Raw genomic sequence first — 121,896 nt, 5'->3', positions numbered from 1 at the left:
TAGGGAGTAGTGGAGACAAAGGTAAGTGGTCTTTAGGAATCTCTGAGACCCATCTGAAGCCCTGCCTGGGAAGTTCGTTCAGGGCTTAAATGCCACACGATCGAATTTAGCAGTACCGGAGCGGTAAGAAATCCTGCAGTATGGCGTCATGGCCAGATGCAACTGCCCATCAACATTTTCTGAGTTTTTATTGGCTACTCAATGCATTTTTCATTCAGTAGTCTGATTTCATTGGCTTTTGAGCTGTCAATCAGAGTAGTCGAAAGGGAGTTGACGTAATCTTTTCAGTAAATCAAGGCATTCTGTCCGTTCTTTTTCGTTTGTGTGCAGATATACCGCTACCTTTCATCCGAACTAGAATATAATCTCACAAAGGAAGAACCGAATGCAGTGGAAGCCCGTATGGTGGAGACTTAAACACCGCTATAATGTCTTTTTTTTATTATTAAAGTGGATTTATTGATCATTTTCCTGCGAGCATACTCAGATGACCAATATTAGACATAATTTTAACGCTTATTCGTTTTTGCTGCTTGTCTATGGTTTTGTAGACTTCTTCGTTTCGATCTTCAAAAGTAAGCAACCTAAATATGTTGATGTTTTATGTAAGCGTATATATATATATATGTGTGTGTTTATATATAAATATATATATATAGAGAGAGCGAGAGAGAGAGACCACGTCGTAGCTTGAGCATTTTGTCACACATGTAACCGATGAGAGCGAGTGATGTTTTTTAATATACATTTCCTTGATTCACTCCTCTGTTCTATTCTGAAATACACTAGGTGTTCTGATGCGGTATGAAATACCCTATCTTTGCACTATGTTATTACAAGTGATTACAAATCGAATATCCTGCGCGTGTAGTCATTCTTGCGAAAGGCGATACCAGGCCATTCTTAGATATGCTTCGAGACAGGCGATCTATTTAACTACAGGGTTAATTTAATCAATTATATCACTCGTTTTAGTGATAGGCTACACTTACATTGTAGAATTTCGGATTCGGCTACTTTGTTTTAAATCCTGCATGAAGCAAATGTTATACTTTGCCAAATGCTTAGCAAATGTTCAGCTTCTGTCTGCACGCTCTATTTATGTTTTCCAATCTACTAATGAACATTTCACAATTGTATAAACATATTTCATTTGTAACCTACGGAGATGTACGCTGTTTATCCTGTAGGCCTTCTACGTCTGGGATACAGTAGCCTATACCAACAAACAGAATAGATAGAATACCATGGGCGTATGCCTCGGCTAGTAGCTCAAATGGCTGATTTGATGAAAACATCAGACCTGCGAGTCGATGCAATGCCCATATTCGTGAGTTTGCACAAAAATATGAAACCAAATTAAATCTACACTATAGTTATAGTTAGGCCTACTGTAATAGGAAACATAATATTCTCTTTATTCATGTATTTATGTGGCACATAGCCTAATGTATCCGCTATCAGTCGGCCATATTTGTAGGCTCCTTTACACCGCAAATGTTTTTTTTTCGGCATCTTTGATCACGGGAAATCCCTTTTTATTGTACTATAAAATGTTATGATCATCTTTTATTACTTATATCTATGCCATATCAATTGGATTGAACAGGAAGTACACCATTTCCGAATAGACTTTAATGACAACTGACATCCACTGAACTTGAGACATAAAGCTGCTATTACTCATGTGGCTTTTAATTGTTATTCAACAACTTGTCAACATTGTGTCCCTGTCTCAAAAATCTGACCTTGTAATATCCCATCTAACAAGTCATCCATTGACAACATGCGTTGCGATTCTAAGTCAATAATTGCCTTTTAAAAGTAAAATAATTATGTTTCTTTCTCCAGGAGGGTAATTTTTGGAATCATACTATTCTTGGGTGAAACTGCAACCATGTCCGGGGCGTCTGTGAAAGTCGCTGTCCGTGTTCGTCCCTTTAACTCAAGAGAGACAAGCAAGGAGTCGAAATGCATAATTCAGATGCAAGGCAATTCTACTAGTAAGTAACACAGATGCAAATAAACACGCACATACAGGCAATATCCCCATAACTGGAGCACCAAGTAGTTACAAATCTGACACAACGGTTTCCACATGGGCACACCGGCTAAGGGGTCTTGGGACAATGAACCAACTGGATTGTTCAGGGTTGTAAAACATCTGACGATTTTGGAATCAACACCCTTCTCAGTGAGTTCCTCTTCCTTTGAATAGAAATACATGCCTGAGGAGCTTCAAGAAATTCTAGTGCAGTTTGGAGACCTGTAAGTTAGGTCACATAACAGATTTCAAATGGCATCCTATTTCCAATATAGTGCCATACTTTGGTTAGAGTCTCTGTGGCAGGGGCATTCAAATCCTATATTATGATGTCTGGGACCTGATGGTTTTCTGTTCTACCTCATTAATTGCACCCCTCAATGTCACACGTCTAACTCCCTGAGTAGGGGGTTGCAATGAAAAGATGGAGTGGAACTGGCTTCCAGGTAGTGGAGGATAGGGCTCCATTTGGGATGCAGACAGCCTACTCTTTGGGTTCTTTCCTTCCCTGTTCATCATTGCATTGTCCCACATTTGGGACTGTTTGATATTTGTAGCAATGCCTATATCTACTTGTCTGGAGTGTGCAGAAATTGTTTTCAAAGAGCAATTGGACCTCTGCGCTGTTATGTACTTTCTATGGAATGGAAAGGTCAAAACAAACTTAATTACTGTAATTGTTATTCAGTTGTTGTGTCAACTGACGGAATTCCTCCCCATCCAATTGCATATAATACAAATATGTGCCTGGAATGAATATGTATGATAGGCGTTGACATTTTTACAAGCCATTTTTGAATCAGCCAACATCTGCAGCATCTACCATGAATGGTAATCCGGTAAACAGATATGTAATGGCTATAACATACTTTTGGATTTATTTACATAGCTGTCATTTTGCAGACAGTGTTATTCAGAACCACTTACAGCTGTGAGTGTATGCATTTTCATACCTTTTTTGTATTGGCACTGTGAGAATTCCCAAATATGGCATTGCCAGTGCCATTCTCTACCAAATATAAGCAATGGTTTTGGAATTGACAATCCCTGTATGAGAAATGGATGCCTACATCTTATGTGTAGGAAGTAGGGCTGTGATTTTGAAAACTTTTGAAACCTTTGAGACGAATAATGCTAATTAATGTCTTTAAATGTTGCACATTGACAAAGAAATCCCGGAAGAAAACCTGATTAATACTTTTTTGCATAGATCATTGGCAAAAACATACCCTGTTTCCAAAAAAGTTGGGATGTTGTGTAAAATGCAAATATGTGCAAATCATTTGAAACCCTATACTCCATAGAATATAGTACAAAGACAATATATCAAATGTAGAAACTGAGACATTTACCTACATACCTACTTTGAATTTGATGCCAGCAACACATTTCAAAAAAGTTGTGACAGAGGCAACAAAAGACTGGAAAAGTTGTGTAATGCAAAAAAACTAAACCTGGTCGAATATCTCACAACTAATTAGGTCAATTGGCAATAGGACAGGAACATGATTGGGTATTAAAAGATAATTCTAGAGAGGATGGGCCTGTCAGAAGTGAGGATGGGAAGGGTTCATTAATCTGGGAAAGACTGTGCGTGCAAATAGTGCAACAATTTAATAATGTTTATCATCATCAAAGAGTTTGGGGATCTCATCATCAATGGTACACAATATCATTTAAAGATTCCAAGAATCTGGAGAAATCTCTCAATGGAAGGGACAAGGCCGAAAACCAATATTGGATGGCCGTGATCTTTGGGCCCTCAGGCGGCACAGCATTAAAAACAGACATGGTTCTGTAGTGGATATCACTGTTTGGGCTCAGGAACCCTTCTGAAAACCATTGTCTGTGAACACAGTACATCACTGAATCCACAAATGCAAGTTAATAATTCACCATGCAAAGAAGAAACCATATATTAACAAGATCCAGGAACGCCACCGCCTTCTCTGGGCCTGAGCTCATTTAAAGAGGACTGAGGCGAAGTGGAAAACTGACTAATGAAATTATTTTTGGGAGTCATGGACACTGTGTCCTCCGGACAAAAGAGGAGAGGTACAATCCAGTTTCTAATCAGTGCACAAAAAACAGCATGCAGGATGGTATAGGGGTGCATTAGTGCACATAGCATGGCTGACTTGCACATCTGTGAAGGCACCATTAAAGCTGAACAACAATATATACAGGTTTTGGAGCAACATTTGCTACCATCCAGATAACGTTGTTTTCAGGGAAGGCTTTTTTCAGCAACACTATGCCAAACCACATTCTGCACGTATTACAACAGCATGGTTGTGTAGTAAATGAGTCTGGGCACAAAACTAGCCTGCCTGCAGTCCAAACCTGTCACCCATTGAAAACATTTGGCACATTATGAAATGAAAAATACGACAAAGGAGACCCTGAACTGAGCAGCTGAAATCCTATATCAAGCAAGAATGGGAATAGATTTCAAAACTACAGCAATTGGTCTCCTCAATTCCCAAATGCTTACAGAGTATCGTTAAAAGAAGAGGTGATGCAACACAGTGGTAAATATGCCCCTGTCCCAACTTTTTTGAAAAGTATTGCTGGCTTTAAAAATGGGCATGTATTTTTCTAAAAACAATAACATTTCTCAGTTTAAACATTTGATATGTTGTTTTTCTACTATTTACAATAAAATATAGGAATAACTGATTTGCAAACCATTGCATTCTGTTTTTATTATTATTATTATTATTTTCCCAACTTTTTGGGAAACAGAGTTCCTGTTGTAACACAACAAGAACATTTCAAATAAGCAAAGAGAAACGTCAGTCTTTCATTACTTTGAGATATGAAGGTCGGTCCATCTGGACAATGTAAATAAAAATAGTTTATTCCAGTACAGTCGCCAAAAACCTCAAGCGCCCATGAGGTCTGCCACAGTAAAGGAAGACCCAGACATCTACTGCAGACGATGTGTTCATTAGAGTTGCCAGCCCCAGAAATTTGCAATTAACTGCACCTCAGATTGTTGCTCAAATAAATGCTTCACTGTGTTCAACTAAGACACATCTCAACCATAACTGTTCAGAGGAGACTGTTCAGAGGAGACAGGATACATTTGTGAGTAAAAACCAGATTCAAGCAAAGAAGCCTGTGGTGAAGGACACCAATTAGAAGAGACTTGCTTGGGCCAAGAAACATGAGAAATGGACATCAGACAGGTGGAAATCTGTCCTTTGGTTTGATGAGTCCAAATTTAGATTTTTGGTTCCAACCGCTGCGTGTTTGCTAGACGCAGAGTGGGTGAGATACAAAGTGGGTGAACAGATGATCTCGGCATGTGAAGCATGGAGGAGGTGTGATGGTGTGGGAGTACTTTGCTGATGACACTGTCTTGGGTTGCACGATTTTGGAAATCGATATTTTGTTTGTCTGCGTTATATATTGCGATATGAAAAAATACAGGATATAATCAGAAAGAGCTTTGGCTATCAACCATAACTTACCAACTGTAAGATGCTGTCTGTGGCCAAAGCACTGCAATCTGATGCAGTTCTTCAGGTGCATCCTTCACCGTGTTCGCGGCATTGTCTGTTGTTACTACAGACTAGACGACTCTCATCTAGTCCCCAATCAGCTAAAGCTTCTCTCATCCCTGTTGCGATGTTCTCACTTGTATGATCCTCTGGAAAAAATGCAGTCTGCAAACAGCGACTTTTCAGGTGGAAGTCCTCATTAATAAAGTGTACGGTCAGACTTATGTAGGGCTCCGTTGTCCAGCTGGACCACAAGTCTGTTGTTGCTGTATAATATTCCACTTGTGACAGCTCTGTTTCAACTTGTTCCTTGCATTTTTCGTACAGCTCTGGGATGGCAACTTGAGAAAAATAGTTGCGTGATGGTGTTACATACCGCTTGTCAAGCGACCAGATCGTTTTTAAAACCCTCTTTGGTAACCTGTTACCATGTCTTTGGCTACGTGAAATGTTATTGAATCTGTGATTTTTCTCTGCCGTTTGGAACCTCTCTCGTATGGTTTAATACTGGCAAATGCATCCGATTTTTGCTTTGGACGCAATTGAGATACTTTCTGGTGGTGCCGCCTTAAATGATCAAACACATTGGTCGTGTTGCCTCGTGTTGTGGCCACCGTTGCAAGGAACTCTTGACAAAGTACCTGTTTTTGGTAGCCTAAATATTTCCATATAATTGACGATGCATTTTTGCAACCAAATTCTCAATTTCGTTTTTTTTTTGCCTGTTCCTCGCTCATCATTTCGTCACGCGCAAGCAGAGCCTGCATGTCAGCCAAGTGCAGCAACCAACTCGGGTTTAAAATAATAATAATAAATTGTGTATAAAATAACCCATAAATCAGAGTAAATTACCTTATAACTGACAGATATAATGCACATTTTCCATTTGAAAAAAATATATATTGTAGATAGATATGTTTACCTTACTAAATAGCACAATCTGAGATGTGACTATTGGCCCAAAACGCTGCTCTTGGCTGTGTAAGGGCTATTTGACCAAGAAGGAGTGTGATGGAGTGCAAAAAGTTTGTCAGAAATTGTATAAAATGTTAGCATGTTAGCTAATAAGGGTTTATGTTTGAATATTTGCTCAGCTCTGGCCAAATGCTATGCCACGCCAATGGAGGTTAGTCATTTTTTCCTCTGTGTGAAGTTTAGAGCTGAACCCCTCCCTGAGGACTACAATCACAACAATGACTGAACTATTGGATATGTCCCAGCAACCAATGGGTTGTGTTATGAGCTAGAAAAATCATTATTTGCTTTTATACCATAGCTGGTTACAGATGATCCCATCCCTAATTACTTGTTCTACAACACCCCTAGTTATTTTCACTTAAATGATTGCAGTGTAAGGAGATTCAGACTTAAAAATGTTGCAAACAAAAGACATGGGATATTTTTTTGTATGAATCGTCAGGCAATATACATCTCTGGAAAAAATTAAGAGACCACTGCACATTTTACTTTCCTTTCCAAAAAAGTTGAAAAGGAAGGTTTTGAGTGAGAAATAGAAGGGTTAAAATTAAGAGACCACTGCAAATTGAACGCCTCCTCACTCAAAACGTGCCATGGTCTCTTAATTTTTTATGGCGCTGTATATCCAGCTGGATACCGGCCAAGCCTAGTAGCCAGTGATTCACCATATCCAGTGGTGTGTGACTAATGGTGCCTGAGAAGGTGTACTTACCCATCCAGCTAAGGAAAGCCACCCTGTGTGAACGATTTGATAAGAACCAGTGACAGTGTTGCCTACTCTTAATGATGTAAGTAATATTTCCCATGCATATCACCAATCTGTCCTGTTCTGGCCTGGATATTGTCTTCACACTGACCTGTCTATCATTATTCTAGCCATGATGATGGATGCACAAGAGGAATGTAGTGAGGAGTTTGAATGCCTAATGATTTGCATGTTGTTGTGGCAGTAAATGGGAACACTGTAATTAACCGTGTTTACTGTTCAGAGAATGGCTTTACACACGATGTTGGGGAAGCTACTTTGAAAAGGTAGTTTACCCAGCTACCAATTACTTATCACTAAAGCAAATTTAAGCTACTTTTCTAAAATATGATTTCAACTAAAGTTACTAAAGTAGTAAACTAAATCTAAACTGATTTGGGAAAAATATGGACAAAATACTAAATACTATACTTTTAAATTAACTACAAGGCTAGCTATTCCATTACCTACTGCCAAATGGGGCATTAAAACTCTCATCATACTGTATGAACAATCTATTCATTGCCAGATGGTTGTTTGCCTTATGTTATTTACCTGGTAAAAGAGCCTGTAACTCAGCCCATTTAAGAACCTGTTCCACCGACAGCTTTCCCCTAAAGCATTATTCCATAAACACCCAAATACATATTACCAACTTTCTGGTTGACCTATTATTTTCCTGTCGCCAAAAGCAAATCTGTATTCTAGAATGTTATACAAGCTGGCTTGGGAATGACAGTAAAAACAAACGTTTAAATTAGATTAGATTCAACTTTATTGTCATTGAACAAGTACAAGTACGGTACATCGAAATGCCTTAGCATCTGACCAGAAGTGCAAATTGAAGTATTAAGAATATGTATTACCAGTGGAAGGTGTAGATGTGCAATCAAGGCACATGTAGAACAAATGGCAATACTAAATGTGCAGTTAAGGCAAATAGAGGAGGGCAGAAAATGTAAAGGTATTGAGTGTAGTGTACACCGATCAGCCATAACATTAAGACCACTGACAGGTGAAGTGGATGACACTGATAATCTATATAAATATGTACACCGATCAGCCATACTATTATGACCACTGACAGGTGAAGTGGATAACACTGATAATCTATATAAATATGTACACCGATCAGCCATAACATTATGATGACTGACAGGTGAAGTAACACTGATAATCTCGTTATTGTGGCACCTGTCAGTGGGTGGGATATATAAGACAGCAAATGTACATTACGTCCTCAAACTTGATGTGTTAGAAGCAGTAAAAATGGGAAAGCGTATGGATCTGAGCGACTTTGACAAGAGCCAAATTGTCATAGTTAGATGACTGAGTTACAGCATCTCCAAAACTGCAGCCCTTGTGGGGTGTTCTATCATAAGTGGTACTAAGAAGGAAAAGCGGTGAACCAGCAACAGGGTCAAGGGTGGCCAATGATTATTGATGCACGTGGGGAGCAAAGGCTGGCCCGTGTGGTCCGATTCAAAAGACTAGCTACTGTAGCTCAAATTGATGAAAAAGTAAATGCTGGTACTGATAGAAAGGTGTTAGAACACCCAGTGCATCACAGTTTGTTGCATATGGGGCTGCATAGCCACAGGGCAGTCAGGGTGCCTATGCTGACCAAACATGACCAATCCATTGAGGCCCCACCTTGCAACTTACAGGACTTAAAGGATCTGCTACTAACGTCTTGGTGCCAGATACCACAGAATACCTTCAGAGGTCTACCGGAGTCCATCCCTCGATGGGTCAGGGCTGTTTTTGTGACAAAAAGGGGACCTACACAATATTAAGCAGGTGGTCATAATGTTACGGCTGATGGGTGTATGTTACAAGTGGGATAAATAGTTGTGGAGGTACAACTGCCAATTTTAAATGGCATTCTAATGTGCAGTCGAGTTAAACTGAAGGAGTCTGAAGTATCTGAAGCTCACCACATTGTCCCAGTTCTCCATAGTAGTTGTCACACGTGATCCCAGATGGTACAGGTTATTGTGTGATCCCAGATTGCAGCACACCATCAGGGGGTTATGGTGTGCATTCTGTAGAATAGCTAGATATGCTCGCTTCTTTTGTTTGTATTCCCTAATGAGGCATTCCTTATTATGAATGTGCCTTTGATGACAGGAAATGTTTCTCTAAAAGGGATATGTCGGAAAGATGGTAAATATATGGTATTTTTGCAATATACAGGATGTATTTTTCAGTTGAATTGTGTCTTTACTTAATTTCTGGGTGTCTTCGTTAGGCCAATGACACTTTAAGGTGACTTTTGGCTTGCAGAGGAGCCAAGCTGCAGTAGAATATGCAGTGTTTTGTAGGGTGGGGGGGGGGGTAGTAGTGAGCAATAGGGAGTGGGAAGCTGCAGAAAATAGTACTTCCCATCCTCTCTTCTGTCACATGCACAGATTGCAGCTCAGAGTTGGAACCTGGCAGGCAGCCCGTTCTGCCTTGATCAGTGCCCCATTGCAGATGGTATGCTGAGAATGTTGTCTTGCCTGTGGCAGGAAGGCCCACATACACTGATTGACCCAACCTTCGGTCAATGAAATATAACGCCCTTTCTCTAGTTCACTTCTATGTCTCCCAAATATTGAATAGGTGTGGTCCCAGGCGATTTTTCCCTGGTTTAGGAGATTTTGGCATTCGGTCTCAGTTGGCGAGTTTTGTTAGAGGGCCTGAATTTGGGAAACATTTTGGAAAAATTATTAAGGGGAGTGGGTCAAAGACTGGGCTGATCCAATTTCGTCGACTGGTCAATTGCTTGGTTGGCTGGGGTTCATGAGGCACACATCTTAAGGCTAATCCAGCGCGTGTTGGATACATTTACCTGTTGCATACCGATAGCCGATATTCATATAACACAATTGCCCAATGTCCATATAAATGCCAGTGATTTGTCATTTCTATACCTATGTACCCTGGCATAAATTAAATACAAATATTGCTACTGATGATGCTTCTAATTTCCACAAATGCAAATTCAATGATACAAAAGTTATCTTTCTATATATTTTAATTACAAAATATGAACGAAATGAATGGAACTTAGATAATAACAAATATACTTTCTGTAATTGAACCTTATACATTGCTTAGATGACTTCGGGAACAAAATTGCAAAAGAGAAAACAAAATTGACTAATTCAAATAATTAAAATAACTGGAGCATATTGGATGCCTATTCAGCAAGCACCATTGGTCTGAAATAATCAATTAAATTCAAAGCAATTGACTGATTTGCTATATTACATTTTTAAGATGAGCGTTTTCTAATCTGTGAAACTGAAATGAAAGTTCTACACTATTAGCAGCAACAGGAGAAAAAAACAAAACTACTCCATTCACAGAATAATGAAAAAGTACATACAACCATGTAATGTTCGGACCCAGGCCTGGAAATGCGGATTTAGGGCCATGTACACGATGCAAGTCAACACATGTATGTGGATGACTTTTCAGGGTATATTTAGCCTAGATGAACTTAAGTTCTTGCAGTACATTGTCAAAGTCAATTATTTTACAGAGGAAGTCTCACTACGGTTGGGCAAGCTTACGATACCGTTGTCTTTCAACAATGATTGACAGCCATCGTTGATGGTGACAGCAGGACTTCAGTGTTTAAGCATATTGGAAGTTGACTCACACTGTCGGAGTCTGGCAGTGCACAACAGTGCAGTGAGCATACAGAAGGGCAACATCCCAAATTACTTTTTCACTCTTTACACATTTAATTTCAATGTGTCTTGTTGACCCCCGAATACCCTACTCTTTCTTGATCGACTATTGAATAAACCTTCAGAGAGAGAGAGAGCGTGAGAGAGCGAAACAAACTATTGAAAGATGGAATAATTGAGTAGGGAGTTTAAACAAACGTGCTTAAGGCTCTTTGTCTAACGTTTAATGAATTATGCTTTCACCTTGGGTGTTTTCGGTGGTCCAGGCCATGTCTTCCGGTGCACATGAACTGTTGCAGCATGACCGGACCCTGGTCTTTAATCAAAAACACTTTTTATGGAGTAAAAACTTGTGCCGGTCAAAGGAGCATAAACATTTTGAAACATAACTTTCACATTCTTCATTTATTTAATGAATTGTTTCTGTCAGAAAATTGTTTTGCCAACCAAAAATCTAACAGGCTATTTGCCGATGGACTTAAATAAAAAGTAATTTTGTCAAAATGGGCATAAGCTCCCACACCCATAAGCACTACAAACCTGATGCTGCATTTTTCTTTCCTATAAGTCAGCCATATTTTCTTTTAATGATTTATGGCGCTAAACTGATGTTGATTCAAACTATGTTTGGATAGCAGTGTCATCTCTGCTGAATGTTAGAAAAACTACTCCAATTGAGAAATCATTGGAAGTCCCAGAAACATATAACATGAATCTTCAAATTTGTTGAAATTTGAAATTGCTGCAGTATTTTCTTTCTTCTGTTGTTCAGAAATGTGAAACGGAGACTTATCTAACCAAATTGTGAGTAAAGAAAGAAATGTGCAGAATTTGATACATGCTTTTTGATCTGTAGCACCTGAGAAAACAGTCACAGAAATGCCAGGTCTGAAACTATTGCTGATCTTGGGTAATTTAAGATTTTTAGAACGGCAAGGTTGGTAAGTGACATGGAAGACTCAAAATCAGAGACACCGAGAATACAGACCCTGAATACCCGTGTCCATTTCTAAGCATCTACAAGGGCTGGAAATCCTCCCTAGATAAGCATTAATGGGGCGGCTGGTTGTTAGCCTCGTAAAATATGTTTTCTTCTTTACGGTGGTGCTGTGATGCCTAACATAACCCTAATGCCACTAATGTGATACCCTAGTGCCAATGTCATGATACCTAACCTAAATGTTAAGTAACAGCTTAGCTGTAAACCTTAAATGGCATTTGTATCGAGGGGGCTTTCATTTTGAATCAATTACATTAATGAACAACATACTAGCGAAACATTAAAAAGAGCAATGTAACAGGGAGTCGTTATGGAGCTATAGCGCTGAGGATAGATTGATATTAAACATAGTAACACTGGTGATTGGTTTTTTGTTTCTTATCAAGCTGCTTGCTCAACCCGGAAGTCTAGACCACAATCTTGACGCACTGGAAGGAATGCAGTAACCATATTTTAATACTAATCCCCTAAACCTGGACTGAGCTAGGAAATTGCACCACTATCTGTAGGTCCCCAGGACCTATATATATATATTAAAAAAAAAGCTGTACACAAATTTCACTGTACACAAATATAATTGAGTTAATCACTGAATAATAAAAAAAAAAACACTTAACAGATTAGTCCAAGTGTAATGTCCACAACTGACAGTCCAATTTGATTCAAGGTTCCTTGATGAGTTTAATAGAAGGATGGACATATATTATATTATAAGTGTGCTTTGTGGTGGTCTGAGGGGCATTGTCCTACACTAAGTTGTAAACATCATAGGTACCTTATACAGTAGAAGGTGACATTTTTGGTTACACCTGCATTGTTAAAATACCCTTCTGCTGAGTCCCCTCCCAGGGTGAACAGGTTCCATCAAAACTCAAAAACACATCAAAACACTTATATGAATGTGGGAAGCTAAGGGTGGGTGAGATGCCACAATAAGGTGTTCAAAAGGTGATAATGTAAGCCTAAGGCGAGATTGGGTAATGTTGTCCAATGGCAGATCGTAGTGCTGTTGAGCCTTCTGCAGACCGGGGCAAGTGACCTGATTAAGGGCTTGTAATCCTACAGCTTGTCTGAGTTCACCAGGCTTCGCAGCAATGTAATCTCCCTCCTGATTTTGCAGGTGCACCCACCCACTCTGTACGACATTCCTTGCTTGGCCTAATACCACAGTCATTTTTAGGAATGGGTCTGGGACAGGACACAATGCATTCTTGGCCTGTGGTTCTCAACTCCGTTCCTTAAGTACCCCCAACAGTGCAACATATTTTTCACTGTAGCTGGGGACCAGCACACCTTATTTACCTTGTCATCTATTTATCAGGCCCTCAAAAAGTCGAATTCTGTATGTTAGTCCAGGGATGTGAACCACTGCTTTAGGGTATTAAAATTCACTGTATGATTTAATTCAAATGTGTTTGTATAAAAGAAAACCAAACATGCAATAATGAAGGTTCTGTTTCTTTTTCAAAATCTGAGGCAAAAAAAAGCACAATTACTAAACAAAGCTACAGAAAGAAAAATTGTTAATGATGTTACACATGGGATACATTTTTTTTGCTTTGTAATGGCACAACATATCAGTAATCTGTTAAATACATCTGATTGATACGCCAGAGGTTAAATAAAGTCCCAACTTACATTACCACTGGACTTGAAAAGGAACCATGAGGATCATGCATTGTAGTATTTGACAAACTAACAAAAGAAAGTTTTGATTTAGGTGACCATTAATATTAATCAGCTAGAATGTGTGGATTGCAACGGAGTGATCATTAAATGTTTTTACAACCAAGTCAAATGGTTACTAAGTGCGACTAAATTGTTGTAGTCCGGAGCCCTGCAATGGCATACAGTGGATATATAAAGTTTACACACCCCTGTGAAAATGCCAGGTTTTTGTGATGTAATAGAATGAGACAAAGATAAATCATGTCAGAACTTTTTCCACTTTTAATGTGAAAAATAAAAACCTCACAATAACCTGGTTGCATAAGTGCACACCCTCTTATAACTGGGGATGTGGCTGTGTTCAGAAGTAACCAATCACATTCAAACTCATGTTAAATAGAAGTCATTACACACCTGCCATCATTTAAAGTGACTCTGATTAATCACAAATAAAGTTGAGGTGCTCTAGTAGGATTTTCCTGACATTTACTTAGTTGCATCATAGAGCAAAAGCCATGGTCTGCAGAGAGCTTCCAAAGCATCAGAGGGATCTCATTGTTGAAAGATATCAGTCAAGAGAAGGGTACAAAAGAACTTCCAAATAATTAAATATACCATGGAACACAGTGAAGACAGTCATCATCAAGTGGAGAAAATATGTCACAACAGAGACATTACCAAGAACTGGAGGTCCCTCCAAAATTTATGAAAAGACGAGAAGAAAACTGGTCAGAGAGGCTTCCAAGAGGCCTACAGCAACATTAAAGGAACTGCAGGAATTTCTGGCAAGTACTGGGTGTGTGCTACATGTGACAACAATCTCCCGTATTCTTCATATGAATGGGCTATGGGGTAGGGTGGCAAAAAGGAAGCCTTTTTTTACAATGAAAAACATCCAAGCCCGGCTGAAGTTTGCAAAAACAAACATCAAGTCCCCCAAAAGCATGTGGGACAATGTATTATGGTCTAATGAAACCAAGGTTGAACTCAAAAGGTATGCTTAGCTTAGGTATGCTTAAGTATGCTTAGCACAAAAACTACACTGCACACCATACCCACAGTGAAGCATGTTGGTGGCAGCATCATGCTTTGGGTCTGTTTTTTCTTCAGCTGGAACTGGGACCTTATTCAGGGTGGAGGGAATTATAAACCGTTTATTGCCATGTCAAGATGTGCCATGCTAATAGACTCCTACCCAAAAAGACTGAGTGCTGTAATAAAATCAAAAGGTGCTTCCACAAAGTATTAGTTTAACAGTGTGCACACTTATGCAACCAGGTTATTGTGAGTTTATTTTTATTTTTCCCCATCAAAGATTTCAGTTTGTTTTTCAATTGAATTGTTCATGTTATAGGTCACATTAAAGGTGGAAAAAGTTCTGACATGATTTATCTTTGTCTCATTCTTTTACATCAAAGGACCTGGCATTTTAAAAGGGGTGTGTAGACTTTTTGTATCCACTGTACACCATCTACCCAGGCAGAGGTCAAAAAGGTTAAGGTTAAAAACCTCTTGTTTGACTTCTGCTGTTTCAATAATTCAGTTAGCTTTTTGCACGATTTAATTCCCCAATAGGAATAGTAATTAACATCACATTACGCCAAAGGAAAACAACATAGGATTTACTGTAAGTAATCTTTTTTCTAGTGTGTACACAATATCCTTGAATGAATACGAAATATGAAATCACATGTTATGTCCATTAGGTACTGTATTTTACACAAGCATTATCTATCATGCCAGTCTTTTGATCCAATGTTGTAGTTCAACAGAATATAAGTAATGGAATAATAACACCTCATTCTATTTACTCTGTATTACCTGACACATTGGGTTGATAACTAAATGTGATCAAATGGCTTATGAGGCTTATACAGGTCTCTGTAGAAAATGTACCTTGCTGTATTTTTAGCTTTTTGCGTGTGTGTGTACTGTGTTCCTTCCTGCAGAAGATGAGATATAAGAAGCCTTAGCGGTGGTGGGGGAGGGCATGGGGTTGCAGCCACATCAACAGTAGCAGTAGAGACAGTGAAAGTCATTCACAAGCCTCCATCCCGTGCGAGACAGCGTGATGCAGCATCACGAAGACGTCCTGCAAGGAATGATGGGACTTCAAAATGCGCGAGGCACACACACCGTCAAGCTAGCTTGACCCCTAGAGGTCGTTGATGTTATTGATTTTTCTGCGTCTGGTGCGTTTTCCCTTTCCACTTTTTGGACACCACTTCTGGCAGGAAGCCTTCCTATTGGCTATTATTTTCATGCAGAGCATCTAGTCCTGTGTAGCTCAGTTTATAGAGAATTGCAATGCTGGACTTGTGGGTTTGATTACCGTAGGGGTATGAAAATATTATCCTCTCTGCTTTAAGTTGCTACGGATATGAACATCTGCTAAATGACTTAAATGCTAAAATTGAATCAATCAAGATTAGACATGATCCTTCTCCGATTCCGCCGTGAGGATCAAGTTTCTCCAATGTAGCCTGTGATAACACTGTCATGAATAGAAAATGCTTAATCATAATGCAAGATAGGGGTTTTAGAGCATCTTTTCCTGAATCATATTAACCAGATGATATTATCAAGCCATATCATGACAGCTTTTTTAGTCAAAAATTGCAGGAACATAAAGCCCACTATTATGCAGCTGTTTCTTTGTGTAACTAAAGGGGACTCATACTGGACACGCCACACTGACATCAAAGTGGAGCTCTCTTGATAGGAACTATCTCTTGCCACAGATGGATATACAGTATTATTCATTAGAAGAATGTACAAAAAATATCTGTATAACTTGCTAACATGCAGTCATGTAAATTGCTTATCAAAGTACTTAGAAATAGTCAGAAAATAGTCAGAAAAACTGTGGAGTATTAAATTCTTTGAATTAGCACTGATCCAATGCTCACTTTTTCTAAAGTGTATTCTTAACTATATCTCTTATAACCCATCAGCAATTTTGTTATGAGGTTGTGGCACATCTTGCAGGATTTTGTTTGCATTGCTGTAGACTTTATAACTTCTGGAGTTTCCCACATTCACAGATAAATGGGTTTTTACTTAAGCAGACCAGCACTACAGTTTTCTTTCCAGACCTTGTTTCCCTTGTTTGATTCCCTCCCACAGATTATGATCTCAATGCAGAGACTAGTGCAGTGACTAGGGTGAGCTTTGTAGTCCAGTCACGGGCTGCGTGGTTTTGGTCAGCGTCTCATTTTGTATTATTCATGGGGTTTGGGGAGGGAGGGATACGAGTGTATTATTTGTAATACTTAATGAATAAAATCCTCCCTCTGGTTCTCTTCTGTCTTTTGAATTTCTGCCTTAACGACACAGCACAGTCAAAAATTTGATTTTTCCACAAAAACCGTTGTTTCATTCTCACACTTAAGTTGAAATGACACTGGAAATTATGATAATCTGTAAGTGCTGGCTGGCAAAACTACCTGTAAATTCTGCCTGTTTGGCTAGGATGGTACTTGTGGCCTACTGCATGATGTCACAAGGCTGATTGGATTATAATAGACCAGTGGTTTCTCATCAGGGTGCGGGGGTGAGCTCTAACCCATGTCTGTGTACAGAAACATTTTCAAATTTGTTTCCTAATGCTCACACAATCAGACAAAGCATTTGAAAATATATGAAAGTTGTGATTACGAAATAAGAAAGTGGTTTATAAGAAAAAGTGTCGAAGTTGAAAATGCTATGAATTCATCTACATGGGGGATCTGCTTGTCTCATGCTGCTCATCTGTGCCAATTCAGATAACATACATTCACATTCAGTGGCTGTTGAAGGTGTGGAAGAAATAGTTCCCGGACACCAGGAATTACAAAGTGTAGCTGAGTTCTTTATCAGTTTTACATGCAGCCAGCTGGGTTTCTCTGACTAATATAGACTGAGATTCCTCTTTTATATCAGGAAGTACAATAAAAGAGATGCCGGTCAATAGCAGTGGTGATAAGAACAAAAGGCTACATAGCCATCATGAACAGATATTTAATCCTGGCAGACAGGGTACATTGATGACCTCCCATAATGACAAAAGGTTAACAGGTAGACACTTCTAGCAGATTCAAGTCATAAAGGTCCTATAAAGAAAATAATCAAAGAGCTTCACCTGCACTAGCCGCTATCACCATTTAACCGACTTCCCTTCCTAGAGAGAGACACCATGTTCTAACACAAGAATCCGGTTAATGGTTTAAATAAAACCTTTAGACACACTATCACACACGAAGATGTACTATTCTGAGTAAGTGTAAGTATCAACAAGTGTAAAGTCAACAGTTAGTCAATGTATTTTATAAAGCCCTTTCTACATCAGTTGTCACCAAGTTCTTATACAGTGCTCAACAATTATGTTGGTTGGCTTACTGTCATGTTCCCACCATTGTAATTTGTGAATAGTACAATTTACTACAAACCTCCAATCCATTTGATCACATACATATTTATTCTGGGAGATTATTTCGAATGTATTTCTTACTCTTGGATAAACAGTTCAAACTGCATCCGCTGATGTTTGAAAGGCATTCCAAGGAGCTAATTCTCTTAGTAATTTGAAGTCAAGGTTCACTGTGTATTTGTGTGTGAATGCCTATCCTGGCATAGCAAGGTCCTTCTTTTTAGATATCGCTTGTAAGTACACTCAAACCAGTTTTAAAACTGTCATCTTCTTTCGGTACTGCATAAAAAGGTTTGTTGTGAACTGTTAAAATTATCGTTCTAATCCAAATGGGCTTAATATTATGATCAGTATCTGATTTAATTTTTATGATTTCTGTGTGCTCAGAAGGAGGACATTGTAAATTTGTAGATTGTAGTTTCATTGATGTTATTTTCAATAAATACCAGTCTGCTATCACTACTGCAAGGGTGTTACTCTTGACTGGGCAGTCTCCCAGGACACAGGAAGTGTTTAGAAGGAGCTTTGACCCTTGAGGGGAGGCACTTGCAGGTGTGGGAAATAATATCCTCTTTGAACCTCCTCCATGAGTTTTTGCCCAAGCTGTGAAAACAGCTCAAATTTCCGATGTTTTCTCAGAGGATCCCTGAGCTAACATCTATAATTTCATGCAAAGTTGCAAAATTAAAAGTTTTTTTACAATGTTTATTTGCATATTAGTTTGTTTTTCAATTGAATTGTTTACATTATAGGTCACATTAAATCATGTCAGAACCTTTTCCACTTTTATCTTTGTCTCATTCTTTTACATCACAAAAACCTGGCATTTTAACAGGGGTGTGTAGACTTTTTATAACCACTGTACCTGAGTTGGGCACTCAGGTGATTTGACAGTGTTTTCCTTCTCTTGTCACACTATTATGCATAGGTTTTTGAAAGAGACCTTGTTGGCTTTGCCTGTTTTCTCTCAGGTCTAAATTCTAGAAGCCTCTGGACAGCCTCTGGCATCCTTGCATCAGGGAGTCTGCGTAAGCTTCTAATAATCGCAAGGCGCTCTGTGTGATTGGCTAGTTATTTGTCTGTGCTTGGTTATAGGAGTGTTGCGGATTGTGTCGGAAAGGTTGGTCGGCTGAAATCTCCCCATCCCTTCCTGTCGGCATTCAAAGCACCAGCTGCCATCTGGTGTTGTATAAATAGACCGGACTCTCAGGCTAGAGCAGCTGGGAAAGGTTAGGCCGGCCCTGCTCTCCTTCCCAGTTGTTTCCAGCCAGACAGACAACCCCACATAACCTTTCATTAATTCACCTTCTGTCAGCAATGACTATCACACTCTATTGGTGGATTATTTGTCACACAAAAGCCATAATATTTTCTATAATGTATAAAACCAATGTGCTTCTAGGCTTTATAATTTGTTTGTGGTCCAAATACAATCAAATCCAAGTTGTATAATTTTTGCCGGGCCGTGTAAGCGAAGCCAGCCTAGAAGAGTGAATGTCTCTTACTGAGTCCTTCCATCCCTGACTGACTGACTGACTACCCCTTGTTAAATAGTGTAGTGGTTAGAGACGCGTTCAAATCCTGTCAACACACATGATGCCTGAGGTTCAGGACAGACAATAACTTTATGTAGCTACGTAACAGGAAGCCTAAAATAAAACTGTTCTGGTAGTTATTAGGATTTGTTCAGGAAAGTCCAACACTTCGCTGCCTACACGATTCTCTCGTCTTTTCACTTGACAAAAAAGTCAGTTATAAATATATCATCACCTATATTGATAGATACTCAATGTCATTCACGAATAGCTAATTAGCTGTTAAAACGGCCAGTGGTAAAAGAGGATTTGTTCAGAATAGACAAAAACCTCACTGGCTACAACCTTCTGTAGCTATGGGAAGCCTAAAATGAAACTGTTTTCTGTTGTGATGGCCCAACAAGGCTTCATTAGCGTTATTTTAGCAGCAGGATATTAAGCTGGCAGCACTCAGATTTTCATTATCACATTAAAAACCGTCATTGACATTTAGATGGTCATATAGTTAACAATCTAGTATGTAAAAAAAAAAAAAAAGAACAGACAAGAACAACATTGGAGCGGATATTAAACATAAAATGACAGACTACATTGTTAACTATATCGACTTATATAATTCAATGATGGCTTTTATTTTGAAAAAGAAAATCTGAGTTAGTGCTACTAGCATAATATCCTGCTGCTAGAGAACGGGCATCACTAGTTTACTGTTATATTGTGACTTTCTGGTGGATTTTTGAATGATGTCTTAGCATTTCTTCAGGATAGTCAAACACTTCGCTGGCTACACAATTCTCTCGTCTTTTCACTTGACATAAAAGTCTGTTAATGTCACCTATATTGATACAGTAGTTATTGTAACAGTCATTCACGAATGGCAAATAAGCTGTTAAAACAGCCAGTGGCAAAAGCCATACAGTTAATAGATGCTTTTTGTGGTGGAGGTAAACTTCATAAGAAACATTACTAAGTTTAACCCAATGCGTAATGGCGTCTAGCGACATATTACTGGCTAATGAGCTTTTAAAATGGCCAGTGGCAAAATCATACAGTTCATAGAAACTATTTGTGGTGGAGGTAAACTTCATAAGAAACATTACTCAGTTTAACATGATGGTTAATGGTTTCTAACGCAATATTCAAACTTGACATGATGTTAATGCACGACAACATTATATAATGTCAATATGTTATACTGACACCCGGCAAATGGTCAGCTCTGTGGGGTTGTGGTTAAAGACACAGCCTTTCACGTGGGGGAGCTAGGTTAGAATTTTGAGAGCCATGATCAACCCTTTCTATTGCGGGCCGACTGAACTAGGCTTGCCTGGTTTCTTGTTTTACAACCATTGTAAAGATAAAGATGGCTGTTTTTCCTGTCTATAAAACAAGTTTACATTAAACTTGCAAATCTTGCAGGATTTTATGCACTGTTTACATTGGCTATGCCAACCCCACACTACGACTGTTGGTTGCAGTCACACTCAAGCTCCAACACCGCTTCTCCATAGAAATTCTAAAGTTTGATGAAAGTGGCCATGTAATCATAACAGGGGAACCGTAAGGCAAAGTGAAAAGGATCATTGTCCGTGACCAAGGGAAACTGACTGTATAAAGGCTTGTCATAACTGATTACCTAATGTGTTGTGCAGGCTGTGTCATGAACGTCAGCCCTGTATTCACTGCATTGTTCTCATATCTTCCTGTGTTTTTCTCTCTGCCCTCGACCAGTAAAAGGGTGTCATGAATGGCCTGCAGAGTACCAGTGGAGAATTCTTTAGTGAAATAATGAAATAAAATGGGGAACTAATGTTATAAAGTGCTGATGTATTGGGAAAGGTTACTCATGGTCCAAGCTGATGTGTTTGAATGTAAAAATTTGAGTGGTTAGATTTTGTTTTTAGCCTAATCTCATGATTAGGTAAACACTCTGTCACCTTTTCTGGATAAAATAAAAGTCCACCACACTGGCAAAATGAAGGCTTGGCCCAAAAACAAAACTGTGTTGTGTCCTAAATCTATTTGGATCAGGCTTTATTGTTTGTTTTTCTTGGTGCAGGGCGATAACCTACAGGGCTGAAATAGTGTGTGTTGTGTTTAAGGCACTGATACAAATCCCACACAGCAGTCACTGTTTTGGAGATTTTGAGTGTTGGGTTTGTTGCACGCTCAGCTGTTTGTCCAGAGCATATGACCACCGGTCAGGCACTGGTCTGAGCTTGCAGCATTGCAACCATTGAAACCCTACCAGCTGTGCTAAGGCCCTGGGTGTCCCAGCTGACAAGCACACCACTGCCAAACATTAAGAACAGCACGCTAAATATGTGAGTGACAGGCTGTTTCCTCTTAACATGGTGGTGTGTCTTCATTACTGGGCCGATCACCAATAAACAGAACTGTAACATTCTAGGTTATAAAAATGCTAGTAAAATATATTGTTATTATTCTGTCCCATTTGATTTAGGCAAAACTGGTTCTTGATCAGGACTTGTACAGAGCTTCTTTTTTACTGTATGCCTGATGTATAAATGCTGTCATATTAAAAAGGTTTGATGGCCTACCTACAAATTAAAAATGTTAAATGTGCCTTTTATATACACTCACCTAAAGGATTATTAGGAACACCTGTTCAATTTCTCATTAATGTAATTATCTAATCAACCAATCACATGGCAGTTGCTTCAATGAATTTAGGGGTGTGGTCCTGGTCAAGACAATCTCCTGAACTCCAAACTAAATGTCAGAATGGGAAAGAAAGGTGATTTAAGCAATTTTGAGCGTGGCATGGTTGTTGGTGCCAGATGGGCCGGTCTGAGTATTTCACAATCTGCTCAGTTACTGGGATTTTCACGCACAGCCATTTCTAGGGTTTACAAATATTGGTGTGAAAAGGGAAAAACATCCAGTATGCGGCAGTCCTGTGGGCAAAAATGCCTTGTTGATGCTAGAGGTCAGAGGAGAATGGGCCGACTGATTCAAGCTGATAGAAGAGCAACTTTGACTGAAATAACCACTCGTTACAACCGAGGTATGCAGCAAAGCATTTGTGAAGCCACAACACGCACAACCTTGAGACGGATGGGCTACAACAGCAGAAGACCCCACCGGGTACCACTCATCTCCACTACAAATAGGAAAAAGAGGCTACAATTTGCACAAGCGCACCAAAATTGGACAGTTGAAGACTGGAAGAATGTTGCCTGGTCTGATGAGTATCGATTTCTGTTGAGACATTCAGATGGTAGAGTCAGAATTTCGCGTAAACAGAATGAGAACATGGATCCATCATGCCTTGTTACCACTGTGCAGGCTGGTGGTGGTGGTGTAATGGTGTGGGGGATGTTTTCTTGGCACACTTTAGGCCCCTTAGTGCCAATTGAGCATCATTTAAATGCCACGGCCTACCTGAGCATTGTTTCTGACCATGTCCATCCCTTTATGACCACCATGTACCCATCCTCTGATAATGCACCATGTCACAAAGCTCGAATCATTTCAAATTGGTTTCTTGAACATGACAATGAGTTCACTGTACTGAAATGGCCCCCACAGTCACCAGATCTCAACCCAATAGAGCATCTTTGGGATGTGGTGGAACGGGAGCTTGGTGCCCTGGATGTGCATCCCACAAATCTCCATCAACTGCAAGATGCTATCCTATCAATATGGGCCAACATTTCTAAAGAATGCTTTCAGCACCTTGTTTAATCAATGCCATGTAGAATAAAGGCAGGTCTGATATATATATATATATATATATATATATATATATATATATATATATAAGAAAGTGTTTATATATATATATATATATATATATATATATATATATATTTGTAGTTACAAAGATGATTGTTGATCACCCTCACAGGTTACAAAGTGGATCCTAGTTATGGATGAGCTATTTATCAGGTAGCATAAAGACTGTTGTTTGGGGTACACCTGCACCATGCACACCTGCAAATGTATAGTGCCCGCTGTAATATTTGGGACAGTAAGTGTATCTTCTAAGTCTAGATCCTCAGCTTCTATTTGAGGGTGTTTGGGTGTTTATCGGTTTTACCATTTTGTCATGATAAAAATGTAAACGTGCAATTTCTTCCTATCGAAATTGTTCATCTTGCATACCTCCTTTACCATATTAGAGGGACGTTAGTCACGCTCGGCCAGATGGATAAGAGGGAGCTACATGTTTTACTCAGAGAGATGAAGATGGAGAAAGAGGGGGGAGTGGGTGTGTTAAGTCATTGTGGGCAGCCACTTCATGAGCATGAATCACTTTCAAGAGTAAACGCTCCTCCTCTAATGCAGACTGCTAAATGAGCCATGTTTACTCCTTGATCTGAATAAATACCAAGTGTGCCCCACTGAAAAGACATGCATCTGAATGTGTTCAGAGCCGGTGAATACAGAGTTTGGGCCTTCTATACCGAGAAAATTGTTCTCAGAGTCTGGCTAATTGTTGTCCCAACACTAGTTAAATATTTGTTCATATGTGTGGTTACTTGTTGAGTGGAGATTCCCAGACCTCTAACCTGTGTACGGTAGACCATGTACAGATGGAAGAATTGGCTTGCCCCAGTCACTGTCCACATGCCGCAACCTGGATCTGGGTGCCAGTCTAGGCCCGGAATCATCAGCTGTGTCCCAAGGGCGCCATATTTCCTATGGGAAAGGTAGTGCACTGTAAAGGGACTGTGGACTGTGGTACCATTTGGTATGCCGCCATCTTCTGCCATTTTATACTGCAGAGCAGGTGGCCTTTGCATCAGAACAGAGCTTAGGCAGTCCGCCTCGTTAATAGCTCATGTGGATTGTTCCTGGAAAGGGGTAAAAGGGCCGTTGGTAATGTAAATCCCAGCACATTTCCATTTCCACCTCCCCGGGGCTCCAGTTTCCTGTTGGGCATGGGGTCTAAAGTCAGAACGAGTTTTATTTAGCCCTCGTCTATCCTCAGTTCCCAACATGGAAGTTATTGAAAACCTTGGCCAGCTCAAGGGGGCGGACCTCTGATCGCAAATCTCGTCAGGATAAAATTAAACTCTTACCTGTGTTGTTTTTTTTCTCTCTTAAGGGTTCAATGCATGGTCGAAATGGTTGAGTTGGCTGCTCTGTCTTTTCTAAAGATACTCTGACTTTCTTTTGGTGTGTGACCTAGGTGTTAAAGACTGCAATATGCGCTCCCCTCTCGCTTCCTCTACAGCCACTGCATTATTAATCAGTGTCCCACCACACGTTGGTTTTTCTATCCTAGAGAAAATGAACATTTATCTCCTAACTCTTGCCTTAACCTTTATGCTTCCACTTAACCTAACCCTCAACCTGATCTCAATGCCTAAATCTTAAAACGATCCCCTCAGCCACACACATACACAAATGCACAGTTTTGTATTTCTAATGCTTAAACCTAAACAGTAGTGCTGGTTTTGTAGTCCTGGACTAAAAAATCTAGATCAGTGGAAATCTCCAAAAACTTCCTAATAAGGGCAGTTTTTTGGGGGGTTTTACTGTTCTTGTGAGGACTTCTTGTCCTAATCTGATTTGTTGAACCAAAACACACATGCCCTTTTAAAATAATTAAAATCCAAAACATTCAAAAAGGTAAATGTCATGGACATGGAGACTCTTCTGGGTACAGGAAAGCACCTCCTCCATACTTACGGTTGCCCATAACCGCTCAGTGTGCAGAGGCCTCTTGAGTACCTTCGGGCTGAAGCAGCCGTATGTGGCTATATGTCACTCATTGACTGGGAAGGGGATTGCTCCTACCCTGGGCTGCAGCAGCATCAGGGGTCAGGTTAAGAGTCATTCACTACGCAGGGAATAGGGTTCCATTTGGCCTGCTGTGATGCAATCCTCTGAATGGCTAACTGGGGTTTTCCCCCCAGTCCCGGGCTGCTGGGGTTGCTGTTACTGCTCTGTTTGGTTTGTTGCTAGGCTCTGAGCGCTATTAGGCAGTATTCCTTTTTTCCATTCACCCTGCTCTCCCCTCCCTGAACAGTGCAAGTCTGGCTAGCCTCAGCAAAGTCCCCTATGTTGGCCCGAAGTCTGGCCGAACTGTCAAGCAGCAAATCAGTCATTAATATCTGCATAAATACGCTGCAGTACATTCCTCTGGGTCTTTGCGTCCCCATTTTACTCTCCTCCCCTCCACAAGGAGCTTAGCTTTCTGTTTGTGTGGAAAACCTGGACATCTGTGGGCTAGAGATTTTTCCCAAACTTCTCCCTATGCCTTACATAGTGCAGACTGGCATTGTACCGTTTCTCTTGTGGTTCTGACTAGGGCTGACCCCGCTCGTTTGTTTAGACAGTAGGCTGTTGCTTGACTGAGTTGACTACTCGATGGTGGAGATCCTCACTGTAGTTACTACAGTGTTGTGAGCTATTATACATTTTTCTTTCCAACATTTTGCTAGCTCTGATACAATTGGAAATTGGTAATTATTTAGCTAGGAGGCCATATTTCTTCTCTGTCACATGTCTCTGGGAATGTTTTTTGTGAGGGCACACCACCAGTTCCTGACAGAATCCTGCCTCCATTTGGAGCCTGTGTGTGCACTAGCTTGGGGACCATCTTAAGACTATAGGGCTGCACTCCAAACCCAAAATATACAGCCACTAAGCACTTGATTAGGAACTTTTCCCCATCAAACCGGGTGCCATTTGACATGCAGGTGCAACTTTTAAAAGCTGCCCTTTCGGCCCTTAACTGAAACATTGCAGTGGCTAATACCTTTAACTAGATACCTATGGTACATGTCCAAAGGCAATGCAGTGGGAAGTGATGTGCCATTTGACACGCTGCCCAGCAAGCGTGGTTGAGAGGGATGAAATGCCAGGCATGGCTTTGGATTGCTGTTCATTAAGGAATGCCTCTGTGGCCAGTCTTAGCTAGGCTGGGCTGAGAAAATATGTTGTCATAATTGTCATCCCACATACAGTACTTTGACATGACAGATGAAGGATTAGCGGTACCCATTGCTAGCTTTGCAAAAATGTGTAGAGGCTGAGAGCATATTGCCATACTACCCAATGTCTTCTGCCTTTGTTTGATGGATGCAATCATGTTTTATTGTGCCAACTTCTCTTCCAAGAGCAGAACATTTATTATTTATGATCGGAGATCATAATTCATTGCGCCTTAGTTGTATTGTAGGACGTGTGATATGATAACTATGAAACCCTAAATATATATATAAAAATAATTATTTATTTTTCGTTCTTTGCTAAAGGTGTTACCGTTATTGTAAATATGAACATTTGACAGAAATGTTCGTATTTTCTATCAGATACATTATTTTTGAGAAATGAAATGAATGAAATCCTAGTGTGTCTGTGTTTTAGACTATGCTCTAAGGCAACACCGTTGTACAAATGGCAGTAAACTGAAATGTTAACTGACTGAAATGTTAACTGACCCAAACCTCGCGTTTGCAATTCATTGCCCTGTGAGCCGATTTAAAGAAAAGCGGAAGTGGTCTAAACTCTCACACTTAGATTTATGGTAGATATTATCAGCCTTGTGATGAATGTCTTCTTCCTCAACAGTTATATCCAACCCCAAGAACCCAAAGGACCCAGCAAAGTCCTTCAGCTTTGACCACTCTTACTGGTCCCACACTACGGTGAGCTTTCTTTCTTTTTGTCTTTGGTCTGATTTCATCCTAAATGGCATCATGTCTGCTAACACGGGCATGGACACTTATGAAGATTTTTTTGTAACTTTTCTGTAGTTTGCAGAAACATGCATTTAAAGAGATTTCTTTTTTTGAATGCTTGTCCATTTCCCACTACCTTTTAGTTACAGCATATCACACATTTAGTTGTTTTTATTCAGTATTCAATTCCTGGGCATTTTTGGCTGGCGTAGGTGCTTACATGAACCGTAATAGTAGTATGAAATGTATTCATCACACATCAAACTCACAAAACAATAGAAAAGGGTTCTATTGCAGTTCTGCGGTCTATTCGTGTTGGGACAACCCATATAGTAATGTGTGCATGCTTGACTTAAAAGTCCTTTTAGATGAAAGCGTATGCTAAATGGCTCATGTTCTTTTTATTTATTTCAGCCTGAGGACCCTGCCTTTGCCTCACAGAGCCTTGTGTACAATGACCTTGGCAAAGAGATGCTGCAGCATGCCTTTGATGGCTACAACGTCTGCATCTTTGCATACGGCCAGACTGGAGCTGGGAAGTCCTATACCATGATGGGCAGGCAGGAGGAAGGACAGGAGGGAATTATTCCACTGGTATGTGCCTCTCACCTCAAAACTCCAATAGTCGTAGAAATGACCAATAATATTTACTCTGGAGCACACTTGCGGTTGCTGTTAAACAGATTGAAGGAATATCTAAAACAAGTTTTAGTTAATCTTTCCTGTTGTTTCGTCTTACATCATAACTCATTTATTTCAAACATATTTGGAAGTTTCACGCAGAAACGTTATTAAATCACTTTATTAAATCCCAAAGAGATCGGAAAAGCTTTGGCTCACTAACATGCCACTTGTTCTTGTACTGTAAATGTCTGTGTTATGCATGGCCTCTTCTGTCAGCATATAATGAATTAAGTAATTGCTCTCTTGGCAACCAAGCATCAAGTGATTTGTGTGTTCCAGTGATTCTGCATATCTCTCTATTGGATGTTTTACGTTGTAAAAATGCATTTCTTTATTCATCTCTTAGCTCTGCGAAGAACTCTTTGAGAAAATCAATGACAACAACAAAGAAGAGATCTCTTACTCAGTGGAGGTGAGTCACAAAGAGGTTGTGTGGCTTAAGTGTTAGAAAGATGGAGGGAGGTTAAGTCAAAAGGGGAGTGGGCCAAATTCAAACCCATTCCTACTCCGGTATGTGTGTGTGCTGGGATCAGTGGCTGTTACCATCCTTCTCCTGATGTTAACCTGTCCTGCAGTGACTCACTAGCACAGAATGTGTCATTCTCACTTCCACAGCAACAAATATTCATCATTTGTGTAGTCAAATAATCCATATGGATCCTATTCTTTGACCTCCCCAAAAATAGCATTCTTACGCCATCAACATCAATACCGTCTCCTTTCTCTGAGTGTAACTGAACACTGATTTAGGGTCATTTTTGTTTCCTCTTAGCTAATGAGTTAAGTTTAGAATTGGGGAGGGTGAGCTGAACCCAGATCTGTGCCTGCTGTAGCAGACATGTCACCCTGGGGCGTAGCTGGGCGTTTCTATTGTCCAGTCAGTGCCTCGCTGTAGCTTTAGGCAGCCAGTACCAATAGATGTTCACATTTTAATGCAATCCCTTTTAGGTCAGCTATATGGAGATCTACTGCGAGCGGGTGCGGGACCTGCTCAACCCGAAGAACAAAGGGAACCTGCGTGTGCGAGAGCATCCCCTGCTGGGGCCCTACGTGGAGGACCTGTCCAAGCTGGCCGTCACCTCCTACAATGACATCAACGACCTGATGGATGCCGGCAACAAGGCCAGGTCAGCGTCAGGACAAGACCTACACGCGGGCTTTGTCCCAAGCGGTGCATTAGTTCCTGTATACTACGGTCATTTTGACCAGAGCCCTTAGCTCCCTTTTCCCCAAATAGTGTACTACATTTCCCTCTGTACGCAGGAACTGAATAGGGACGAGTGTGTTTGTGACGCATAGAGCACTGGTTGATGACTCTTTGTGTGTGTGTGTGTGTGTATGGATTGTACACCATGATGAAATGTTGTCTCCTTGGTAAAACTGTAGAATTAGGAATTAGAACGGATAGCTTTGGCTGAAAGAGTGAGATTTTTTAACAGTCTTTCGTTCCCTGGGGTTGCCCTGTTTTTGTTGTGACAGATGGAAAGGGTTAGATGTACAAACCTAGGGCGCACCTACAATATCCTTATTGATTCATTCTCTTCTGATCAATACTGCAAATCATTAACTTTCTGTGACATGTTTGGATTTAATAGATACTAAATATTTTTTTGCGTATCTACTTCATACTGTGCTTAGACTGCACTGCAATGGGTTTCCAGGCATCAATAAAATCCAATCCTTCTGTTTTTCTCATGCTTTGTCAACCAGTGTAGACTGACAGTGAAATGCTCTCCCTTTTTCAGAAATAAATAGATACAAAAATGCTCAAACAAGGAATATAAACATAGTGATACAAATAACAATATGGAAGAGATGGTAAATGTATGGTTTATCTAAATGAAGAGATGGTAAATGTATGGTTTATCTAAATGAAGAGATGGTAAATGTATGGTTTATCTAAATGAAGAGATGGTAAATGTATGGTTTATCTAAATGAAGAGATGGTAAATGTATGGTTTATCTAAATGAAGAAATGGTAAATGTATGGTTTATCTAAATGAAGAGATGGTAAATGTATGGTTTATCTAAATGAAGAGATGGTAAATGTATGGTTTATCTAAATGAAGAAATGGTAAATGTATGGTTTATCTAAATGAAGAGATGGTAAATGTATGGTTTATCTAAATGAAGAGATGGTAAATGTATGGTTTATCTAAATGAAGAGATGGTAAATGTATGGTTTATCTAAATGAAGAGATGGTAAATGTATGGTTTATCTAAATGAAGAGATGGTAAATGTATGGTTTATCTAAATGAAGAGATGGTAAATGTATGGTTTATCTAAATAAACTGATGTGTCGAATTGGCTGTGTCAAACATTCTGTCAACTCTGTTGTAGGACGGTGGCTGCCACAAACATGAACGAGACCAGCAGCAGGTCCCATGCTGTCTTCACCATCGTCTTCACACAGAAGAAGTATGATAGTGAAACGGAGCTCTCAACAGAAAAGGTTAGAAAAATGGTTTTCCAGGATACTAGTTCCTACAGTACAGCGTCGATTCAGATCCACTCTAAAAATAGTGAAGACGAATGTTTGATTTTTAGGGAGGAAGCCTTTTTTAAGCCTTCTTCTGTCATTGGTTTAAGTTAGGTCTGTGGTTTGCTACTTAAAGTTTCTAACTAGAATACTGTTCCCAACTAAATGCTTTGAATTACATTTACTTGATGGGGCTGTAAGTGCCTTAAAGAAAACAATAAGCTGGGGAGCAAAGCTTCTTAGCGATTTGACCTCTCGTGAATCTGTATACTGTCAATATACACACAATGACTATTGTAGTAAAATACTACCAGATCTCAAGATAGATGTTACCCTACAATTGAACAAATGTGTATACATTTAGCTAATCAGTGGTTTAGAATTGCTATGGTTGTTTTGGTTATTCATATTGTTTTACATTCAATGCTATCTACTTAATGTAACTATTTCATGACACCCAACATTTTCATGATGAGGATATTACTATATAATGTTTTGAAGCAGTGGATTTATGTTTTTGTGTTAGTCCTACACTAATTGTTTCCATTTAACCCACTCTAGGTTAGCAAAGTCAGTCTGGTGGACTTGGCAGGAAGTGAGCGAGCTGACTCTACTGGAGCCAAAGGCACCAGGCTAAAGGTAGGACCCTTGTGGCTCATTTGGCAGAGCATGAGGTTTGATCTCTGTTAGGGCCACCCCTATGAAACATGAATACAAGCATTAGATGACAGCTTCCGCTAAACGGAAGTTTAATAATAATGGTCACTTCTGGGATGTATTGTTGGCCGCTCTTCAACAGCGATGGTTTTCAACCCTGAGTGGCTATATACTAATTGAGAAGATGTAATAAATGGATATTTGGTATGTGGCTTGTGTTAAACAGGAGGGAGCAAACATAAACAAATCTCTGACCACATTGGGGAAGGTCATCTCTGCCCTGGCTGAGGTGGTGAGTATTTTATCTGCTTGTTTCTTTCTCTTTCCTTCCTCTCTCTTACTGCGTCTTGTTTGTTCGCCCTCCAGGTGTTTGCTAGCATGCTGTAACTTTGTCTACTCTTCTGTTCTTTCCCCCCTCTCCTGGTATTGCATACACAGGATTATACTACCAGCAAGGTAAACCCTTTGTGTTCAGTCAGTTCTAACCACTCAGAAACACTAAGATGCTGTCATTTTGTCTCGTCAAGCATTTTCCTCCCCTGACTCATTCACCTTTTTTTGTATCTGCAATGTTTTCTGGAGGAACCAGCACAATTATTACTGAACCAAATCTTCTGAAGTCACTGCTGTTTATGTTACTGTCAACTCTTTGTTCCACCTCTCCAGCTGTTTCTTTTCCCATCTTACATTGGGAGACTAACACATTCATCCCACTATCCATCAGTTTCAGTATTTTCACCACCAACTATCATGATTTGTTTGACACAGAGCAAGAAGAAGAAGAAGACTGACTTCATCCCATATAGAGACTCAGTTCTGACATGGCTGCTTAGGGAGAATCTAGGTAAGTAGAGAATGTACTTGTGTGAAATTAGATGTCTATGTTACTGCATTGTATAAAAGCAGAAACCTAAGCATTTCACTTGACCTGCAAGATCTGCATATAGGATGACACAAATATAACATTGAAACTTTAAATAAACAATATAATGCACTATTAGATGAATGCATTTATAATCTGGTGACTGTAAAATAAACACATTTTATTGAATTGACTCCTGTTCGGGCAACAGTATTTCAACATAACTAGGCAATTTGAATTCTCATTGGGCTTACTTGTGGATATAATATTTAATATTAATTTTTTTGTCTTCACATACAAACCCACTTTGCAACCAAATCTGAAATGAGGCCAAATAAGGAAGTTCAGCTGTCCTTAGAGTTTTCTCTTTGCAGTCGCAAGAATGACCTTTTATGCACCATGTTTCTTGTGTACACCTATTTTGTGAGGGAAATGACATCTCTCTGTCTTTCTATCTATGTCTCTCTATCTCTGCCTCTCTATCTCTGTCTCTTTCTCACTCTTTCTCTCTTTCTGTCTCAATCTTTTCTTCAGGTGGAAACTCCAGAACTGCTATGGTAGCCGCCCTCAGTCCTGCAGACATCAACTATGATGAAACCCTCAGCACACTTCGGTAGTGCCTTTTTTAATATAATGGGATGGTTATAAACTAGTAGTGCTTAGTGATTTAAGATGGGTTATCGGTTTTTCATTGGGAATAAACAACATGCAGTAAAAACATGTTTATCCTCTTTCTGATAATATAATTTTTTTCTAGATATTAGATACTAAATTATTTTATATTTTTTAACCAAAACCTAATACTAAGGGAACCTGAGTACACAAATAACCCAAAATGTCTCAAAGTTTTTCTATTGCTTGAGTTATTGTGTGCAGTGAAATTCACCAAATGCTTTCACAAAAATTGCTGGGAAAGCATTTTGACCAACTTATTCATACAAAACGTCTTTAACACTGAGACATTTGTAGATTTTTGAGCATGTAATGCTCATCATTCAACTCACTGGCATTTTACCTGACATCAATACATTTTTTATTTAGAATTTCTTTTTTGACATTTTCACTTAGCACTTTGTTGCTGATGTGAAACTTATTATTTTTAATAAAATGTGTTGATTGTGTTACTGTACTGATATTCTTTAATCCCTGATTTATATTCAAGTCATAATATGAAATCCATTCAAGTCAATACCACTTTTGGTAGCAAATGACACACTGGGGTTGTGGGTTTGATTCCCCATAGCTGGCTTGTATGAAAATGTATGTGTTCTCTAATTTAAATTGCTATGGATAAAAGCGTCTGCTTCATTACTAAATTGTAATAGCAAACTGAAAAAGGAATTCCGATCTCTGCTCAACCTGATCCTGTTCAAGTTATTCTTTGTGTTAAGAGGAAAATAACCTCTCTTATTTAGAAAAGTGAATATGTGGTTTTACAGAGCATATTTTAGAGTGCATAGTGCAGGTATTTAGTTAACAGTTTGGCTTGATGCGGTGAGAATCGTCTTGTTGGTCTCTTTGGGAAAGATAGCTGTTTGCTGAGGTCACGGCACAGAGTTTATTTAATTGACCTGTACTCGCTCCATCCCCGTTTGCTTGAGGAGAATTTAAGGAACGGTGTGTTACCAGCACTGGTGAGGTCAGCAATGACCCTGCCTGCACGCTTCCTCGCCATGGTTATGATAGCCCATTCCCATTCTGTGGACCGCACCTTGCTTGGCAGTTTCCCTCTGTACTGTAGCAGGCAGACGCAGAGAGTGATCAAAGGAGGCGAAGACGGACCGAAGTTTTCTTTCCCAGCAGCTGCAAGCGCTGCCTCCACTGGCAGGGTTCCTTAGTGATTGCTGTGATGTTCTCCTCCCACCTCCTGCTGTGGGGGATTTCAATGATTCATGTCAGCTCAGCCCGCAACCACAGGGGAGAGAGTTGGAAGGGTGTTCATGTGTCGCACTTACGGATCAGCCACCGGTCGGTCGGCCTCCGTGATGATGGGGGTCATCTGGTAAATCTGAAGATGTCTTCAGGTACTTTTTTGATGTTGCATTGTGCAGCAACGCGGACGGATGGCTGAACGAGTGTTGGTCCCCATTCAAACCCATGATGCAACATGTTCCCCGGAGGCAGGTGTTTAGACCACTGGACCCCTCATGCTACAGTCATCAGTCTGGGGTAGTATGACAGATGGCTTGGGTGTGCTTTACATTGGTGTAGAGCATCAAAAGGAGGGGTTAGAGCATGTTTTATTGCTCCACTCCAGTGTTGAGGGATGAAGAGTCACTGGTAACCCCGGGGACCCATGCTTGTCTCTTCCCTTCATCTCCCTGTATCTCTGGGTTTTCCACTGGCAATGAAAGGCTTGGAAAACACAAGAACATGTACTTTAGGCTTTTGTTAATAGCATCTTCCACTGACTGGTTGGCTCTAGGCAAACTGTAGTGGTTTAAGGTTGGTGTTGGTGTTGGTCTAGGCGTTCAAGCTTTTTGCGATTTACGTAAAGTCCGAGGTGAATGTAAAAGTTCTGTAGTTGTTCAGACAGGACACCTTGTGTTTTTTCGAAACTGGAATAATAATGCAGGATTTGAAACTGGTAAGACCAGTGTTTTACTCCAATGAGAGGTTGCATATGTTAATGAAAATAGGGGAGAACTGATCAGCAGTGATCTTCCCCAGGCCGACAGCCTCCCTGCACTTCACGTCTGTTGACCTCTGAGATCACAATGAGACTGTATTCATAATTCACTGTGGGTGAATGCCGACTGATTAATGCACATTATAATGGCTGTCTTTTTGTGACGCAGGTGGTTTGTAGATCAGTCAGTCAGTCGGCTCCTTCAGTGTCAGACAATCCCAATGTCACGTCAAAATGATCTGTGGTAAAGCTGTTCCCCTCGCCTCCTTTGGTAGCTACGCCGACCGAGCCAAGCAGATCAAGTGCAATGCTGTCATCAACGAGGACCCCAACAACAAGCTTGTGCGTGAGCTGAAGGACGAAGTGACGCGACTGAAGGACCTGCTTCGCTCCCAGGGTCTAGGAGACATCCTTGACAGTGAGTTGTGATCTCTCACAGGCCACGTGGCAGATGTGAATTTCAGGCTACTTATGTTACGTCCCAGGCATTTCTCCTTTCTCCCCACGTGTGCACTTGTTAACTTTCCTTTGTGGTTTAGAATAACACTGTGACATTGGAGAGAAGTACACATCAGAGGAAGTAGAGATTATTGGGATGTAGCTACATTCTCAGTGACTCAACTCAACACAAGCTGGCAACATCCCCTCTTTCTTTTCTCCACTCTCATCTTCTTTCATGTCATCCATCCATGTTTCTCTCCGTTGTGTTACCTGTACTAAGGCTTGCTCTCGATTAATGACAAACTAGATATTTAAATTGAAATCATACTTTTGTTATTTTATTAGTTTCTCTCTTATATGACATTGTAGGATTAATATTTAGAAGAATGTTTAAATTACACTTTTATAAATCGATTTTCCACAGCAACATTTATTCTTTATAAAGGAGAGAGTTTTTGCCGGAAAAGCTGCTGCTAGATTCAAACTTATGTTGCGCCTGTAGCACCAGATGCAGATTAGCCTGCTGGACCATTATTTGTTGAAGTTTGGACATTAATAAACACATTTGATTGGGACATGCTAAATCGCAAATACATAGATATGGCTAAGATTCATGTGACAAAAGCTACACAAGCATGAATAGATGGTAGTTATAAAATAACACAATGTGTGATTTAATGAACAATCCATATTTTTACTTCCTAAAACATTCAGTGGCACTTCATGTCATCCATGTCATTAACTTGCCCATTTTATTTCTGCCCAGTCAGAATATCTGTAAACTTTGCCTGTCACTCGACTTTGTATGACATGTCACGTGACCCTTTTCATCTTCTTCCTGCTTGCCGTCAGTTGAGCCAATGGGGGATGATTGCCCTGGAAGTGGAAGCAAATGTGTGTATATGTGTCATGGGGTTTAGTCTCGCCATCACTCGCTCTGTCCTTTTGCTACTGATAGCTAACCATTGCTTTTTGCACCACCCTTTCCTTGAAAATGCTTTGCATGTAAATGCAAAAGTTGCAAAGACTTAATATACAGAGGCTCAGATGTGCAAGGTTTTTGATTAGTTTACATGCCATTAAGAACGGATTAGCATGCCGCTAGATTAGCATGCTTTTGCGCTTGTGTTCATTTCATTTTGAATGATGGGGTGAGGCAGACTTATCAGCAGGCTCTAATCCAAATGTATCTAAACTAAGGCACTGGACAATGTAGTTTTAATGCCATTTTAGTAACATGCCTGTCTTTTCCCACCCACATCATTATTTACCTTACTATTTTCATTACTTACCTTAGTATTTGGGTCCTTAACCTTCCTTTGAAACTATTTTTTTGTTCCTTTGTTTCTCTTCTTGCAATTGAAGCTTGTGGTTTTTCACTTACTGCCCATTTCAGGTGACCATGTTCAAGACATTAGAATGCTACTAAGTTCTCAAATTGAATCTTTGAGCTACAGGAGGAAAGGTGCAAGCTCTCTCATTTCTATGTATCTGATTAGAGGCGTGTTATCTAGATATTGTGCTTTGACAGATTTCAGTCCTTTTGTAGCTAGCTGTATTCCCTTCCCTCAGTCCCTCTTGGATATCGTCTTTTCTCTATGTACTCATGATATATAAACCTCAAAAGCTGCCAAATCTAATCATAATATATTTTGCCAATGGACTTTCAGTATTTTTGGTCTGCATTTTCAATGTGCATCATATGACCTTGCACAAATTGCCTGCTTGGCAGCCTATGGGAATGTAAAACAATGTAAAACAGCCCAGTGGCCATGTATTCCAAGTAATTTCACTAGATTACTTATCATTCCATTTTGTGGAAGATTATGTACAGGCAGGTTTCAGTTGGTTAAAAGAGAAACTTGCCTTAAGTCAGGCCTCATGAGGTTTAAAAGGCTTTCACCTGTAATGTCCATGAGGCCATTGTGTAAAGAGTGCACTGACCTTCAGAGAGGCTTCTGTTTGCAAATGTGTCTTTCTATCTGTATGCTTTTTTTTGTCTGGGGTAAGTTGAAGTGACACACGAGTTCTGAACTTTGGCAGCATGTCTCCATCACCTCCACACCATCAGACCGGCTGTCTCTTCATCCCTGGCCTCCTGGCTGCCTATATCCTCCTCTCCCCTTAGCAGTTTTCACACCAGTATATATTTAAGAACTTTAAATTCATTGCAAAAAAAATAATAATTTCCAATGCATTATGAGGATGTTATATTTGGTTATCACTGATTTAAGTTAGTAGGTGCATTTCAAACGTAACAAGTAATTACATTTGGTGATGGTTCTAATAATATTTGCCAAACGTTTAAATGGAATGGTGTATCAACGTTTTTAAATGGTGTATCAATTTCAACAAATGTGTCGACTGACAAAAGGTCTTTACATTTCAACCAACTGGGGTGAAAACTGCTGCTCTGTGCGCCTCTCCGTTGTGCTGGTCGTCTTTGTCTTTCTCTTTGGACGTGCAATGTGTGTCTTACATTGGTCTTTCCCCGTCTTTGTCTTTCTCTTTCCCTGTCTACCTATTCTCTATCTTTCCCATATTCTCCATTTTGTGACCCTCCTTCCTTTCCCGCGATCCTGTCTCTCTCTCTCCTATTGTTGACTCAGACCTGAAAGACATACACAACAATAAGCATAGGTACTTGCTAGCCTCAGAGAACCAACGCCCTGGCCATTTCTCCACAGCCCCTATCGGCTCCCTGACAGCTTCGCCATCCTCAGGCTCACTCTGCAGCCTAGTGGGCCCGCAGTCTGTCACCAGTATCCAGGAGCGCATCATGTCCACCCCAGGAGGGGAAGAGGCTATTGAAAGACTCAAGGTAAAGTAACCCCTCAAATGGAAGTCCACTGAAGAAACGTTATAGAAATGATGATTGAAAACTCAAAAATTCTGTGTTTTTGTTTAAAAACCGATGGATCACAGTCCATTAGATTGGAAGCCTGTTTTTTGAAGGCATGCCCTCGTATCAAATTATTTTCTCTCATGCTATTTTCTTCATCTGTTCTTTTGTGTCTATTCTCTATCTCTCTCACACTTGTTTGCTGCTGATGAGAGGGCATGTCAGATGGTAACATTCAGCCATTATGAGCATCAGTTTCCATGGCTACTGTGGTGCCAGGCTGTCATCCACTGACGTTGGGCAATGACGCAGCTAGGGAGGAAATGGACCGAAATAGATTGGCAAAGAACGTCTGAAAATATGAAGAGCCCACATTAGCAAAATGAACATTTCAGGAGCTCTGCTTCTTGTCTGAAATTCAAATGACAATAGTCCTTAGTCCATTTCTTTGGGAGATTCATCCATCATGATGTAAATTTGTATATTTTGCTGATTTAATATGCCTCTCTAATGAAAAACCTGGAAATGATACACCTTATCTGCTAAATGTCGATTCTGTGGCCATCCGTATGCCATAGACCTACTTTAACTTCTTTGTTGTCAGTGAAATACTATCCTTCAATCCTAACAAATATTACAATGCATTTTCTCCTAGTTGCATATGCATACGTGTAACTCTTCTTCAGAATGGATTACTACATTTTCATAGAACTATAGTTATATTGTTTGTCTTAAATGGCACCCTGTTCCCTTTAATAGCATCCTTTTCTTTTAGTCTACAAGCTTTACTAAGGCCAATAAGGACTCCATCACAAGCAGTGCAGTAAAGGGACAAGGGTGTCATTTGGGATGCATTTAAAACCAGGGTACAATATGAGTGTCCATAACAGCAGAGGGCAGGGGTTTTAACTCTTTATCAGGATGGAGTTTAATTTATTTTCTTTTACTGCTGGTGTAATTGCTGGAATTACTGGAGTGCATTTGAACCACCAATAATGCAGGAAGTATTATATGTGTATTTCAATTATACCACATTGTTTGCAGATATTGACTTTGATGATTGTGTATTCTGACAATGGACAATTTGACCCAGATACAAATGTTGCCTGAACTAAAGGCAACACCCTTTTTCCATAGTTTTTTATGTATAATGCTTTTCTGGTGCAGCTCTAGAATCTCCCAGGTGTGAAATTGGGTTTATGTAATTACTGCTGAGATGGCTCTGGCATATATAGAAACGTCAACAGGCTTAGCAGTGTTTTTCACTGAAGTTGTTGTCAATTGTTACCCAACAATCACCCCACTTTCAAGTCACTGGAATCTGTTCTTCAGCAATGGTTGTCAACATAAAGAGCAACTGGGCCTGCACAGTAATTTTATAATTACATAAAATCACATGTTAATTCCAGTTAGGTTTTGAAGCATCTGCTTTCAATATAGTGTCCCTAATTTACTCAATTATTTCCTTTATTTTTGGTAGATAATTAAATTATAACAGTTTATTGATTGCTGGGCATTGCAAACCTGTGCTAGACTTTTTTGTAGAGAAGATAACATCACAGTGTAAACCACCAATTGTGTTTAAATTCAGTTTAACATTATTATGCTCTTGCTATCACATAAGCTTCAAGGGAGAGATACATTCAGGCATTTATCGGATTTGAAGAGTAGCTGTCTTCATGAATGTTCCATACATCAGTCTAATTATAAAATGGTTGTCCTCACCAATATATACAAGATAGGCGTGTCTACCTTCAACATTGCATTTACATTGTCTGACATAAAGGCCACTCTCACGCTTTACCCCCAAGCCTTAAGGTCAGTGTAACAGAGGCCACTCTCACGCTTTACCCCCAAGCCTTAAGGTCAGTGTAACATAGGCCACTCTCGCGCTTTACCCCCAAGCCTTAAGGTCAGTGTAACAGAGGCCACTCTCACGCTTTACCCCCAAGCCTTAAGGTCAGTGTAACAGAGACCACTCTCACGCTTTACCCTCAAGCCTTAAGGTCAGTGTAACAGAGGCCACTCTCGCGCTTTACCCCAAAACCATAATGGTCAATGTAACAAAGGCAATTCTCACACTTTACCACCAAGCCATATGGTCAATGTAAACATCACACATTCCTTAGGCGGGTGGAGCGTAATTCCGAGTGAGTTTATAAACACAGATGGCCTCTATATAAACGCAGAAGCTTATAAAGAAAAATTATCTATCAATTGAGTATTTTAGTTTTTTTGAATAGTGGCTTAATTATTACTTGCAACACCAGGGAGGACCTAAAGTGGCTGAATAAAGATTTATTAAACCATAAATATTTGTTCTTCCGGATAGAAAACCTAATTAATTTTTTTTGTGCACGAAATAATAGTACTAATAGTAATGATAATAGGATGCCTATTGTCTTTGTTTCTGCCTTCAGGAATCAGAGAAAATTATTGCAGAGCTGAATGAGACCTGGGAGGAGAAGCTTCGCAAGACAGAAGCGATCCGCATGGAGAGGTCAGTCAAGGGTTAAAGCCCCTTCATGCCATTTTGTTAATCTACCCTTTCAAATGGGATGCTTTCAATGAAGGGCCCCATCAATATTCTACTCCTTTCTTCTGAAATGCACCTCCTATCTTTCATTCTCAGTCCACTTATCTGTCCATCCCACTTTCTCCTATTTCAGTCATCTGTCACTCTCCGTTCAGTCTGCTTTTCATTATTGTTTTCTTTTGTTCTTTTTTCTTTCTCTTTTGCTCAAAATTTTCGTTCTTTGTTTGTCACTTTCTCATCTTGGCTTGTCTGATATATAGCAGTCTGCTAAATTGTATGTATTATTTAAACATGTATTTGAGTATTTTTGGAGATGTTATCCAGAGTGTCAGTTGCATTCATCTTAAGACCGATAGGTGGGACGAACATACACCCCAGTAGTTGTAATTAGTACGGTGGGAGTTGGGCCATTCCAGACATTTGGGGAAAACAGGCAGGGACTTCTGTCCTAGCTTGAGGGGGAAGTTGCTTCCACCATTTGGGTGCCAGAGCAGAGAAGAGCTTTGACTGGGCTAATTGGAAGTTGCCCTCCCATGGGGGTGGGACGGCCAAGACAGAGAGAACCTTCATTGAAAAATAAAAGGGCAGAAATCTATCTGAGTAAGTGCACCATGCTGTATGAACACAATGTAATGCGCATGCAAAAAAGTCTACAAAAGGGACCAGATGTCAGAATATTCAGGTTTAGTCCTTTTATATGGGGCTGAGCTGGTAAATCTTTTTAAATAATAATAATTACATGAAAGAATTATAATTAATAACCATCACATTCATGTTTGTGGGTCCACAAAATAAAGGACTTTTCCACAACCATATCTGAATTTCTAGGAGATCAGTAAATCAAACAGCCCACATTATGTCAGTGACAAGAGTGGAGGCAGACTGTGCAATAGGAGGAGTGTCATGTTATTTGTAAAGGTAGGAGAGTATGGTTAAAGAGGAAGAATCAGGAGACAGCCTTGCTGTGTGTCTGTATTCTCTGTGCCTGTCTGGTGCTGGCTTGTCAGCTTCACCAGAGCACTCTGTACCTAGACCTTTCACTTAATCCAAATGGACAAGAGAGCTCGACACAATGCCTTCTTGGTTCAGTTGCAATGGATTAGGACAAATGGTAAATGAAGAATTTGACTGCTTACTTTTTTCAAAGTGTTAATGTTTTCTGTTTCAGCTTCTATTGACAACATTTTGTCAACAGCCTCAACACCAGTGGAATTTGTTTCTAACATCCCCCTCCACTCTCTTTTTTTCCTCTAGGGAAGCCCTGCTGGCCGAGATGGGGGTTGCTATCCGTGAGGATGGTGGGACTCTTGGGGTCTTTTCCCCTAAAAAGGTAAACATGTTTAAAAAAGCATATTTTTCCTGACAGGTAAAATCAATATCATGAATATGGATATATCCAGGTAAATGTTAATGGATAAACAAAAATGCAGCTAGTGTTCTATTCCAGGCGCAATGTTTGTTTTGAAGTGAGTGAGTTCGCTGAAGTTGGCTGGTTAGTCCAACTGCATAACATCAGCAGCGAAGAGGACAATAAATTCTATTTCTAAGGACAATGCACAAGGCAACTTGCAAAATGGGAAACTTAGTTAATGAACAATAAATGGGTGTGTACTATAATTTTTTTTAAAGAAAATGTAATTGTCAGTTTAGCAGCTAATTTAGCTTGACAACCATTGTTTGTTAGAACTAGCTATAGAACAAAGAACCAGTGTTTTCCTCTGAGAACATTGCCAGTAGTATTACCAACCAATTTCTATCAGAATTGTTGTCCATTCATTTAATTATCAATAAAGTTAATTAATTCATTTTTAAAAAGGTTTTACATGTTTCATAAAAGCTTTGGCGTCGAGGCCAAACAACATTTATCTGTGCCTGCATTCAGAACTGGCTTTTGTGCCTTATTAATGGTACCAGACCCTTAATAAGGTTCTGGTTAAGAATTCAAATGTTTAATTCTAATTCTGTTTTAAAAGATAAATGTTATTTGCATAAAATATAACGCATTCTTCATTTTATACAAAACATTTTTTTGCTAATTTTTATCATGGATCTCAATCATTGTGGAAGTAATTGTAAATGGGATCCAAATTGATGTTTTAAGGTTAATTTTCTATACTTACAATTCTCTGGAAAATTCTTAACCTTATCGACTCAGGGATTCAAACCAGTGCCTTTTATGCTAGTGTTCCAAGCTTTACCCTCTAGGCTATCTCAATTCTTTACCCTCACCGACCTCATTATTGCTTCTTTCCATTCAGTTATATAATTTCTTACCAGAGCCCTGCCTGATATCCCACATGCTGTTCCATCCTTTACTTTTTTTTCATTCTGTTCTTCCTATTCTCTTCTTATCTGCTTCCTTCATACAATAATGTTTTAGATGGGTCCTGAAAGGCCTAAGTCCTTGTTTGGCGAGGACTTTGATTGTTTTTCAACAAAAAAGGTTTGTGAAATCAATTCGACAGATTGATTTCCAGCTCATCCCCACTAGATCCTCCAAATTATAGCCCTAGACCCTCTAGTGAATGATTCAGGTTTGTAATTTTTAGAGGTTAGTAATGCATCAAAATGAAGTAGGCTTTATATTCTCCTCAGCAAGAACACTGTTACTGCTCTAGTATATCTCATTGAAGAGTTTTCTTTATTAAGTATTAGTTATTGCTCTGCCTCCAGGTAATGTATTTGTATTTTAATACTGAAAAACGCCAGCTTAAATAACAGTCTGTGGCATAGCACTGGTAGTTGATTTTACTGCCAGACTTAATCCAGTGTATCAAGGATCTATTCAGGAGGTAATAGAACATTCAGGAAGGAATGTACTGTATAGACCTGAGATACATGTCTATCATGTAGAGTAATGCACATTGACTGTGATACAATACACGGACTCACTTCATTTCAAGAGTCCCTATAGATGACCTAATCAAGCTCAAACCATCTGTACAGACGCAGCCCAAGCATTCAGTTGACTGTCTGTGTGGCTTGATTCTGATATCCTATCCATGTCCGTCCCTGTGAAGACTACTGAACTGTCAGCCGTCTTTGTCCCACTCCATCTCCCAGTAAGGTTAAGTACTGTAGTAGATGAAGAGTATGTGTGTGCATCTCTGCAGATCTCCATCACTCTTTTTCCCTCCTACAACCACCTCAACTGCAGAGACAGGCAGTGTTTACAAGGCAGGAATAAAAAGATCTGTGCTATATCACTCGTCAGGGGAGCCACGATTTAGGGATAGATTAGTCATCTCAAACGCGTTGGCTTTATCTATTGTGACTAATCAAATTAATTAATTTCACCTCTTCTGATTTTAAAGCTCTGTGTTTTATTTTGCATGTTCTTTCATTTCAATATTTTTCTCTCCATCCATTTTTTCCCTCCTTTTCATCTGCTGCATCTCCATTGGTTAGCTTTTGTTACAGAGGCCTTGTGAGGCTTTGTATGCTGACTTGCTTGCTAATGGGGTTTTTTCCCCTAAGAAGGTTGGTGGCTCAGTGGTACTTATTGTAGCATTGATATGTTTCTAGTTGTGTTTATCAGACAAGGTTCAAATAGTAGTTGTTTTCTTTCAAAGCCAAGCTCAGTAACTAGCCCTTATTGAGTTAACCTACAGTTAGGTATAAAAGTGAATACTACTCCCATCCAACTCCAGACAGGACCAAGTAAACCCAAAAAGAAAAAATGTTGAGCCAATGTCTGGTGTCTGGTGTCTTTTGTGTGACTAGACTTTATAGTAGACTATGTTGTAAACATGAATTTTTCACTCCATTTTGATAAAGGGGTATTCACCAATTATATTTCTATCAACCATATCGATGTGTACTTCATCGCTTTATTACTTGTGATTTCCTGGAATGTTGTTATTTTTGCATTTTGTCGACATGTATTTCACATATGTTTTACTGGTAAAACTAGTGTATGTGAACACGCTCTCTAACTTACTGCTAAACTCGCCATCTCCCTAGACTCCTCACCTGGTGAATCTGAACGAGGACCCTCTGATGTCCGAATGTCTCTTGTATTACATCAAAGATGGAATCACAAGGTAACTAAGTGGAATGGAGTGGAGGTTGCCCCTTGATGCTGATTTTGGGTCTTTTTGGATTTTGTTTAAGTTTGACTGAGGGTAAGGTAAGCTCTCCATCTTGAGGACACTTTCTGCTGGAGATGGAGGAACACTGCTCCCTCACAATGGAATGAGGGGTAGAAGTTACTGAGATGCAAAAAATCTGTGGTTTTCAAGTTCACTGAAATATTTCGCTGGCATGTAATTCGAGCGTGATCACTTTCATCTTATATTGTCTTGAGGCAAATTGCCTACCTTCTCCATTCCTTCACAGTACCCTTCCTATAGAGTATTAAGTTAGCTCAATACCTGAGGTGACAATGATGAGTGACACATAAGCACAATTGTTAAAGGACAAAGCCAGACCCCAGACTGCAGGAATGTTTCTAATAGCCGCCAAAACACTGCTTGCATCTGTCAATATTCTGCTGTGGTGAATAATGATATATAATCCCTTTTGATTTTGCATATTTGATATGGCCACCACCGCACATCGTACAACCAGCAGGCATAGTCAGTTTAGGATAGTTCTGTATATCTAGATGACAAGTTCAAAAGTCCACCCACTCTGACACTAAAATGCCTTTACTTTCTCACTTATGCCTTCAGGGTGGGCCAGGCAGACGCTGAGAGACGGCAGGACATTGTCCTTAGCGGGGCCCATATCAAAGAGGAGCACTGCATCTTCCAGAGTGAGAGGAATGTAAATGGAGATGGTGAGTAAAACCAAGAAGGGCTTTGTGACTGTAAATCAGTGGACCATTGTTCTACCAATTGTCTTTGTTGGCTAAAAGAAGTGTTGCTGGGCAGAGGATGGACATCATTCCACGACTGAATCTACAGTTGTATACTTTTAAATCTTTACAAAGGGATGTTTGTGCAAAGTGACAGCCATCACTTGTACGGAAAAAACACTGACACTTCCTGACCAGGCCCCGCCCATGCATTTATAAATATTCATGTCAGAGGCGTAATTTGGATTTGTGGGTGTGTGTGGGTTAAACTGACATGGATTGGTGGATGTGTGTGGGTTTACGCTGACATGGATTGGTTCTCCCCTTCTCCCAGTGGTTGTCCTGCTCGTGCCTTGTGAGGGATCAGAGACGTATGTCAACGGCAAGCGTGTCGGGGCTTCGGTGCAGCTTCGATCAGGTGCGCATTTCCCCACTCCCCCATTCGGAGCTGTGCTGTTCAGGTCAGTGCCTGTTTAGTCTCAACGTAGCACAAACACCCTTCTGTCACAGGGAACCGCATCATCATGGGGAAGAACCATGTGTTTCGGTTCAACCATCCGGAGCAGGCGAGGGCCGAGAAGGAGGAGAAGGAGAAGGAGACCCCGACAGCAGAGACCCCCGTAGAGCCAGTGGACTGGACGTTTGCCCAGAGAGAGCTGCTGGAGAAGCAGGGCATAGACATGAAGCAGGAAATGGAGAAAAGGTATGTATATGTTAATGGTGTCCCATTTAAGGTTTGGCCAATACATTTCTCCGGCCCTATTCCTTGGATTTGTTATAAATTATGTGGTAGGTCTGCTGTTGGGCTGTAGCAAGTTGTGGGATTGTAGCTCTGGTTAGCTTTGAGGCCTATACTTTGTTCAATGGTTTTCTATCTGTATAGGATTTATTATATGTTTTCATTTATTTGTAGATTAACAGAGATGGAGATTTTGTACAAAAAGGAGAAAGAGGAGGCAGACCAACTTCTGGAACAGCAGAGACTGGTAATCCTTGACCTTTAATTATGATATAAGATTTATGGAAGTAAGAGGCAATACAGAACTTTTGCCTGTGGGATTACTCTTGAGCCAAAGTGGTTTCCATAAGTAGACAAATGTTTTGCCACTATATTACCTGATTGGACAGATTGCGACACACCTCACCATGGCCATGAGTAATGAAGTATTGTTTTACCTAAAACAAAGCATTTTGTGACGTCCTGAGTTAAAAGGTGTCCTTATGTTATGTCACAATGACCACACACATTGTGGCAACGCTGAAGCCAAAATGTTAGCCAAACTGTTGCTTAATTTCTCTATCGCCTCTATAACATGTAGCATCATATGGGCTCACAGAGCGAGGGCTGACAAAGTATCAAATGTTTTATTTTGTGAGGACTTAATGTGCTACAAGATACGAAGTTGAAGCATGTGGATAGTTTTTGTATAGTTACTTTTGAGCAGTACATAGTTTTGTCAACTGGGCATTTGTTTCCTGCTTGCTCTGTTAAAGTCTGACTAGCACTAATATCTCACTCTGAGCGCTGATACCTTTGAGATGTGTGTGTGCCTGAGAGAGAGGGCGGGGCTAAAGAGCACTCACTTTCACTTAGCATGCCTGTCCTCCTGCATGGGTGTGTGAATCACTACCTGGTTTGAGATGGGCAAGAGCAGGCCTTTGCCACTTCAGATTCTGACAACTGAAAGAAGCAATTTGATTCCCGAGGCTACGAAGGCAGCCCAATTCTGATCTTTTGAGAAAATATTCAAAATTGGGATTCCTGTGTTAAAGCAGCCAAATGGATTTATATTGTGAAGCCCCATTTTCCCCATTCCAAATCCCTTTTTTCACTTTTCTTGTGTCTCTTAGAATTGAACTGAACCTTGCAAAACAGCATAAACATTTGTTTTATTTATTATTACCTCAAATGTGATAAACTACTGACTTTGTTGGTTCAACAAAATTACAGTACACATTTTAGTGATCTAGCTTTATGTAACACTGCTGCTTTTGCATAGTTCATGTTTTGTAGCATGTTTTCTTAACTTTCAATCTAAGTTTCAGAGATATTTAGTTAAGCTGGTCAATAATGTGGCTACTGTGAATGGCTTGGTTTAGATTTCTAATTTTTTGCTGTTTTGTCTTTAGCTTCTATGCTCTTCAATGCAGTTGCTGATATGTACAATGCATTGTGATAACCAAGAGTCCTGCTGTAGACGTTTCTGAAGACTAGCGACAATGTGGTTTCTCATTGACTTCTTTTGTCACTTCCTTATGCTAGCATCACCTGTGCCTGTGTATAGCACACTGAGGGCATGACTCGTCTGAATTATCAGTGCTCTGGCTTTAATCAATGAATCACAAAAAAATGCTTTCATTCTCAGGTGTTTGATGAACGTAATTACAAACATTATATTCATACTCTCACTGCGAACACACGTATTTGTACACCATGCAATTTTCCTGATCTAGTTGCAGAAACGGTCATTAACTTCCTGTTCTCTCTGGTTGTGATCTGTAATGTACTTTGTCTACCAAAATGAGAAACTGCATTTTCTTCAAACTAACATCTTCAGTGTAATGGATGCATTAACACTTAACCTCACTTTTCTGCCTGTCCTTTGTCTGGCTTTCCAATAAAACTGCAAGATCACTTGTCCTCTAACCCACTGTTAACACTAGCAACTCTAAAACCAACTATATATCTTCTTTCTTGTGGACTTCAAATGGGGAATGGCTACCAAAATGAATCTGCCCTTTTGCAGTCCTCAGTAACATGCTTGGGATCCTGCTTTCAAGTGCCCAAATTGGCAAATATGAAGAGGAAATCAGGAAATAAAACACAAGAAAATTCAGATCAGCACCTGTCTTCCTTTTTCTGTTGATATTTTGTGTCTAATCATGATAGTCATGCTTTACCTTTATTTTTAATATCAGTATGCAACATTGGGAATGATATTGGCCTAATCTTTTTTTTTTTTTTATTACTTATTTTCCCATTTCAAAATAAATATCTCCACAGTAGCAACTTGATGGGACCAAGTAATTTACTTACAATACTAGAACATGCATAATTATGATAATGCCATCCAAGAAAGAAGCAAAATTACCAGTTACATTTAAGTAATTTAGCAGACACTTTTTAAAAGATATGTTTACAGTAATAATCCATTAAATCTATTTCATGTGCACAATTTGATTGAATTCTTTTGAATTGGCTAATTAGCCTGATGCCAGAACTAATTTGTAAACTAAGGTCTAAGAAATATAAAAAGAAAGTCAATGGAAGCCACTGTCAGTATTATATTTTCTACTAAGCTGGTTTGTCCCAGAATTGGATTACCTAGGCATGAAAAATGCATGTCGTTCTCAATTTGTCATACATCTTGTAGACTTATGATGTATGGGAAAGTTTAATGTTGTGTTTGACCATAAAAGTGTTGTTTTTAATACACTGAAAATGATAAAGAAAATAAGTCATTATTTATATTACATTTCTTCCCAAGAACGTCTGTGACAATAGAAGTTCCAATGTTGCATATACATACCTGTATCCATTCCTTTTTTAAGCCATCCTTCCTCTTTTTGATTTCCCATTTTAATTTCTCCATTTTGTTGGGAACCTCTTTGGTTTGTTTCCTGTTTTGTTTTTTCAAGGATGGCGACTCTGATAGTGGCGATGACTCAGATAAGAGGTCTTGTGAGGAAAGCTGGAGACTGATCACCTCCTTGAGGGAAAAGCTACCTCCCAGCAAGCTACAGTCCATAGTCAGAAAGTGTGGCTTGCCCAGCAGTGGGAAGCGTCGGGAGCCTGTGAAGATGTACCAGATCCCCCAGCACCGGCGCATCACCAAGGATGCCAAGTGGGTCACCATCTCGGACCTGAAGATCCAGGCAGTGAAGGAGATCTGCTATGAGGTGGCCCTCAATGACTTCCGCCATACACGGCAAGAGATTGAGGCTCTGGCCATTGTCAAGATGAAGGAGCTGTGTGCCGCCTATGGCAAGAAGGACCCGAACGAGCGGGACTCGTGGCGTGCCGTGGCCAGGGACGTGTGGGACACGGTCGGGGTGGGCGACGAACGCATTGAGGAAGTTCTCACCAATGGTAATGTGGGAAGGGGTGGGGGTGGAGCCGGAGGAGTGGCCGACCCCATGGATGACCTCAAGGTGCACATTGACAAGCTAGAGGACATTTTGCATGAGGTGAAGAAACAGAACAACATGAAGGATGTGGAAATCCGTGCCCTTAGGAATAAGATGGTCAAGATGGAGAAGGTCCTGCCACTTATCACCCCCGAGTGTCAGACCTCCAGCCCCCCCGGTAGCAACCCCAGAACCCCTAGTCCTCGGGAGAGCTGGCCACCAGTGCAGGCAGAAAGGGAAGAGGGTGAACAGCCAAAAGCTCAGACCCCGGGCGACGACTCCACCCTCCGCCGGGGCCACATGCGCTGGATGCGGCAAGAGCAAGTTCGTCTAAAGGGTCTTCAGCAGCAGGAGATCACCAAACAGCTCCGAAGGCAGAACGGCCCCCACCGCTTCATCCCGCCGGAAGACCGCAAGCTCCGCTTCCCGTTCCGAAGCAACCCCACACACCGCAACTCCTGGAGTCCTGGCACCCACATCATCATCACGGATGAGCGGGTAATAGAGTTGAAGGTGCCTAAGGAGGCCTTCGAAGAGGAGGAGGGGTGCGGACAGGTGCAGGCTGGGGTGGAGGAAGAACCTAGAATGGTGACCCCTGTTATTCAAGCCATCCACCCCCCATTACAGAGCCCCTCACCGCAGCCACGCAGATGCAAAGACCAAGGGCAGGGCCCAAGCCAAGGCCAGGGCCACAGACAAAGCCATAGAAACCAGCAGCAACATCAGCAGTATCAGCAGCCACATGAACGAAGTCGCAGTAACTCCTTCAACCACCGCCGAAATTCTGGGTCAATGGACCGCCGAAACTCTGGTTCCATGGACCACCGGTCCTACGGCTCCCTGGGTTCCATGGAGTCTCTGCAGTACTCAGAAAAGGGCAGGAAGCAGCAGCAACAGCAGGCCTTATACCAACCCCGACACCCCTACCAAAATCATCCTCCACAACCATACCATCAACAGCCCTTTCACTACAACAGCATGCCCTATGCTGCCGACACTAGCTTCACTACTTACCAGAAATATCCCCAAACTGACCAAGTCAACCATCAATGCAACTTTCAGGCCCCGCCTCAAATGCGCAGGCAAATGTCGGCCCCCAATCTGAAAGATCTGAAGGGAAGCCGAGAGACGGCAGTGTGAGAGGGCACTAGTGGGCATAAGCAGTTGTGTACTTTTGTAGTAGACAAACACATTACAGATCACAACAGCTCAGAATAATTGTCTGTGTTGAGACAAACAGCTTGAACTGTGACTATTTTGTTTTTCACTTGAACAATTTGATGTCGGTTGATCCAAATTTCAATGGTTATGTGTTTTATGAAAGCACAATTTATTAACAGCATAATCTATCCATGCCTTTCCTCCTGTGTCGGTTGTTATTGGTTGTTACAGTATTCCTACAAATGCAGATAGGAGAGCGGTCATAAGGACTCAAAGCCAACACAAGATGATGGGACTTTTTGTTCCATCCTTTAAACACATGCCATTTCCGTTTTGATTTACAATGAATTATATTTTGACCCTTTATTTTACAACCCTGTTTCCCAAAAAGTTGGGACACTGCATAAAATGCAAGTATAAACCGAATGCAATGATGTGCAAATCATTGAAAATGGTACAAACATATCAAGTGTTGAAACTGAGAAATATTATTGTTTTTGGAAAGATACATGCTCATTTTGAATTTGATGCCAGCAACACGTTCCAAAAAAGTTGGGAGAGGGTCATGTTTACCACTGTGTTGCATCACCTCTTCTTTTTAACCTTGTTTCATAATGCGCCAAATGTTTTCAATAGGGGACAGGTCTGGACTGCAGGCAGGCCAGTTTAGCACCCAGACCATTAGATCGGGGCCATGCTGTTGTGATATGTGCAGAATGTGGTTTGGCATTGTCTTGGTGAAATAAGCAAGGCCTTCCCTGAAAAAGACGTCATCTGGATGGCAGCTTATGTTGCTCCACAACCTGTATGTATTGTTCAGCATTAATGGTGCCTTCACAGCCAGCATCCATGAATGTTATGGGTCTGCATTAGTGCACATGGCATGGGTAACCAAGACAAGCTGGGCTCCAAGGATAAGTACTATACAAACAAATAAACAATTTCCATTTTACATTAATTACAATTAACCATGCCATGTGCACTAATGCATCCCCATACCATCAAGGATGCTGGCATTTGAGCTGTGCACTGATTACAAGCCAGATGGTCACTCTCCTCTTTACTCTGGAGAATGCTGCATCCATGATTCCCAAAGATTATTTCAAATTTAGATTTGTCAGACCACAGGACAGACTGAGGCAAAGTTGAAAACTATCTTAAATGAACTCAGGCCCAGAGAAGGCGGAGGTGGTTCTGGATCTTGTTTTTATATGGTTTCTTCTTTGCGTAGTAGTTTTAACTTGCATTTGTTGATGCAGCAATGTACTGTGTTCTCAGACAATGGTTTTTGGAAGTGTTCCTGAGCCCATGCAGTGATTTCCACTATAAAATGTCTGTTTTTAATGCAGTGCCACCTGAGTGCCCGAATATCATTGCCACGCAGTTGAGACATTTTATTCTTAAATTGTTGCAATATTTGCCTGTGTAGTCCTTCACAGAGTGGTGAACCCCTCTCTATCCTCACTTCTGACAGACCCATCCTCTCTGGAATGATCTTTTAATACCCAATCATGTTCTTGACCCGTTGCCAGTTTACTTTTGTTGCCTCTGTACCAAATTCTGGAAATGTTTTGCTGGCATCAAATTCATAGTGGGCATGTATTTTTCAGGAAACAATAACAATTTTACTATTTTCTATTGAATATAGGGTTTAAATCATTTGCACATCATTGCATTCTGTTTTTATTTACATTTAACGCAGCATTCCAACTTTTTGGGAAACCGGGTTATAGAAGATCTGATAGCAAGTGCTAAATAGTCAAACATGATTCAGTGTATTATCTCATTTAAATGACTTAAGCTACTTGAGTAAATTATTTGACTGAATTACTTAAGATGTTTGAAAGGCTTATCTAATTTGAGAGAGATGTTGAGTTCAGACTATGTAAGGGTTGCTTCTGCCATTAATTCACAGATTCTATCCATATCAAGGTGTGGAATAAGATGCAATTTAGCAATCAAATCAGAACAGTTTTACGCAAAAATTTTAGGCCACCATATATATTTTTTTAAGGCTGTTTGCCTAGTCAGTGTTTATCTGCTTGTAAGAACACTATCACATTAGAATAAAAATACATGTTACATCTTCCAATAAAAGATAACAAGAATGTCATAATATCTTGTAACATGGGTAAAAAAAAACACACTGCCCAGTAAATAGCTTTAGGTGGACTAAGACTTTTGAATAGTAGCCTACTTTACATACAGCAGTGATTGTAAAAAAAAATTGACATTTTCATCTTTTCAAATATTTTCCTGTCACGTTTTTATATGGCTACGTTCCCATTAATTAAACTTTAAATAATAAAGCTGTCACATGTTTTTCAGTTTTTTAGCTTGTTGGTGATTGCTTCTGTGCAGAAAGCCTCTTGAATGCTGCAGTTTGAGATACTCTTTTTGAAAATATGCTGATCCTGGCCTTTGTTAAGAATGTTTTCTGATATTTTAGCTCAATGAAATGTATTGATATTTTGGTGGTTCTATTCCAAGAGAAGCAATGATTAAATGGTCTGACAAGAACAACTTGTACTGCATAACATACAGTTTTGCTCTAAAGATGTTCAAATGAGATACTAGGTCAATTAAACGAAAAAAGTTCAAACCAGAAAGGAATTCAAACCATAAAGTTGTTTCAACGATATTATTCCAAAAATGTTTTTCATACTTTTTGCCTTTGGCCTTAAGGCTACCTTGGAGTCTACAATGTGCCCAAGATTAAAAAATATATATATTCTTGCATCACTCCTTATTTGATTTGGTAGAGGAAGGAGATCTACCAAGTGTACATGCTTTCTAGCACGTAGGGGTAGTACCAACATTCTATCATTATTTAGCATGTCACATTTGAACAGTTTAAGACTCTTCATGTTTTTTTTATGTATTATTATTTTTCTGAAAGTATTAATCTAATTAGGATACAAAGCAAAGTGACTCATTTGGGTGTAATTATGCATTCATTATGGATTAATTTCCTGTGCATAACCAACATTTGACTTCCTTTTGAAAATGAGTGCTCAAAGAATGGAATTGACAATAAGTGCCTTAAGAAATCACCAATTCTAAAACCATGTCATTAACATTGACATGGTTTTAGAGACTTCTTTTTCGTCCTCCCACTTGTTGAATCATTTTAAACACTTGACTCCACAAAGCATACGCAATGAATGTATTTGCAATATATTTCTAACCACTAGTGCTCCTAAATAACAGAATATCTGCCCAGTGTTTCCAAATGTCTATGTCATGTGGCCTACAATTAGCTTTCCTTCCAAAAAATATAATAGTTATGTGTAGGAATTTTATGTGTAGGAATGGTCTGGGCATTCCCCAACAACAGAATAGTATGAGTGTATTTTGGACAATAAAAATACCTATGAAATAGGAATCTGATTATATCACTAATTAGCCACGTCATTGGCCAGCTCAGATTTCTCAGGATTATGTCATCCCCATAAGCAGTTCTCCAATGGTCTGTGTCAGAAAGAATTTTGGTGGGGTTTTTGAAGTGTTTTTTTGTTTGTTCAATTTAAGCTTTGGAAATATACAATTAAAGGACAATTCAACATTATTTGGATAATAAGTTAACATAATAGTAACTTTTAAGTTAGATTCTTACTGGGCAGTTAAAATACTGAAGTGTGGCTGCTGCCTTATGTTGCAAAGAATTTGTAATCTCAGTGGTATTTCAAAAAGAGTGAAAGAATATAGATAGATTTCTTAAGCAAGGATGTTTTTTACACTTGTGTGAACTGTAGATGTTGACTTAATTATATGTTTCTGAAGATGCTTTCCTTAAGTAAAAATGACACATTGGACAAAAGCTACCGCCTTGCTTTTCTGAACAGGAATGTGTTTTGTGTAGTTAAACTGTGTTACGCCCCAGATGTCAACCTATTCCCTCCATAAAGGGATCTGGTCAAATGTAATGCACGCTGTAGTTAATAGGATGACATTTGGAGCCTCAAACTGGATCCTAAGGATTCCAGCATTAGCTTCTTTCTGCTTTAGCGATTCACACCCATGGAGTGGAGTTTCTTAGGTGGAGGATGTCTCACTGAGAGTTACCATGGTTTTAAAAGCCTCAGAAACCCTGGAGGAACACAGAATGCATATTTCAGTAGATACATTAAAGTAGGTTTCTTCAGTTCACTTTCCAGTGCATTTGTTAAGGACTTGTTTAGTGCCCCAAACTATTTCTATGATGCAAATCATTTCTTTGAATCAAATACACTTTTGTTGTAATTCTGTTGACAGACTTCAAATGAGTTTTCCTAGTGAGTTTGTCATAGATGCTGTTCATTGACTGACTTCTGAGTGAGTTATATATACTGACCTCCTCTGCCTTAACAGTTTTGCTGTCTATGCTTGATGAGAGCATTGTGTTTTCCCATGCAATGGCCTTAGTCTATGCCTTTCTGTAAATGGCTTCCTCGAAATAAATGTTTAATTCAGGATGATTGGCGTATGCATAGGCCTATTTTAGCTATGTTATTGATATATCCCGATTAACACAATACAGATCAAGAATAATTAATGTCAAGGTCTTACAAAAGTATTTCCTCTGACTTTTTGTGTAGTCTTATACAAACCAAATGGAAAGAATCAATAGTCAATTATCTTCAACCTTACCATCTGTTTTCATTAAAAAGTGCTCTTCTATGACTCTCCGCATGCCTTCAATAAGTGAATTCCGCAATAAAGAATGTTATTTAAAGCATGCATGGTGTGCTGACAGCTTCTCAGAGATGTTACCGGGGAGCAGGAAAAGTAGTCAAGTGAAATGTACAATGTACAGCAATATTGTTATTTTTTAAATATACATATACAGTGTGTATATATATATATATATATATATATATATAAATATGTGTATATATACACACGTATATATGAGTGTTGGTTTAGTGTTTGTAGTCTACTCTCTGATATGAATTGTCTCAATGTGACTGTGTACTAAGTTGTGTTGCTTCATAAAAACGCTTTGTGCAACAGTTATTCACAGGTTCTGTTGTTCACAGGTTCATTAAGGATGTAATTAATACATTTGGTTGCTGGAAATCCATTTTTGAAATATGACTGAAATAAAATAACATGTTCCAAATTTCAGCTGCAAATTGTGACATTTGCTTGGTGTTCGGTTCTGACCAATATGTCTGTGTGCTGTTTGAAAGACACAATTCTCTGCTCAGTGAAATTGTACTTACTTTTAATAAGGAGTGCCAGCTCCGGTCAGGAGCAAGAATCAATCTCCTCTAGCTGTGACACATCACCACATAGGGTAGAAAATTAAGAACAAACAGAAAAAAATCTAACTCCTAAATCCATAAATCCAATTCCATTTTGTAGAATCTAACCAACCTGAGTTGGTTAGAAGTTTACAGGACAGTTATGATCTTTTGTATTTCTAACCTTAACACACTTTTCATTTGTGGTTGTCCATGTTATCAAAGGGAGAAAACTGTAAAGGACTAGACATGATTTTCATTTTATTAGTGAAATGATTTACTTTCACACGTTCGTCTTGAGATGATGATCAGTTTGACAGATGGTTTGTATATAATGTTTTTTTTATTATATCAGATTTTTTATATGAAATCCAAGCATCATAACTGAGGCATCCAAATAAGACTAGTTTCCTGTTAACATTTTTATCAAATATATTTTGATAATCTCCTGTAATTGGAAAGCATTGTCTTTGTATAGGTGGACTCAAAATTGATACTAATTCCCAAATGGCACTTAATTCCCTCCATAGTGCTCTAATTTTCAGAAGTGTCCTTTGTTGTTTGTTCAGCCACTGTATGGAACCCCTCCCCCCACCATGACCTGTATATTTTATAGGTTTCTTTCTTGTCAACTATTTTATAGGTTGATATAGGATTTGGGGGGGTTGTTAGAATGTTGCTATGGACGTCAACACTCAGGTTAGGAAAATACCTCTACCACTAACTATAAGTATATTATTATGTTCAAAATTCGCTTCATCTAACCCATCCAACCTACCAAAATTGAAGATTATTCTATTGTGTGAATTAGGCGACAGTTTACCTTGAGCCTAGCAGGATCTACTAGGTCCAATTTGGTTGTGGTGGTTGTTGCTATCAATTCTGATTGAGGGTTTGGCCTTCCTCCTGTCCTGTATGTCCATTGGTTGATGGGCGGTGTTGGTTCTCTCTTTGCCCTCTGCCATGCTGTGCAGGTATATGAGAGCAAGTTGCAGGAACTTCAGAAACAGGTGGAGACACGTTCACTGGCCGCAGAGACTCCGGATGAAGAGGAAGACGAGGAAGAGGAAGAAGAGGGTAGGTTCTTATTTCAATCATAATGTATATCTTGGTGTGCCTTTAGGGCACAAGATGGGTTTCAATGTTGACTGTCTTATGAATAATCATAGAATGTTGCGAGCATAACCAGATTACTTTTGCCTGAGAAATCCACCAACATTGAAATCATGAGCAACACTTTCAGTGTATGTACATGTGCTTGTCTGTCTACATGTGCCTGTGTGTGTGTGGCTTGTGTCTACTTTCATATATTTACCAGTATTTCAAATTTTCCCCTGTCCACTACAGTGCCCTGGACACAGCATGAGTTTGAGTTAGCGCAGTGGGCCTTCAGAAAATGGCGGTACCATCAGTTCACCTCCCTCCGCGATCAGCTGTGGGGCAATGCTGTCTACCTGAAAGAGGCCAATGCCATTAGTGTTGAACTAAAAAAGAAGGTAACTGTTGTTACGGTATCTAGCGGAGTTCCAACCTAATTGTAAATGTTGTTGTCGATATAAAACCATTCAATATTTTCATTTTGACTCAGACATAAATGAGATGATCAAAAAGCACAGCACATTTGTTTATGGTTTCAAATAACCGTATTTGACGCTTACAGATTAGTGGTGCTTTTGATTTGTTCTGATAATGGGAAGGTGTGCTAGCTGGCTGGGGGACGGGAGTCAACTGCCAGGTTACCTACTGCTCTTTATGGATCTCAAACATTAATTATTCTATCATTCAGACCCTGTGTTGTGCTTTGCTTTAACGTAGTTTTGCTTCAGTATACCCTGACTGGGAAGGACCCTTCAGTTACCACTCCCATATCCCTTTCCTTGTCTCTCAGGTGCAGTTCCAGTTTGTCCTGCTGACAGACACCCTGTACTCGCCGCTTCCCCCAGAGCTGTCGCCCCCCGAGCTAGAGAAGGAACGTGACTCAAGGCCATTCCCCCGCACCGTAGTGGCTGTGGAGATCCAAGACCTGAAAAACGGTGCCACACACTACTGGTCACTGGAGAAGCTCAAGTAAGATCTTGGGTCATGTTTATTCTGGAATTCTAGCAAGTCCTGCTTTACGGACTGTTGTTTGTTATGACCCCCCCCCCCCCCCCCCCCCCCCACCCCACCCATTCTAATCATAGGTAGTATTCAGTTAAATATTACTACCACTGAATTTAACCAAGTCGGACTCACAAAGCGTAACTTGCGTTTAAGCTGAACTCTAATGTGTTTGTAGGCAGAGGCTGGACCAGATGAGAGAGATGTATGACCGTGCTGGGGAAATGGCTTCTTCCAATCAGGACGACAATGAGGGGGCTCTGACAGGGAACGATCCCTTCTACGACCGCTTTCATTGGTTCAAACTTGTGGGGAGGTATGTAGAATGAGGCCAATCTGGACACAACCATTTGTGTTCCTATTACTTATATTTATCACTTCTGTCTTTGGGTCTGTGTCTTAGATGTGAGGGAGTTGTTTTTGGAAGGTGAAAAGCAGTCTTTGGTTTCATGTTCACACAATCCCTCAGATCTTTTCATTACCTTAATGTATCCTTCATGAAATTGTGTCCATTTACAATTCCTTTATTCCATTAGTTTTTATTTCACAGTCTTGTATTTATTCTTTTTTTCTGTCCTTTTTGCACCATGTTTGAATTATTTCACATATTTTGACAGGCAAGTTTCATGTGTTTCACATAGCATCACATTCCGTGCCATTATGAATTCATATTTTTTTTGCATTTAAATGTTGTATCTTTATATCATTTCACTTTTAATTTATTATTTTATTTGGGTATTTATTTATTTTTGTTAATTTCATTTGATCAGTGTCGTTTTATGTATGTATTCTTGTTTTGTTACTAACTACTATGTCTGCGCCTTTGGATTTTACAAAAACAAATGTTGTAACAATTGTTTGGGTTTTATGTGATATACTGTTGCTTCAGTTGAGTAGTACTAGTCATAAGATAACATTAGGAAGCTTTTGTTATTCTTATTTAAATGTTTCTTATATTCATTTCATATTGTCAATATATAAAAATGCATCCCTTCTGCTGTGCACCAGGTCTGTCACCTTACAGTACTATCCACTTGCCTTAAAGTTTCTTGAACTATAACCCTCTCCATTGTTACCTTCACTTGGCTGCTTGCCTCCCTGCACCCCATCACCCTGCCTTCTTGCCCTCCCCTTGACCTCCCCAAGCTCCCCCATCTTCCACGGCTGCGTCAATGAGCAGCACCTGGCCGACCGCACACCCTCCCCCACATTCTCCACAGCCGACTCCGACATTACAGAGCTGGCAGACGAGCGGCAGAGCGAGATGTCGGACTACATGGACGACGAGGCATTCGTGGATGACACCAGCTCAGACGCTGGAACTGAGGAGGGCTCTGACATGTTCAGTGATGGCCAGGATCCCTTCTACGACCGCTCCCCCTGGTTCATACTGGTGGGAAGGTTGGTGACCATCCGTGATGATCAACTGCTGTGGCGGTCATTTTGTCACCATATCACATCACACCGGCTCTGGAATTGCGGAGGGGGTGAGAGGGTGCTGGCTCAGTGGCAAATACAAACGGCTTCCATGAAAAATCGAGTTTGTCCCTGTAGGTCGCATTTTTAGTTAGTCTAGGACTGAGGTCAGTGGGTGAGGTTTCGGACGCATGGGTGGTGAGAGTTGCTGGGCTACCATATACAATGTATTTATTTTTGTCCTGACCGTTGAAATGTACTTGGGAGATGATACATTGGCATTTCTCGGGGTCAGTATGGCTAAGCAGCATTGTTGACCGTGTGAGACACTGGAGAAGAAAATGAGCAGTGATGAGCAACATGGACATAGATTACATGAAATACACTAAACAAAGAGATTGACCTGACATGGAACAGTTTCAAAGATTTTGCCAAGGTAATCTGGCAATCATTTTTCCCAGTCTTTGGATTTCACATGAATGGGAATACATAAATGGATCTGTTGGTCACAGACATCTTGAAAAAAAGGTGGGGATGTGGATTAAAAAATCAGTATTAGGTGTGACCTTGCTGCCTCTTGCAGCGCAACGTAAATCATTTGCATAGATGTCAATGGCTGTGCAAAGTGGCTGGATATTGGTGGAACCGAAACACCCTTTTATACATATCTATCAAGAGCAGGGCTGGCTCCAGGCATAAGCGACATTAGCAGTGGCTTAGGGCACCCGAACGCTAGTGGGCCTCCAACCGCTAGGGAGGCCCTGACTGATAGGGGAGAGGCTCAGGGCCCCCAAAAGGCTAGAGCCGGCACTGATCAAGAGCATCCCAAGCATGCTCAGTGGATGACGTTTCTGGTGGCCTTGGAAGAACTGGGACAGTTTTTCATTTGGAGGAATTGTGTACAGATCCTTACGACATGAGTTCATGATGATCATGCTGAAACATGACTTTATGGCGGCAGATGATTGACATGACAGTGGACTGTAGGATCTAGTCATGGCATCTCTACGCATTAAAATGCAATTGTTTGTTGTCCATAGCCAAACACCTGTCCATACCATAACCCCACCACTAACATGAGTCTGTCTGTTCAAAACATGGACATCTGCAAGCCACACAGCCCCACAACGCTGTACACACAGTGCACCGTTTGCCCGGTGCAGTTGGAACCGGGATTCTTACGTGAAGAGCACACTTCCCCAGCCTGCAAGTGGCTGTAGAAGGTGAGCATTTGACCACTGAAGTCTATAACAATGCCAAACTGCAATCAGGTCAACACCCTGGTGAGGATGACAGTCTACTTCCCTGAGATGGTTTCTGACAGTTTCTGCAAAAAAAAGCATTTGGGCTCCACCACGCGATCAACCATTATCAGCAACCCCTGCTAAGAAAATACATCTTCCCACGGTCATGGGTGAGGCTGGCTGGACGTACAGCCATATTCTCTGAAACAATGGTGGTAAAGAAATGATCGTTCAGTTCTCTGGCAACATATCTGGTGGACAACTCTGCAGTCAGCATGCCAGCTGCAATCTGTCAAATGTTCGTCTGTGTAATGATCATGCTATTTGATCTGCTTCTTGACATGTCACACCTGTCAGACGTATGGATTATTTAGAGAAATACATTTCTCTATCATTAAAATGTTTGTCTATCAATCACTCAATCAATCAGAAATACATACAGTGTAAAACTTGAATCAACCATTCCTGGTAACATTGCTTGGCAATACTGCTCCTCAAGATTGCCAATGTTTCTTACACCTGAAGTGGTTGGGTTTGACCTTAATCATGTCTCATTCTTTCTTTATTTTTTTTTAAAGTATTTGTAATTAAGTGTAATATTCGAACATGTTTGTGCCATGCAAGATTTATTGTGGCACAAGCTGTAAAATAAATTAACAAATGAATTACTGGGAATCAGTGTCAGCGATGCAAAGATCTCTGGCATGTCCCAAATAGCAACATATTCTCTATGTGGTGAACTGTTTGGGCTACAGACCTTTAACTGTTTATTGCATTTGACAAGATATATGGAAGATAATAAGCATAATTTGTCAAACCGTTAGGTAGCTGTCTTATTTCTATGACCTTATTTAGAATCAAAGCAGGCAGACAAGAACAATTTAGAATTGAGCCAGCACTGTCTTTCTGTTACATTATATTTAAATGACTTTTGTCCCTCCTTCACTTTTCCAGGAGCCAACATTTTCAGTTCCTGGGTGAAATTTCCACTAATTAAATTCGCCACCCCTATCATAATCTTACCTGTTAATGGGGAAAATGCAGAATACGATTTATAGTACAGGCAACTTCACCCAATGCATACACATCCAACTTAAACCCATTTGTCTGTTTTGTGTTATCTGTTGTGACTATTTTACTGTTTATTTTTTGAGGTACTATTTTTTATGAATTATTACTTAAAGTTATTTATTTCAATTTTGATTTGTTTTGCTTTTTTATTCATGTGTGTAGTCTTATTAATGCTCTAGTTGGAGTTTTTTAGCAGTCAACGTCCCTAGAGTGAGAGATGATTTTCTCTATCATTAAAATGTTTGTCTATCAATCAATCAATCAATCAAATGTATTTTCTAAAGCTCTTTAACATCAGCAGTTGACACCAAGGGCCTTTACAGTTACCCAGCCTGAAACCCCAAACAGCAAGCAGCAACAGAGTAGATGTACTGTCCCGTGTGAAGGAAGTTCAAGGTAGTTTTGCAAGCCAATGCTAACTATTGTTAGCACAATGACAGGAGGTTTAGAGCAACAGCTATCATTCTAACCAGTCATTGGAAGTTAACAACTTCCTGCATGCAGATAGTTTTATATATATATATATCATGTCATACATAATATAAAACTAACCATTGTAATAAACCATTGTACACATACAGTACATCTGTATCAATTCAGAAGTCTCTATTTGATATGTCAGAGCCCATAAGAAATGTGTCAAAATGCATATTCTGTGTAGGGAATCAGGTGCCGTTAGAGACGTAGCGTTAGACCTCCCAGACCTACCATGTCAGCCGCTCTGAATGCGTCACTGAGATGTTTGGCAGAGAGCTGTATCTCTTTTCTTTCCTTTGACTCAGCCTGCAGAGGAATGGGTAGGTTGGGGGAGGGGAGAGCCAGAGTAATGAGGGCACTTAAATGCGGCCCACAATGCAACAACACGTCACTGTGTGTTTAAAACCCTGACGACAAGTGACTCCGCTACGCCGGTTGCATTCCAATGGATCCAGCTATTGTTGCTGTTTTACCGTTCATTTGTTACTGTCTTCCAACAGAATGGGATGTCAAAGTTCATTTAAAATGTCGTAGAGGCTGCAGATCCGGCTACAGATATGTCTCTACTCCAGGCTTAAGATCCCTGCTTCTCCGTGTTCTGCTGCTCACTCTGCTATAATTACCGCTCCTTCCTGTCAAGACCCTGAGTGATGGTCACGAAGCTTTGTTGGGAGCAGTCTAGGACTTTGATATTGTTATACAACAAATGCATGCACTTGGATAGGATTGAGATCTGGGCTTAGACCCACGCTGTTGTAACTTTGTGTGTTTTGGATCATTGTCTTGTTTGGTTTAGCTTTGGCCTTTTGACAGATTTTCCTGTGCATTTTACTCAATAATTCTCTGGTACATTATGGATTTCATGGTTGACCCAATGATGGCAAGAGGCTACAAAACTGCCCCAAAACCCATAATGCCACAGCATCCATGCTTCACTGCTTGGTATGAAGTTCTTCTCTTCAAGGGCAGTGTATAGTTTTCACCAAACGTGGCACCTGGCATTGCGGCCAAATAACTGTTCCAGTAGTTCGGGTCTTTGCCCAGGTATTGTCTGGCAAACATCATTTGTCTTTTGATATTCTCTTTTGAGAGCAGAGGTTTCTTCCATCTTGGCCTCCCATGTGGGCCAGGTTTCTGCCGTCTCTTTCTGACTCACGCACATTCATTGTGGCAGCAGAGGCCTGTTGATCCCCTGGTGTTACCCTGGGGTTCTTTGAGATGTCTTCTGAGCATCTTTTGGTCAGCCCTTGGGCTGAATTTGGTGTGACAGCCTGTCTCATTTAAGACCAAACCAAGTTTCTAATCTTTTTATAGAAGACTGGACCCTCCCAAGTTACTCTCCGTTTTGGTGCCCCTGATTCCATTTTATTTGATGGTTTAGGTCATGGTGTACTAATTGTTATGGCATAAGGAAATTGCATTCCTGTTTATTTTAATTGCCTATATGGTCAAAGTGTAATTATTTTGTTATTTATAAAATTGGGTAATCTTTACTATGTGTATTTGTGTGTGGGTAATAGGGTATATGTGTGGTACTGTATATTCAGATATAATGCATTTGTAATATAATAGCAAATGTGCATTCTAAATTGCATCCTGTCCCTTATTTAGTGCCCTATGTTTGGGCACTTATGAAAGTAGTTATTTAGTAGAGCACTTTGAAGGGCATAGTTTCAAAGTTGTATTTGTCACACACAAATTATAGCAGTGTAGCCAAATGCGTTCATATCAGCTCCTAAACAAGGCAATCAGTGAAATGTAGTGACTGTTAACATCTAACATGAAACAAAAAAAAAAAGTGTTTTCCTAATTATTGTTTACAGAAATATATATTTATTTGACTAAGTCTTGTGAGGAAAAAGCACAACGCTCTTCCTCACCTTTCTGCCCTCCTCCCCATAGAGCCTTTGTGTACCTGAGCAACCTCCTCTACCCTGTGCCACTGGTCCATCGTGTCGCCATAGTGACAGAGAAGGGGGATGTGCGTGGTTTCCTGCGTGTTGGTGTACAGGGCATCTCTGGTAAGATGTTTCTCTCCTTCTCTTTGTTTCTGTGCGATTAAGGGGCCTTTGTGAGTAAAACCTGCGGTAAAAAAGTATATGGTGAAATATGGTGGAGTGTAATTTCTTGTTCATGCATAACGGCAGAATGACATCTGAAGTGTACAGACACATCTTTTCTGATAAAGTACAAGCAAACATCTCATTGGACAGCCCTTTCTGTGAACCATATACAAATTTGTACCTTATATTATATAGAGCCAAAAGAGAAAAAAAAACAATGAACCCAGTAATTACAACATGTGTATTGATGAACCCAGTAATGACAACATGTCTACTGATGAACCCAGTAATGACAACATGTGTATTGATGAACCCAGTAATGACAACATGTGTATTGATGAACCCAGTAATGACAACATGTGTACTGATGAACCCAGTAATGACAACATGTGTATTGATGAACCCAGTAATGACAACATGTGTATTGATGAACCCAGTTATTAGAACATGTGTATTGATGAACCCAGTAATGACAACATGTGTATTGATGAACCCAGTAATGACAACATGTGTATTGATGAACCCAGTAATGACAACATGTGTACTGAGGAACCCAGTAATGACAACATGTGTACTGATGAACCCAGTAATGACAACATGTGTACTGATGAACCCAGTTATTAGAACATGTGTATTGATGAACCCAGTAATGACAACATGTGTATTGATGAACCCAGTAATGACAACATGTGTATTGATGAACCCAGTAATGACAACATGTGTACTGATGAACCCAGTAATGACAACATGTGTACTGATGAACCCAGTAATGACAACATGTGTACTGATGAACCCAGTAATGACAACATGTGTACTGATGAACCCAGTAATGACAACGTGTACTGATGAACCCAGTAATGACAACATGTGTACTGATGAACCCAGTAATGACAACATGTGTACTGATGAACCCAGTAATTACAATGGCATTGGCTTAGACTGCTGGACCACTGTGTGCCACCGGTTTGGGTTTTTACCTGGGCTTTGCTCCTTTCATATTTATTTTGATCCTACAAAACTCCTGTCAGACTCAACATGTGCAAGGTAGTGAATTCTATTTACACCCAGGTTGTTGCTTAAAAGCAATGTGTTCTTAGTCATACTTACCGGGTAAAACAAGTAATAAAAACATGTAATGTAAAAAGAAGTGATCTCTTTTGACAAAGCCAGCTAGAACGTTAGATTGTGACAAGGCATCCTAAACCCTGAGACTTTTCTGCTGACTGAGAGAGAATTCCTGGAGCCAAGTGCTTTATGCTCTCATAAGGATTTTGTTTGCTCTTCTCAGCACACATGTTAATATCTGGTGCTGACAAACGCTGTGATGTTGACCTGTATAATATGTCTTTGCAGCTGACGAGGAAGCCCCAGACTACGGGTCAGGAGTGAGACAGTCTGGAACTGCCAAGATATCCTTTGATGATGAATACTTTAAGAAGGTAAAGCCATGTCAGTTAATTAAAGGGTATTTCAATGCAGCTTCTATAGGGATTACGTTTTGTCGCTTCGTCTTTCAATGAACAGCATTCTTCTCTGCATCTTTTGACTAACAAGATCAGCTAGAGTATATGCTAACCTCTCTCCCCCTCCCTCCGACCAGAATGACTTTCCTTCCACGGTTATGACCCGCTCTGGCCTTTCTCTGGAGGAGCTGCGCTTCGTGGAGGGTCAGGGTCAGAGTTCAGACATCACTACCTCTTCCGAGGAGCAAAACAGAATCAATGATATGGGTAAGGAAGGAGAGACCGGCGTAGCACAAAGGCCATCACTTCCACTTTTGTAAATATTAGACCCAATGGTGTGAATAGAGTGGAAATGAATAGTGGCAGAGAGATTATTTTCCATATGGGACTCCTGAATTACATTCTGGGCCTTACAACGAAATATTAAATTAAAACCAAGGTGCCAGAATTGCTGGTGGCAGTGTTAATATTAAAGCTACAGGATGAATTGAAATCATTTCACTCATCTTGTAAAGTTGGAAATTGCCATATTATATAATCAATCCTCTCTGCAAATGAATTGATTAATTCATTTGGGGGGAGAACTAACTTTCCCGTTGTGGAGGAGAGATATGTTTTGTATGGATTTCGTCACATCACTGTGTTCTGCAGAGCATTGTTTGTTCTAACCCACTGCCGTTTCCTGACAGACCTGAAGCTGGATAAAGGGAACTTGGTTGATCCTAAACTTGGTTGTGGTGAGGGGCTGGCTGGCCAGTTGGAGGTGGGCAGTATCTTTACGTTCCGTGTGACCGTGCTGCAAGCCAGTGGAATCCTACCAGAGTATGCTGACATCTTTTGCCAGTTCAAGTGAGTCTGTCGAAGAAAACCGTCCCAAGATCAACCTCACTGGCTCCTGAGCTCTCGCACACTGCTGCACAATGTTCTAGGGCTGTTGTGAAGTTGTATGAGCAGGTGTATATATACGGAAGTATACTGTATGTACAAAGTACTGATAACACTTTAAACCTGACTCAAATTATGTTTTAAAGATTAGTCAGGAACACGCTAAGATGATGATAGTAACAGGAAGTGTAAAACAAGTTGTAACAACAACGCTATTCATCATACCTGTCGGCTTTCACTTTGAAAGATATGTTCATAGACAGAACACGTCATTAGTAGCAATAATGAAGCATCAACCTCTGTCTTCTCAGTTTCCTCCATCGTCACGATGAAGCCTTCTCCACAGAGCCCCTTAAGAACACTGGGAAAGGCGCTCCTTTGGGCTTCTATCACGTCCAAAATGTGAGTTTGCACATGCATTACACACACACACACACAGAGGCAACCCAAAGTTAATTTCTCATTACCCCCCATTGTTGTGTAGATTTCAGTGGAAGTGACAGAGTCGTTCATTGAGTACATCAAGACCAAGCCCATGGTGTTTGAGGTGTTTGGTCACTACCAGCAGCACCCTCTGCACCTGCATGGTCAGGACTTCATCAGGTAGGTGGAGTGGTCGTGGACCCACATACATTCCAAGGTGTAGTTTTCCCATGTACAGATCTAGCATCAGCTTTTCCCCTCCCAGCCTGGCTTTTGCGGCTTCACATTTACACATAGAAAAGGAATTTGGCTTGAAGGTGACATGCAACCCTTTAAAAACCTCACCCTAACTTCACATTAAAAAAATATCAAAATGTGTCATTAAATGTTTGCGTTATGGTCTCTTTGTAGTCCTCCTCAGATTGCCAGGAAGTACTATCCTATTCCAATGCCTCTGTCTAAGCCAGGTAAGGACAGTGTTGATATCAATACGTGAACAGCGTCGTCCCATCTCATTATGCTCGCGTCACATTTACAATCGCTTCCGTAGGCCTCGTTTTCATTCTTTTTTTCCATCTTCATCTTGCCTTGACTTACATGATCTCTCCCAAACGTTCTCTCCCACTCGCTCCCACGGCGTATGACCACGCCCCCCCCCCCACGCCATCCCAGACCATGCACGTAAGATAGAGTTGATTCGTTACCTGATGACCGGCGCCGTACCCGGCCAGGTGCTGGATACGTTGTCTGAGCACGCCAATGCCCTGGCATCCACAGCCGTGGCCAGTCTGGAGGATGGGGCCGACCAGCTCTCTCACTTCCCCTTTCTTCCCGTGCCCACCAGCCCTGTGCTGACTGTGCCCAGGCACCATGGTTGGTACAGCGGGCATTAGAAACATAAGCGTAGTTAGTACGTGGGAGTAGCAGCTATAGGCCCTGTGCTATTAGCCTCATCCCAGGTCTGTTTGTGCAGCATCGACAATGACCGTCAGACAGTCGGCTGTATTTGTACACAAACAGATCTAGATCTAAGCCACTCTCCTACAGCCCTGTGCTATGCTTTGGTTGTGCTTATTGACCCCTAGTTGTCATTGTCCTGTGAGGTTCAGTGGTGTGGCGCAACCTAGTTTTTTTTAGTCCTGCCTAGTCAAGTCCTAGTCCCATCCCTTTTTTCCCATAGACCAACCACATCTTTACACCAATGTCTCACACCTACAACATTTGAGCTCTGCCTGTATTGGTTCTGTGTGATGAAGGACCTTGTCTGATGGCTTATGTACACTACCATATATTGTTCAAAATGTATAAAAGAATAATGCTGTATTCCCAGACTCTGTTACTGTCGGACACGGTCTGACCTCCTAATTTTTTATCTCTAATATATTTGTATGTCTCTCATGCGCACACACACACACACACACACACACACAAACACACACTCACACTCAGTTCCAGCCACCAAGCTCAACACCATCAGCAAGTCCAACCTGGGCCAGTGTGTGAGCAAGTACGACCTGCTGGTTTGGTTTGAGATCAGCGAGCTTGAGCCCACTGGAGAGTAAGTGTCCAAGTCTACACACACACACACACACACACACTCACACACGTTTACAGACTCATAAATGCATACATAAGCCAACATCTCTTTTTTTATTCAGCCAATGTTTTCCTGTCTTCTTCCCGTAGGTACATACCAGCGGTGGTGGATCACAGTGGAGGACTGCCCTGTCATGGAACGTACCTACTACATCAGGTATGCAGAACAGTGACCATTGTCTGTCTGTATACTTTTATTATATTTTACTTCACTTTTATTAATCCTTGATTTAACCAAGGAAAACAAATAAATGTTCCCAGTTAGCCCTGATTTAGAAGGCGGCATACGTGCTTAAATAGAAAACACTACATAAAACAGTACATTGAGAGTTATAACGGAGCATGTGCACAGGAGAGTTTAAAAGAGCATGTTTAAGAACATGTGACATTTTTGTTGTAAAATCACAAACGACGAACAGGTAATTCTGCAACATGTTCCATGCTAAACATGTTGCAGAACAAAGCTAAAAGCACGTACCGACTCCATTCTTGTGTTGGGGACATTCATCAAGAGTGTCGGAGTAGACGTTTGCCTTTTTAGATCCTGATGAGTAATATCACATGGACAGGGTCGACCAGCAGTCCAACTACGCCATTCATTATGGAAACGGGTCTTTCATTGCCCCCCGATTAACTCACCCTCAAGGCAGTCTACACATCAGCTCTACCTCTACCTTAAGCAAACGCTCTTATCCAGAGCAATTTGAATACGTAATTGATTCATAAACTGAGTGGCTTATAGGACTTGTTACTGGGGAGTAGAGGGAATGAATGAACCAGCTGAAGCTAGTGATGAGATGGATGACTAGGATGACTTGGGCCAGGTTGAAAATGGAGCCTGGAGACTGGGGTTAACATTTCTAAAAATGTACATTTCTAACAAATTCTATGGGTTAGCAACCACAAATAGTCAAAACAAATGTTTAACTTCCTGTCCGAAAAACTGCACCCTACACAAGGCCACATTGCCTTCAGAGACCTTAAGACCAGAGCAGTGGTCCTTAAGCCTCTCCTGGGGACTCACAGCCATTCCATCTATCAGGTGTATCTCTGAATCTAGCTCACCTGAATCAAGCAGCCAGGTACTTAATAATTAGTCGACCTGTCGATTCAGGTGTGCTAGCTCTGGGAAACATCTAATACATTGAGTGTCTGTGGGTCCCCAGCAGAGGTTTAAGGACCACTGGACCATAGAGAAGACTGCCCTCTATTGGCCCTCTCCTATCCTGGGACCGACCCGGACCAGTCCTGCTTAGTTTCTGAGTCAAGCCAGCCTTGATTTTCTCAAATGTTTCTATAGAAATGCATCATTTATTCATCCTGTCTTTAACCAGAGGTTACACTGAAGTAGAGTTCATATAATACTGATATTCTGTACTATTTTATGCCATTGTGATTATAGTACTGATTTGACTTTACTTTTACACTGTTGATTTTATTATGTCACCCAGTCATTTTGTGCCTGGCCTGTCTGACAACTTCAGCTTGTTTATTCTTCAGGGGATCCAGCGCCGGATCACTGTCACTCTTATCCATGAGAAGGGCAGTGAACTCCACTGGAAGGATGTACGTGAGCTGGTTGTTGGTGAGTACATACAAATAAAGGTAGTACATACGGCATAAATGTTTCTTTTTTTGAATGCATCCTTGTGATTATTCAGCCCACAGAAATACAGCACTGGCCTGCTTTGCCATTTAGTGCAATAATGTCATTGCAGTTCTACTTCAAAGTGGTCTCCCATTGCAATGGCATCTGAAAACAATGAATGAAAAGATGTTCTCCCAAACATAATTTAAAGTAGGAAGAAACCTGGATTGGGGCGGTGAAGGGTGGGCAGCTTTTTTTCTGGCTCTGCCATGTGAAGATTATAAGAATGCATGACATTTTAAAGATAAATTGTCCAAAAATAAATGTGTTGCTTGCTTCCTCAGGCCGGATCAGGAACAAGCCAGAGGTAGATGACTCAGCAACAGATGCTGTCCTGTCCCTCAACATCATCTCTGCCAAAAACATAAAGTCATCCCACAACGCTAACAGGTACGCCAGTAGCATTCTCAGCTTGTTTTAACTCCCCATGCGAATGCCTAGGTCTTAGGTCATGATGTGTAAGAGATTATCACAAAGCCGTATTCAAAAAACATGTTTCTAATTTACATGTGAACAGTGGATTGCATAAGCATTTACCCCACAGTTAATTCAGAAATGTTTAACATGTTTGTTGATAGCTGGGTTTTCCAAAAAATCTCCCTGTTACTCCCTGTTATATTGTAATGCATTATACACCTACAAAATATGTCAGGTGGGAAATGTGAAATATGACAAATATAAGGACCCACTGTTGTACTATGTAGTATAATTGAATGCAGAAATAATGTAAGGATATGATATACAACACAGAACATTGTCAACACTGTATCAAGTCACATAGTATTTTAAAGTTTGTGAAATAGCAATAAAATCTTAATATAATTTTTGAACACCAATTCATTAATATTTTTAGGTGCCATTTTTTTTCTAGAACATCATCATTGAAAATGATTTCATAACATAACAAGAACCACTTAGTTTCATGCGAAATTAAAGGGAATGTTCACTTTCTTTCAAGTTAGTTATGCAATTCCTGTGGCCGTTCCCCATGTCAGTGTTGTGTACACGCTTGTGGCATTGCATCAGGCATTGTCAGCATGTACACAGACATCATTGCATGTGGGCAGTAATTTTCACTGAAGTTTTTGCTATATTTCTTCATTTGTTAATTTATTTCTGTTGCTTGACACTGTTTGCTTCCTCTCTCCTTTTGTGTATTCTTTCTCATGCTGCGGCTGGACCCTTGGTTTTGCTCAGGCTTTGTCTTGATAAGGATATTGCTAGGTATCAGCAACCATGGAACATAGCCTCTTCCCTGATAGAAACTTTAGGACTCTCTTTAGCTTTTTAGAGACACTGGGGCGTATTCTTACTAAGTCATGCATAGATGTCAATGGGAAGTTAAGATTAAGATTTGCCCCTTAGCCTCTGGTAGTAACTCTTCATTAGTGTTCTCTGTATTTCTGTTTTCTTTTCTTAAACCTTTTGATATCACCCCTATTAGTAAATTGCCTTCTAGTAATTACAAACACATTAGCCTGTAATTGTTATTGTCTATAGGACTTTGATTGCAAATTAACCATTAGAACCTGAAATTAAGGTTTAATTCTTTATTATAGCCATTCATGCTTTTGATATTTGAAGCCACATAATGATCACATGCGACACTGCTAATTTCCAATGTCTTGCACCAGAGCAATAAGTAAAACATACTATCCTATATCTTGGTCCACACATCAGAATTTTGAATAGAAGGGCAGATACATATGAATGTAATTAGATCTGGCCCAAGGGATGTTGTTTGCCCACTCTTGTCTTAACTTTTAAATGCTCTACTCTATTACTCCTGTGCAGCATCTGTGTCAGCAATTATGATTCATGGAGGGATGAGGGCAGGGTCAAAATTGTTAAAGGTTAGAGTTTGTGAATCGTGAAAAGATATGTTTCGCCACTTTTCAAATCTGTTGCACATTGATGGAGCCCAACGGTGTCTAAAATACAAAGAATGCCATTGTCTCTATTCAAAAGCAGTCTAATGTAGAAATAATGATGCTGTTAATCAAATAGTACATACCAGCAATGGTCTATATAACCAAACTGCTCCATAAACGTAACCTTACGTTTTATTCCAACCAGGCAGAAGAAAACACAACGTCATTCATAGTATCAAAATAGTATCACTTAATCTTGGTTAAAAAAATAAAACAAAGACCGGAAATCTTGCATATTCTTAATGAGTATTAAAAAAGATTTTTCATCAGTCCAAAAAAACATATTGGGAGTACCCATTGGAAATGACCAAAAAATAAACATAGCAATGTAATCCACGCAACAATAATTCAGTTAAATTCAGGTTTAATCAGACATCACATCTATGAGCTAGATGGGGGCTTCATAGCTGGAGATTTTCCCCACAAAATACGTTTTCAAATATTTAAAGGCGTATTTCACAATCTTTTTAGATGGTTTCTGAAACTGAAAGTAGTCTATGGCAGGAGTTCTCAAAGTTAGATTTTTAGCTTGTAGTGTCCAACGTTAGTGGATGTTTGTGATGGCTATTTAAAAAAACAAAAACGTAGATATCTGTTTCTCTTTACCCAGAGGAACTTTCTGGGTGAGGATAGATGACACTGACTATAAATTCAGTTACTCGTGATCTTTTATTTACTGAATTACATCTAAGTTACTTGCCCATAGTATGTGTCCGTTTATGTTCACACGAAATAAAGCTCCGGAAAAAAAGCGTTCCTTTTCGACTGTTTTGGAAAGGAAAGAAAAAGGTGCAGTGGTCTCTTATTTTTTTCCAGAGCTGTACATACTCTTGTCTATTGTGACCTTATGTACCAGTAGCATGGTATTGTCTTTAATACATTATCATGAATGATGTGTTATATGGCTACCTGAAGATATTTTGCTCTTATCATCAATGAGACTATTCTGGTATTGTCTGCCTATTATGAACTGTTGATTGCTTACTCTCACACCTTCATTTTTAAAAGTGATTACCTGACATACAGTACAGGAACCACAACTACTGACGCTGAACAGACATTTTAGAAATCCCAGACAAAGTTCCAATGATCTACCAGGGTGTGGATCTCTTCCATATACAATGCCCTATTTTCAGCCAGAGACACAGACAATGTGTTTTGTATAATACACTACTTAGTAGTAGGAAACCGGTTGTCATTTCTGACGGAGCCTCTGAGCTTTTAGACGTGAAAATAGAAACGGAAATCTGTATTCTCTCCTTCTCAGGATCTTCTACAGGTTCGAGGCTGTGTGGGACAGCTCTCTGCACAACTCCCTCCTACTCAACCGAGTCACTCCGTATGGAGAGAAGATATTTATGACCCTGTCTGCATACCTGGAGGTCAGTCCAGTCTGCCATTTTTATTTTACTGAAGCCACCAACCTACAGAATTGTTGATAAATAATGTGAATTATGTAATAATAAACCACACCATTTGCTCATTTTCTAAATGCATTGGTTTCTTATATGGAGAAAGGAAAAGAAAATAAGAACAAGCTTCCTCAACAATCAAGATTAGATTACAGTATATTTAAAATAGATCAAAGTAATGAGGTGAATCAAGCTTCTAAACATGTACTACAACCATTCAGCTTTTGTTGGGGCCATACTTAAAAGGGGAATAAGGATTGTAACACCCCGTAAACACTACATACATTACTACTGAACATGGGGCACGTGCACTCTGAACATAAACTTGAATGTTTCAGTGTCTACTCTATTCGTTTACATTGTTCATGGACTGACTGTCTGCACTGAGGGGCTTCAGCCCTAATGTACTAAGACCCTACACTCGGTTTTACTCCACAGCTCGACCACTGCATTCAGCCGGCAATTATTACCAAAGACATTTGCATGGTCTTTTACTCCAGAGATGCTAAGATCTCCCCTCCCCGCTCTCTGAGGAACCTCTTTGGAAGCGGCTACTCCAAGACCCCTGACTGGTATGGCATCTGGCAGTCTTTGTGTCGTAGTGTACGACTCATAGTCTGCTGTCAGATATCTCTGTTGACAAATAAGCAGCTGTAAGACATGTTGTGTCCAGTCTTAAGATACATCCCCAAGTAACCGATTGCATTCCCTATTGCAGCAACAGAGTAACTGGCATCTATGAGCTGAGCTTGTGCAAGATGTCTGACACAGGAAGCCCAGGTTAGTGCAATCTCTCTCATTCTCTTACTCTTTCAGTCTCTCAAAATACTTTTGATCAGGGGTGTATTAGGGTTAGACGCATGTAAACGGCAATTATACAGCATTTTATATGTGAAATGTTGGTCACCAGTCACCAAAACACAACAAAGTCTAGTCACCAGAAAGAATTCATATGTTAATGAGCCGCAGGGTTAAGAGCAGAGAGGTGGGCCAAGACGTAGTCAGCTCACCCAAACTTACCCTTCTCCACTCAGTAAAGCTTGTGTGTGTGCTCTTGGTGTACTATAAGTAAGCAATAAAGCACAAGGGGGTGTGGTATATGGCCAAAATACCAAAGCCTTTTCTCTCTCTTTCTCCCTCTCACTCCCACTCTATAATAACAATAATCTTTCTTTGCCATGAAGGTATGCAACGGAGGAGGAGGAAGATTCTGGACACATCTGTGGCCTACGTTCGGGGAGAGGAAAACCTGGCTGGCTGGAGGCCCAGAGGAGACAGCCTCATCTTGGAGCACCAATGGGAGCTGGAGAAAATGGAACAGCTGCATGAGGTGCTTGTGCATTACTGGAGCCAGAAACGGCACACTTGTTCCCCCTATGTAGAGCACTACTTCCCCCTATGTTCCCCCATTAAGAGTACTATTTCCCCCTATATTCCCTCTATATAGAGCACTACTTCCCCCTATGTAGATCATTACTTCCCCTATGTTCCCCCTATGTAGAGCACTTCTTCCCCCTATGCTCCCCCCATGTAGAGCACTACTTCCCCCATGTAGCTCATTACTTCCCCTATGTTCCCCCTATGTAGAGCATTATTTCCCCTATGTTCCCCATATGTAGAGCATTACTTCCCCTATGTTCTCCCTATGTAGAGCACTACTTCCCCTATGTTCCCCCTATGTAGAGCATTACTTCCCCTATGTTCCCCCTATGTAGAGCATTACTTCCCCCTATGTAGAGCATTACTTCCCCTATGTTCCCCCTATGTAGAGCATTACTTCCCCCTATGTAGAGCACTGCTTTAGACCAGAGGCCCTGTTGAATTACATTTAATTCCAAACACATTTACAAATAACTCAATCTTTCTTCCCTCCTCTTCTCCCTTCCTCAGGTGGAGAAAACTCGTCACCTGCTGCTGCTGAGGGAGAAGTTAGTGGAAACGGACCCAGCTACAGGTCCTGGGGGACCCACCAGCAAGTCCCTGAGCGAGTCACTGTCACTTAGCATGAGCAGTGGCACACTGAGCACCTCCACCTCCATCTCCTCCCAGATTTCAAGCACCACCTTTGAGAGTGCCATCACACCCAGTGAGAGCAGCGGCTACGATTCAGCCGACATCGAAAGCTTGGTGGACCGCGAGAAGGAGCTGGCCACCAAGGTAAGGAGAGAGGAGGGGAAAAAGGAGATGGTAAACAACGATTATTTTCTTAATTCGATGGTATTCAGTAGGAACCAAATCGATTGCAATTGGTTTTGCCTCGTAATATCAACAACAAACATTTCACAAAGACAAGGACACACCCTACACAACGTAACATGCACCGTATCCTCGGTTGTCCTGCAGTGCCTCCGCCTTCTGACCCACACCTTCAACAGTGAATACAACCAGGTGTGCAGCAGCATCAGCGACTGTAAGGTGAGACGCAGTCAACAGTTTGACATTTACATTGTAGTCATTTAGCAGAAGCTCTTAATGCAGAGTGACTTACAGTAAGTCAGTATAGTAACTTCTGCTGAGATCAGGAATACCGTGCACAAAGATCATCCCAACAGTAGTAATGTAATCGTACAAAGTCTTCCTGAGACGTATGGGGTGAGTCTGGCTGGTTCCAGGTTGTCCGTGCCGGCCCTGTTCAGTCAGCAAGATATTTAGCTGGCGCCACGTCCTTACACCGGTGCCGTTAATACGTTGCTTCAGTTTCACCACATCAGTGTGTTTCGTAACCATCTCAATCACCTCTCCTAATTTCTTCTCTCTCTCTCTCTCTGTAGCTGTCAGATATTTCGCCGATGGGCCGTGACCCCTCGGTGACAAGCTTCAGCAGTGCCACCCTGACCCCGTCCTCCACATGCCCCTCCCTCTCGGACTCCCGCTGTGGCTCAGTGGATCAGAAGTAAGGCTTCATCGTAATGGACTCGATTCGAAATGAACAAACCAATCCCATGCTAAATCGCATCCAGTATTTACCCGTCCCTACTGAGCTAAAGAATGTTGTGCATTTAAGTTTCGTTTAAGGCCTCATATATACTGTTACCAAACATGTAACACATTCAGAATAACAGACAGACACTTTCCATTGTTTCCCAGGACCCCAGAGGCCAACTCACGTGCCTCCAGCCCGTCCTGCTCAGACTATGAGAATTTCCCTATGGTGCCCACTCTGGAGACATCGTATCTGGCTCGAGCAGGCAAAAACGAGTTCCTCAACCTGGTGCCCGACATTGAGGAGATGAGACCAGGGTAACTGCCATCTCTTCTTCCCCACCATGTTAGCAGTGAGCATGATAGTGACGAAGACTATGTGAATGCAGTGAATGTCATGTTGGCATATACAAGTAGGCAGACATTACATACATTACATAGTCCATTAGAGAAAACAGACGAACAGTTGTTTCATAGAGAGATACCAATGATCAGAACTGAGCTTCGGTTCTTTCCCTCAACAGATCTGTGGTGTCCAAGAAGGGGTTCCTGAGCTTCATGGAACCACGCTCCAACTCTTGGGTGAAGCACTTTGTGGTGGTTCGCCGGCCCTACGTGTTTATCTACAACAATGACAAGGACCCGGTTGAGAGGGGAGTGCTCAATCTCTCCACGGCCCAGGTGGAGTACAGCGAGGACCAGCAGGCCATGCTCAAGGTAGGCTCACCCTCACATGGACACAAACCACAAGAAGACTTTCACTGTTTGGCACAGTCATTTGAATTGGTCAACACTACAATATACCCATGCATGATAAGGACTATATGTTAATACTTAAGATCTTCATTTGAATGACAATGACACCTAATGTCCTTGTAAATTGCTGGTCACAAAGGTAATTAACGTGTTCAATATTGGAATCCTCTTTAGACCCCCAACACATTCGCTGTGTGCACAAAGCACAGAGGGATCCTGCTTCAGGCTAACAATGACAAAGACATGAACGACTGGCTATATGCTTTCAACCCGCTGCTAGCAGGAACCATAAGGTACAGTGCACATAATCAGGTTTTAGGCCCAGTCCTGGGGTAAGAAACATTCTCATTGGGAAATAGAAAGCGGAGTTTAGTTCAGAATTGGTCTGTGTCCAAAAACTCATCCATTAATGATTTTAAAACATTAAGGTAAGTTCAATAGAACACATAGGAGACTACTGAGAGTGCTGTTAATAAGGCTCTAATGCTACCGATGAATCACTTATAAAAGAAAGTAAAGCCTATGGCTTTAGAGTTTATTCTATGCAATGTTTTACCAGAGCCCTATGCGCCTAACTAGTACAGTATAGGTTTGTGTTCTATTCTTTCTTATGGCTGTTGTTTTTCTTTCAATCTACAGGTCAAAGTTGGCGAGAAGGCGCTCAGGTCTGCTGAAGAACTGAAGTAGTTAATCTGAGAGCAGGACAAGATGACCCCTATTCTTCAGACTAGCCTTGAAACATATACAAAGTGTTAACACTTATTAACCATTGTGATTTTTGACAGTTTTTCTCTTATATGTAGAGTTGTGGCTTAAGTCTCAAGCAACTAAGTTTAAGTTCCTGAAAGCCTGCTTACCCCACCCCCCGCCCCCAAGCCTTTTGTGTTTTTGTTTCAGATTTGTCTTTATGTTTTGCTTTGTTGTCATTACCATCCTTGAGCCCTCTAACTAGTAGCATGTTGTAATAGTCTACTTGTGTGTGCACGATTCTTCAGAAACAGGTTCTGGCCACTCTCTAAGTTTACTAATCGTCTGTAAAGATAGTCTTTTTACGTGTTATCTGTCTGTCAAGAATTTATTTTTTTATTTTACGCACCCGCATGACAAAAGCAGCAGTCCTCAGGAGAAGACAAGATTTGCTTATTTTACAAAACAATACATGCGACAGATTAAGGTAGCTTCAGTTATATGACGTAGATGCACAACTGCAAAGTGGTGTCCATTTCCACAACAGCCAAGAACGTTGATGCGTACTGCTAAACCTCTGCGCTGTTTCGGTCCGATGGCTACCACAGTAACAGTGGGACGCAAACCTGTACCAGTGCTTTGTGTGACTTTGTGAAAGCAAGGTCTTGGATATCGCTCATTGCAACAGCTGCTGTGCTGTTCATACCATGCCTTTTTGCTGAGCCAACCTTAAAAATAATACAAGTGAAGGGGAAATAAAAAAAGAAGAGAAAAATCCAGCTACGCACCCCCATCGAAAGCAACACTGGTTTTCAGTCTGACATGGCATTGGGCCTCAGTCCCTCTTAAAGTAGAATACAGCCCAGCTATGCCACCCACACTCCCCTAATTCTTTGTGCAAAATACAGAACAGAAACAAGAACTGCTGTTAAAGTTCTATATTTTCATCTAGATATAACTGCAGCCTTGATGCAACACAATTATTGTTGATCACGCTGTATCTATGTCTCACTGTTTGCCTCTAAAAACACTCTGCCACAAATATAACCCTGCAAAGAAATGAGTGGTTAGGACGTCCCTGGAACATCTGGACATGGTGTCATTGTATGTCCTTTAGATGTGTCCTGTTTTCTTGGAAGCAGTGCTGTCTGTCTACATGCATAGACTTTCAAAGCAATTTGGCATGTAGGAATACCATGTTAAAAAAAACAAATATCCAAAGAAAAAACATGATTCAGTAATGAAAACATGAAATTGGACATGCACAATATGAAATTGGATGAAAATGCATTACAGAACACCTTTCTACTCTTTTACCAGTTCAGCTGACCTTGTTATCACAGTTAGAATAGATGCAAAGAAAAATAATATACCAAATCACAAATACAGAGGAGAACATCATTGCACATAATGTTCCAGATTCTGTGTTGTAGACAGCCCTCATTAAGAATTTTAAAGACCTTCCTCTTATCAATCTCAATCTTAGTGCTTTTTCTATACTGCTCCATTCAGGTTCAGTGCTCATCAGCTCACAGCCACACTAGACAGCTTTTATTTGGTGTTTTATCATTGTTTAACTACAGAAATAACACTGCGCACACAGATGGAGCCACATGGGTTTGGATGGCCTTGACTTGATGGTTCTAGTGTTTTGCCTTGTGAAGAAAGACTGGATGATACCCTGCATCTGGTCCATGCACTCCTTTAAAATCCATCAGGCACTGTGTTTCTTTCGGTGAAATGGATATGATGGGTGGAATTAACACAGATATTGTGATTGTTTGATTTTTTTAACCTAACCTCATTACCTTGGCTTAGAATACTCATCTTTTTTATTTTTTATTTGCACCTAATTATTTCATTCAGTTTGGTCATTCCACAAGGGGCTTTGATATGGAAATAATGTAAACGATTTGTGAGAAGGAAATGTTCCCCCAGCTCTATCCTGCTAATATATGTTTACTGTATGTTTAACATTATTTTGCACATTTACACAACTACAGAAAGACAATACAGCAGACCAGACGTATTCTGGCCAATATTGTTAAAATCTTAGTACCGGCAGTTGTAAATACAAGGTCTTCTAATGAAAGTATTGATAACAATGTGATGGTTTACCAACCAGTTAGCACAGCATGTTCCAACGACTCAAAAAAATAAACGTTCCTGCAGGAACAAAGGTATTAGCTGGGCAATGTGCATTATGGTTTAATAAGTATGACTAACTATAGACCACTGTCTGGGATAAAAGGGATAGAACATGCTCTGATGCTTTTTCTAACTTCTTTTCTGTTATTTATGAAAATATTTGCTCTGCTTGTCAATACGTCAACTGCGGCCACTTAATGAAGGTCCATAAAAATGATGAAGTGACATATTCACACAGGGGCTCTGTCGCCACATTTGGTGGTACCATGCTACACTGTACTGTACTGCTTGGGAAGGATGGCATATGCAGAGGGCAATGAGATGGCTCTGGCCCATCAACTAGTAGTTCCGATTACCCTTCATGCACTGCAAAGATGATCTGAAGTTTGTGTGTAGTGACCATTGTGGACAACCCTCTGTGTTTGGGGTTTCATTCAGAATTACAGCTATTAGCTAAAAATATGACATTGTCACTTAAGTTGGAGATTCTTCAACAGCATTTTCTTAGAGAACAAATGACAATTGCTGAAAGATATTCTGCCCTCAGGTCAACCCGCCTATCGCAGGTCAGATAGAAAAGCCTTTAGCACATTATTTATTTGTTACTCTAAGGTTTGCAAAAATAGTTCTCCTTGTCATAGTATCTGTACTGAACCAATACTTTATTGAAGGACAAGCTTTATTCCACCTCAAAGATTACAGAGCGGCCTCTATGCACTGATCAAAAGCGCAAAGTTTACCTCGCATTAACTTGAGTAAGGAAATGTATGAGCTAATACAAACATTCATATGATTACCTGTCAAAGCAAAGGTTTTCACTTGGCTACTAATCTAGATGATAATATATTATTATGAATTGTTTCAACTCTATTTATTGTTTTGTATATATTAGTTTGCAGCTCTTTGCACATAATAATAAATGCTATAACTAACTGATCAAATTCTGCTCAATTGAACTGTTTCACTACAAATGAACCAAATGGCATGCTGCATTTGCAAGCTGAGACATTTTGAGGAGAAAGTTGAATGTACTGTCAGGATGTTTCTGTGTATTTTTTCCATCATCAAATAGGAATTAGAGAACTAAAATGCATCCCATTTGAGCCTCATTTTTGAAAAATGGGTCAATTTAGTGCTTCCTTATGAGAATATTAATTTTCAACTATATTATTCATAGCTAGCCATCTACATTATTAGTCTTTTTTTGTTTTGTTTATAATATCAGGGAGTATATTAAGAAGCTATTGTTCCTAAGGCATCCAAAATTAAAGTATACCATGATTTCTCAAGATGTCTTCACCTCAACGCTTTCCTATGCTGCCTTTAAAACAAAACTAGCCATGATATTTTGCTTTTTCCCCCAGTCGGAAGACTTAACTTGTTTTTAACAAACATTCCTTCTGATTTATTCATAAAAATGGCAAACCAAGACATTAATGCTGTACATTATTTGTCAGATTGGCTTCATTTTCATACTTAATTTGTAAATATCTGTGTTGTATGGGGCTTTAATTAAAATGTAAATATGTTCCCTGTATTTGTAATAATTATAATCCATTCGCTGTATAGCCTAGACATGTCATGCAGATATCCTAATTCTGTGTATGGTAATCTTGCACCATTGAACTGTTTAGTGAATGAGGTGTTACAATAAAAGTACAACCCGTGCTAAAGCAGAATAAATGTGACCTATTTGTCTCATCTTTCATCATGCCATATATATATATACACACTCCAGACATCCTTTAGTATCTGCATTCAGATATGATCAAATAGCCTATTCTACTTATACAGTGGGGAGAACAAGTATTTGATACACTGCCGATTTTGCAGGTTTTCCCACTTACAAAGCATGTAGAGTGACGGAATCCAAAACAAAATCCAGAAAATCACATTGTATGATTTTTAAGTAATTAATTTGCATTTTATTGCATGACATAAGTATTTGATACATCAGAAAAGCAGAACTTAATATTTAGTACAGAAACCTTTTTTTGCAATTACAGAGATCATACGTTTTCTGTAGTTCTTGACCAGGTTTGCACACACTGCAGCAGGGATTTTGGCCCACTCCTCCATATAGACTTTCTCCAGATCCTTCAGGTTTCGAGGCTGTCGCTGGGCAATACGGACTTTCAGCTCCCTCCAAAGATTTTCTATTGGGTTCAGGTCTGGAGACTGGCTAGGCCACTCCAGGACCTGGAGATGCTTCTTACGGAGCCACTCCTTAGTTGCCCTGGCTGTGTGTTTCAGGTCGTTATCATTCTGGAAGACCCAGCCACGACCCATCTTCAATGCTCTTACTGAGGGAAAGAGGTTGTTGGCCAAGATCTCATGATACATGGCCCCATCCATCCTCCCCTCAATACGGTGCAGTCGTCCTGTCCCCTTTGCAGAAAAGCATCCCCAAAGAATGATGTTTCCACCTTCATGCTTCATGGTTGGGATGGTGTTCTTGGGGTTGTACTTATCCTTCTTCTTCAACCAAACACAGCAAGTGGAGTTTAGACCAAAAAGCTCTATTTTTGTCTCATCAGACCACCTTCCTCATGATCATTGATGCCCCACAAGGTGAGATCTTGCATGGAGCCCCAGACGAAGGGAGATTGACCGTCATCTTGAACTTCTTCCATTTTCTAATAATTGCGCCAACTGTTGTTGCCTTCTCACCAAGCTGCTTGCCTATTGTCCTGTAGCCCATCCCAGTCTTGTGCAGGTCTACAATTTTATCCCTGATGTCCTTACACAACTCTCTGGTCTTGGCCATTGTGTAGAGGTTGGAGTCTGTTTGATTGAATATATGGTCAGGTGTCTTTTATATCCCGCCGTCACGTCTTCCATTGAAGAAGCAGAGGATGAGGGCTCAGAGGTGGACTCGTCCATCACCCGGGCTGAAGTCACAGAGGTGGTCAAGAAACTCCTCGGTGGCAAGGCACCGGGGGTGGATGAGATCCGCCCTGAGTACCTCAAGTCTCTGGATGTTGTGGGGCTGTCTTGGTTGACACGCCTGTGCAACATTGCGTGGCGGTCGGGGACAGTGCCTCTGGGATGGCAGACCAGGGTGGTAGACCGGAGGGTGTGTTCCAACTATAGGGGGATCACACTTCACAGCCTCCCCGGGAAAGTCTATGCCAGGGTTCTGGAGAGGAGAATACGGCCGATAGTAGAACCTCGGATTCAGGAGGAACAGTGTGGTTTTCGTCCGGGCCGTGGAACACTGGACCAGCTCTATACCCTCTACGGGGTGCTGAAGGGTTCATGGGAGTTTGCCCAACCAATCCACATGTGTTTTGTGGATTTGGAGAAGGCATTCGACTGTGTCCCTCGCGGCATCCTGTGGAGAGTTCTTCGGGAATATGGGGTCCTGGGTCCTTTGCTAAGGGCTGTCAGGTCCCTGTACGACCGAAGCAGGAGCTTGGTCCGCATTGCCGGCAGTAAGTCATACTTGTTCCCAGTGCATGTTGGACTCCGGCAGGGCTGCCCTTTGTCGCCCAGGAGGAGCTCAGAGTAGAGCCGCTGCTCCTCCACATTGAGAGGGGTCAGCTGAGGTGGCTTGGACATCTGTTTCGGATGCCTCCGGAACGCCTTCCGGGGAAGGTGTTCCGGTCCCGTCCCACCGGGTGGAGACCCTGGGGAAGACCTAGGACACGCTGGAGGGACTATAATAATAATAATAATATCCTGGGAATGCCTCGGTGTCCCCCCGGAAGAGCTGGGGGAAGTGTCTGGGGAGAGGGAAGTCTGGGCATCTCTGCTTAGACTGCTGCCACCGCAACCCGGACCCGAATAAGCGGTAGATGATGGATGGATGGTGTCTTTTATACAGGTAACGAGTACAAAAAGGAGCAGTTAATACAGGCAATGATTGGAGAACAGGAGGGCTTCTTAAAGAAAAACTAACAGGTCTATGAGAGCTTAATGGTTGGTAGGTGATCAAATACTTATTAAAGAAAGAAATATGGTGAAGTGTTTAGCTTCTGGCACCAAACTACACACTTTGACCATAATAGGAGGTCTTAAAATTGGCCTTTGACTGATTGGCAAAAACTTTGTTTTAGCCCGATAATGACCCCAAACACAAAATATATTTAAAACCTGCTTGAAGTAGAAATCTGCAGATGGAACACTCACAGCACTGACTTCATAAGTGTAACTGAAAAGCTTTATGGGATCAGTTGAACAGAAAAAGGTATTTAAAAAAACACCCAAAGCCGAAAGAAAATAAATCCTGCAATCCTATTATAGAACAGCAAATTTGTCTTACTGTTTCTTTCTATATGCCTGGAATGAAATGCAGTCCTCAGAAAAATAAATAAGGGGAGGTCACTGCATTTCAAAGAAATGTTTTTTGTTGTTAACAATTCACAAAACACTCGTTCTGTGACTGGCTGAGTGTGGATACTGAGCAATCTTTAGTTCGGCCCAATGCCCCCAAATCTCAGGGAAAAAGTAGGTGGGCTATGATCCAAGATTACACTGATGACCCAAAACATTATGACAATTCAGGTGAAGTGAATAACATTGATCAACTCTAAACACGTGTACATGTCAAGATCTGGGTAGATTAGATGGCAAGGAAACAATCAGTTTGTGTAGTTAACATGTTGGTTGCAGGAGAAATGGGCAGGAATAAAGACCTGAGACATTGACAAGGGTCAAATTGTTATGGCCAGATGATTGGGTCAGAGCATCTCAGAAATGACAAGGCTTGTGGGGTGTTCCTGGTCAGCAGTGGTGAGTACCTACCGACAGTGGTTCTGGGAGGGGTAAGCAAGTGTCAGGGGGTTGGGGCACCCAAAGCTCAATGATGTGAGATGGCAATGAAGGCTATCCCGACTGATCCGAACCAACAGATGGTCAACTGTTGCACAAGTCCCAGAAACTTTTCATGATGGTTAGGGGAGGAATGTGTCACAACACACAATTCATCTGACCCTGCTTCATATGGGGATGCGTAGTGGCAGACCGGTCAGAGTGCCCATGATGACCCCTGTCCACCGTCGAAAGTACCTACAATGGGCATGTGAGCGTTGGAACAAGGCCTTGGAACTGTGGAAGGACACCTGGTCCGATGAGTCACGTTTTCTTTTACGGCTGTGTACGTGTGTGCATTTTACCTGGGGAAGTGATGACTCCAGTGTGAAGATGACAAGACAGTGGAGTTTGATGCTCTGGGCAATGTTCTGCTGGGAAACCCTGGGTCCAGACATTCATGTAGATGTCAATGTGACACCTACCTAAACATTGTTGCAGACCAGATATACCAGATGCACTCTTTTGGTGGCACGCGGAGGACCAACAGCATATTAAAGAGATCATCATAATGTTTTGGCTCATCAGTGTACAATGTTAGTGTACTTTGCATTGTACAACAGGGTAGTCATTTGGCATTGAGCAGAAAGTAATCATTTTGCATGTAAACGTTATGGACTACAAAACATGAAGGCAAGATCACTGCTGACTCCTCCCACACCGGTCACCGGGTCAAATTCCTAAGGTCCATAATCTTGCAATGCCAAGTGGGAGGACAACATCACAACAATCACCAGAAAGGTCCACCAGTGGATTTAAACCTATGGTAACTGAAAACAAATAAAAATCTCCCATTCTATAATGACCTGACTACACATCAATCACCTCCTTTAGCCCGCCTGGTTTGGGTCTGTCCACTGTATGGTCTGCAGAAAGGCAAATAAGCTATGCTCAGGAAGTGTCCTCAGGCAGAAGGAGGGCAGTTGGACACTACAGGTCAGTCATGACCAAATTATACTGCCACCTGAAAATGTTCTCCCTGTGCTGTGACCATAAGTAATGACGCACCTGCCTCACAAAGACTAACAGGACTGTGGCCACATCAAGCAATCTAACTTAACTGCTAATAGAAAATACTGCATTATACAACTCCCATATGCACTTTTACCGTAAATTAATGAATAGGACATACTCTTACCACTCATTTAACATCAACTGATACAATGCCAATTTGGTATGATGTACTGGATATGTCGAATTGTGCAAGTGAATAAAGGCAGCATCAGATGTGCTTCGCATTGGATGAGCGTTGGAAGACACATAACTCGACATTGACTGTCCAGAGTACATTGGGATTTGCTTCAACGTAGCAGGTTTTCCACACATTGGATATCATGATATTGGGCATAGAAAAATAAGTTAAAGTTTAAAACTCTACATTTTTTTAACCTTAGTTGATTGATTCTCTTACTAACAATCTCTGACTACACTCACTAGCGCGATCAGACTAAACCATCACTTCCGCTATTTTTTCTCCCGACCGCCCCCGACTCAGAAAAATACGACTTCAGATATCTACATCCGGTGGCCTATCTAGTTCTTCTGCATCTGTGGTGTGGGTGTGTAACAACGTAATGTAAATTCCGGGGTTTAAACCAATGAGATAAGAGACATCTCTGCTCAGTTGTTCTGCACGAATAAGAAATCAAGAAAAACGTGGCTTGATCTACATGACGTCATCTGACACGGGCAGTCCTTTGGCTTGGCTAGACGTGTAAGAACGAGGAAGTACTCGCATCTTGAAAAAGTTATTTGGAGTGTGTGTGTGTGTGTATCACTTGAAGACAAATATTATTTTTCTTACCGGAGACATGGCAGAGTGAGTATTGCACTTATCGCTTTAAAAACTGAGCACCTTTTCAATGGCTTGTTCGTTATGTCATTGATTGTTGCTGGCTATTAGTTAGCTAGCTAACGTTAGTTAGCCAATACTGTACCACCTATTAGTCTATCAGCTACTGGCTAAGGTTGTATACAGTATACATTTCAGTCATTTAGCAGACGTTCTTATTCAGAACTTGACTTATCAACCAGTACATCTTAACCAAAACGCCAGAACAAGGGTGACGTAAATTCATATCAAAATTCATCCTTGGCTTGCATAGGGCACAGATGAATGAATGAATGAATGAATGAATCAATGAATTGACCCTAATCCCTTTCCTATGATATAGGGTTAAAGGAGTTACCAAAGTACCTTAGTTCAATTCTGATTTCAAAGTAGGGTTAAAAAGTAACACTTAAGTTCCTCTTCTTTTAGAATCAGAATTAGTTATCTTCCTTCCAGCAAACAAGGATTATTGTTGGTACTTCCTTGTTTAGTGAAGAGCATAAGAACCAGACCCATACCTGATGTACATTTGAAGACCCATTTATTGACATTGACTGTCCTGAGTCCTCTGGAATTTGTTGTAATAAAAACCAAGGAGGTAAAAATGAATTTAATGTCACAGAAGTTGGGAGAAATTAATATATAAATGTACTGGGAAATCAAATGTTAGGTAGCTTGTGTTGCTGCGATGGAAGATTTGACTCATATTGCATTTTTAAAAGAGTTTGTTTTTGTACATATTTAAACCAATTTAAGAAAGGCAAACACAGAATACATGGCATTCCAATTCCCATCGAAGTGGGACTTTGTCGATCAGTCTGGCATTTCATCAAGCCAGGATGAGCCTGTTGATTCATCCCTGGGGTTTTGGGTGTATTCTTCAGCAAAAGTTCAGTTTCATACACTTACCCTACAACATTGAAAAAACAGGTTGAAGTTGAGGGGTTTGCCAACCATCAGCGGAACAGCTCTAGAGGGTTCTAGATTGCCAAAAATGTAGGTATGCGAACAGTACAGACTTAGTCAATTTGTAGGTCATTTGTAATGTGTACAACAGCCACTGATGGATGGTGTAGACACCTAGGTTACACAAGGGAGGTTACACAAGGGAACTTTTCAGGGTGTGTGGGTGACTGGGGATAGTTGAGTCATTTATAGTAGGCTATACACTCCGTCGTCACGTTACTAGGTACCCCTATCTAGTATCGGGTAAGGACCCCCTTTTGCCTCTGGGACAGCCCAAATTATTTGCGGCATGGGTTCAACAAGAGATTTTCATTCATGCTGATCCGATAGCATCAGTCCCTGCACATTTTTTGGGCACACAATCATGTTGCAAACATCCCTCATCCCAAACGTAGTCAATTGGATTCTAGAACTAGGAACTGTGTGGGCCATTTGAGTAAACTGCTGGCATTGTCATATTTCTGGAACCAGCTTGCAGTGACACATGCTTTGTTGCATGGTGCATACCTAATAAAGAGGTCGCTTGAAATGTCCTAATGGTTTTGTTGCAACATTGTAGTGTTTACTGGTTAAACAAACCACATCAAAATGCCTCTTAATTTCTTTATAGTCTTCTTTTGATACGGTATTGTTTTTCCCCACAGGCTTTAGAAGGATGATTTTGAAGATATGGTACAATTAATTGTTGCCTTTTTACGTAGCATGAACACTGAGGCTATCAATTGGTATTCATCAAGGGTGTTCTTTTCCTGATATGCTTACAACACTCATAGGATTGTTTGATAAATCACACCTTTTTATGTTACATTCAAAAATGTTGCATCGAATTTAAGAATAGGGCTATTTTCTATGCAATGTTGATATGAGGCCCCAGGACTGAAATGTGCGGCCCCAGGACTTTTGACAAACATACTTCATTCCTTCTTTCCACAGAGCAGACATTGCGTTGATTGGTTTGGCTGTGATGGGACAAAACATCATCCTGAATATGAATGATCATGGCTTTGTGGTAAGTGTCATCACAGTTTGTTTCCGTTACGTTTAGTAACGTTTACTTTACTCCTACATAAATGGTAGTCAATCTTTCTATGGTACAATGACTTTGGTCTAAGTTGCAAAATTCAGGCAACTTTTTTAACCTGGAATAGTTAGTGAAATGTTTTAGCCTGATCTAATTTATTGCATTTACAGGTCTGTGCCTACAACCGCACTGTCTCCAAAGTGCACGATTTTCTGGCCAATGAGGCGAAAGGCACTAAAATAATAGGAGCTGAGTCCTTGGAGGACATGGTGGCCAAGCTGAAGAAGCCCAGAAGGATATTGATGCTTGTCAAAGCTGGCCAGGCAGTTGACGACTTCATCGATAAGCTGGTCAGTTGTATAAACAGAACAACACTACAGAATTTTAGTCCTGCTGTGGTTGTCAGTCTTCCTTTTTTGGTGAATCAAATCAGGTAATGGCTTAGGTGCATATGAAGGATTAGAATGCCACTATATATAGAACTTGATATATTTAGACTCAGGGTTTCAAATCTCTGGTAACTTACTCTTATTTTCCAGAAATATTATCGCATGGTAACCAGTCTGGGGACATTTTTACTTCTTATACTGTGTCGTCACCGGTAATATATGATGCTTTCAGCAGGTCCAGTTATAGGAATATTTTTTTAGAATTTACCTTTGGCAACCTGTCTGCCCAATCAGTAGGCTATGTGATGCATTGGCACAGAAATCTGTTGGATCAAAATGTTGGAGGATAATCGTTCCAGCTTATTGGTTAGCATTGGCTCTGGAACATGGAAAAACTAAAATTCATGTACTTTCCAGACGGGGGCTGCAAGTTACTGTTAGTTTGCGTTCATGCTCTGTTATATATTAAAATCTGTCTGTTTCTTGTAACTGTTTTAACCTTTTATGTTAAATGAAGAGGCACGTACATTAGCTTCTTACATGTTTTGCCCACTTCTCCTTACAAAACTACTTTTAACTATGTGATGTTTGGGGGCTTTCATTTATGTATGAACCTCTTCAAGTACCCTTTAGCACTTAAACTAAACAATGTTAGGACTTTCTCTGGACATTGTGTCTTTGTCCCATGAGGTTTTAGTCTAGTTACTGGCTTGTCTGTTGGTCACAGAGAAACGCTGCAAACTCTAAATCCATAGGTTGTGAGTTCAAATTTGAGGGATCTTTTTAATTCAATACTGAGTCATGTAACTTGTAATGTTGTCTATATCCCAAAATTCATATTGTTGACCATTGGATGACTTTCTTCCAATATGTCCACCAGTCAACAAGTGTTCTAATGGAAATGATGTCTGTTATGGACCAAAAGGCTTAAATTACTTTGGATTGAGCCTTCTGCTAACCAGCGTATATTAATGGTAGATGATTGTTAACCATGCGATTTCTTTCACAGGTCCCTCTTCTGGAGGCTGGGGACATTATCATTGATGGCGGCAATTCCGAATATAGAGACACAACAGTGAGTTGGCAAAAGCACTATTTCACATCTGTGGTAGTGTCCAGTGTGGTCTGATGTCTGATTGTGTCCACTCTGCGTGCCTGCGTCTCCGTAGCGGCGTTGCAGGAGTCTGAAGGAGCGTGACCTGTTGTTTGTGGGCAGTGGCGTCAGCGGAGGAGAAGATGGTGCTCGCTACGGACCCTCGCTGATGCCAGGCGGACACAAAGAGGCCTGGTTAGTTTTTGGAGCGGCGCGTCTCTCTGCTATGGATGGTTGATGGTTGGTCTACCTTTCAGATAGGGGCCTTACAGCGGGGCCATTTAGGACACTGCTTGTAATGCCTGTTAATTCTGACTGCCCTTTTGATGTCCCTTTTGATTTGAATGTTGTCTTTGCATACTTGCAATGGTCAGGAAAGGTATTTTTGGTCTGGAGAGGGGGCTTCAGATGATACCAAACTCAACTTATATTTTCCACTGATGATATTTGAAGGCCATGGTGGGGAATGCAAAAGGCACCTGTTATTTCAATCAGATTTCTTTTTCTAAAGCCGTTTTTATGTCCGCCGAAACTTGAGGGTGGCCAGTCCTCCTCAGACTTTGTCATGTGAAGATTATAAGAGTGCCCAAACTAGGGACTGATATGGGGAGTCCAGAAAAACTGTGACCCCACCTGAAGACAGAGACAACCATGCATGTTGAATGTTTTCTCATTTCGGTCCAAAAAGTCTCCTTCCGACCACATCTACCATGTGCAAACGGCCTTCGATCAAGTCAAAAGGGGTGGAGTCAGACACTGATTATTATAACGAATGACCACTTAATTATACTGTAATTTTAAGCTTTCACACTGTTTATATGTCAACTGTCAATATGATTACAATATGGTATTTATTTTACTTCTACAGGCCACATATAAAGGACATTTTTCAAAGCATTGCTGCCAAAGTTGGAACAGGAGAACCATGCTGTGACTGGGTGAGCAAATGTTTGTAAAAAAAAATTGTCAGTAGTTGGCACAAAATTTTAAAAAAGCATTTAATTGGTCTGTTTTGATAGGTCGGTGATGAGGGTGCAGGCCATTTTGTAAAGATGGTCCATAATGGGATTGAGTACGGGGACATGCAGCTGATCTGTGAGGCCTACCACCTTATGAAGGATGTCCTGGGTATGGACCATGATGAGATGGCACAGGTGAGCCATTCCAGACATTACTGATGACTGCTTTTCACTCAACCAACTAGGATCTGAAAACAAAGACTGAATGTTTTATCGTAACTTGAATTACATAAACTTGACCGTTTAATGAAGTGGCTTCTATAGCGCCTGTCTGATGTGAAGTAGCTCAGTTGCTTAGTTTACTTCTGACCTTTGGTCTCCCTCAGGCTTTTGATAACTGGAACAAGACAGAATTGGACTCCTTTCTTATTGAGATCACAGCTGGCATCCTGAAGTTCAGGGATGCCGATGGTACTCACCTGTTGCCTAAAATCCGCGATGCTGCTGGGCAGAAAGGCACAGGGAAGTGGACAGCCATTTCAGCTCTAGAGTACGGCTCACCAGTAACCCTGATCGGTAAGACCAGTAATCTTGGTGTCCATTTTTGAAGGTTTACCGAAGTTGAAAGTAGCACCACAGCTTGTTTGCTGATATTTTTTATCCAATCAAAATGTTTTGTTCTTATTTGGGTAAGTTACTGTTTAGCAGTGTGGCTACTTCCTTACCCTGTTAGACAAAAACTGATGTTCTTAGCAGGGCCAAAATTGTACATGGTTTGTTTTCAGGAAGAAAAAAAAAAACATATAGAAACTTACTGTAAGATAGGCAATCTAGTCATGATTTATTAGGACCTTGGAAAACAAAAATAATCTCATCTTATTTCAGTAGTTCAGATACTATGACCCAACATTTTCTTCAAAACACTGAGTATGAGAGTATTCATTTTTTTTTAATGAGCAGCCAGTGTTTAAATGCTAAATAATTTAATATATTCATGCCCGAAAAACAGCAAGTGCATATACAGTAAAGGAAATGTGGAAAAATACTGTTCAAACATTTCACCATAGCTGAAACGTTGTAATTTTTAAAATGTTCTTCTCTGTAATACCCTGGTTTTGAAATCTTTGCTCCTGACACTGAACATTTTTCAAGAAAGAGCATTTTTCAAAGGCACCAACAGCCTATCTATTCCTGTGAATGTTTAGCCACATTAACTGATCAAAGAAGTGTTTGCTGCCTGCTAAGAAGATTGGAGGATTTTCTAGTTAAACCACCTAATCTCAAGTGACATAAGGGGGATTTTCTATGCTCTCTGAGTCTGCTGCTATGGGCAGTGTGTCATAAAGGTAGTGTCAGGTGGTGTCTGGTTATTCAAGGACAAAGCTGGCTCCAGCTAATAGGAGTGGAGACACACCTAAATGAGAATATATGATCAGGCTGGCAGACACTTGACACTCACGACGTAACCCAAAATTGAAAAACAACACTGCTGTACAAACAGCTTTTTCTCTATTATCCATTGTGGGCTTTTGTTTGCATGTGTCCTGGATCATCAGGAATGGGGGGGATCCTGTGTAAATTATAGGTTGATAAAGGGAGGACAAAGGGCTCGTTGTCAAAGCGAAGAGCTGGTGTGAGTGGCCATGGCCCAGTGGGGAACGTGGACATGCTGGACAGGCAGGCTTGTGAGGCTGAATTTCACCTCAATAGAGTTGCATTCCATACTAAGTCGGGTGATTTGCTTAGCCTTACTCAGTGTGACACAGCATTTTTCCTCTGTCTTTCTTTGGGGGATTCCGTGTGAGGGCTAACCTGACAATTCAATGATACAAAGTATACTTTTTAAATGTTTAAAATGAAGTATTACAATACCTGTATTTACCATAATTTTTGTGGATGTGATGGATGACAATGTGCAGGCTTTTTTTTAGTGGATGTAGCATCATTATTTGTTACTTAAACAGTTGGGGAAAGTTTGTACCTTCTCCTTCCCAGAACTTTCTACTCTGATAAAACTCTGTAAACAACACAATCAATTCAGTGTATTACATAAATACCTTTTATAGGCAGATTCACAAAAGTCGAACAAACACAGTCGAGAAAAGATATATAAAAAGGCCTAAGAAGAGCTATGGATAATAGAAGGGGGTAATACTGCAAACACATTGGTAATATAATGTGGTTGTCACACTCTCTTGCAGTTCAGACAACTTGAGGAAGTTCTAATGGAAAATGTGTAGTTTTATTTCTTTTTCTTCCTCCTCTCGAAATTGGATTGTGTCACTGTGGCAATATTGCGCAAGTCATGCTTTCCCAACATTTCTTTTCATCATTGTGTGCTGGGACTTCTTTAAATGTGGCAATATAATGCTTTTACAATAGAATGTTCGTCAGTCGTGCTAAGTCGTAGCATAATTTTGTCTTGTGGTTGGCCCAGAAATACAGAGTTTAAGTTAGGGAGAGGTACCTTTTGCACCTATGTGCAGTACTTTTTTATTGGCAACAAGTCAATTTATGGAGAACACTAAAATATATTTTGTCTTTTTAAGATTTGAGAACATTTGGCCTCAATCTTTTTCTTTTTTTGTACAACGTTCCATGCAGTCAATTTACATTTTCTTAACAATCAATCAATTTACAGAAAGAATAATAAATAATAACAGGGTAATTAAATGTATTTTGTTCAAATCATCCCCTGGATTAGCTGTGAAGATATTAGTGTGAAGATATGATGTAAGTGTATTGCCAAATCCATGACAGGAATAGATTGAGTGGTAGTGGCAAAAAGATTTGTTTATTCTACCCGGAGCATAAGTTTATCGAAACGCCATACCTTCATATATTGTTGGGCTTTTTCTGAGAAGTGGCTCTCATGGCTCCGTTTTACCTACAAACAATGTCTTATTTAGCTCGCAAAAGGCTCTTTGTTCAGATTGCTTGAAAATCAACAAGAAACTTGATTTGTGAAATGTATGTTCATATCGGCTTCATTGTACCTTGTCTAATTGTTAGGTGATTTGAGGTGGAGGAGGAGAACGGCTAGAAGAAGTGCTGTAGCCTACTGGTATTATTAGTCTGTCTGCTCATCTTAGGCAAATAGCGTAATCCTATTGCGGAGGAACCTCCATGGAACAGGTTACTTCTCCAAGTCTGAGTGCAGTTGAAAAAGACAAAGCCCAGAAATATACTGGATGCTGCATCTTGTGTTTTTCATATCGGGAAAAACCACATCAGGCATATCTTTCACATTAGAATCTTTGAGTAAAATTAATATGTTGAGCGAACATGCTTGGTCTCGCCTAAACGTGGCCATTGGGACTGTGGACATAATGTTCAACTGTCTTTGTTATTAAGAAGTTCTTTGTACCTGGGAATGAGACACCATGTCAGAAGGTGGGAAAGAGTAGAGTAGTCGTCATCCGCATCGCAATGGTTGGAGAGATCACGTGAGGATATGAAGGCGCCAATTCAGTTGGTGTGAAGAGAGAAGAAATGGCCTGGAACTGTGCCCTCCGGTGAGAGCCGGTAGGACAAACAAAGACCCTGTCCACATCCTGTGGGGGGGATCAGCCTGCTAGTTAGGATGCAATCGAATGGTTGTGCAAATCCTGAGACCATCAATCAAGCCAATGTATTCATAAAGCCCTTTTTACATCTGCAGTTGTCACAAAGTGCTTTAACAAAACACCCAGTCTTAAACCCCAAGAAGAAAACAACAGTACTGTTGAATTTCAGTGGCTAGGAAAAACTCCCTAAGAAGGCTGAAATTTAGGGAGAAACCTAGAGAGGACCGAGGCTCAGAGGGGTGACACCTTGAAGAGAGTGTAGAGAAGGATCTGATGGTTGACAGTGTGAAAACTTGAGGATGGATTGAATTTTTCCCTAACATTTAGAAATGGTCTGTAGAAAATTGTCCTTTTCTGGATGAGAAGAAAAGGCTACTAATGACCAAACCACTTTTGAAAGTCTTTAACTGGCAGGAATGCTCAAATTTGGACAGGGTGAATATTTTTCAGGGCCCTGCATATTGAATTAGTCCAAAACATATACTGAATGAGCACAAAACCTGCTAGGATTTATCGATTTGAAAGACATTCATACATTTGTAAGGGAGTTTTTCCTCGCTACTACCTGATTTCCTCTTCAGCTGTTTTCTCCAGTTTGTGCCAAATAACCATTACCTGGTTTGTGGCTAAAGAACATGTTTTTCTGTAAACAATAAGTCTGCCCCCCTCCATCTATCTAATCCTCCCTCCTGCTGTTTGCCTCCACAGGAGAAGCTGTCTTTGCCAGATGTCTGTCAGCCCTGAAGGATGAGAGAATGAAGGCCAGCAGGAGCCTTGGTGGGCCCCAGGGAGCCAAGTTCAACGGGGACAAGACCTCGTTCCTCGAGGACATCCGAAAGGTAGACATGTTACTGATTACTTTTTTTGTTTTGTTTTTTGGCCACTGCATAAAAAGGAGATCCAAAAAAAGTACTATATCAACAAATGGAGGGAAAGTGTTTGTCCATATATCACGAATAATAAATCTTGTCATGTTTTCTCAACAATAGCTGAGAACAATCAGAATTTTGTTTTAATTTGTAATCAGATGAAAAAATACAAAATGTTGAGTCATGCAATAGCTAGTTGCAAATGTCACTTTCATTTTAGGTGTCAGTTTTGGACTCTGGCTCAGTTATGAGCTCTGTTTGGACATAATTCATTTTAGTGGGGTAGGTCAGCACATAAAATTACAATTAATTCTGTTCAATTCTGTGTTATTGTTTATTATCCCAGCTTTAAAAAAAAATTTGGGGGGGATTTTTTTTTTTGAAGGATATTATAGAGTTGCTTAAAACCTGTTATTCATGTAGCCAACAAATAAATAATCTGAGTGTCTGTGGTTAGTGTTTGTGCAATAAACTATAAGTTCCTGGTTTGTATCCCGGAGCTGAAAAATATAAAACATCTGGCATTGTGCCCTGGCAGTCTGCTAAATGTTTCAAATGTATTATACAATACATCAGTTAAACTGGTTAAACTGGTGTCCATAGAACAATATTCACTAATCATTTGTTTAAAATGGTTTTCTGTAAATAATTATTTGTCTGTCCTAGATCACCATCCTCAGTGTTAATAATTAAATTACAAACAGGTGATTTTGCTCTGTGTCCTATTCAGGCCCTCTATGCCTCCAAGATCATCTCATACGCTCAGGGCTTCATGCTTCTCAGACAGGCAGCAAAAGAGTTTGGCTGGTCTCTGAACTATGGGGCCATTGCCCTGATGTGGAGAGGAGGCTGCATCATCCGGAGGTGAGGTGTATAAGAATGGTAATGTGTTAGAACATGGCGCCTACCATACCCGGTCAAATGTCAGCCAAATTACTTACATTTAAGATCCCATGTTTTTCAGGGCTTAGGGCTTTTAACATACCATAATTGGGAACTGTATATAGACAATTGGCATTGTATTTAGACACTTACCAAAATGTTATGTCACCCAGTTAGACCCACAATTAATGGCTGCATACAAGACATTTGTAACACTTATCAGTGTGCATCTGAAATACAGTGGGTATAGAAAAGAATCATCCCCCTTTAAAATAATCACATTTTGTTGCTTTGCAGCCTGAAATGAAGACAGACACAGTTTTTGTTTCATTCAGCTGTATTTACTCAGTGCATCCAAGTGAAAGATATAACACCAACATGTCTCCTGCTGCAGAGAAACAACCTCATAACATGATATTACCACCTCCATGCTTTACTGTAGGAATGGTGTTATTTGGATGGTGAGCTGTATTGGATTTTGGCCGGACATATTTTAGTCTCATCTGACCATAACACCTTTTTCCACATGGCCGTAGAATCTTCAAGGTGCGTTTTGGCAAAGCTCAGTCGTGACTGCATGTGGCCTTTCTTGAGCAGTGGCTTTTTTCTTGCAACCCTCCCATACAAGCCACATTTGTGGAGAATTTGTGATATTGTTGTCACATGCACACAATGACCACTCTTTGTCATGAATTCCTGCAACTGCTTCAGAGTTGCTGTAGGCCTCTTGGTAGCCTCTCTGACCAGTTTCCTCCTGGCTTTCTTCCAGTTTGGAGCGACGTACCAAATACCTTCCACTTCTTAAGAATAGACTTCACTGTGCTTCTAGGCACTGATAAAGCCTTTGAATTTGTATCCATCTCCTGACTTGTGCCTGTCCACAACTTTATCCCGGAGATCTTTTGACAATGCCTTCCCATAGTTGATTGTTTTCTTCAGTTGCACTACCAAGGACTGAAATGCTTCAGGAAAAGCTTGTTTCATGCTGAGCTAATCAAAATGATCACAGCTGATCACAGTTGAAAGTCAGTTGGCTTTGTGTGCTATTGAGAAGGTGATTAACTACACCTGGTTGGGTTTACAAGTCATTTTTAGGAGGGTGATTATTTTTCCATCTTAGTGATTCTGTTTTTTAATTTGTACTTTTTTTTTCTGACAAGTTTGTATTATATCTTTCACTTGGATGTTATGAGTTGTAAATACAGCTGAATAAAACAAATAGTTTTTGTCCGTTTTCATTTCAGGCTGCAAAGCAACAAAATGTGATTATTTTAAAGGGGGGTGATTCTTTTATATACCCACTGTTGTTACCATATGAAAATATATTTTGTGAGAAAGAGAAAAGGAATATAACAAACTACAGTGGTTGCATCATGATATTAACACAGGTCTAAAGAAAAAAAACTTGCATGAGGATAAAACATGATTTCATATTTTAAGTGATTTTATTACCTGCTATCTATTAATCAATTGCCCAAGTAATACATTGAACTCTGATGCCAGTGTCTGTTTCTCCCTGGCTTTCTTCTACAGTGTTTTCCTAGGGAAGATTAAAGAGGCCTTTGACAGGGACGCTGAGCTGCAGAATCTGCTGTTAGATAACTTCTTCAGTAATGCAATTCAGGACTGCCAGGTAAAGTGAGGAAGAAAAGTGGCCTATGTTCCAAGATGCTTATTTTAAGTATTTGTTTTATTTCTGCCTCTGAGGGTTAAGCTTAGGATTTGGGGAGGAAAAGCTGATACTAGATTGCAAATGGAGGAAGCAATTGTTTTTTTCCCCCCAATATAAAATGAATATACTAGAGCATTGATCTACAGGACCCAAATCCGATCCAAATGTAGTAAGTATGCATCGTCCCACATAGGGGAATTATGGTTGGGCTGATTGGTTATTTCTTTGTGGGAATATGTTGTAATGTAGATTATATCAATGTCATGTGCCTCTCGTTTACAATCTCAGCTTAATGTTATACATCCATTTTCTTTAGCAATTATTTTCTAAAACCTGAAACTGAACTGAATTCACCTCACGTCGTTGTTGTCGTTGGCTGCAGGGTTTCTTCTGTCTCATGCAGTGGTTGTTGCGTGTGCTTCCGTTGAACAGTGCCTGTGTTTGTCATTTTCTAGGACTCGTGGCGGCGGACGGTCAGCGTTGGGGTGCAGCAGGGGATCCCCATGCCCTGTTTCACTACCGCCCTGTCCTTCTACGATGGCTACCGACACGACATGCTCCCGGCTAACCTCCTCCAGGTAACACCCATACAACAGAGACCATCTCTTCATACACTGCTTAGGGACAACCTCCCCCAATGGCCCATTGTTGTTTACAAGTAGTTCCGGAGGGGGGGAAGCGACGACACATTTTTAATGCGTAGCGGTAAGAGGCTCTGACAAGACAATATGTAAAACGGTTAAATGGGTTGTAGACTTGGTATTGTCACATGTCAACGTTAGCTAAGAGGAGTCTGTGTGTGGGGCTGTTCAGTGAAATGGGTGGACTTTAAAACCCTGCGATGATAGTGTTACTATCATAATACCTTTCTTCTATATTATGAGATGACTCTTAATTAACACTGTGCGTCATTTTAGGCCCAGAGAGACTACTTCGGAGCGCATACCTATGAACTTCTGTCCAACCCTGGCAAGTATGTCCACACCAACTGGACAGGCCACGGTGGCAATGTTTCTTCTTCCTCCTACAATGCTTAGAGAGCAATGCAGTGGCATCGGCTATCAAGTCACGAAGATTTGTTACACATTCTGTCTCTAAAGTCAAGCCTAAATATTTAAAGACCCCCTTCTTTTCAATCTGATACATATTGTACCTGAAGTTCTGTTTATGTTGAAGTGTTATATTGAATAATTGTTTGTAAACCCATCCGTATGAGATTGGTGGTACAGTTCGTATTATTGTAGCCTACTGACACAGACACACAGCAGAGGCTAGTCAAGGGTTTCACCCCTCAGCCTAAACTGCAAACGGTTCTCTACTTTTCCTATTGTGTGCATCCCAGCATTCATCCATCTGACACTGGATTAAGATTATCTTTTGCACTGTACTGTATTAGGCTAAATAAAGATTTAAATCCATTTTGAATGAGCTTTTGTAGTCCTTACTATCCAGCCTTGCACTGTAAACAGGATTCAGGTTTGTACTCTCTGCAAATAGCTACCCAGGGTTAAATTGGGAAGGAATGGTGTTCAAAAGTGGCAACTTCCTTTAGTTTGTCCATCATAAAATAAAATGTATCTTTTTGGTCATCTTTTAAAGGCATAAGTAAAACGTTGTAAGTTGGTCATCTGTGTGTTTAACTTGTATGTTGAAACATGTTAGCGGTTTAGCTGTCCGCTAAGCTAAAGCTTCCTACCCTCGCAACAAGGGAAATGGCTGGAACGCTAGAATCCTGTTGCACACTGACATGACGCTGGCTTCAGGCTTCGTTTGACTGGAGATCACTGACAATGAAAGGGAAGGGGGTGCTTGGATAACATAGAGAAAATCAGAATGCTTATCTGAAACTAGAGCTGTGATCCGGGTGGTTTTGAAGGAGGGGATCTTAAGACCCACAGGCTAGAAAGATGCCAATGGATCCTGTGTGGTTTTTCTACACTCCCCGAAGTAGGCGCCCCCCTTCAAGACTAGATTCACACCCAACTTGGAATAACCAGGAATTTCCTATTGCAAGCTGGATGTGGATCTAATAACTGGGAGCTAAATTAGTATGGATTGGTCATGGTCAACAGCGAGAAGGATGGAGTACCGCACTTCTGGTTGGCATGAGACACTGCTGTCCTGTTTGTCCTTGCCAGGACATGCTTGTCCAACAGTATCTTGTAGAAGTTGTTCTGCGATAGGATGAGGGCTAGGAGCTCCAAGTAATTTATTAACAATAATTCCCACACAGCAATCCTCACTGCCTGAAGGGGGCAGGTTTGGTGAACCCCATTGTGACTCATTCACTCTCCGCACTGACGCATGCATGGTTCCTTATGAGACTTTATCCAAGGTTCAGGAATGGAAGGTGCTGCAATGCATTCAGGCAGCTCTTGGTTCTCTCAAATCCTGACATTGAACATGACAAAGAAGACTTGAGGTGTTATGACTGCACTACCGCCAGTCAATTGCACATAAGCCCTGAGCCTCTTACACTTAATTGGTACCAAAGTGGGATTGTAGAAACGGGTAAACTGGCACAAGTGTGTCCATCAGATTTATGGTTTTAAATGGAGATTTCCTTTGAGGGTCTGTAAGTGTAGAATGGGACACATTGTTCTGCCCCTTATAGTGCATTGAAGGCTTAATCTAAAATGTAAAATGGAATCCCAAATTTTCAAAAATAGTGGGAACATTACAAATTTTATAAAATATGTTTAGATTGTCATTCGGCATTCTGTGCCCTCCAAAAAAAACAACTTTTTGTTAATTAGCTTAAGTAGAGGCTTCTGACATGTCTAAATATATTATTTGTATGGAGATGAGACAACTTCTGGCTTTGCCAGTTCTCTGTGATCCTTTGAGAATTCTTCACCTCTCAAACCATCTTTCTCAGTGTGTGAGAATATACTTGTCTTTTTCAGGATGGTTCATGACAGCTTTAGTTGATTTGAACTTAATGACTATTGCCATAATAGTGATCTGCAGCAAAATAAGGTAAAAGGAGTAATTGGATTTGATAATAATGTAATCTATGTAGAATCTGGAATTGTACAAAACAATTAAAGTTGAATGAATGGGTATGAATGTAATTTCTGTCTGGTATCAAGATTTAATTGCCCAGCTCTTCCTACCAACTTTCTTTTCATGGAATTTGTTGAAGGTGGATTGACCAATTGAAATGCATCATACAAATGAGGTAAATGCCTGGTTAAGGTGGGGACATTTTTAAGCACCCATCAAACAGATTATGTCTTGTGTTTTCAAATGCAGGAAGAAGTTTTTTAGTCCTCAAAATGGTATGAAAACCCAGGAATCTCCATAACTCAAGGGTAATACCATGGTCATACCAATAGCAATAACAACATTGGTCATAAATGGAGATTTCAGTTAATTTTTATCCAGACACGGAATGTGCTATTTGATGATGATCATGATCACAGCGCCAATGGACAAGTGGTTAAAATCCTCACACACAATCCAAAGCAAGCTGGACGAAGCAGGAGGGCGGAAACTTCCATCCCCTGATAAGTGACAGAAGTCTTGTCATCCCTAAGGATTCTTATAAATAAAATCAAACAAAAATGTACATGCATTAACATTCTACTTTTTAAGTACATCTCCGTCTTGAGGAACTGTACTGTGGCCTTTCATGGCTTTCTATTTCCGTCACCAGTCAGTATCTAATGTGACCACCATTTGCTTCATCCAGCGCAATGCAACTCCTGCACCCAGAGTTAATCAGACTGTCGAATAGTGTCTGATTCTTAAACGGCTGTGCAAAGTTTCTGTAGCAACTGAAACATGCTGTGGGACATGTTGATCAAGTGCGAATCAAACATGCTCCGTGGCTGATATCTGGTGAGCACGCAGGCCATGGAAGAACTGGGATATTTACAGCTTCCAGGATGGTTTACAGATCCTTGCAACAAGGGGCCGTGCAGTATCATGCATAACATGAGATTATGATGGTGAATGAATGGCATGGCAATGGGCCTCAGAACCTTGTCACACGCTATCTCTGTCCATTCAAGCTGTCATTGTTGCAACTGTATTCATTGACCGTAGCCCATACCATAACCCCATCACCAACACAGGGTGCTTATTGTTGACATCTGCACTATGGCCACACAAAGCCATGCATGTTGTCTGCCATCTGCCTGGTACTGTTACAAGTGGGATTCAACCGTGATAGAGCACACTTCTCCAGTGTGCCATTGGCCATGGAAAGTGAGTGTTTTCCCACCTGAAGTCTGTTGCAATGCCTGACTGTAGTCCGTTTAAGACTCTGGGGAGTAACACGTGGTCTGCGGCTGTGGGGCCGGTTGGATGTGCAAACAAATTACTTTGGAAGTGGCTTTAGGTAGAGAAAAATAACATTATTTACTACTGGCTCATGCAAAATCACTTTTAGTCAATACTGACAAACATGCATTCCTGAGAATATACGGCCCTTGTCTTGTTGACGCAATCATGAGAAAGAGACAGAAAAAGAGAGGTTTCGGGTTACTGGATTAACACAATCTGATTTACATCAACAGAAGCCATCCATTGTGGTGTCCTAGTGTCCCAGTCTAAATAATATATTTTGTTGCACACTCATTAAACAAAATAAGTTTCTGGAGCACCACTTGTTTACAAATTGACTTACCTTCTGGACAGTGAAGATCTGTATCACTCTGTCAGTGTATCTCACAAATAACTTTTGAGATGTTTGTGTCCATGGTTAAATATTTGATGATGGTTAAATGTGATTTGTGCATGAAGTAACAATGAAAACAACTGTATTTTACCATACCTCATGAAACAAGAAGCAATTATATGCATTGGCATCTATGCTTCTTTGTGCACAAAAAAGCTCAGGTACTATTCTGTTCATAATGTGTGCTTCCGACACAAAATGACAACTAACAGCTTGCTTACACAAAAGAGACTGCTGCCCCCTGTAGGAATATCTGCAAATGTCAACTTGTTTGTCAGGGTCAGGAACCCCTGTAGCAAAAAGACGAATCAGATTCAAGTAAAGCTGAATCAGTTTCATGAATGTGAGACTAAGAAGTTGACAGAGCATCACAGGGATTTGAATCAGGGGCTCTTCAGGTTTTTAAAGCCGCCTTAAATACTTGCTGAAATCAAGAAAAATCATGTCAGACCTTGTTTCACCTATGAAAACATTTCATGTCAATGAATGTTTGACTGACCTTCAAGTCTTTGAGTGATGGACTGTTGTTTCCCTCTTGTTGTGTCTCACATCAATGATTTTCATTTCGTGTTATCAAAACGTGTTCAGCTACATTTTAAGTATTCATTCAGTTGTTATTCATGCAATGAATATGTCCCAAATCTTTCGTTACCCCAGAAATGTACTTTCTCTGCCTTCAGACTAACCCTTAGTCACAATATCTCTGACTCTAAATACTCTATCTCCAGAGTACTAACTGTTTACAATTGCTTTTGAGCTAAAGGGAATATACAGTGTTTGAGAAAAGTTGTTTACTAATGCCCAAATTGTTGAAAAAGATTCTTATTGTGTATATGGATGGCTTTAAAAATAATAATGCCAAAAGCAAATATCTGTTTATTTAGTATGCAATTAGACTTATTTGGTCAAATTGATTTGCACATTAAATGGCCTGAATCCAGGGCTGTCTTTTTGTTTTCTAATTAGTGTTATCCATTTAGTATCATTAGTTTAATATCTTTGGCTCAGAAAATCTTGATTATGAGGTAAAGTTTTGCTGGTTCAGTTGGATTTTTCCACAGTTCTTAGAGGTTCTACATAAAGGTCCTCGGTGAGGATACAGACCACATCTGTAACACATTTGATCTTTTCTGTATATTTGCATGCCAAAAAGCAAGATAACTATAGGAAAAGTGATGAAATATGTATCTACTCAGTAATGGTTAAATGGGCAATATGTAAGATCTCTACTGTACTACTAGCATAAACAAGCAAATGTTTCAAATTATAAACCAAATACTACTTTCACAATTATTTAAGAAATGTCAATCTTTACAAGTGTATAAAACATGAAACCTTGCTGTACTTTCTGATATAGCATGAATTACAGCCTGTAACAAGCAACAAAAACGCAAACACTTTCTCCACACTGGCTTGAGTCATTCAAAACGCATACATTCTAATGTGATCACTTAAGGGTGACAGCCAATCTGTCTAAACTCAACAAATTGAAGTTGATTTATACAATATTTCTTGCAGATTTACTGTGTTCTTATCTAAACTAAGAAATGCAACAAATTGTAAAAAAAATATAACCTTTATTTTACACTTCAGAGAACTAAAAATAGAGTTCATACCAGTACACATGTGATACGATTCGTACACAAGTGATACGATCCTATCAGAGTTCAATCATCTATTTTACAAATATCCGAACCCTGTAAAATGTACTCAATTTCCTTTACAGTCTAAGGAACTCACACTGGCCCCATCAGTGACTGAAATCGTACAATTTCAACTACACGAAAAATAATTATATTAATACTTAAAATAACAGCCTTTAACTTAAATCTTTGCATTTACAATAAGCAGTGGCTGTATTCGGACAAAGCATAACTTTACAACAGAAAATTAAATTTTCAGAAGCAAGTTTTAAATCAAGTAATGTCTTATATAGACATAAAACAGAAAAACATGATTGTCACTTAATCGCAGGCAATTGGTTCAATCAAGATTTGGCCCTGTTTTAAGGTGTCATTTGAAGGTGTAAAACAAACACCTCTGCCCAATTGAGAATGGTCCATTTTTATTTCAATGGTTGTGGTCCAAGAGGTCTTTGTTAGTGAGATGAAGAAGTCCCTTTTCAGGCATAAGGCATTTTTGCTGCATCTTTACGGTTGGCTTGTTGCCCCCAAACAGTGCACCAAACTCCAGTCTTCAGTTTCCAAAATTTGACCACGCTGGGGTTCTGATGTAAACCTGGGTCGGCTGTGTCCAAGGTCCCTATACATGCGAATTAAAGTGTTGGCAGTTCAATTAATGTTAACATTAAAAAAATAAGTCACTGTCAGGTAGGCAACATACCTATTCAAATTTTGTTTTATTCAAGAATTCCCTTTGATTCACAAAACATAAAATGCATTAAAAAAAAAAAAAATCAATAGGGACTTAAATGCTCTCCACTTCATTCTCTTACTCCGACATCCTCTTACTCCATCACTGTGGCCATACTTGAACATTAAAAAAACTAAATCATCAAGGTTAAACAATTTCTCTGGTTCAAATGCAGTTTACCCAACTCAATTTGTTGATTTACTATCATGTGATGCAATGCTCCACTGCAGCTGGCCCCATCACATCATCAGATAGGTGAATATTGGCCAGAGAGATTTTTTTGATTGGGACTGTAACAAATGTTGTGCCAATACTGCAAATGCATTCTTGACTAGGTTTTTTTTTTTACCACTGGGAGCTAAATGAATGTTTAATTTGAACTGAATTATGACCTCTGTTCTATGAACTTTCAAGGAAAAAAGGCCACATCTTTAGCTTTTGTTCACAAACACGTTGGACCACGTTGATAATTTCCAGATATTTTAATAAACTGATGTGCTTTTTAAGCCTCAGAAGGGTTTAAATCAGCTTCTAATGTTCTCAACTATGGCCACAATGAATTCACATCATATACACCTCCAAGCTTCCCTAGTGCTCCCAACACAGACAATCACCAACAACAGGTCACATTTTCACACGGAAAGGGGTAGGAACAAGGAAAAAATAAAGCACGCACCATACAGCATTCACATCAAATCAGACAGCAAGAAAGGATACAAGAAAGGATACATATTCATACCGCTAAACATTCCACTGTGTTTAAGATTTATAAACTTCATAGAAATATTAGAGGAGAGAGGCCTTAGGGATGAATGCGACAAATGTCATTTTGATGGTCATGGGACACACTCGTACTTGCTTCTTCCTTTCACACTCGCATAAAGCCACAGGTTCTTCTCAACTCTCGCAGACATCTGGCCAGATTTTTTTGCATCGCACAAACAGTCCTTTCCACACTTGCGTTCTTTCCCGTTCGCTCACTCAGTCGCTCACTCTTTGGCCACCACCAATCGCATTGTTCTCAGAAGCGATATAAAGCAGACAAGGTTATTATATCCATGAAAAGGGGAGAAAAAAGGCAACACCCACCGTCTAACACAGTATATGCAGAGTGAAGCTGTGTCTTTTGATGGCAAAGCATTTACACATGGGAAGAGGGGTACTGATACTGAGTTCGGTCGAACATTGCTGCCAACGAGGGGCTTCTTCCCGGGAAATTCGAAAAGAATTGGTTAACTGTTGAAGAGATTTTCATGAAGGCGTTTCCATGAAATGGTAAACAAAGATACAATCAACTGCATACAGATTAAACATCAAGGCCAATTTCAGACCATTTAACCAAACACGTGTGGTTGAGGGGGGGCTTTCGTGATACTCGTGCATCTCCGAAATATCTACTTAGCATGCAGTCATCTCATGTCTTATACAAAATAACTTTTCTCAAGAAACAGAAAAACAAAAAACTACATATGTAGTGTAGCAGTTTACCACTAAAACTAAACACTACAATCACTCTGTGCACTCATTTTCTACAGAATTAGTCACATACACACGCAAACACACACACACACACACACAAATTCAAATATTTTCTTTAACAAAATAAAAAGGCAATAGTTTTAAATGCAGGGACATTGGATATGACTAACTTTCGTTGCCCCCCAAAATACTTACCAGATAAATCTAGAAATAAGAAAGACTTCAAATAAAATCTCTCTACATTCCCCAACCTGATGACTTGGACTCCATAGAGGTGCCAAAGCCAGAGCTAAACCCACTGCTGGAGGCAGAATTGGTGCCTGCAGCCCACCCCAGGCTAGCAGAGCTGGGGGTGCTATAACTGGTGTTGCTGGAGCTATAGGCCTGGCTCTGATCGCGGGTGGCACTGGCCTGCCCGGCGGCAGTGGTGCCTGCTGCATTGGTCTGACCCTGCTGGTTAGCCAGCATACCCATCATGCCCCAGCTGCTCTGCAGAGCAGCAGCCATCATGGCTGGGTTAAGGCTAAGACCCCCGAAATTCACCCCGGTACTGCCACCGCTCCCTATACCTCCACGACCCCCGCCATATCCCTGACCCCCGAACCCACCAGCCCCACGATCCATCATTTGCCTACTATTATTGTGCTTAGGCTCTGCATTGGAGATGTGCACGCTGACGCCCTTTATGATCAGGTCCTCTCCGCACAGGGCTGAGGCAACCTAGAGAGGGGAGTGAGTGAAAATGGTTCAACGCGCAAATCAAACAGCGAACACTGCACACCAAATCAGGTCTAGATCAAACGCGCTCTGCTAGAGCCATAGGAAACCATACCTGATCGTCGGCAAAAGTGACAAAGGCAAATGCCCGGAAAGGTTTGGGAATGAAGACGTCAGTGACCTCGCCGTACTGCATAAAAAACTGCCGGAGCTCATCTGTGGTTATGTCCTCTGTGCAGCGACCAACAAATATTTTACGGCTGCGCATGGGTTCATCGGGACCTGCCTAACATGGACAATAAGAGAGAAGCACTTGAGTATTTTACCTGCACAAGGAAAATAAAATAGGACCAGAGGATATTCTTGAAATACGCAGATGCACCGGAATTGTTCCAATACCTTAGAGTTGGGTAGTTTGCAGTCACACCATCTTCCGTCGATCATGTGTCGTTGAGAAATCACTTTGGACTGAGTCTCATACTCAGTGAAGCGAACAAAGCCGAAGCCCTTTGAGTTCCCAGTCTTCACATCTCTTTTGACCTGCAGTCACACAGGCAAACAAACCAAGTATGATTATTGACATGAATGCTTACCTCCAAGTACATCAAACCATATATTGATAAGTCTGGTTTACCTGAACCATGATAACTTCACCAAAAGTTGCAAAGTAGTCTTTCAAATCTTGCTCAGACGTTTTCCAAGGCAATCCAAGGATAATGAGGTCTGATGTTTTCTCGATACCTCTTTTCATTTTCACAGCAGAGGCAGCATCCATTTCATCCATCTTCCTTTTGTTATCTGACATAGGAATGCAATGTTGTATGATAAGAGCCTGTCACATATGTAAACAATGCTAAATACTTATTAGTGGAAAACTAGTTAAACCACAGTTTTTATGTAGTTCTAGAGTAGTCTATATACTTGAAGACATCAACAAACATTTTGTGCAACAACCGTTGGTACAACCGGTGTTAGCAAAAATGGCAATACAAATACACTATCTTGATTGCTGCGACCTGTCCAGTAAATGTCTTTAGGTACTAAAAACACCTTACCTTTTGGGTAGTTAACGACGTATACCAGACTACCCCAGTCATTCTCTGGTGCATGCAAGATACCCTCAACTAGACGGACGCCTCGCATGCACTGAGACACTGGGTTTCTGTAACGTAGGCCACATGCTCCAGGAAACTGGGCTGCTACTGTTGATAGCAAAACAGTGCCATCATCCTCAGAAGGGATCTCCATTGGCTCTTCGTTTTCATCCTCGGCAACGCGAATGTACAACTCTGCCATAGCTTCAAAGTTATATCAAGAGGCAACGCTATCAGGCTAATGGCTAATTCGCGTTCACAAAGCTACTACTATGGCGCACGCGGTGTTGTCGATTATTGCAAGCCAGGTGACAACGTGATATTCCAAGATTTTTCTAATCCAACCAGCCTAATAAAAAATGACGAAAGACAAAAAGTATATCTTGTGGGTTCATGGGACAGACGTCGGTTCTCAAAACGCGATACAGTAGTTGGTGGCTGTAGGTACTGAATGGGCCTTCGAGCAGGCTAAACAAATAACGCACACGTTCACGAAATGAATGTTTAGCAGAATCTCGCGTGCATGATATCAAAATATCGGATACGTTTACCAGTCTAAGAACAAGTTTGACCCAGTTGACGACTGTCGTTGATTAAATATTATAAACAGCGTAATTACACCTCAAATTTGTGCGGAAACAAATAATGTGAAAGGCGTCCGCTAATCTCCCTTGCCTTCAAACTTCGAACAAAATGGCTGCTTTGCTTGTGGTCTGTACCATTTACGGAATGACATCATCTTTTGGGAGGTCTCATGAGTAGCCAGATGAAAAACACGAGGCTATCAATGTATTGGCCTATAGATATTAAATACTGATAGCTATATGGTCTATATCAAAAAGCACCAATACATTGGGTTATGCATAATATTGAAGTAGGCAACCGTCAAGCATATGTATGTAAACAAATACAATCACGCTGGATAACGCCTTAAAGGTGTGTAGCAACCTGGAGCCCCAACCTGCTATTAAATACACAGCTACACCCACATTCAACACTGAATCTATTCAGCATGGGGCCCCATGAAGTGTGGCAGCTTGTTCCTTCCCACAGAAAATGTCCCTTTTGGTCAGTCACTTTGGTGCATCTACACCAAAGAGGACCATGCGTTGCCGCATCAGTTCTCACATGGCAAGTCGATATGGCCACCCCATACACTGTATTAGTGGAAAAAGTCTGAGTTCCAAAAGCTCCTGCAGGAAAGCCAGCACATCTGCAGTAGCGCTATGGCAGGACTTCCCCTACCCCGGCACCACATCGGTTGATCAATCACATTCAGGTTTTTGTGTGATGTGGTTGCTAAATAAAGAGAATCAGAACAGGATTGGATAAGCTTCCGAAGACACATAACTTGACTGTCAAGAGTCCGCTGGGAGTTGTTTTGATGAAGCAGGGCCATAACTAAGAATTGGATACAACAACATTTGAGGAAAAGGGGTGAAAAAATGAAATAAATTAAACTGATGCACAGTAGCTAGGCAAAACTCACTGGTATTGTCAATACTTAGGAAGAAACATTGCGAGGAGGCAGACTCTGATGGGCAGACTGGCCTTGCTTGGTGAAGATTAGAAGAATACATTAACTTTTTAGGCAACATCCATATTTACATGTTCAGATAACCCGCTGGTCAATAAATACAGATGGGCAGCAGTCATAGTCTTTAAGCAGAATCCTCTCCTTGCAATTGTCACAACACAGCTCATATGGTGACAAGCAAGGGAGTCGGCACATTGGCATTAAAGTAACAAACATTTTTATTAATAACTAACAAAGTATAGAACTACAAAGGAAAACTGACCTGTGAAGTGTGAACATAGGCACATGAGGAGTGTAACAGAGATGCATGGATGGGTGTAAAATGTTTAAGTGTTAAGGGGTGCGCCTAATTAGCCAAATCACAAAACAAGAATATGTTTTAAGTGTTGATATATTGTTTGTTGATATGTTGTATTGCCCAGTTATAGTACCCCTAAATTATACAGAATCATGCTTTCTATTTTTGGTGTAGTCATCCTGAGATTCATTTTGGTGTACTTTTGTGTAAGTCTATTTAACAAAGAGATGTTTAGCATTTTCAAAGCAAACCATCTGAGTTTTTACCAACACTAGTCCTCGAGTACTGCCAACAGCACAGCACAAATTTTTTTTGTAGCCCAGACAAGCATTCCCAAATCAACTTGTCAACAAATCATCAAGCCCTTATTTAATTAAAACGGATGAGATAGTTGGGGGAGGGGGGGGATAAAATAGCTTTTTGGGGTAATCGAGGATTGGAGTTGGCAAACACAGCAGTACAGTAAAGTATAGGGCCATTCAGGATTTTGCAGTAGTTGCAGTCTGTTTATTGAACCAAAAGAGGGTGGTGTTGTTCATGTTATCTCTTCATTTTCAAGATAAATGGGTTGAATGTCCAGAGGGAAGCTTGCAGATAAAACTGATTTATGTACAATGTTTTTTCAAATGTGTTTTTATTAAAAGTCAAAAAATAATTAAAATGTTTACATATTAGTCAACAAACAAAAATGATATGAAAACCTACAGACAAAACAAAATGAAAAAATACAGACATTCAAAAAACTCCCACTTTGTAACTGTAAACTCAATACTTAAATTCTTTCCTCAAAAGCATATGCATTTGCAATATTTTATTGATTTTATTGGTGTTGCTTGGGGAAGCATGACGCTTGCCACGCCAGTGTTATGGATTTGATTCCAACCACGGATGTATATGAAAATATGTAGATATGCACTGGATGTGCGTCTGCCAAATGACTAAAATATAAATTGTTAAAAAAAAAACTGCATCAATGTTGCGTAGTCCTATTATCCAGATGTTTCATTAAATTATCCAAATTAATAAATAATTTCTGAAAAAAGAATTTGTGGTAACATTTCCTGACCTCTCATAATTTATAAATTAAATTGTTCTGTGTCATAACACATTAGACTGAAACATCCCCATTCATTTTGTACACTTTTGTTATTTTGCCCTCTTCCTACGCACTGGAGATTACGTTCATTATAACAAAGCACTGTTACGCAGTAAAATGCATCATATACAATGGGCTTTGAAGCAGAGCATTTTAACTTCCTTGTGTCTTTGGTCCCCATCTGGCATATGAACTTGTGAGCAGGAAACATAGTAGTGCCGCAAAGTACACCAACATCCCACGTCTTTCATGTGGCCTCTCTTGGCTATTATTCTATTTGTATAGACTATTAACCGTCTTCTCAAAGTAAAAAATCCCTTTCATGTATTTGTGCGTCTTTTTTGTGTTTTAATTTCAGTCAAAGCATATGGTTTGCACATCTGGGAGATACTAAATATGATGGCACTCAGCCCCCACACTGCTGCAGTGAAGTGATCCATACGTGGTCTTCAGTGCTATTGCTCATAATCACTCATTACCATTGTAAATGATCCCTTTCTTGATGGGCTATGTTCACAGAGTGTGTTTAATGTGTTAGGTGAATGAAGAAAGGTGCACTATTGACAAATAAAGTCCATGTCAAACCCCCAAAAAGTAAAAAAAAAGAAGTAAAATATCCAGAAGGAATAGAGCTTATAGTTGTTGACATTAGTCTTTGAATTTAAAAGAGTTTGAACAATACTGAGGTGTGTTTCTTCAGTCTGGGGTGTAAGAAAAGTTTCCAAGCATGTTTTAAATCTAGGAATGGACTTGTACTGTAAACAGCTGAAAGGATATTTATTTCATACTTTGGCCTGGCTTGTTGATTAAATTGACCAACTACTGTATTCATTTTCAAACCTTTGAATTTTGTATTTACTAAAAGAAGTACAGCTTAGATTTGTGAAATCTGTATGGGTATGGGTTAAAAATCACAATTCAAATACCCATGTAACAATGGTTATGTTGCATAGTAGCAGATGTGCTTGTGACACTATTGGGTATGAGCTCAAAGGTTAAAAAAACAAACACATAACAAAAACTGTTGCAGCTGGTAGCTACGGAACCTTGCCAAATCTACATAGCCTAATTGTTCTCATGTGGGGATGGCAGAACTGAAGCAGTAGTAAAAGAGGATGATGTTTCCCGTTTAAAAGATGCCAATAGGTTTTCAATAGCAGGAATATTTTATGAATGGGACACAGGCCTATTCTTAAATTGACCTTAAGCAAAAAAAGTGATTGACATAGTGATCCACAAATTAGTATACCCAACCACAGCTACTTTGCAGTGCAGAATAAGAAGGTGGGGGATTTAGTTTTAGGCAATTATTTGACTGCTATGTTAAATTTGTGAAACTCTGTTGAGATTTCAACTTTAGCGGCATTAAAATGTTTATCAAATGTTATCAATTTCCTAGGAAATGGGCATAAAATAAATTAAATTCACCACCAAATTCATCAGACTTAATAAAAATTTATGAACTGCACGTGCTTATGATATTTGTAATAACAACACCAGATAGCCCAAGTGGTTTTCAAGGGACTATTTTGTTTTCACGCCATTGCCCAAAGCCAAAGATACCATTGGTAAAGTGTCAACACATACCTGTTTTTCAGCCCAAGGACCTGTTTAGACTAAGCGTACCAGTTCACCATTTACATATACAATTTAATAAATGTGTATCCTACCAGTCATTTTTATAGAACAGAAATTGAACCATGTTGTCTCAACAGCAGATGAAACACTGTAAATCTTGATAATTTTTGTAAATAAAATAATTGAATATATATACACTGCCAAAGAAATGGAGGGAAAATATAATCATCATAGTATAACACCAAGACAATTTAATTTCAGGGATATCAATCTGTCCAGTTAGGAAGCATAAGTGATTTCTAATGAATGTCACTTGTTTTGGTGCAAATGAAAGTGAGAACAGGTGCCCTGGAGAGGCAACAGCAAGACAACCCCCAAAATAGGAATGGTTTTGCAGGTGGTGGCCACAGACAATTGCTCTCTCCATATCCTTCCTTCTCTAGTTTTGTGTTTTGCAGGTGTCCTTGTCACTACTGGTAGCATGAGGCAGTTACCTGCAGCTGATTGAGGTTGCGCAGGTAGTCCAGCTCCTCCTAGAAGGAACATCCATACGTGTCGTCGCAAGAAGGTTTGCTGTGTCTCCCAACACAGCTTCAAGAGCATGGAGGAGATACTAGGACACGGGCCGATACACAAGTAGACCTGAGCAGGGCAGTAAAAGGGCATCAACCCAGCAGCAGGACCGGTATCTACACCTTTTTGCGCGAGGTGGAGGAGAATAGCTGCCAGAGCCCTACAAAATGACCTCCAGCGGGCTACTGGTGTGCATGTTTCTGACCAAACTGTCAGAAACAGACTCCATGAGGGTGTCATGAGGGCCCGATGTCCTCTAGTGGGACCTGTGCTTACAGCCCAACACCGTTCAGCTCGATTAGCATTCGCCAGAGAACACTGGAATTGGGAGGTCCACCATTGGCACCTTGTTCTCTTCACAGATGAGAGCAGGTTCACATTTACATTCCCCAGACCTGAATCCAATTGAGAACCTCTGGGACGTTATGTGTCGGTGCATCTGATGCCGCCAAGACTGTCCAGACGGTCCAGGAGCTCACTGATGCCATGATCCAGGTCTGAGAGGAGATCCCCAGGACACCATCCACCGTCTCATCAGACGTTGTCTAGAGTGCATACAGGCATGTGGGGCCCATACACACTGCTGAGTCACATTATGAGTTGCACACAACACACAAGTTAGAACAACCTTTGATTTCAATTGTTTACTTGGATTTTCGGTTTCGAGTTTGAATCCAGCCCTCAGTTGGATGGCGATTTTGGTTTCCATTGACCGTTGTTACATAATTTGGTTTCTCAACAAATTACTCAATGTATAGTAAAGATGTTGATCTTTAATATATTTCTTTCATTGAGACCTGATGTGTGATATAAGTGTTCCCTTAATTTTTTTGAACAATGTAGTATTTGACAGCAAAAATAGTTTTGTGGGGTTACTTTCACCTCCAGGGCCTCCTGTTTCATTCTGTCTCAGCTCTGTTCATAGAGAGAACACTGTTGAGTTCCACTGTTTGAATCCTTTAGACTGTAATGCATTTGCTGTTTAAAATAAAGTATTTTATGTGTGTGAGTCTGAAGCTGTGGTCTGAAGCTTGGCAAAGTGGGTGGATTTACTACCTCCCTGTTTGGCACTGTCCGGGGATACCTTGGGATAGGGCCACAGTGTCTCTGTCTTGTTTGAAGTCCCAACTATTTATATCACATTCGTTTATGTGACAGGGGACTAGGGTCAGTCTGAAACGTGTGCTCAGGTATCCTTTTTAATCCAAGGAATGCTCTAACTCTCCTGGAGTCCTGTCTAACCTTAGGAGGACGTGAGCCCTTGGACCATGCCTCAGGACTGCCTGGCCTGAATTAATCGTGACTGTTCCTGTCCAGAGTCCTCCTGGTTGTGTTGCAGATCAAGTTACTGCCTGATGATTCCTCCTGTCACTGCCACCTGATTGGCCCTCTCCTTGTCCATCTGATGGGCCCTCTCCTTATCCACCTGATTGGCCCTCTCCTTATCCACCTGATTGTCCCTCTTCTTGTCCACCTGATTGTCCCTGACTTGGATTCTGTTCAAAGACTCTGGGCCCAACTCAAATACATTTATTGATCTGCTGTCATTTGAACATGTAAAAACACTGACATGGCCTAAAAGATAATGTAGTATAATGTTCACCCTACATGGCCAAAAGAGGACTGGCCAACACTCAGGGTCTGGTTCCTCAAGCTCTTTTGAAAACTGATGATGTTGATTGATAGATTGTGGGAGTGTTTTATAAAATACATTTGATTGATTGATTGTGGGAGTGGCCTTGGTTAACATTTTGGAAGAGAAAACAAAATAAAATGGCAAGCTGTTTTACAGTAGGCTACTAAGAAAAGTACATTCCAGATTTTGCAGGTTTTCCCACTTACAAAGCATGTAGAAGTCTGTAATTGTTATCATAGGTACTCTTCAACTGTGAGTGACGGAATCTAAAATCCAGAAAATCACATTGTATAATTTTTAAGTACTTAATTAGCATTTTATTGCATGACCTAAGTATTTGATACATCACAAAAGCAGAACTTAATATTTGGTACAGAAACCTTTGCTTGCAATTACAGAGAACATACGTTTCCTGTAGTTCTTGACCAGGTTTGCACACACTGCAGCAGGGATTTGGGCCCACTCCTCCATACAGACCTTCTCCAGATCAATCAGGTTTAAGGGCTGTCGCTGGGCAATACGGACTTTCAGCTCCCTCCAAAGATTTTCTATTGCACAGGTGTCAAACCGGTTCCACAAAGGGCAGAGTGTCTGCAGGTTTTTGGTTTTTCCTATAAATTGGTTCCTAGTTCATACCTACACAACCAGGTGAGGGTAGAAACTAACCAATCAGTGACCTAATTAACCAATCAAGTACAAGGAGAGAGCAAAAACCTGCAGACACACGGCCCTCCGTGGAACCGGTTTGACACCTCTGTTCTATTGGGTTCAGGTCTGGAGACTGGCTAGGCCACTCCAGGACCTTGAGATGCTTCTTACGGAGCCACTCCTTAGTTGCCCTGGCTGTGTGTTTTGGGTCGTTGTCATGCTGGAAGACCCAGCCACGACTCATCTTCAATGCTCTTACTGAGGGAAGGAGGTTGTTGGCCAAGATCTCGCGATACATGGCCCCATGGAGCCCCTGACCGAGGGAGATTGACCGTCATCTTGAACTTCCATTTTCTAATAATTGTGACAACAGTTGTTGCCTTCTCACCAAGCTGCTTGCCTATTGTCCTGTAACCCATCCCAGCCTTGTGCAGGTCTACAATTCTATCCCTGATGTCCTTACACAGCTCTCTGGTCTTGGCCATTGTGGAGAGGTTGGAGTCTGTTTGATTGAGTGTGTGGACAGGTGTCTTTTATACAGGTAACGAGTTCAAACAGGTGCAGTTAATACAGGTAATTAGTGGAGAACAGGAGGGCTTCTTAAAGAAAAACTAACAGGTCTGTGAGAGCCGGAATTCTTACTGGTTGGTAGGTGATCAAATACTTATGTCATGCAATAAAATGCTAATTAATTATTTAAAAATCATACAATGTGATTTTCTGGATTTTTGTTTTAGATTCCGTCACTCACAGTTGAAGTGTACCTACGATAAAAATTACAGACTTCTACATGCTTTGTAAGTAGAAAAACCTGCAAAATCAGCAGTGTATCAAATACTTGTTCTCCCCACTGTACTCCACCACTGTTTCCAAATATCTTGGGACGCTGTGTGAAATGTAAATAAAAACAGAATGCTATAATGTGCAAATCATTTAAATCCTATATTCAAAAGAAAATAGTTCAAAGACAACTTATTAAATGCTGAAACTGTGACACTTAATTGTTTCTTGAAAAATATATGCCCACTTTTAATTTGATGCCAGCAACAGGTTTCAATATAAGTTGTGACAGTAGCAAAATACTTGGCAAATAACTTGTGTATTGTTGTGTAATGTTAAAAAATTTAAAAAGATCTTTCCAGAGAGGATGGGTCTGTCAGAAGTAAGGATGGGGAGGGGTTCACCACTCTGTGAAAGACTGTGCAGACAAATACGTTTTGCAACGTAAAATTGCAAAGAGTTTGGGGATTCTTTTCAGCACACAGTGTAAAGGCCAGTATCCATGATGGTATGGTGGTACATTAGTGCACATAACATGGGTGACTTGCACATCTGAGAAGGCACCATTAATGCTGAATAATATATACAGGTTTTGGAGCAACATATGCTGCCATCCAGATTACGTCATTTTCAGGGAAGGCCTATCTTATTTCAGCAAGACAAAGACAAACCACATTCTGCACGTATTACAACATCATGGCTCTATAGTAAGAGTCCTGGTGCTAAACTGGCCTCCAAGCAGTCCCTACCGGTCACCCATTGAAAACATTTTGCACATTATGAAACACAAAATACGAGAAAGGAGACCCAAAACTGTTGAGCAGCTGTAATCCTACATCAAGCAAGAACAGGAATGCATTGCTCTTTCAAAACTACAGCAATTGGTCTCCTCAGTTCCTAAAAGCTTACAGAGTATTTTATAAATGGTGATAAGCATGCCCCTGTCCCAACTTTTTTGAAATGTGTTTCTAGCATCAAATACAAAATGGGCATGTATTTTTCAAAAAACAGTAAAAATTCTTAGTTTCAACATTTGATATGTTGTCATACTATTTTCAATTAAATATAGGAAAAAGTATTTGCATATCATTGCACTGTTTTTGACGCTATCAGTCAAATTCATCTTCTACTTAGTTTTTTTGCAATTGTTTACACTCAAAATAGAGTGTATGGAGGGGGAGAGAGTATGTAACCATAACTGTACAAAAAAGCGTACAAAAAGTACAATTACTCCTAATGGATTACACCTAATGAATAGTGAAAAGGCAACCAAGTGAACTGATAAACAATTAAGGCCTAACACCAAGAATACAAAACATTTTCGCTTAGTGAATAGGCTACGAAAAGGTGTTAATTCAAACACTTGTGTATACAGGTCCAGACACGTAGTTTAAGCAAATGCATAATTCGTCAATGAATAAACTTAGAAATAACCGAGAGCAGTTTTTTCACTGTGAATAAGCAAAAACGTCGCGACTTTGCGGATCTCAAGTTAATTTCCACGCCAGTGCATAGGTCTAGTCTCCTTGTTTAAGAACATGCATCGTTTGTCAATATGTGACATAAATAAGGTATCGATTAAAAAACCGAGAGGAGTTTTTGCAAAAATACAACGTCCTTTTCCCATGTGAATGGGCTACTAAAATGGCGCGTCTTTGCGGATCAGTCCCGGGGGTTCTATTGGGGATAACGAGTTGAACGACTTGATTTCAAAGCCAGTGCATAGGTCCAGTCTGCGTGTTTAAGCACATACATCGTACATTGACATAAAAAACGACTTTCATGTCATGTCAAACAGGAGTAATTATCCCAGCGCCCTAGAAACCCCTTTAGTCCGCACTGTTTTGACTGAAAACAAAAGCATGCACCATATACTCCCTACTACAGGTGTTCACCCGCTCTGATCCAGTCAGTATAGTCCTAGTCAGTCCCTTTGATTCAGATGAGATAGTTCAGGGCTACAAGAAAATTACAAGACAGCTTGGTGTCCCCGGGAGAGGTTTAAGATCAAGAGTAACGACAGTATACACCACAATATCCAATGGACTCCAATGCAATCAGTGTGTGTGATAATTAATCCCAAATACTTTTACTGAATGTTACCAACATGGCAGTCCCACCTTTATTTCTTAGTGTTTTCTTAGATTGGACATGAGGAAAGGTAGTAGGAAAAGGAAAAGTGTTGGCTAGAAAAGCAATGTGCCAGTTTCTAACAGCTCTGCAAAAGTATGTGTGTTCATTAAAGATGCAATTGCCAATCCAATTCGTAGATTACAAAAATGATCTGAAGGAGGTACATTTATTCAGGAATTGTGGCTACATTTATACTGAAATGTGTATCAATGATAAAACATAATTTTTTAATTCTTTGTATTAAAATTTTTTTTTTCATGCTTTCTTTAAAGTAAGCTCTGCAGTGATGAGCAGAGTTGTATGACATGTTATTGAGATTAAGAGATCTATTATTTGAAACATATTTCATGTTCTATGTAGATTAACACAAACAAAAAAGGCAATTAAAATACTTAATTTTTTCCCATATGCATTATGTCATTGGTGTTATCGCCTGGAAAATCAGTCATTACACAGATATACTGTACAAGGAGCATTTGCTCAAGTGCCAAATTGTTATTGGAGTAGGAGTCAATGTTAAAGAAAATTATTAGCTAATCACACTCTTAGTATGCTATAAATTTGAGGATTCTGTTGATAATTTGCTGTGTGAAAATAAAATGGTGTATGTGAGCATGTGTGTGTGAGTGTGTGGGTGTGTGTGTGTGCGTGCTAATTTACCAGATTCTTCAAAGAGTGAAAATAACCATGACATAATATTTCCATTGTTGAGTCAGGAAAGGGACGTTATTGTAAAATATTTTAAGGATAAATAGCCTTCCGTTTCCATGGCAAAGTCAAAAACATTGAGCATTGAAAACAAAAGACTAGAAGACAATAAATCTAACCACTGTCAATTTTGTTTAGTTTTCAGAGTGTTTTTGAGGGAAACAGAGTTTCAAAACAAGAGTCCACATCCACTTGAAAATTGGATGCTTCTTTTCCTTTTATATATTTTTCCCACCTGGTTTGTCAGCACAGTCTGCCCTGGTTGGTAATGGAAATATCTGATACCTTTTCAGGAAATTCCTTCTGTGGTTGTATACTTGTTTTAATAGCCATTGAAATAAATAGCATTGTCTCTAAGTACCAAAGTACTTTATTATAACATGCCCAACTTTCAAAATAACAATAACTTTTATAACAATGCACCATGGGTAATAAACAATGCATTATGAACAAAAGGTCAGGTGTGATGAACAATATTAAAAGAGGATGTCATTTACATGGCCTATGTGTTTTCTAAGGTAAAAGCTTTATTCTACAAGTTAGGATAATTAAAACAGCAATACTTCTAAGTTGTATTGTTTGATATAATTTACTTACTAAAATTACCGTTTAGCTGAGGTTAGATTTGCCATTTTGAGAGGATATATAGCAAACTTAGTAGGCCTGTGACAGCCTCTTTGTGTAATATGGTGTTGGACTAACAATTACAGAGTCCAGGGTTCATGTCCTGCTCCAACTAGCCCCCAAATTCTCTACAATATAAATGATCCAATAATTAGATGTGATGCTGATGAACTGGATGGCAGCTTTCACTGTAAAACAAGCTTGCATGGCCACGGCAGGGAAATCTTGGAGAAAAAGAAAATCATCTCGCAGTCATCCCTCAACTTTATCACTGAGTCATCTCATCATTGTTGAGGGAGACGCCCGTTAGAACCCAGGCAAGAGCTGCTGCCTTATCGCTTCTAATGCAAGAGCAAACACAGGAGTCTTTACAGCATGTCATCTCAGCGAGCAACGCTGAGCAAGATTACCAGGGATTTTTTAGAAGCCAAAAAGAGATACCATGAAGCCACAAGTAATATTTTATCTTGGCAGTTTGCATTGCTTTGCTTGCCTTTCTGTGAAGCCTGGGGATAAAAGAGCAGCCTTGGTGAGCTGCATCTGATTAAGATCTAATTGTTAACATTCACTGTGCCTTATTATCTGCCTGTTGTTGCCATATACAGAGCAGTTAGGGCCCTTTTTAGGGTTGGCAAAGAAGTGATATGAGTCTTACTACTCTGTGTGTTACCAAAGTACTAGTCAGTGGTAAGGTGGCAGGAGAAGAGCCCCAAGCTCGACAACAACAACAAGAGCAACATCAACAACAAACAGGAATTGATGGCTAGCGTTTATTATCTGGTTTAATTGCTCGTCATCTGGAGGATCTGACAGTCGCGGTTAATGAGAGAAAGCAAAAAGACGTGCTGTTGGCAGCTAGCTTCATAGAGAAAAGGTGGTGCGTGTGGGGAGAGGAAGGAAGGGCAAAGAGCATTCCAGCTCAACAGAAGCAGCAGAGGCACAAATGGAGGACAACAAATCATTTCTTCATCACTTTATCAAAACAGTCCTGAGTTTGAGTTTCAAGGGCTTTTCAAGTATCTTGTTAACTTGCGTCTCATCAGCCCATGTAAACACACCGCTTTACTCACTCACACACTTAGCTAACTAAATGGGGACACCAAAGCTTTGCCTTAAATTGCCTTAAACATATTTTTTTTTTTAACTAATCTAAATCCTAAACCTTACCCGAACCCTGACCAGAATTACCCTAAGCCTGACCTTTTTCAAAATGGGAAAAGAAACAATTTGCTCATTAATCATATTTGGTGATATTTTTGTTCCTGTTTTATGGTTAAGTCAGAAATACTCACACATATGTTTCTTTATTGTTGTGGGTACCCAAACCTTTTTTCCTTTTTTCTCAATTCCCTAAACCTAATTCTAACCTTTACCCTAGACGTACGTTCAACCTAACTTCAACCTTAACCTCAATAACCATATCTTTATGCATAACCCTAGGCCTAATCCTAACTAACCTAAAATCTAACCCTTACGCAGAAAATAACCTTTTACCTCGTGGCTGCAAAACGTGGTGGGAACTAGATGAAGGTTTTACCATGTTTGTGGGGACTTCTGGTGTAGACATGTATGGTAAGAGCAGGATCCCGCACATACCCACAGAGTGTCAGCCCTGCTATATACTGTAATCAGATGGTGAGCACAGACAGGATATCACAGAAATGTAGCCCCATCCTCATATCTCATCTGGGCTTCAGTCATGGCCAGTGTCCAGAAAGGGACCTCCCAGACATTGTGCAGTGTCACGCACACACAGGCTGGGTTCAACAGAACAAGCATCAGGACCAGACCCATAACAGTAGTGCTATAGGATGTACGAGCTGTTCCTTCCTTTCCTCACACACAAATTCGTTTTTTTGTTTATTTAAATTTAGGTAATGGGTAAAGGGCTTTGAATTCTTTTTAGCCATGTCCAAAGACACCACTCATTATTTACGGCGAGATAGCAAGTTTGAGCTTAATTTCAGTTTC

The 121,896-nt window shown here is 40.4% G+C and overlaps 3 protein-coding genes across 21 annotated transcripts; 2 read left to right on the top strand and 1 right to left on the bottom strand.

Moving 5' to 3' along the window:
• The first annotated feature begins 265 nt into the window (after window positions 1–265).
• Window positions 266–81,595, top strand: kif1b (kinesin family member 1B). Of its 16 annotated transcripts, XM_034296070.1 has the most exons (51): window positions 276–575; window positions 1,852–2,003; window positions 27,113–27,189; window positions 27,637–27,816; window positions 28,253–28,318; window positions 28,855–29,033; window positions 30,248–30,359; window positions 30,948–31,025; window positions 31,270–31,335; window positions 31,482–31,499; window positions 31,812–31,887; window positions 32,440–32,518; window positions 34,810–34,952; window positions 35,828–35,869; window positions 37,585–37,796; window positions 40,238–40,317; window positions 41,608–41,683; window positions 44,317–44,396; window positions 45,027–45,133; window positions 45,486–45,569; window positions 45,662–45,854; window positions 46,065–46,137; window positions 56,640–56,742; window positions 57,013–57,161; window positions 57,554–57,732; window positions 57,944–58,081; window positions 58,912–59,166; window positions 63,876–63,994; window positions 65,390–65,475; window positions 65,637–65,766; window positions 66,189–66,348; window positions 66,696–66,786; window positions 66,869–66,987; window positions 67,219–67,274; window positions 67,480–67,680; window positions 68,257–68,365; window positions 68,494–68,560; window positions 69,904–69,988; window positions 70,336–70,441; window positions 71,249–71,275; window positions 73,250–73,364; window positions 73,833–73,966; window positions 74,113–74,174; window positions 74,579–74,724; window positions 75,285–75,551; window positions 75,738–75,809; window positions 76,166–76,287; window positions 76,482–76,634; window positions 76,841–77,033; window positions 77,247–77,365; window positions 77,712–81,595. In XM_034296070.1, exons 2-51 carry the CDS (start codon window positions 1,898–1,900, stop codon window positions 77,752–77,754), a joined length of 5,733 nt encoding a protein of 1,910 aa, XP_034151961.1. In that variant the 5' UTR covers window positions 276–575; window positions 1,852–1,897; the 3' UTR covers window positions 77,755–81,595. The 16 variants fall into 16 exon arrangements, with proteins under 16 accessions (XP_019907286.1, XP_010890075.1, XP_034151961.1 ...); XM_034296071.1 differs by lacking the exon at window positions 31,482–31,499; XM_034296074.1 differs by lacking the exon at window positions 35,828–35,869 and having other exon boundaries at window positions 37,663–37,796.
• Window positions 81,596–86,402: 4,807 nt separating this feature from the next.
• Window positions 86,403–99,306, top strand: pgd (phosphogluconate dehydrogenase). Its single transcript, XM_010891774.3, has 13 exons — window positions 86,403–86,538; window positions 88,450–88,525; window positions 88,708–88,887; window positions 89,936–90,001; window positions 90,096–90,214; window positions 90,888–90,957; window positions 91,039–91,173; window positions 91,365–91,554; window positions 95,253–95,383; window positions 96,144–96,277; window positions 97,829–97,928; window positions 98,423–98,545; window positions 98,885–99,306. The coding sequence occupies exons 1-13, from the start codon at window positions 86,531–86,533 to the stop codon at window positions 99,002–99,004; spliced, it is 1,452 nt and encodes a 483-aa protein (XP_010890076.1). The 5' UTR covers window positions 86,403–86,530; the 3' UTR covers window positions 99,005–99,306.
• A 4,902-nt stretch (window positions 99,307–104,208) lies between these two features.
• Window positions 104,209–109,031, bottom strand: tardbpl (TAR DNA binding protein, like). 4 transcript variants are annotated; one of them, XR_001198395.3, is made up of 7 exons: window positions 108,276–109,030; window positions 107,855–108,018; window positions 107,620–107,760; window positions 107,336–107,506; window positions 107,112–107,223; window positions 106,114–106,260; window positions 104,209–104,913 (listed from the first exon to the last, which is right to left on the bottom strand). XR_001198395.3 is itself a non-coding variant. In XM_013136513.3 (6 exons), exons 1-6 carry the CDS (start codon window positions 108,514–108,516, stop codon window positions 106,166–106,168), a joined length of 924 nt encoding a protein of 307 aa, XP_012991967.1. In that variant the 5' UTR covers window positions 108,517–109,030; the 3' UTR covers window positions 104,978–106,165. The 4 variants fall into 4 exon arrangements, 3 of the variants coding, with proteins under 3 accessions (XP_012991967.1, XP_010890078.1, XP_010890077.1); XM_013136513.3 differs by lacking the exon at window positions 104,209–104,913 and having other exon boundaries at window positions 104,978–106,260; XM_010891776.3 differs by lacking the exon at window positions 104,209–104,913 and having other exon boundaries at window positions 104,978–106,260; window positions 107,139–107,223.
• Between the last annotated feature and the right edge of the window lie 12,865 nt (window positions 109,032–121,896).

Source organism: Esox lucius, chromosome 12 (assembly GCF_011004845.1).
Source record: "Esox lucius isolate fEsoLuc1 chromosome 12, fEsoLuc1.pri, whole genome shotgun sequence".
NCBI classification, from domain to species: Eukaryota; Metazoa; Chordata; class Actinopteri; order Esociformes; family Esocidae; genus Esox; species Esox lucius.
This window is presented reverse-complemented; position numbering and strand designations above follow the sequence as displayed.

Excerpts from the sequence above, each read along its gene's own strand:
- kif1b (XM_034296070.1), top strand. The coding sequence starts at position 1,898 with ATGTCCGGGGCGTCTGTGAAAGTCGCTGTCCGTGTTCGTCCCTTTAAC. Across the intron at positions 46,138-56,639 it reads TTCTGGAACAGCAGAGACTG|GTATATGAGAGCAAGTTGCA; the intron begins GTAATCCTTGAC and ends CATGCTGTGCAG. Across the intron at positions 58,082-58,911 it reads TGGTTCAAACTTGTGGGGAG|CTCCCCCATCTTCCACGGCT; the intron begins GTATGTAGAATG and ends GACCTCCCCAAG.
- pgd (XM_010891774.3), top strand. Across the intron at positions 88,526-88,707 it reads TGAATGATCATGGCTTTGTG|GTCTGTGCCTACAACCGCAC; the intron begins GTAAGTGTCATC and ends TTGCATTTACAG. Across the intron at positions 96,278-97,828 it reads GGAGGCTGCATCATCCGGAG|TGTTTTCCTAGGGAAGATTA; the intron begins GTGAGGTGTATA and ends TTTCTTCTACAG.
- tardbpl (XM_010891775.3), bottom strand. The coding sequence starts at position 108,516 with ATGGCAGAGTTGTACATTCGCGTTGCCGAGGATGAAAACGAAGAGCCA. Across the intron at positions 107,761-107,854 it reads GTGAAGTTATCATGGTTCAG|GTCAAAAGAGATGTGAAGAC; the intron begins GTAAACCAGACT and ends GTGTGACTGCAG. Across the intron at positions 107,507-107,619 it reads GCAAACTACCCAACTCTAAG|GCAGGTCCCGATGAACCCAT; the intron begins GTATTGGAACAA and ends TGTCCATGTTAG.